We start from the raw sequence: 144179 nt of genomic DNA on the forward strand, positions 1-144179 counted from the left end.
TTCTTTGCTTTGTTATTTCTTATCTCTACCTAAATTTATTCTACGGCTGGGATTTTCTGGTCCTGTTGTGCCTGGCCCTGGTGTGGGAGAATTGATAGCCCAGCCAAAAGTCCATTGGCTCTAAGCATGACTGGATGATCCCAGTGGTGTGCAGGGCTGGAAAATCCTGCCCAAAATCTAAATCTTCTGAGCCAAGATAATTTCTCACTACTGTACTAATGTCATCCTTTATCAACAGAGCTACCCATCTCTTTGTCCTTTATTCCTCTGCTTCTGAAATGTTTGAAAGACAGAAGGAGCACAGGTTAAAAAGTGTACAGCATAGGAATTTGGCAGTGTTAAAGGGTATATATGTAAATACAAGGAGTATAGCAAATAAAGCCAATGAGCTGAAGGCAAATATTGATGCATGACAACATGAAACTGTTGCTATAACGGAAACTTGGCTTATGGAGGAGCAAAAATGGCAGCTTAGCATCCCTGGATGTAGAGTTCTCAGACAGGATAGGGAGGGGGATAAAAAAGCTGGAAGTGTAGCATTATTGGTTAAAGAATCAACTACAGTTGTGAGGAGGGATGATATATGAAATGAGGCATATATTTTGGGCTCAGAAATAATAAAGGGTCAGCCACACCGCTAGAAATATACTATAGACTCCCAAATAGTGGAAGAGAGTTAGAAGAGTAAATATGTTAGCAGATTTCTGAGTGCAAAAATAATAGGGCGGTAATAGTTGGGGACTTCAACTACCTTAAAATCAATTGGGATATGAACAGTATGAAGCAGACAGGGGGCACAAAATTCTCGAACTGCATTCAAGAGAACTTTTTTAGCCAGCACGTAACAAGCCCAATGAAAGGGTGCAATTCTCAATTTAATCTTAGGAACTGAAGGTGGACAAGTGGCTGAAGTAGCAGTGGGAGACCATTTTGGAGATAGTGACAACAATACAGTTAGATTTAGCAGCAATATGGAAAAGGACAAAGAGGAACAGGACTGAGAGTTCTAAATTAAGGGAAGACAAATTTTACAAAGCTCAGAGGTGAGCAGCCGAGAGTTTGAGGGATACAGTTATTAGAAGGGAAAACAGTGCCAAATTAGTGGGAGGCATTCAAAAGTGAGATTCTACAGGCACACTGTAGACATGGCCTCACAAAAAAGGGTGGTACTGCTAAATCTAGAGCCCCCTGGTCATCCAGAAACATACAGGCCAAAATAAAGCAGAAAAAGAAAGTTTGACAGTCACAAAAGACTTAATACTGTAGAAAGCCTAGAGGAATATAGAAATTACAGGGGTGAAGTAAAAATGGAAATTGGGAAAGCAAAGAGAGGGTACAAAAAAATATTGGCAGATAAAATCAAAGACAAGCAAAACATGTTTTACCAGTACATTAAGAGCAAGAGAATAACTAAGGAAAGAGTAGGGCCTATCAGAGATGTACACGGTAACTTGTGCATCGATGCTGAAGATGTGGCAGGGTTCTCAATGAGTACTTTGTCTCCATCTTCACCTAAGGAGAGGGACTATGCAGATATTCTAGTTAATGAGGAGGAGTGTGAAACATTAGATACAATAAGCATAGTGAGCGAGGGAGTACTGGAGTGATTGACATCCTTGAAGGTGGATAAGTCACCAGGACCAGATGGATTGTATCCCAGGCTGTTAAAGGAAGACAGGGAGGAAATAGAAGATTCACTGAGGATTATTTTCCAATCCTCACTAGACATAAATGAGGTACCAGAGGATTGGAGGTCTGCAAATGTTGTACCATTATTTAAAAAGGGTGCAAGGGATAGGCCAGAAAATTATTGGGCAAATTATTGGAATCAATTCTAAGAGCCACGATAAACTGTCAGTTAGAAAGGCATGAGTTGATCAGAGACAGTTAGCATGGTTTTGTTAAGGGAAGACTTAATAGAGCTAACTTAATAGAGCTTTTTGAGGAAGTAGCAAGGAGGCTTAATGAGGGTAGTGCAGTGAATGTTGCTACCTGGGTTTTAGTAAGGCATGTGATGAAGTCCCACATGACAGGCTAGTCAGAAAAGTCAGATCCCATGGGATGGAGGAGAAGGTGGCAATTTCGATTCAAAATTGGCTCAGCGACAGGAAGCAATGAGTAATGGTCAATGGATGTTTTTGCAAATGGAAAACGGTTTCCAGTGATGTTCCACAGGGCTCAGTGTTGGGGCCCTTGGTGTTTGTTGTATATATCAATGATTTGGGAATAAATGTGGGAGATATAATAGGGAAATTTGCAGATGGCATAAAAATTGGCTGTGTAGTTGATGGTGAAGAGGATAGCTGTTGTCTCCAGAATTATATCAATAGTTTAGTTGAGTGGGCAGAAAAGTAGCAAATGGAATTCAATCCGGAAAAGTGTGAGGTACTACATTGGGGAGGGCAAATAAAACAAGGGAATACACAATAAATGGGAGGATGTTGAGTGGGGTTGAGGAAGTGAGAGACATTGGTGTGCATGTCCACAGGTCCCTGAAGATGGCAGGACAGATTTTTAAGGTGGTAAAGAAAGCATATGGACTGTTTTCTTTATTGGACAATGTATTGAATACAAAAGCAGGGATGTAAAGATGGAACTGTATAAAATGCTGGTTAGGCCACAGCTGGAATTTTGTGCACAGTTCTGGTCACCACATTACAGGAGGGACCTAATTGCTCTGGAGAGAGTAAAGACAAGATTTACAAGAATGCTGCCAGGGCTTGAAAATTGCAGCTATGAGGAAAAATTGGATAGGCTGGTGTTGTTTTCCTTGGAACAGAGGAGGCTGAAGGGTGACCTATTTGAGATGGCCAAAATCATGAGGGGCCTAGATAGTGTGGACAGTAAAGACTTGTTTCTCCTAGCTGAGGGGTCAATCACCAGGGGGCATAGATTTAAGGTGATTGGTATACGGATTAAATGGGTCATGAGGAAAAACCTCTTAACCCAGAGGGCGGTGGGCATCTGGAATTCACTGCCTAAATCAGTGGTTGAGGCTGAAACTTTGCAACCATGTATCTGTAATGACCCATTTATTTTAATTTGTGCTATCAGTTCATTCATGTTGTTATGCATTTTGTGTGCACCCAGATAAAGACCCTTTAATTCTGTCTTTTTACCATTTTTCCCTACTCTGACCCTATTTGCTAATGCAATTTTATGTTTGTATCCTCTGTCCCTTCTTGTCACACTCTGATTATCACTACATGTGTCGCTACTCTGCACTATTACCTTGTTCCTTCTCTTTAACTTTCTAACTCTGTCCTCAAGTGAACTCCCCTCATTAAGGTTAAAGCCCCCTCTATAGCCCTGGCTATACGATTCATCAGATTCTGGTTTCAGAAAGGTTCAAGCCAAGGTCATCCCAAAAGTGCTGCTCCTTGCGTCCCCTGTACTGGTGCCACTGCCCATGAATTGAAACCCATTTCTCCCGCAACCATCTTTGTGTCAACTCTCTGATCTTATTTATCCTATGCCAATTTGCTCATGACTCAGGTAGTAATCCATGGATTATTACCTTTGTGGCTCTGCCTTTCAATTTAGCTGCTTGTTCTCCTTTAGCATAATCTCTTTCTTAGTTCTACCTATATTGTTGGCATCCACATGGACCATGAAAACTGGACCCTTCCCCTCACACTCCTACTTCCTCTCCAGCCTTATGGAAATGTCCTTAAACTTGGCACTGGGCAGACAGCACAGCCTTCAGGGTTCAGGCTCTTGGCTGCAGAGAATAGCATCCATCCCCCTAACTATACTGTCCCTGCTACTATCATATTTCATTTTTCTCCCCTCATGCCCCCACCCCCGTACCATGGTGCTGTGGTCAGTTTGCTTATCCTCACTGCAGTCTCTGCCCTTGTCCACATAGGCTCCAAGAACTTTGAACTTGTTGGACAAGTGTAAGGGCTGAGTTTCCTCCTGTGCTGCCTTCTAGATCCCCATATCTGCCTCACTCTTTGTCATGCCCTCCTGTCCCTGACCATGGATCAAATCTGATTTACCTAACCTAAGGGGTGTGACAACCTCCTGGAGCAAAGTGGCCAGGTAACTTTCTCCTCCCTGATGCATTGCAGCATCCAAATTCAAACTCCAGCTCTTTAACTCTGAGCTGAAGATCCTTGAGCTGCAGACACTTACTGCATATGTGGTTGCTGTGAATCACACTGGTGTCCACCAGATCCCGCATACTATAAGTGCAAATCAATCTCCTTTTCAGCTGTCCTTATTGTATTTTGTTTAACTAGAAGTTTAGAAATACCATTCAATGATGATTTTGCATTATATTAAGTAGTTTAACTTGTTAAGCTATAAATTTAATATAGTTATACAGAGCTCTAAAGAAGAGTCATATGGACTTGATGCATTTACTGCTTTTTTTCTTCCCACAGATGCTGTTAGATCTGCTGTGGTTTTCCAGCAGTTTCAGTATTCTGTCAAACTGGCATCAGTGATACTCACTCCCAAATTTAAAGCTTCCCAACTACCATGGTGAGATTTGAACTTATAACCCAGATCATTAGCCCCTTAACACTACCAATATGCTACCATATCCTGTGACACAGTTTGTATGTTGCTTGCATCACTTTCATCGGGCACAGGTAGTCACACATCACAGTCTTTGGTCAGGATTTTACGGTGCCACTGCAGTGTGTCTCTCCCCAGCGGATGTGGTGAGCCACTTAAATTTCCATTCAGTTCGGCGGGACAGTAATATCCCGGCCCTTGAGTCCACTAATGGGCTTCCTTCAATTTTTAGCTTAACAAGTCCTATTACAATTATATAGGACCTTGTTGAGACCACACCTGGAGTACTGTGTACAAATTTGGCCTTCTTACCTAAAGAAGGATAAACCTGTCTTAAAGGGAGAACAAGAAAAGTTCACTAGACTGAGCCCTGGGATGGGAGAGTTATCCTATGATCAAAGATTATTTTATTCATTCCTGGAATGTGAGCATTGCTGGCAAGACCAGCATATAGTTCTCATCCCTAATCACACTTAAGAAGATAGCGGTGAGCCACCTTTCTGAAGCGCTGCTGTCCAGCTGGTGGAGGTATAAGCACTGTGCTGTTAGGGAGGGAGCTCCAGAATCTTGACTCAGGGACTGGGAAGAAATGGTGATATATTTCCAAGTCAGGATGGTGTGTGGCTTGGAGGGAAACTTGTAGGTGGTGGTGTTCTTGTGCATCTGCTACCCTTAATCTTTCAGCTGGTAGTGGTCTCGAGTTGGGAAGTTGCTCTTGTAGGAGGTTTGGTGAGTTTCCATAACACATCTTGTACATGGTACACACTGTGTACTACATACTGAGTGTCACTAGTGGAGATGGTGAATGTTTAAGGTGGTAGATGAGGTGTTGACCAAGTTAGCTGCACCGTACTGGATGTTGTCAAGCTTCTTCCCTGTTGTTGGAGCTGCATTGATTTAGGCAAGTGAACTTTATTTGATCATACTCCTGACTTATGCCTTGTAGAGGGTAGTCTTTGGGAAGTCAGGAGATGAGTTAATTAGCACAGAATTCCCAGCCTCTGACCTGCTCTTGTAGCCATAGTACTTATACAGTCACTAGTAACCCTCAGGATGTTAATGGTGGCTGATTAAGTAATGGTAATGCTGTTGGATGTCAAAGGGAGATGGTCATTGTCTGGCACTTGTGTGGTGTGAATGTTACTTGTCACTTATATTGTCCAGGTCAGCTGCATGTAGACATGTCCTACTTCAGTATCTGAGGAGTGCAAATGGAATTGAACAATTGTGTAATCATCAGCAAACATCCCTACTTCTGGTCTAATGTTGGAAAGAAGGTCTTTGATGAAACAACAGAATCGGTTAGGCCGAGGACACTGCCCTGGATAACTCCTGAAGTGATGTTCTGACACAGGGGTGATTAACGACCGAAACAACCACAATCATCTTCCTTTGCAATAGATGTGATTTCAGCCAGTGGAGTGTTTTGTCCCTGAGTCCCATTGACTTAAATTTTGCTAGGGCTTCTTGATGATACACTCCTTGATTCCTTCATGCCAAGGGCAGTTACTTTTACCTCATGTCTGCAACTCAGTTCTTTGTCCAAGTTTAGACTAAGACCATAATGAAGACTGGAGCCGAGTGGCCCTAGTGGAACAAAGACTGAGCATGAGCAAGCAGCTTATTGGTGAATAAGTGCCCCTTGATAGCATTATCAACAGCCCTTTTCATCACTTTGCTGATGTTTGAGAGTAGGCTGAAGGCAGAGTAATTGGCCAGATTTGATTTGTCCAGTTTTTTTGGACAGGACATACCTGGGCAATTTTCCACATTGTTAGGCAGATGCAGTGTTGTAGCTGTATTGGAACAGGAAAGGTTCAAGTTCTGGCACTCATAACCTACGTTAAAAATGCCTTCAAAAGAGCCTGAAAACAGGCATAGTGTTCCTGGATCTCACAGCTGCTTATCGTATAATGTGGCCCACTGGACCACTCCTAAAGCTTCCCAGAATGCTTCCAACTTGGGTCAGGCCATTTGTTGGAATGCTCCTTTGCAACAGGTGATTCAGAGTCCATCTTGGGCAAGGGAGAAGTGCATCGAGAAGACTGGTCTAAGGACTAGCACAGGGTTCAAGTGCTAGTCCCAACACTGTTCAACATATATACAAATGATCTGCCAACAACCACTTCCCATAAGCTTATCTATGCTGATGACATCTGTTGTGCCACCCAAACTCCAGCCCTCTGCACTCTGAACCAGATCCTTCATGAAGATATTACAAAATTGACAGAATATTGCAGCACATGGTGGCTCATGTTGAATCCCTCTAAAACCATATTCAGTGTATTCTACCTCCACAATGCCAGTTCCAAAATAGAACTGCATAACTACACGGATGGTCAGAGACTGAAGTATGATCCCATCCCAACATGCTTGGGAGTGATTCGACATAAGGTCTGTCCTTCCTGGAATGTCTAAAGAAAACAGCAACAAAGATCAAAACCTGCTAGACCTGTTGGATCGACATAAGGCACAGCTGGCACAACACTCCAGACCTTAGTACTTACCCTATCATACTCCAAAGCAGAGTAATGTGCACCTGTTTATCAAAGATGATAACACACAAAAATTGAATGCAACAATGCATATCATAAACGGAACTCTCCGCTCAACACCCCTCCCCTGGCTTCCTATGCTCGCAAACATCACTCTCTGAAGCATCTGCTGACTGGTGAAAATCCACAAGCTCATTGAAACCATTTGTGCTGCACTTCATTTACCACTCCATGATGCTCTGCTCGACCCACCTACTGCCTGCCTTCATTCTCAGTGCCCCATATGGAGCACCCTTTCTGAGCAAGATCTACCAGTAGACACCCTTTGGATCAAGGAGTGGGAAACATGGGAAGTCACTAACAAGTTCCTTGTGATAAACCCCATCTGTTGAATGGCAGTCTTTGAGCTACCAGGGCAAGAATGTTCCTTGTTAAACAGGTTCAGGACAGGCCAGGACCCCTGAGCAGCCAACATCCACCGCTGGGGCCTCAGCACAATCTCCTCACACAACAATGCTGCATATTACCGAGGAGTGTCCCCTCTACAGGCTAAGTAGCAGACTAATCACCTTAAAATCAACTAATGAGGAGGGTATTGCTTGGCTTTGGAGATTTGCATTTGCTCAATAAATATTAATAGAAGGGGACAGGGGTGCAGCTGGCTTTGGAGCTGAAGTCCTCAACACCACAGCTGGGACGTTGTCAGGGCCCATAGCCTTTGCTTTATCCAATGCATTCAATTGTTTCTTGATATCACTTGATTAAGTAGACCAGGCTTATATTCTCTAGAGTTTAGAAGAATGATATGTAACCTCATTAAAATATATAGGATAGAATTTTACACCCCGCAGACAGGTGAGAACCTGATCTGGCTGGGCGTAAAATTGCACATGATGATGTCGGGCGAGCATACCAACATCATTGTGCACTCGTGTGATATTCCAGTTGGTGGGCATCCGCAAGAGTCAGCAGCATGCCCTCCGACAACTAAGAGGCCTATTAATGCCATTAATTTATTAATTAAGAGAGATTTTTCATTGCCCGTCCAACGTTATGGTTGGCGGGTGGGTGAATCGGCCAGGCGGCCTTTGCATTTTTGAGGAAACCTCATCCACGGGCGGGATGAGGTTTCCAACATTAGTTTAAAAAAATAATATTTTGACATAATGTTTAAATGTATATGATCATATGAGTGAGTCCTATGTGGGGATTATTTTCAGAACTTACAAATCTTTATTTTTGATTTTAAAATTCTTCAGTTCCCTGAGGCAACTCTCTGCTTTCAGTGAGCTTTCATTGTGCACTCCCCTGTGCATGCGCAGACTTGAGCGCTTCTCCCCCTTTCGCCCGCACCCTAGCATCGCTGAGCATTTCAGTGCACATTTCACGCTGGTTGGCTGATCCTGGGCTGCAGAACGTTTCCCGGCTGCTCCTGGGTCCGCCTGACAATCTGAAAATCCTGCCATAAAGTTTTTAGTGGGTACTCCAGGACTAGATGCTGGAAGGATGTTTCCCCTGGCTAGGAGTCTAGAGGAGTTTTAGAATAAGGAATTTAGGACAGATGTGGAGAATTATCTTCAGTCAAAGGAATGTGAATCTTTGGTATTCTCTACCCTAGAGGGCCCCTATCTTCTCTGCTGCTGTGTGTATACAAGACAGAAGTCATCAGTTGACTATTCAGTGAACCAAGTGATATGGGGAAAGAGCAGGAAGGCAGAGTTAAGATAGAAGTTCAACTATGATTTTATTGAATGGCATAGTAGGTTTGAAGGGCCGAGTGGTCTAATCCCATTCCTATTTCTTATGTTCTTATGTTGTTATGCCTTAATTGTCTCAAGACCCGACGATTCCAGTGCGCTCCTGGCTGGCCTCCAATATTCTACCCTCCATACACTTGAGGTCATCCAAAACTCTGATGTAAGTCCTGTTCCCCCATTACCCTTGTGCTCACTGACCTATTTTGGCTCCAGGTCAAGCAACACCTTGACAAATTCTCATCTTTGTCTTCAATGCCCTCTGAGGCTTTACCTCTCATTTACTCTGCTCCAGTCCCACAATTCTCCAAGATATTTGTGCTCCTCTAATATAGCACATGTGCATTCCCAATTATAACTGCTCCTCTGTTGGTGACTGTGCCTTCAGTTGCCTAGGCCCTAAGCTCTGCAATTCCGTCCCTATACCACTCCACCTCTCTACCTCATTTTCCTCCTTTAAGACACGCCTTAAACCTTCCTCTCTGACCAAGCTCTTGGTCATCTGAACTAATATTTCCTATGTGGCTCAATGTCATGCTTTGTTTTATAAAGCCCCTGATAAGCACCTTGAAACATTTAATTCCATTAAAAGTGCTATATAAATATAACTTTATGCTATGTTCATGTCAAACCTTCTGATTTTACTCCTGATATGTCATAATCCATACCAGGACTGTGCATTTGTGAAATCTATTTTTAGGTTCTTTTTAAAATAAAGCTGCACTGATAAGTCTGAAAAGAATTCACAGCAGTACAACTTTGTAATTCTTCTTTTGTGAAAGTTTTATAAAGTGCATTAGCTCTAGGAACAGCACCTCATCTTTTGATGAGAAAAGCTTGAAGAAGAACATCTAATCATGTGTAAACACTTTACAACCATTTAGCCATCACATTGAATTAATCAACTCCCTCCCTGCCACCTCTGTCTCAGATCCTGGCCAACTGACTTGGATGTAAAATTCAGGGATATGCTTTTCAGGAGAACCTTGTAATCCAATCCTACAGTGCCTTCCTATGCACCCTTCCCTTCTCAAAGCCCATCTCCATGGCAACATGATTCAAATGGGCAATGCTCCCATTATTTAGACAGCCACTCTTAGTGATGATTTTGCCAGTCCCATTTACATCTCCTCTTGACCAAGCTTTGTTTCTTTACTTGTCCCATTTTTTTACAATCACTGTAGAGACCGATAACTTTTAAATGTGATTTGAATTCCCATTCACCAACTTAAAGAACCACACAACAAGGTGTCAAGTTTTGCAACATTTATTGCAACAAACAACTAAAAGCAACATTGACTAAACATTATTTTTGTAGGCAACTTATACTTTAAACTACAGAATAGAACTTTCCCCCTTTAACATTTAAAATGACCAAAAATCTCCTACTCCACAGTTATACTTTACACTGTTCCTTAGGTAGGCATTCTATTCTCCTGGAACCAGTCCAAAATGATTCTTAGCTCCTGAGGCTTTACTTCCATTCTTTCCCTCTTCCAGCCTGGTAACTTCTAACCCCAGAACTGTTTTTCATGCTGAGAGTTATTCTGGAGATTCTCTTTCTAACTCAAGCTAGGTGAATCTTCCAGCCTTGTTTTAAACCATCAAGAGTTTGATATTTTCAATCCAAGTGTGAGCTCCCACCCACATTCCTGCATGGTGAGCCAGCAGGACCCTGCAGCCTCTATCTGCCACTACTGCAACCCTAGTCCCCTCCCTTCCCTGCCTCCCTCCCTGCCACCTCTATCTCAGATCCTGGCCAACTGACTTGGATGTAAAATTCAGGGATATGCTTTTTAGGAGAACCTTGTAATCTAATCCTACAGTGCCTTCCTATGCACCCTTCCCTTCTCAAAGCCCATCTCCAAAGCAACATGATTCAAATGGGCATTGTATCCAGGTAAACATGCCGATTATCTATCCCTGAAACTCCCAGCTTCATTCTGATTTGAAATTTAATAGACAGTTAAAGTATGATCTGATATGCCTAATACTTTCCTGGAATTTTGGAGACTAACAGTCTATCCACTGTCAGCACATAAGCTTCTGCCATTGTATAATAGTGTGGGCCCCTCACCTGGTTCCCATAAAACAACCTGGGCCCTCCTTTAATCTTTAACAATCAAGCCACCCATGCTTGCTGTTAGTAGAATTCAGAATATGTCACATGACCCCATCTATTCCTCCATTCTACCCTAAATTAAAGACACAGTCCCAAAATGTAACAACCTTATAAAACCTCACATTTGTATCATCCATCCCCCTTAAAAGATGAAAAGTCATCACCAAAAATGATAACCAAAAACAATAATCAAAAATATAACCACTTATAATATTCTACACATTTTAACAGCTAGCATACTATATACAAGTAATATTCTCCCCCACCATGCCGTCATATTTTGCCATTAACAGTCCTTCTTGGTAGCATCATAATGATCAGCCTGCATCAATCAATTGCTTGTAACAGGTAAGAGTTCAAGTAAACGTATGTAAATATTTATAGCTCCTTCTCACATATAAATGAGAATTTGTTTTGCTGCTAGTGGCTTCACCTTCCTTTATGCATCGTAGTAAATCTCCTTTATCACATGGAGTAAAGCTCATAGTGTTTCCATGTGCTTGATTAACATATTTCCCAATTGATTCAGTCTGGGTAACTTTGTCAGGAACCACACTGTTACTTGCTGACCATCTCTGTGATTTTTGAATTCCTTTATGTAACAAAGATGTGCTTATGTTGAGCGTTAATTTTTGATCCATCAGCTAGAAACAGGAATTATACTTCTAAAAAGACAGATTTTTGAAACAACTAAAGCAATTTCAACCTATATCAAGATGTCCGATACTAATTTATATTACTATATATTCCATATTCTATCCTATGGAGAGGAGACAGCAAGTCTGCGAAACCCATCACAGACAATGGTATCCTTCATTCCTGCCCTATCAACATGATATTTATGGAAGCCCTCTATAGTGTTCAACAGCTGAAGATGAACCATTCAAAGGTTAATTGCTTGGACAAAAATACCTTGATTTTTAAGATATCTCTACGGACAAGCTAATCGAGTTATAACTGGAATATACAATTATGTTTGAGTTACTGGCAGCTGGAGAGTGTTCACATGACCAGCCCAAGGTTTTTGTGTGCTCTAAGCTCATGAATTTCTCAGAAGAACAATACTAGCAATTGAGCTAAGTGGAGCTCCTGGTCTCTCTCTCTCTCTCTCTTTCTCTCTCTCCATCCAGCTAACAAGCTTGCATATGTCTACTAATTTGACTTTGCTTCCATCCTGCAGTAGGCAGAGGTTTTTTATAAAGAAAGAATTCAATTCCACAGCAGTGTCTCCAGAAGAACAGAAAACCCAGCGACAGCTTTAAGTCACCTGGGCACCGAAAATGAGACCACTGGATTCTTCCTGCAGGCTGTAGAGACTGCAAGCTATGAACTGTGAGCTCCTTTTATTTCTTACAGCTTCTAATTTGGCCAATCTAACTTCTCCTGTTCAGTAATCTGTATTTTTGTGTGTGGACTTCGAGTGTGTGAGTGAATATGTGTGCGCATAAGGCAGAGCATATCTTATTATTTTACTTAGCTTGGTTCAAGTATAAATAAACTTATCTCTTTCTTTGATAAACTCAATCAAACCTGTCCAATTGGTTCTTTATGATCACAGTACATATACAGTTAAGTACACACTTAATTGGCAAGTGTATCCACAAAATAAATCTGCTTTGGTCAAACAAGGAGAGGGAAAAGAGGGGAGTCATTCAACCCCTCCTCACCTGTCGTAACAGGAATTAGGTTTGAGCTGTAAATTGAGACAAAATCCTCTTCTTGCGTGACTTCAATATGTCCTTTTGTTTTTCCTTTAGGATTAACCTGTGGACGACTTGGTCCAGGTTCTAACTCCAGATCTCCATTCTCTTTCATGGCTGCAGGTTTTTTATTGTCCAGATTGAAGATAAGGGGCAGAACTTTCATGCTGGCGGCCAGGCGTGATCGGTGGGCCCGGGATTGGCTGGGAAATGAGGCGCCACCCGCGATTGACCCATGACCACGATTTTATGCTAGCTGGCCAATTAAGGCCCGCCTAGCTTGAATGCGGCTTCTCAATGGTCAGGAATGGTCGGGCGCTGGTGGGGGCATGTTGTGTGTGGGGTACAATGGCGACCTGGCGGGCAGTTTAAAAACATCATCGCCAGCTTTTTGAAGGCTGTTGGTGAAGAAGCATACAGTCTGCATTGCGGGGATGGTACTTAGGCCTCTGCAGTGGCTGCAGACACCAGAAAGGAGGGCAGTTTGGGTGGGCACTCGGCCCCCCGCTTTTCGGATGAGGGCTTCACCATTCTCCTGGAAGAGATGGCTGCCAGGGTGTACAACCTTGTACTGAGGGACGGAAGGAGGGAAGGAGGAGGCTACCAGGCCTGACGAAGAAAATCTGGGAGGAGGTGGCAGTGCAGCTCAGCAGCCATGACGTGGTGCGGCGCAAGAGGTTCAATGATCTGTTGCTCTCAGGAAGGGTGAGTCCCATGTTGGCCTGGATCAGTGTGTTGAAGTGTTAACAGCTGGCTGTGCCCCCCCGTGGAGCTCAGGGGTGTTAGAGTCTGAGTGCCAACTGTCAATGATGCTGGAGCTGGCCAAGGGTGTGAGCCCTGGCTGCTTGGACAGAGTGTCTTGAGGCTCGAGGGCCATGACCCGGATGTGCCCTGCGAGGTGTTCCTCAGCCGGGGTTGGCCAGGCTGCAATGGCACTTCAGGTAGAGAGTGGACTAATCAATGCTCGTCTGTCCTTTCAGGAGAAGACAAGCCAATTGGAGAGTTCACGGACAGGCGGAGACCTGTCCAACCTGCTGCTGTTGACCAAGTTCGAGCAGGACCTTGAGCTGGAGAGCTGGCATGCTCCCTGTGTGACCAGGCATGGAGAGGCAGGGTGTCAGGTGAAGGTAAGAGCGCAGTGCGCACAGATGAGAATTTCGGATTGTGCAAACATTCTTGCATAGTCTCTTCATTGATGGGAGTCTCAAACCTGGAGACCCCATTGATCATTGAAAGATGATGGCACTGTGTTGCAGATCTCCATTGTTTCACCATGGTGCCTGGCATGCACAGTGACAGTGTGATGACTTTAACTAATGATATGTCCTTCTTCTCCCTTAGATTCACCAGCACGCACTCAATCGCAGGATCCTGAAGAGCCAGTCCTGACACCAGAGGACTGCCAGGCTTCACAAGCACCTGCATCACACTCGCATTTTGAACCGGGCACCAGTGCAGATACCAACATCTAGGTGGACATTAGATAGTCGGCTACATTGTTGGTGCATATTAGTGAGGGCACCTCACGCTCGCTTGAGGTGCAGGTGGAGGCTGAGTATGCCCAGGGCGCCAGCAGTCGCTGGACTGCTGGAGACCAGGACAATGCTGGGCTGAAGGCAGATGAGCAGCCCTCAGGAGTCATCCATTAGGCAGCGGATGCTGGGTGTCCAGCGGGATATGCAGGAGGATCTGGCGGAGATCCATGAGGGCTTGTGTGCCATGGTCTCCGTATGGAGGGAGTCCACGCGGAGCAAAAGCATTATGTTGGCCTTCATTGCCCAGCGCACTGCCTCCTCCATTGAGAGAGTGGCGACTATCATGGAGATGCAGCTGAAAGGACAGAATCAGGGGTTCATGGGGTTGAGCTTGGACCTGTACAGTCTCACACAGGCAATGACTTCAGTTGGTCAGTGCCAGTGTGGGAGATGAATGAGGCACCCAGTATCCCCACTAGGTGCCTGTCGATCAATGGCGGGCAGGGAGATCCAGAGCGACCTCACATTGGTGCACGAGCTGCTTGTCATCTCTGTGGGCTCGTCTCAGGTGCTCTGGATGACGGCAACAACACTTTCGCCCCTCCGCCACTGACTGCAACATCTGATGAGGCTGTGATGACTGGGTAGATGCCAGCCATGGCACTGGCCTCTTCTTCCCAAGTGGGGCCAGCATAGGCTCCACTGGCCAGAGAATGACTGCCAAGGTTATCAAGGCCAACAAGACGGCAGAGTCAGCAGGCTGTCTCCAATGACGCTGCCAGCAAAGTTGGGGGTTGGGGGGGGGGGGGGGGGGGCACACCAATAGGCAGCACTCACAAACATAAGTTCAAGGCACCATGAGCACAAGAGGGACTGTTCGGGGTGATCTTCTGTTCAATTATGTTTAGTTTAAATGTCTACTGGTGTGGAAATCAATACCAGCAATGGTTGTGTCAATGTGATTTCAATGTGACAGTAACATTAAATTTGCTTTTGTTGTGGTGGCCTGAGTTTGCTTCACCTTTTATTTTTGGTGCCGGGTGCCCACAAGTATGTAATGCTGGATGTGACTGGCTCTAAATTTTATTGCACAGGCACTGAGTGGACTTTGGGCTCATATGACAGGGACATTTTGGACATCCCGGATGGAGGCAGCAGGCCTGGCATGAGGTGGGAGAGGTTATTTGGCAGCCTAGTTGAAGGAGCATTGGATCAGGGTATCCCTGGCGTCCCTGTATCCCTGGAGGTTACAGGGGTCTGGGCCCATGCCCTCAGCATTCTCCTCACCGTCCTCCTCTTCTGAATCACCACTGGATTCATCCTCTATAACCTATGGAGCTGAGTCAAGATCCTCTTCCTCCAATGGGTCCCCTCTTGACAGTGCCAGATTGTGGACAGCGCAGCATGCAAACACTATCGGTGACATCTGCTCTGCAGGGTATTGCAGTGCACCCTCTGAATGGTCTAGGCATTGGAAGTCCATCTTCAGAAAACCTATGGTCCTCTCTATCACTGCCCTGGTGGAAGCATGACTCATATTATAACACTGCTCTGCCTCTGTTCTTGGGTGGCGGAGAGGCATCATAAGCCACCTTTTCAATGGATATCCCTTGTCACCCAGCAGCCATCGATCCAGCTGGGCTGGAGCACTGAATAGCCTCAGCACCTGGAAGTGTCTCAGGATATAAGCGTCATGGAAGCTGCCAGGGTACCTTGCACAGACTTAAAGAATGTTCATCCTGTGATCACACACTATCTGCACGTTCATGGAGTGGAAGCCCTTCCTGTTGATGAAGGCACTGGGTTCACTTGCTGGCACCTTGATAGCCACAAGTGAACAGTCTATTGCATCCTGGACATGGGGGAAGCCAGCAATCACAGCAAACCCTCTGGCTCGCTCAGCCTGGCTGGCCTCATCCATACGGAAATGAATAAATATCATGACCTGCCTGAATTGAGCTTCTGTCACCAGCTTGAAGCAACTGTGGACAGCTGATTGGGACACTCCACACAGATCCCACTTACCCCTGGAAAGAGCCGGATGCATAGAAATTGAGGGCCACTGTGACCTTCAGAGCCACTGGCGGGGTGTCCACCCACACAGTCAGAGGTGAGCTCAGGCCCAATTACCTGACAAGTGGAGGTCACAGTCTCCCTGGAGAGGTAGAACCTGTTCGGCATTGCACCTTGGGAATATTGAGGTAGCTGCTTTGCCACCTGTAAACCCTGGCAGCAGGATTGTGGTGTCTTCACTCTTGGGCTACTTGCTGGCCCTGCGCCCCTTGTGCCTGCACCTCTCCTCTTGCAGGTCACTCCCCTCAAAGCTGCATGGGGAGACATGGCCTCCTCTCCCTTCTGCCCCTCTCTTCCTCCTCAGAGGAAGTGCCTCCAGCAGAAACCACAATTCCCATTACAAGGGTAAGGGAAGGCTATCTGATACCTGGAAGTGTCCACATGGCCTGGATCCTCCGGGGGCCTTGGAGACACCAATGAGTCCTGAAATGAAGCCTGGAGATGCTAACAATGAATCCCTGAACAGAGTTGAAGCTTCCTAGTACCAATAAGCAATCAGCAGCAAACTCATCTCCAAAACTCCTTACCACTCACAATGGCAATGCTGCTGACCCTTTTTATCCCACCCTTGGATGAGGTTTTGCAAAATGTCAGCTGCCCGCCTGCCTATTTTTCCCATGTGATGAGTGTGAAATTGCACAGGCAATGTGAAATCTTGGTCAATTGCCTTTTTAAAGGCCTTAACTGGCCTCTTAATTGATAGTGGGCGCAGCCCTGACACCCGCACACACCCACTGACCGAAATATTGCGCAAATGCGGGATGACATCAGGATGCTCACCAGACATCATCCCTCACGATTTCACATCCGATTGGGTTGGGCACGTATCTGTCCAGTCGGCGTAAAATTCTGCCCAAAGTCTCAGCCAGCCAAACTCCGGTATCATCTTTCTCTTCTTAAAATGCAGGATCACGGTTCTTTTTTTGGTTGTGTAAGAAGCTTGCTACAGTCACATTGATTATCAGTCAAAATATCCTGAGGTGGAATTTTATGATAGTGGGATTTTATGGTCCCATGAGTTTAGAATGGCTGAACACATTTTGCGGCCCAATCCCCGCTGCCACAGGGTTGTAAAATTCTGGCCCTGATACTCTTGTTTTAGCCAATTCCTAGATTGCTTTAAATTCTTTTCCCACAATTAGCATATATTCTGCTCAACGCTTCTCTCACAAGAGCAATGGCTACATCCTTCCAAATTATTAAGTGACATTCCAAAACTTTAATACGTCCTCATTCCACAGTATCAGCACTAGTTCCATCCAAGACATCTTGTTTCAAATCACAGTCTTCATTTGTTTATTCATTAGCTTGAAATGTTGCTATTGTATTTTACTTTGACAGTTGCGGTTTAGGGGCTGCAGACAGGTATAAGTCAGGCAGCTTAGTTCATTCCTAGTTGTCTTTAACTCTTTGTTGTCAGTCTGAGTTTTCAGTGTTATCTCAATCTCAGAGTTCTGAGCTTTTAACTCTTTGGTACCTCTTGAGTGAAACCATTTTCCTTTACAACAGATTCAAACACAGGCACGTGTTTTCCCAAGTCCATTGATCTTGCCAATACATCCTTTTTTTTAATAACTTTAATGATCTTGTGGAAAAGTCTGGAGGCAGCACATGGCTTCACACTAGAATGTTTCCTAACATGAAGTCACCACTTAATAATAATAAGCAGTGGTGTAGTGGTATTGTTGCTAGCTTGGTAATCCAATAAACCTCAGGTGATACTCTGGGGACCTGGGTTCAAATCCCAGGGTGATAAATAGTGAAATTTGAATTCTGTAAAAATCTGGAATTAAAAGTCTAATGATGAACATGAAACCATTGTTGATAGTTGTAAAAACTAATGCCTTTTAGGGGAAAGTAAATCTGCCATCTTCACCTGGTCTGGCCTACATGTGACTCCAGACACTTAGCAATGTTGTTAACACTTAAGTAGCCTAACAAGCCACCCAGTTGTATTAAAACCACTAAAAGTCTCAAAGGAATGAAACTGGATGGACTACTTGGCATTGACCTAGGTACCAACAATGGCAAACTCAGCCCTGTCTACCATGCAAAGTCCTCCTTACTAACATCTGGGGGCTTGCCCTAAAATTGGGAGAGCCTGACATAGTCAAACTCATGGAATCATACCTCACAGACGATGCTCCAGACATCACCATCACCATCCCTGGGTATGTCCTGTCCCACCAGCAGAGATGGTGGCACAGTGGTATACAGTCAAGAGGGGAATTGCTTTGGGAGTCCTGAACATCGACTCTGGTCCCCATGAAGTCTCATGGCATCAGGTCAAACGTGGGCAAGGAACTTCCTACTGTCTCCACTCAGCTGATGAATCAGTGTTCCTCCATGTTGAACACCACTTGGAGGAAGTACTGAGGGTGGTAATGCACAGAATGCACTCTGGGTAAGGGATTTCAGTGTCTGTCACCAAGAGCGGCTCAGTAGCACCACTACAGGCTGAGCTGGTTCAAGTCCTAAAGGACATAATTGCTGGACTAGTTCTGCAACAGGCGGTGAGGGAACCAACAAGAGGAAAAAACGTACTTGAACTCATCCTGCCTCCTGCAGATGCATCTGTCCATGACAGTATTGGTAAGAATGACAACCGCACAGTCTTTGTGGAGACAAAGTCCCGTCTTCACATTGAGGGTACCCTCCGTCGTGTTGTGTGGCGCTAGCACCATGCTAAATGGGATAGATTTCGAAAAGATCTAGCAACTTAAGACTGGACAACCATGAGGTGCTGTGGACCATCAACAGCAGCAGAATTGTACTCAACCACAATCTGTAGCCTCATGGTCTGGCATATCTCCTACTCTACCATTACTGCCAAGCCAGGGGATCAACACTGGTTCAGTGAAGAGTGCAGGAGGGCATGTCTGGAGCAGCACCAGGCACACTTAAAAATGAGGTGGCAACCACATGAAGCTTCAACACAGGACTACTTGTGTACTAAGTAGCATTAGCAGGGAGTAATGGACAGAGCTAAGAGATTCCACAAGCAATGGGTCAGATCTAAGCTCCGCAATCCTGCCACATCCAGCTGTGAATAGTGGTGGACGATTAAATATCTCACTAAAGAAGGAGGTTCCACAAATACCCCCATCCCCAATGATGGGGAGCTCAGCACATCAGTGCAAAAGATAGATCTGAAGCACTTACTACGAGCTTTAGCCAGAAGTGCCGAGTGGATGATCCATCTTGGCCTCCTCTGGAGGTCCCCAGCATCACAGGTGACAATCTTCAGTCAATTCAATTCACTCCATGTGATATCGAGAAATGGCTGAAGGCACTGGATACTGCAAAGGCTATGGGCCCCGACAATATTCTGGCAACAGTAGTGAAAACTTTTGCTCCAGAACTTGCCATGCCCCTAGCCAAGCTTTTCCAGTATAGTAACACTGCCATCTAACCTGCAATGTGAAAAATTTCCCAGGTATGTCCAGTACATAAAAAGCAATTACCGCCCCATCAGTCTACTCTTGATCATCATGAAGGTGATGGAAGGGGTCATCAACAGTTCCATAAAGTGGCACTTGCTTAGCAATAACCTGCTCATTGATGCTCAGTTTGGGTTCCGCCAGGGCCACACATCTCCTGACCCCTCATTACAGCCTTGGTCCATACATGGACAAAAGAGCTGAACTCCAGTGGTGAGGTGAGAGTGACTGCCCTTGATGTTAAGGCCACATTTGACCGAGTGTGGCATCAAAGAGCCCTTGCAAAACTGGAGTCAATGGGAATCAGTGGGAAAACTCTCCACTGTTTGGAGTCATACCTAGCACAAAAGAAGACGGTTATGGTTATTAGATGTCAGTCGTCTGAGTTCCAGGACATCACTGCAGGAGTTCCTCAGGGTGGTGTCCTAGACCCAACCATCTTCAGCTGCTTCATCAATGACATTCCTTCCAATATAAGGTCAGAAGTGGGGATGTTTGTTGATGGTTGCACAATGTCCAGCAACTTCTCAAAAACTGAAGCAGTCCATGCCCAAATGCAGCAAGACCTGGACAACATCCAGGCTTGGGCTGATAAGCCCAGGCATGTGATTCATGCCACACAAGTACCATGCAATGACCGCCTCCAGCAAGAGAGAATCTAACCATCGCCTCTTGACATTCAATGGCATTACCATTGCTGAATTTCCCCACTATCAACATTCTGGGGTTACCATTGACCAGAAAGTGAACTGGACTAGCCATATAAATATTGTAGCTACAAGAGCCAGTCAGATGCTAGGAATCCTGCAGTGAGTAACTCACCTCCTGACTCCCCAAAGCCTGTCCACCATCTACAAGGCACAAATCAGGAGTGTGATAGAATACTCTCTCCTTGCCTGGATGAGTGCAGCTCCAACTACACTCAAGAAGCTTGACACCACACAGGACAAAGCAGCCTGCTTGATTGGCACCCCAGCCACAAGCATTCACTCCCTCTATCACTGAGGCACAGTAGCAGCAATGTGTACAATCTACAAGATGCACTGCAGAAACTAACAAAGGCTCCTTAGACAGCTCCTTCCAAACCCGCAACCACTATCTTCTCGAAGGACAAGGGCAGCAGGCACATGGGAACACCACCACCTGGAAGTTCCCCTCCAAGCCATACACCATCCTGACTTGGAAATATATCGCCATTCCTTCACTGTCGCTGGGCCAAAATCCTGGAACTCCCTTCCTAACAGCACTGTGCGTGTACCTCCACCACACGGCCTGCAGCAGTACCACCATCTTCTCAAGAGCAATTAGGGCAATAAATGCTGGCCTGGCCAGCCAAACCCACATCCCTTGAATGCATAACAAAAAGGACAGACTCCCACAACAACAGTACCACTGCCTAAAACAATGTTTAAATTCACTCTTCACAAAGGAACAGATGCACAATTTCCATCAATGTCCTGTATCAACACATTTTTATTTAGTAAACTTTCTGGAGAGAAATTCACATTTTTTGATAACATTAGTGTTGGAGTCCTTCCCGTATATCTAAGAATAAAAAACTCCCATTGTTTTTTTGTTCTGATTTATACCCCACTGTAAATACATTAATTGATATTGATTTGTCACAAGTTCCACTAACTCTTACAGAATTTTCTAGAAAAACGCTAGACACACCTAATGTTCTTAGCTTGTAATTTCCAGTACCCTGCTTTTACATGCCCCGCCTTGAGGCATAAATACCATTTTCCTCCCCTCAAATCGTACTTATTTCCCACACTGCATTTTCACTCTCTGAAAAGCATTTGTCTTTTCATTTCTGCTATCCCTCTTCATAGTAATTAGTGTCCTGTTAATTATCACTCCAGTTTCTCTGTGGGTTTGCAAAGAAAAGTTTGCTTCCACCCATGTGACTGTGGAATAATTTGGAAACATCATCCGTAACACCTGCTTCCCTTATTTTAGAAACTTTAGTCTTCTAGGCAGGATTTTATAATACTGGTTTTAAATTCTTCTATGAGCGACACCACTCTAAAGTTTTCAAAATCTTGTACAGATTTCATGGCTCCATACCATTGATCAAATATCACTTTGTTTTCTGTTACAAGTTCCATGAAAGTCTAATTGTGTCTCTTTCTCTGATTTATAAACGTTTGCCTATAAGCTTCTGAGACTAACTCAGGATCATTAAACACAGCAGCCTTAACTTTATCATAATCTGCAAGCTGTTCTTCTGAAAGGGTCATAGAAATCTCCAATGCAATTCCTACAGAAATCACATTGTAATAAAATTGTCCAAATTTCTCGAGGCCATTGTAACCTTGTAGCAATTTTTTAAAACAAGAAAAGTTACATTTCAACTCCTTCCTCGTGGAATTTAGGGACTAGGCAAACATTACTTGCCAAATCAAAACCAGGAGTGAAATCTGAATCATTGTAAAGTCTGCCTACTACTCCCTTGCCAGAATTTTCCTTGCTGATGTGTGGGTGGCGGAGCCTGCATATCAGCGCTTAAAATGTCGCGTGAGCGTGCTGTCGTCAGTGTGTGGCATCGTGATATTTCGGTGGGCGGGCACGCTCAGCAGTGGGGCTTTCGCCCGCCATTAATTGAAGACCTTGTTAAGGACCTTAACTTGCCAATTGTCCAGGATTTTGAGGGGCCCGTGTGAACTTCGGGTCAGTGCATGGGCCCAATGGGCAGGCAGGTAGGAGATTTTTTAGGAAAACGAAAGCAATGTCAGGATATGTGAACTCAGAGGGGTTGTTCATGTTTTACACATAAACGCTGAAAGTGTTTAAAAGTTGTCTGTGTGATTGTTAGCAGTTCTCATCAATTTCCAAGAGCTTCTTGTGTACTTTGAAACCAGTCTGAGACAGTAATCTTTCTCGGGCCTGCAACTTTCCGGAGGCTTCCATTTAGTCTGGGGATAAGGGTTCTGACCTCTCCACTGGAGGCAGCTCCCCTGAGGAGGAAGGGAGGGATAGAATAAGGAGGAGGCCAGAAATGCACAATCAGCCTCCAGGGGAGCCACCTTTGGGAGGCCAGGCGCAGGCACAAGGGTCGCAGGGCCAAGAGGTTGTCCAAGGTGCAAGGGGCCACAGAAGACACCACTATTCTGTTGCCAGGGTTTACAGGCGGCGAAGCAGCTACCTCAATATGAGTGAGGTGCAGTGCCAAAGGAGGCTCCAACTCTCAAGGGAGACAGTCAACTATATCTGTCAGATGATTGGCCCTGAGATCTCTCCTAACTGTGTGGATGGACACCCCATGCCAGCGGCTCTGAAGCTTACAATTGCCTTCCACTTCTATGCCTCTGTCTCCTTCCAGGGCTCGGTGGGTGATCTTTGCGGTGTTTCCCAATCAGCCATTCACACTTGTGTCAAGCAGGACACAGACGCTCTGTTCAGACAGGTATCCACGTTCATCCACTTCCGCTGCGACCAGGCAAATCAGGCACAGTGAGCCAGAGGCTTTGCGTTAATTGCTGGCTCGCCCCGCAACCAGGGTGCAATAGACTGTATACATGTGGCCATCAAGGCGCCAGCAGGTGACCCCAGTGCCTTCATCAACAGGAAGGGCTTCCACTCCATGAATGTGCAGATAGTGTGTGATCACAGGATGCAGATTTTACAAGTCTGTGCAAGGTACCCAGGCAGCTTCCATGACGCCTACATCCTTAGACACTCCCAGGTGCCGGGGCTCTTCAGTGTTACAGCCCGGCTGGATGGATGGCTGCTGGGTGACAAGGGCTATCCCCTCAGAAGGTGGTTCATGACGCCTCTCCGTCATCCAAGAACAGAAGCTGAGCAGCGGTACAATAGGAGCCATGCCTCCACAAGGGCTGTGGTGGAGAGAACCATCGGTCTTCTCAAGATGCGCTTCCGTTGCGTGGACCGCTCAGGGGCCGCACTCCAATACCCCCCAGATCACGTCTCTCTGATCGTGGTGGTCTGCTGTGCCCTGCACAATCTTGCGCTGGAAAGGGGGGATGGAATTGACGATGAAGACCTTGACGCCCTGGATGAGGCTGCACATGATGAATCCAGCAGTGCCTCAGAGAATGAGGAAGCGCAGGGCGATGATGAGGGGCAGAACAATGACCCGCATTTATAACAAGGAGGCAGGGACACCCGGGATAATTTAATTCAAACCTTCCAGCCTTGTTCTAAATCCTCAAGAATTTGGTATTTTGAATCCAAGTGTGAGCTTCCATGCACATTCCTGTGTGGTGAAGCGTCGAGACTTGCCTTATTTTCCTGAGCTCTCTCTCTCTCAGATCCTGGCAGACTGACTTGCCTGTGATATTCAGGAATATCTTTTAGGAGAACTTTGTATTCCAATCCAACAGTGGCTTCCTATGCACCCTACCCCTCTCAAAGTCCCTTTCCATGGAAAGTTGAATCAGATGCTTCTGTCATTATCTATAAGTGTGAACAACTTGTACCAGCATCGCAATGAAATAACCTGGGCCCCCCTTTAATTTTTAACAAAGAAGCCACCCATTTTAGCTGTCAGCACAATTCAAAACAGGTAACGTGACCCCCTTCATTCCTCCTTTCTACCTTAAATTAAAACACAGTTCCAAAATATAACAATCTTACAAATCTTGCATTTGTAACACATTAGCATTCCTTTTTGCCTTGCACCGTGATTGATTTTGTCATTTTATCCCTCTTGCTTTTCACTCTATCATAAACTTCCTTCTTGTTTCCCCTCCACATCTTTCCCCATCACTGTCCGAGGTTAAAATCATGAACAGTGTGGGGATACAGTATCATTGTGATATGTTATTGGATTAGTGATCTGAAGACATGAGTTCAAATCCCACCAGAGAATTTAAATAAATTTGAACAAATTAAAGTACATTTGAAATAAAAAAGCTAGTATCAGTAAAGGTGGTCATGAAGCTATTGAATGGCCATAAAAAAATACATCTGGCTCTCAATGTTCTTTCATTGAGGAAATCCGCCATCCTGTGTTATATGCCTGACAGCCAATTGGTGGAGGAAGAAACCAAAAGCCAGTTTTTATTTGGAATAGGTTCATTCACAGAGCGAAACATTACTGACTCCATTCAACTCTTGTGTCAGTAAATATCTCTTTACATATGTTTAAATCACGATTCAATCGATGCCCTCCACCTGGATATATTTAACCTCAATTAATACAAGTAACATCTGACTCAGTCTGATCAACATGTGATTCCAGTCCCACAGAAATGTGTTTGACTCTTAACTGCCCTCTGAAATGGCCACGCAATTGTATTTGATGTGGAAGCTCACCACCACCTTCTCAAGTGCAATTATGGATGAGCAATAAATGCTGGCCTTTCTAGTGATGTCCACATCTTGTGAATGAATTAAAAAAGATTTGTTACATGCAAAATATGTTCCAGTTCTGATAAAAAGGTCACTAAACTGAATTGTTAACTCTGTTTCACTCTCTACAATTTGACCAGCTAGGTATTTCCAGCACTTCATGTTTTCATTTTAGATTTTCAACATTTATATATTTTTCTTACCTATACTGAATACTTTGTTTACTGTTGGTCAATTCCTGAAAGCAAAATTCAGTTCCCGTTACATGATGCGACACACCATCAGGTGCTCTGACACAGTTTAAGCCTTTCACGTATGTCTGCCCTCTTTCATACTATGTAGTCAATTTGCTCACAAAATAAATTTTAAAGTAAAAGTAGAAACTAAATAGCTAAAAATTGTGAATATGTTCAGTGAGTTTAAGACTTTATACTTCAATCCCAGAATCTTGCTGATATAATTTAGGATGCCACTCGTATGGCTGAAATGCTAATCTTTTGGTTTAGTCCCTGAGGTAGCTTTCAATGTTACAGCAAATATTACACTTCCACTGTATTTATCTGCTGACAATGTGATGGCATCTGCATTGCTGCTTGGAAGCCTGGGGCCATAAAATGATTGACTTCCATTCTTTGATATTGCAATCATTTTTTTCAAACTTCGTATTGTGCAATGTGCTCACATACACTGACATTTATTTCAAGGCAAGATAGTCCTGATTTCATCCAGAGCGTTTGGTAGTTGGGAAGAATACCATTGATATTCCCTGAACCAAATGTGTGCTCATCATTTTTTAGCTTCTGTGGTCAGGAACATTAATAGTCTACAGGCCTACAAACAGCTTTGTAGGGGAAATGCTCTTTCTGACAGTCGGCAAATACCCAGGTATAGTAAATTAGAGGAGTGTCTTTATCAAGTAGTTTTAATTTACAAAATGTTTTGATTTTCAGTTGGACTGTGGAGATCTCATTGGAACAAGTGCAATAGAGGAATGGATGGCCAGAAGCTCTCAAAATGAGTAACCCAATGTATCTTGCAGGAGGTGCAACAAATATGAATGTACACTATTCAGCAGACTGGACTATTGTGTTGTAATAAGTTTAATCACTACCAGGTCTAACAAGGTTAGAGACCACACTATTTACATGTAATAATTCTGTGCATTATGCATGCCTATCACACAATCTTCCACTATCGAATACTTTCAATGATTGCCCATTATAGGACACTTCGCAGCACAATAACCCTTTCTGTAAGTATTTTTTCCTTCATTTTCTTCATTGAATTTTCCCCAAGTGAATGTTTCCATGCATGATGCATGTTTGTATAATCAGCACAACTGTGGACTGCAATGTGACACCTAGCATTCAAATTCATTGACAATTTCAATCCATCCCCTCTTGTAGAAATGCTTTCTCTTGAGAAGACAGTACATAAAAGAGAGGGAACCTGACTGGACAGAAGGTCCCTCAACCCCTATGTTCTTATCTCATTTGAGGAAGTCATCTAGGAAATCTTTGGCAGTGAGGTTATTGAGAGAGCAGGCATTGTGAAAATATGGGCATGGCCACAGCTCAGTTTTGTATTAAGCATTTCCTCCTTTCAGCTATGATCTAGTTAAATGATGGAGCAGGCTCAAAGGATTGAATATCCTGCTCCTGTTTTATTTTTGTTATTCATTCTCTCTAATTCATTCAATGACAGTAAAGCACTCATAGATAATTTCATGTTACTTATTCTGCTGAAAGTTATATCTGAAGGATTTCAATAAGATATGATTGTAAGATACTTTCCTCTTCTTTTTCTCTAAGTGTCTTACATGACTCATAGATCAATGACACTAATGTTATGATCACAGCAGATGTTATTGCTGAGCAAGCCAGACCCCAGGGTGAAGTCTGCCTCACTAATCATAATCTGTTTTTTTATTGTGAAAATGAGGAGGAAAAGCTACTGACCTCAAAAACATAGAACTCCAATTACACCTTTAGAATTTTAAGAATTAAAAGATTTATTAAAAAGAAAAAAAATTAAGCACACCAGATTAAAGTTACACAATTAAAACAGTCTTACAGAAAACCCCCCAAAAATACTTGCTTGGTCAAATGTACACAGTTGAACTATCTACTTGGCAACAACCCCGTTATAGATTTTAACCATAAAAATCTGGTAATATTACTCAAATGAAGGAAGTTTTGTCTCATTACTTCTCATGCACTTCCACTCTGATGTGGAGTTCCAAAAGAGGTTAATAAACAACTGTTTCCTAAAACACAGACTTTCCTGGCTTAACACTGGGTCACTGCCTCCAACTGAAAACTTTCACAGCTTTTTCAATGGCTCACACATGAAGGAATTGGTCTTCAGGGATTTTCTCCCATAGCTACCACACAAATTGGTTAATCATTCTTCCTTAAATATCTTTCTTCCCCTTTGGTCTCAGGTTCCATTGTTCACAAACTTCTCCACATATAAAAATCTTCAGTGTTTTCTATTTTGTCTTGACTTTCGGGTCAATAAAATTTAATATAACTTCCCCTGTTTACTCATGAAGTCTTTGCAAGATGCAAATGTTCCTTTCCACCTCTGCAAACTCATTTGAAATTCAACAGCTGAAAAACAAAGTTTCCCACTTAGCTCACAGTGCAAATTTTAAATCCACCCTATTTATTTGTAACTCAACCTCACCATAACCTCTCATTACAACTGCATCAACCTAACGACTTTAACTTTTCATCACTTAGCCCTTACAGATGATCTATCTTTAGTAACCACCACTGCACCCCCACCCGTCTATTTAATTAACCCTGGACACACAAACACACACACAAACATGCGCACGCATGCACACACATGCATGCATGCACGCGCACACACACCTCTCACACATTAACACTTAGTAATAGCATTGGATACCAGCTCTGGTATCTCTACCCCAGAGACTTTGGCCCTAGTTTTAAGTCTGGGACAGTTTTTTGGCACATAAGCGGCTGTGCGAGTTAAAAACTCACCCACTGCTTCAGGAATGAGACTTTCCCTATCTGTGGGCCGGTTTGCATTTACTTTCAGCTAATGAGTCAAAGGATTTGAATCTCAGAGGATTTACTCAGAAAGTTAAAAGCTGAATAAAGGAAACCTTGAAAGCTCTTGTAAACACCTATAAACACCTGAAACACCTGTGAGTGCTTGTAAATGCTTGAAACTTTTTGTAAACACTTGGGGCATAATTGTATGCCTCGCGGGCTGGCACATGCCAGACCTGATTGGACATAAAATAGCGCGAGAAGATGTCAGGCGAGTGTCCCGATGTCATCCCATACGTGTGCAATCTTCAGGTCGGCGGGCAAGTGCAGGACTCAGACCCATCTGCCATCGATTAAGAGGCCACTTAAGGCCATTAAAAACCCAATTGAAGCCGATTTTACGTTGCCTATGGGATTTTGCGCTCATCACACGGGCAAAACTAGCAGGGGGGCAGCTGGCATTTTGCAAAACATCATCCAAGGGCGGGATAAAAAGGTTCAGCAGTATTAACAGTGTAAGTAGTGAGGAGTTTAGGTGATAGTTTGCTGCTGGTTGCTTATTTGAACAGTTTTATCTCTGTTCTGAGCTTCATTCTTCGCAGTTCCAAGCTTGATTTCAGGACTTACTGGTGAATCCAAGGCCCCCGGAGGATTCAGACCATGTGGACCCTTCCAGGTATCAGACAGCCATCTGTTACCCTGGTAATGGGGACTGTGCTCTCTGCTGGTGGCACCTCCTCCACTGAGGTAGAGAGGGACAGAAGGGAGAGGAGGCCAGGTGTCCCAATGCAGCTTCCAGGGGAGGGACCTGTAGGGGGAGAGGTGCAGGCACAAGGGGTGCAGGGCCAGCAAGAAGTCCAAGGCGGAAGGAACCGCAGAAGGCGCCACTATCCTGCTGCCAGGGTTTACAGGCAGTGATGCAGCTACCTCAATATGTCCAAGGTGCAATGCCAAAGGATGCTCCTCCTCTCCAGGGAGACTGTGACCTCCATCTGTCAGATGATTGAGCCTGAGATCAATTCCGACTGTGTAGGTGGACACCACATGCCAGTGGCTTTGAAGGGCATAGTGGCCCTCAACTGCTATGCTTCTAGTTCTTTCCAGAGGTCAGTGGGGGATCCTTATGGAGTGTCCCAATCAGTGTCCACAGTTGCATCATGCTGGTGACAGAAGACATGTTCAGGTAGGTATTGACTTCCCTTCATTTCCATATGGATGTGGCCAGGCAGGCAGAGCGAGCCAGAGGCTTTGCAGCAATTGCTGGGCTCCCCGGCGCCAGGGTGCAATAGACTGCACACATGTGGCGATCAAGGCGCCAGTGGGTCAGACGGTTGCCTTCGTCAACAGGAAGGGATTCCACTCCATGAACATCCAGATTGTGTGTGATCACAGGATGCAGCTCCTGCAAGTCTGTGCACGGTAGCCTGGCAGCTTCCATGACGCTTATATCTTGAGACACTCCCAGGTACCAAGGCTATTCATGTGCTCCAGCCCAACTGGATGGATGGCTGCTGGGTGACAATGGCTATTCATTGAAAAGGTGGCTTCTGATGCCTCTCTGCCACCAAAGAACCGGGGCAGAGCAGCATTATAAAATGAGTCATGCTTCCACCAGGGCAGTGATACAGAGGATCATAGGTCTTCTGAAGATGTGTTTCTGATGCCTGGATAGTTCAGGGGAAGCACTATCATATCCCCCAGAGCGGGTGTCACTGATAGTGGTTGTATGCTGCGCTCTCCACAATCTGGCACTGGCAAGAGAAAACCCACTGGAAGAACAGGATTTTGACTCAGCTCCACAGGCCACAGAGGACGAATCCAGTAGTGAGTCAGAATAAGAGCATGGTGAGGAGAATGCTGAGAGTTTGGAGGCAGACCTCTGTGACCTCGAGGGAGGCAGGGACACCAAGGATTCCTTGATCCATCGCTCCTTCAGCTGGGCTGCCAAGGATCAGCTTCCACCTCATGCCAGGGCTACTGCCTCTATTCCCGATGTCTGAAATGACCCTTTCATTTGAACATTAAATCCCACTCAGTGCCTGTGCAATAAAGTTTAGAGCCACGCATGTCCAGCATTACATACTGCGCAAAAAAATACAAAGGTGAAGTATACTCAGGCCATTGGGACAAAGAGAAAATTTATCACATTTTGACAATCCAAAAAAATTAGTATCACCTTCTCTGGTCTTCATTCCCAGGCCAGAAAACATAAACAATACATTACACAACAGAAGATCACCAGTGACCAGTCCCTCCTGTGCTCATGGTGCCTTAACCGTACGTTTGCAAGTGCTACATTTTGGTGCACCCCGCCCCCACCACCCCCCGCTGGCAGTGTCATTGGAGACAGCCTGCTGACTGCTGTCTTCTTGGCCCTGATGACTTTGGCAGTCGTCCTTTTGCCAGTGGAGCCTGTGCTGGCCCTGCCTGGGAGGGAGCAGCCAGTGCCATGGCTGCCATCTCCCCAGTCATTGCAGCCTCATCAGATGCCATGGTCACTGGCAGTGGGGCGGAGGAGCTGCTGCAGCCATCCAGCGTGCCCTGAGAGGAGCCTGCAGAGACAACAAGCAGGTCATGTGCCAATGTGAGTCACTCTGCACCTCCCTGCTACCACTGATGGAAGGGCACCAAGCTGGGATACTGGGTGCCTCGTCCATCTCACTGACATTGACCACCTGAGGCTATTGCCTGAGTGAGGACATGCAGGACTGAGCACAACCCCTGGAACCATTGATTCTGTTCTTGGAGCTGCCTCTCCTTGAGAGTTGCCACTCTCTCAATGGAGGAGGCAGTGCGTTCAGCCATGAGAGTCAACACAGTGCTGATGTTCCGTATGGACTCCTCCATAACGGAGACCATGGCACCCATGCCCTCTGGATCTCCGGCAGATCTTCCTTCAAATCCCAGTGGACATCTGCTGCCTAATGAACTACCCCAGAGGCTCATCATTTGCCTTCACCTGAGCATCGTCCTGGTCTCCAGCAGTACTCCAACTACCAGTGCCCTTGGCACTCTCTGCCTCTGCCTGCTTCTCAAGTGAGTGTGAAGTGCCCTCACTGCTGTGCTCCAACATTCTAGCCAAGGATCTAACACCTACCGAGGTGCTGGTGTCTGCGCTGGTGCCTGGTTCAGAGAGTGGGTGTGATGCAGATGTACATGAAGCCTGGTAGTCCTCTGGCATCAGGAGTGGCTCTTCTGGGTCCTGTGATTGAGTGCATGCTGGCTATTCTAAGGAAGAACAACAACATGTCATTAGTTTAAGTCATCACACTATCACTGTGCATGTCAGGCACCCTGGTGAGACAATGGAGATCTGCATCATGGTGCCATCGTGTTTCAATGATCAATGGGAAATCCAGTTTTGAGGCTCCCATCAATGATGAGACTACACAAGACTGTTTGCACCATCCGAAACTCTCACCTCTGTGCACTGCCCTCTTACCTTCATCTGACACCCCAGCCTCTCCACGGCCGGTTGACCGAGGTGCGTGACACCTCTCCAGCTCCAAGGCATCCTGATCGAATCTGGATAGGATTAGGAGGTTTGGGGGGGCCTCCGCCTGCCTGTGACCTTACAATGTTGTTATGGGCTGTCTTCTCCTGATTAGTCCACTCTCTATCTGCAGTGCCATTGCAGCCTGGCCAACCCCACCTGAGGAACATCTTGCGGGGCACATCCGAGTTGTGGCCCTCAAGGCATAAGGCACTCAGTCCAAGCAGCCAAGGCTCACCCCCTTGGCTAGCTCTGGTGTCAGTGAAGTTGGCACTCAGACTGTAACACCCCTGAGCTCCATGGGGGGACGGTCAGACCTTAACTCTTCAACACACTGATCCATGCCAACATGGCACTCACCCTCCCTGAGCGCAGCAGGTCATTAAACGTTTTGTGGCACCACACCCATGTGCGCCACACAACATCCTGGCTGCTGAGCTGCACTGCCACCTCCTCCCAAGCTCCTTTTGTTAGGTGCTGTGGCCTCCTCCTTCCACCTCTGGAGACAAGGGTGTCCTTCTTGGCAGCCACCTCCTCCAGGAAGACTGTGAGGCACTCGTCCAAAAACTAGGGGGCCGAGGGCCCACCTGACCTGCCGTCCTGCCTGGCGTCTCCAGCTGCACTTGATGCCATAACTTCAATGTTCTTAACGCAGAAAGTATGTTCTTCCCTGCCAGCCTTCAAGGAGCTACCTGTGCCATTTATAAATCCACCGCTGGGTCGCCATTGGACCGGGTGGCCGACAGGCACCTGCCCCCGCCCCTGCCCAGTGCCAGGATTCGAGACGTGCTTAGGTCTGGAGATGAACTTGCAGTGGGAGGGGAAGGATCCAGTTGTTGTGGTGCACGTAGGTGCCAACGATACAGGCAGGACAAGGAAAGAGGTTCTGCATAGTCAGGATGAGGAGCTAGGCACCAAATTAAGCAACAGAACCTCAAAGGTAAAAATCTCTGCAATTATTACCTGAGTCACATGCAAATTGGCATAGGGCAAATAACATTAGAGAAATTCTTGCGTGGCTCAAAGACTGGTATGGGAGAGTGGGTTCCGGTTCATGGGCACTGGCACCAGTACTGGGGAAATAAGGGCTGTACTTATGGGCTGGTCTACAGCTAAACCATGCTGGGACCAGTGTTCTAGTAAGTTGCATAAATAGGGGAGTAGAGAGGATTTTAAACTAAATAGTGAGGGGATCAAATTTAGGAAAATGTGGTAAATCAAAGAGCAGAGACAAGAAAGGCTAGGCAAGAGAGAAAGATACTAATATGGGAAATGATAAACAGACTGTGACAGAAAGGGATAGAGAGTACAAATCTAAGAGCGACTCAGCCGATAAAGTTAGAGGTTACAAAAATAATAAAAGGACACAACTAAAGGCTCTTTATCTGGATGTATGTAGCATTTGGAACAAAACAAATGAATTGATTGCTCAAATGGAAATAAATAACTACAATCTGATAGCCATTACAGAGACATGGCTGCAGGATGACACAGATTGAGACCTAAATATTGAAGGGTACATAATGTTTAGGAAGGACAGAAAGATAGGTAAAGGTGGAAGGGTGGTTCTGATAATTAATTGACGGTATTAGCAAAATAGAGAGGGATGACATTAGTTCAGGAAACCAAGATGTAGAAGAGGTTTAGGTAGAGATGAGAAATGATAAAGGCAAGAAGTCACATGTGGGGGTAGTGGATAGGCCTCCTATCCAAAGCCACACAGGAGGGCAGAGTATAAAGGAGGAAATTATAGGAGCTTGTCAGAAAGGCATGGTGATAATCGTGGGGGATTTTAATCTACATATAGACTGGAAAAATCAGATAGGTAAAGGTGTCCTAGACGAGGAGTTCATAGAATGCTGTTGGGATAGTTTCTTAGAACCGCACACTCTGGAACCAACCAGGCAACAGGCTATTCGAGACCTGGTATTGTGCAATGAGATAGGATTAATTAATTACTTCATAGTGAAGGTGCCTCAAGGCAGCAACGATCATAACATGATTGAATTTTATATTCAGTTTGAGCGGGAGAAGAATGGGTCCAAGACTAGAATTTCAGACTAAGATAAGAGCAATTATGAGACCATGAAAGCAGAGCTAGCTGAGAGTGAATTGGCAAGTGAGGTTAAAGAATAAGTTAATAGAGATGCAGTGGCAGGCATTTAAAGGGATATTACGGAATACACAGAATAGATACATTCCAAAGAGAAAGAAAAATTTTAAGGGGAGGACCCATCATCCGTGGCTTACTAAAAATGTTAAAGATAGTATCAAACTTAAAGAAATGCATATAATTGCACAAGGATGGGTGGCAGGTCAGACAATTTGACAATATATAGAAACAACAAACAACAACAAAAAAGATTAATAAGGAGCAAAAAACTAGAGTACAAGGGAAAGTTAGCTAGAAATAGAAAAACAGATAATAAGAGTTTCTATAGATATATAAATAAAAGAGTTAACAAAGTGGTCGGAATTAATAAATGGAAAAAAGTAGATGGCAGATAAACTCAATAAGTAGTTTGCATTGGTCTTCACTATAGAGGACACAAGCAACATCCCAGAAAGAGCTGTAAATCTGGAAATGGAAGGGAGGGAGGAACTCAAGAAAATGACAATCATGAGGGAAGTGGTACAAGTTCTGGGTCCTGATGGACTTTATTCTAGGTTCTTAAAATGTCATGAAGGTATAATAATTTTCATTGTAATACATCAGCATCTCATTAAAAGGCCATCCCGCCAGGCTCTGGACCCCCGTCAGGTTGTCCGTCCACGCTGGCGGGAAAGTATGGTCAGCATGTTTCGCAATGGCACACAGGTGACATGCACTTAGCAGCCTTCACTTTGGGGGAACTGAGGTGAGTGAACAGTATCATTTTCCACAGCTCGCCAAAGCCCCTGCTGCTCAGCAGGCTTCAGGGATGCCGGGGGTTGGGGGGGTGGGGGGTGGGGGGGGGATGAAATGCCGCCCGGGCCCGGAGGTGACTATAGTCGGCGGGTGGGGGCAGTGTCCGGGAGCAACTGCTGCCTGGTCCCGGAGGCGACTATATTCAGGGTGGAGGCGGGGTGACGTTTGGAGGCAACTGCTGCACAAGCAATCAAGGTGAGGGGCAGGGTATGCGAGGGAAGTGACCATGCAGTAGGGGCACCTCTATAAGCTGACCATCCCTCTGCAATTAAGGCAGTTCAGGTGCAGCCACAGTGATATGATTGTAGTCGGGCTCCTAGCCTGCCCCCTGACTCAAACATTGCGGAGGCACCAATGTACCACCAAGCCCACCAGACCTAAACCCCCACCACCCTGGGACAGACTGTGAGTCTGCGACCACTTTACTCTTTTACTTGCCTTTATTAGCCGAATCATAGAATATAAGAGCAGGGAAGTTATGTTGGAGCTGCATAAAACGCTAATTAGGCCAGAGCTGGAGTACTGTGTGTATTTCCGGTCATCACATGATAGGAAGGGTGTGATTGCCCTGGAGAGGGTGCAGAGGAGATTCATCAGAATGTTGCCTGGGCGGGAGCATTTCAGCTATGAAGAGAGACTGGATAGTCTAGAATTGTTTTGTATACAAAATTATGAGGGGCATAGATCAGAAGAAACTTATCCCCTTATCGGAGGTGTCAATAACCAGGAGGCATAGATTTAAGGTAAGGGGCAGAAGGTTTAGAGGGGATTTGAGGAAAAATTTTTTCACCCAGATGGTGGTTGGAACCTCGAACACACTGTCTGAGGGGGTGGTAGAGACAGAACCCTCACAGCATTTAAGAAATATTTAGATGAGCACTTGAAATGCCATAGCATACAGGGCAACAGGCCAAGTGCTGGAAAATGGGATTAGAATAGATAGTTGCTTGATGGTCAGCACGGACACGATTGGCCGAAGGGCCTGTTTCTGTGCTGTATAACTCTATGACTTTACTGGACCATGCAGCAGTTGGACTGGACAAGTTGCACAATTTCCTCGCCAGTGTTGCCCATGTAGCAGTCACTGTTGGAGGCCTCACAGCCCCTTCCAATCTCAGCATCCTGGTTTGGACCTGTGGCCCCCGTGTCACAGGTTGACAGGGCAGCCATGCAGCGCAGCCATCTGTGGCAACACGAGGGGTGGCCAGCAGTTGCCAGGAAGAGTTAAGAGGCAGTCACACAGGGCCAGGAAAGGATGCTAAGTACACCCCTGATAACCATGTCTCTCTCTCTCTCTCTCTCTTTCATGCTGCAGGAGGATCATGGATCCTGGTGACTTATCTGTATGCCTGATGGCCTACAGAGACCGTAGAAGATGGAGGAGAGAGTGACTGAGGCTCCTGTCCATGCAAAGGCAGGAGCAGCAACCTCAGGAAGAAGGAGCTGCTGAGGCTCCTGCACACACTGCCCAGGACCGACAGGGAGCTGTGGCTGGTTGGCACCTAGCAACACCCAGGGTCTATAGATGCCACCTGTCATTCCTGCAGATGACTGAGAACCAATGTTGCTAATGACTGCACATGTCTAGGGACCTTGTTGCCCACGCTGCCACTTATTGCAGGACTTACTGCAGGACTTGGCGCCAAAGAGGCACGGAGGGAATCCACTGTCAGCGAATGTGAAAGTGACAGCAGCACTCAATTTCTATGCTAGTGGCTCCTTTCAGGGCTCCACAGGTGACCTCTGTGGAATTTCACAATCTGCCACCCACAAATGCATCCATGAGGTCACAGATGCCATCTTCCCCATGGCACACAACTTTGTGCATTTCACCCGGGACCGGAACAACCAGGATGCAAGGGCCGTTGGATTCTCCCTAATCTCGGGGTTCCCACAGATACAGGGTGTGATCGACTGCACTCATGTGGCGCTCAGGTCTCCAGTTTTACACAAGCTGGACTTCATCAACCGCAAGGGCTTCCACTCACTGAACGTGCAGCTGGTATACGACCACCAGAAACACATCAGTGTAGGTTTCCAGTGAGTGTGCACGATGCCTACATCCTCAGTTGCTCATCTAGCCACATCCTGCAGTCTTCCAAGGTCCACAGAGGCTGCAGGGATGCCTCCCTGGGAACAAGGGCTACCCGTAGAGACCGTGGCTGATGACACCCGTGCGGTGGCCTCAGACTGCAGCAGAGTGACGGTATATTGAGGCTTATGTTGCAACATTGCAACTTGGTGGAGCAGACCATCGGGATGCTGAAGGTGCGGTTCCAGTGCCAGGACCGGTCAGGTGGAGCCCTGCAATATAGCCCACGGAGGGTGTCACGCATTGTCACCATCTGCTGCACCCTTTACAACCTGGCACTCCAACAGGGAGACGAGCTGGCTGAGGAGGAGTTGGAGAAGCTGCATGTCTCCTCCCAATGAGGAGAATGCCAAAGGGGATGAGGGTGAGGGGGTCCTCATTGGCGACGATGACAGGGATGAGGCTCTTGCACTGGCTAGATAAGGCATGCATACTGGGGAGGCCCTCATTGCTGCCAGATTTGTGGAGGATGATGACAACATGCAATGAGGTGTCCCAAAAGATCCTCACATCCCAGTTGTGAACGTTTGACTGCAGTGTGGCTAATGGCAGCGCCAAAAGCCTCTATGAGAATGCTCCTGTCATGGAGATGCAGTTGAAGCCCTAATAGTTGCTCGATCGCAGGAGGATGATGACAATATGCGGCGTGGACACTCCATGAATCTTCACATGGCCTCTGTGAATGTTTGACTCCTGTCTGGCTGAGGTCAGCTCGCTTAGACTCCATGATCAAGGCCATCTCTGAGAGATGCAGCCATGAAACTTCAGACACATCCGCTGTTGTGTCCAACTTCACCACCTGAGCCCTTCAGGAGCTGGTGCACAGCATCAATGATGACAGCCGCTTGTGCAATGGGGGGAAGCCCCACCTTAAATGGCCTGAGAGCACACAAAGAGAATGTGGCACATGCCCACTACATTCTGGAAGCAATGGCCAGCACCACCGAGGTGCAGGCATCAGTAATGTTTCCAGGGAGTGTGAGGCTGGACCATCACTGTGGCCTGTAGGCTGCACAGAACATATGCACAGACTGAGAAACCTGCCTTTTATCCTGTGCAGAAAGATTTCAAACTGAGTGACAAGAGCAATGCTCATCAGAACAAGGAGCCACAGGCAGGGAGACATTCTTAGGAGTTTATTGAAAATGGTGAACATTATGTACTAGTGACCAACACCCATCCCCAGGCTGTGCAAATACTTTTACCTAACTTCCTTAACCCTTCCGCTATGTCTTGGTGCTTCCCAGACATCCACAGTGGAGGTGGAGGCAGCCTGCTAACTGTACTGCCTTGCCTGTGATGACTTTGGAGGGCATTCTCTGGAGGGCTGAGACATGGAGGGCCCCAACCTGCTTTCAGAGTCCTGCTGTGTGGCAGTGCACCCTCCTTGGCCTGTGAAGCTGGGGCTGCAGAGGTCACAGGGGATTCGGATGGACCAGGCTCACCTGGAATCACCTGGGTGGATGACCCTGGGGTGTGCACAAGGTGCTCCTCCCCCCTCTGGGTGCCTGAGGGCCCCTGGCTGACTCCAAGAGGGGAAGGGGTAGATAGAGTGAGATTGAGCTGCCCGGCATGCCTCTCGGTTGCATACTGTTGGAGGCTAACTATGGTGTCAGCGATGGAGCTAAGCTCTCACAGCAATGTAGAAGTGACGTCCTGGACCAAGGTCACCACGGCAGCCACCATCCTGCCAGTGTTGACCTCGGTGCATTGCAATGCTGACGCTATTACCTCAGCCCGAAGATGGATGGACTCCTCCATTGTGCCTTGCAATCTGAGGAGCACAGTGGACATCCCCTCCTGATATTCCCGAGCTTGCCTTTGCAGCTCCAGCAACTGTGACATGACCGAGTCCAGATGCTCATCATCTGACTCGGACTCAACATGCTCCTGGCCTCCAGCAGCCCTCTGAATACCAAGGGCCTGGGAAGTCCCTGCTGCCACCTGCAGTGAATCAGACTGTGCACTGTGATCGGCTGTATGTGATCCCGTGCCTAATCGAGAGCTAGGTCCCACCGAGGTCTTCTGGCACCTCTCTGGCCACAGGAGAGATGCCAGAGGACTGGAGGACAGCCAACGTGGTATCGTTATTCAAGAAGGGAGGAAGGGATAAACCAGGAACTACAGGCCAGTCAGCCTAACCTCAGTGTTGGGGAAACTATTGGAAGCAATTCTGAGGGAGAGAATTAATCTATATTTGGAGAGGCAAGGATTAATCAAGAACAGTCAGCATGGTTTTGTTAAGGGGAGGTCATGTCTGACCAATTTGACTGCATTTTTTGAAGAGATGACCAGGTGTGTAGATGAGGGCAATGCATTTGACGTAGTCTACTTGGACTTCAGCAAGGTTTTTGATAAGGTCCCGGATGGGAGACTGATAATAAAGGTAAGAGCCAATGGGACCCAAGGCAATAAGGCAAATTGGATCCAGAATTGGCTGAGTGGCAGGAAGCAGCGGTTGATGGCCGAGAGGTGTTTTTGTGACTGGATGTGTCCAGTGAAGTTCCACAAGGATCGGTGTTGGGTCCCTTGCTGTTTGTGGTATATATAAACAATTTAGACTTGGATGTAGGAGGGTTAATCAGTAAGTTCGAGGATGACACGAAAATTGATGGGGTGGTAAATAGTGAGGAAGATAGCCTTAGATTACAGGAGGATATAGATGGGCTGGTCAGATGGGCTGATCAGTGGCAAATGGAATTTAATGCCGGTAAGTGTGAGGTGATGCACTTGGGCAGGACAAATAAGGTACAGGAATACTCGGTGAATGGTAGGACCATGGGAAGTACCGAGGATCAGTGGGACCTTGGTGTGCATGTCCGCTGGTCTCTTAAGGTAGCAGGACAGGTAGATAACGTAGTGAAGAAGGCATATGGGATACATGCCTTTATTAGCCGAGGCATAGAATATAAGAGCAGGGACGTTATGCTAGAGCTGTATAAAACACTGGTTAGGCCACAGCTAGAAAACTGTGTGCAGTTCTGGAATCTGCATTATAGGAAGGATGTGATTGCATTAGAGAAAGTACAGAGGAGATTTACCAGGATGTTGCCTGGACTGGAGAGTTTTAGTTATGAGGAGAGATTGGATAGACGGAGGTCATTTCCCCTGGAGCAGAGAAGATTGAGGGGGGACATGACTGAGGTGTATAAAATTAAGAGGGGCATAGATAGGGTAGACAGGAAGGAACTTTTCCCCTTGGTGGAGGGATCAATAACCAGGTGGCATAGATTTAAGGTAAGGGGCAGGTGGTTTAGAGGGGATGTGAGGAAGAATTTTTTCACCCAGAGGGTGGTGGGAATTTGGAACTCACTGCCTGAAATGATGGTAGAGGCAGAAACCATCATTACATTTAAGAAGTACTTGGATGTGCACTTGCGATGCCATGGGATACAAGTCTATGGGTCTAGTGCTGGAAAATGGGATTAGAATAGTTCGGTACTTGTTTGACTGGTGCAGACTTGATTGGCCTAAGGGCTTTTTTCTGTGCTGTAGACCTCTATGACTCTATGAGGTTGTGTCTCTGCACCGGTGGAAGGTATGGGTGAGCGCGCGGATTGGGGGTGGATTTTGGTTCCCCTTCAGATGTGCCTTCCGAACTGGCTTGAAGGCGCTGGGTCATGGACTTCACCTGCACTTGGAGTGATAGACCTGCGGAAGCAAGGGGAATAATTAGTGCATGGCAGTGGCCTGTGGCATGGAGCCCATCACTCACAGCATGATTGTCTGATGGATGTTGCATTGCACTGGATCCTCACTTGGTAGAACAGCGCCGACCTCACCGTCAGCACAGGACTGGTCCTGATCATCGCCGACCAGCTCGATGACTCTGTTCTCAAATTCTTTAAGGACCTAAGGACCTTGAACTCCGTCATTCCTCCACCTGCCTGTGACCTTTCCCTCCTGTTGTGAGCCAGTTTGTCCTGCATGGATAGAGATGGGGAGAGTGTATCAGGACGCCTGCCGGGCCAGATGATACATATGCCTGGCCTGTGCGGGTGGTGAGTGGTCCCATGGATTGGCTGAGGACAATGAAGGTGTGTGTGAGAGAGTGAATGGTGACGTTCCTCGAACTGGCAGTGAGTGAGGGCCCTGTGGATGTGTGATGGGTTTGTGAGTGTGTGAGTTGAGAGTGATGAAAAGAGCGACTTACCCTGGTGGAACGGAGGAGATCATTCATCCTCTTGCGGCACTAGGTGGCTGTCCTCTCCTGAAGGGCATTTGTGCTAACTACTGCTGCCACCGCCTCCTTAGCTGGGTTGGTGACATTGCTGCCCATCCTGAGGCCAGAGTGGGGGTACAGGACATCTCAGCGGGCCTCTACAGCATCCAGTAATCTCTCAAGGGATCCGTCGTTGAAGTGGGGGGCTGCAATCTTTATTGTTTTGCTGGCCATATCTCCTGGGTAGCAATGCTGAGCTGGTGGTGATGAGCGCTGAGCTGGTGGCTGCCTTTTAAATATGGCAGCCAGCATGATGCAATGGCAGGGTGATGGAGGAAGACGAATGAGAGCCCGCCCTCCATGGAAGTGGTATGTTTCCCGGGAATTCATAAATAATGAGGCGGGTTTGGAACAATACAGCATGAAAACCCATCATCACCATCAGCAGGTAGGAGGCCATTTTGCCCACCTGCTACTGCACTTAGTACAAACCTGGGACAATTCTGCCCAATGGAATTGACATATTAAAAAGCAGGGAACATACAAAGGAGAATGAGGCTATGTGTCAGGGGAACTGTAAGATCTAACCAGAGGGGTGTGAATCCTCCAGTATTTGTGAATTAAGCCTGCTGTCTACAGAAATCAAAGCTGGGGAAAGTCATTTTGAATTCCACTGTCCGGGGTATTGTGTTAATTTGCTGGTTCTGTTTAAAATCTAAAATCTGTTTTTGGACCATTGCCTTAAAGGGGGTATAACTGGGAGCCAGGTTAATTTGGGATTTTTGGAGTTGTTATATTAGTAATTTGTAGCTCTAAGTATGTGTTTGAAATCTTCTCTTTTGTTAATAAATATTCTAACTTTAGTTTTTAAAAAAATCTCTAAAGCCTTGGTGGACTTATTACTTTTGAATTTAGTGTATGCATCTTGAAATAAATAAAAATTACAAAACTGCCATGTTAGCGAGATCAAGTTTCCCTTGTGGATTTGATCTGCCTGGCAAACATCATCTGCTGTGTCATAACAAAAAGAAGTGGTTAGTGCATTGGTTTTAATTTTCCAAAAGTCCCGAGATTTGGGGAAGTTTCAATTAGATTCGAAAATAGCAAATGTAACCCCTTTATTCAAATAGGGAGGGAGACAGAAAACAGGAGACTACAGGCCAGTTAGCTTAACATCGGTCATAGGGAAAATGTTGGAAGCTTTTATTAAAGATGTTGTTGCAAGGCACTTAGATAAATTCAATGTCATCAGGCAGATTCAACATTGTTTTGTGAGGAAGGAAATCATGGTTGACCAATTTATTGGAATCCTTTGAAGAAGTAATTTGTTGTGGATAAAAAGGAATGCATTTGATGAGGTTCCACATCAAAGGTTATTGTAGAAAATTAAAGCTCATGGTGTATGTCTAACATGTTGGCATGGATAGAAGATTGGCTAGCTAACAGGAAACAGAGAGTAAGCATAATTAGGTCATTTTCTAGCTGACAAGAAGTAATGAGTGGTGTGGCACAAGGCTCAGTGCTGGGGGCTCAACTTTTTACAATTTATATAAATGACCTGGATGAAGGGACCAAAGGTATGGTTGCTAAATTTTCTGATGATACAAAGCTAGGTAGGAAAGTAAATTGTGAAGAGGACATAGGAGGATACAAAGGGATATAGGCAGGTTAAATGAGTCGGCAAAGATTTGGCAAATTGAGTATAATGAAGGAAAATGTGAAGTTGTCCACTTTGGCAAGAACAATAAAAATGAAGCCAATGATTTAAATGGTGAGAGATTGCAGAGCTCTGAGATGCAAAGGGAGCTGGGTATGGTTGGTATTCAGATACAGCAGGTAATTGAAAGCAGGAAAGTAATAGAATGTTATTGCTCATTGTGAGGGGAATTGAATACAAAAGTAGGAAGGTTATGCTTCAGTTATACAGGATATTGGTGAGACCACATCTGGAGTACTGTGTACAGTTTTGGTCTCCTTATTTAAGGAAGGAGATAAATGTGTTGGAAGCAGTTCAGAGAATGTTTACTAGACTAATACCTGGAATGGGAGTGTTGCCTTGTGAGGAAAGGTTGGGCAGGCTAGGCTTGAATCCACTGGAGTTTAGAAGAGTAAGAGGACATTTGATTGAAACATACAAGATCCTAAGGGGTCTTGATAGGGTGGAAGTGGAAGGGATGTTTCCTTTTGTGTGAGAACCTAAAATTAGGGGTCACTGTTAGAAATAAGGGATCGCCAATTTAAGACAGAGATGAGGAGAACATTTTTCTCTCAGAAGGCCATGAGTCTTTGGAACTCCCTTCCTGAAAAGGCGGCAGAAGCAGAATCTTTGAAAAATTTTAAGGCAGGGCTAGATAAATTCTTGATAAGGATGTGAAAGATTATCAGGTGTAGGTGGGAATGTGGATGTTGAGGTTAAAATCAGGTCAGCCATCATCTTAATGAATGGTGCAGTAGGCTAGAGGGGCTTATGTTTGTATGGTACAGAGGAAGCTATTGTGATATCAGGTTACAGGCTTTCTTAAACTACCACTGAATATCACAGACAGGATATTCTGTCAAGGTCCGGGAAACAGAGAGAACAGCTAGAGCTCAAAGTTTTCTGTGGTTCACCATGCAGAACTGAGAGTGGGGGTTCACGCTTGGATTAAAAAGATCAAATTCATAAGAAGTTAAAACAAGGCTGGAAGATTTGCCTAGCTTTAGCTGGAGGGAGAAGTCTCCACAAAAACTCACACATTGAAGCATAATTCTGAAGGTAAAAGTTTCCAGGTTAGGAAAGGTAAAGATCGGAAATGATCTCTTGAGAACTAAAAATCATTTTCGTCAGGTTCCGAAATAAATAAATGTCCACTTAAATGACAATGTAATGTGTGCCTGATAGTGGGGCTTTTTGGTTGTGTTAAAAATTCTGTTCTGTAGTTGGAAGTGCAAGTTGCCGATGAAAATAATTTTTCGTCAATAGTGCTTTTTGTATGTTTGTTATGAAATCTTAGCATGTCATTCCGTCAGCCATTAACTGGGAGTTTGAATTTGTTTTTTTAAGTTAGCAATCTCCATGGGGATCATAGCGACAGCTTTATTAAAAAGGGATTACCACTTTAAGATCCATTTTCCAACTGGAGCTGCTGGTGACAATGCATAGCATAAAACTCATGTCATAAACACTTTTCAGCTATGAGTTGGATAAACAAAAAAAGAGAAGATAAATTGATCAATACGAATTACAAAACAATTGAAAAAGAAACATAAAACTTGGAGGCTGTTCCTTTCAATAACGTTGTCATTATAGCCTAGCAACCATTTATGGTCAAAATTAAGAGACTGTGGACTGAAATTTTAACTCGTCAGTTGGGCGCATGCCCGACCTGACCAAGCATAAAAATGACGTGCGATGATAACAGGCGAGAGTTCCAATGTCATCATGCACTTGCACAATATTTTGTTCAGCGGCCGCTCGCTGACAAGTAAAAGGCCTATTAAGACCATTAAAGTTATAATTGAAAGAAAATTTTCCCTGCCCATCCAACCTTATGGTTGGCAGGCAAGCGCAAAGGCCATGCGGCCTTTGCATTTTTTAGGAAACCTTGTCCACAGGCAGGATGGGGTTTTCAACAGCAAAGAAAAATAAAATTAAAATTTTAACATTTCATTTATAGCTTGGCCCTGTTCATGTGCCAGAATCACATGAGTGGGTATATGTTTTATAACATTTTTAAAATCTTTATTTTTAATGTTTTAAACTCTTCATCTCCCTGAGCAAGCTCTGTGCTTCAGGGGGCTTTTCCAATGCACACTCACGTGCATGCGCACAGTTCATGCTCACCTTTCTCCCTTAATTGGCCCGCCAGTGTGAATTCACTGTCCAGCCCTGATCATGGGCAGTGGTCAGCTTCCTAACTTCCCCCACCCGCACCCGCAGCGCCTGCCCGACGAGGGAAAAATCCTCCCCTGTTTCATGTCATGTGTGCTTCGCCCGAAGGCAGGTCTTTGACTCATTGTCTCTTTAGGCTTCAACCCAAGCTGTTTTTTTTTTAAAGCGGTTTTTGTCAGTGGTGGTTTGCCTTTCCATCCACTGTCAGGGGCAGGGCAACAAAGCAAGTCCCAAAACTAACTCAATTAGAATGTGAATTGAATCTGAGTTGGTGCCATTCTGAATTGAATGCTTGCCATCTAGCCAACTGAGTTAACCAACCATCATAGATCGTCTGTTTCATGGTTGGGAAATGGCATTGATATCTAAATGATGTCACATCATGATAACATCTTGTAGCTGAACTTTTATTTTTATCTTTATTTGGGCTTGGGATGATACAAGGCAAGTAATTTTCACATCACACAAGTGCTAGACAATGACCATTTCCATCAAAAGAGAATCTAATCATCTCCAATTGACATTCAATGGCATTACCAATGCTGAGTCACACACCATCATCATCCTGGTGTAACCATCGATCATGAATTTAACTGGACCAGCCAAATAGGTAACAAAAACAGAATTACCTGGAAAAACTCAGCAGGTCTGGCAGCATCAGTGGAGAAGAAAAGAGTTGACGTTTCGAGTCCTCATGACCCTTCGACAGAACTGAGTGAATCCAAGAAAGGGGTGAAATATAAGCTGGTTTAAGGTGTGTGTGTGTGTGGGGGGGGGGTGGTTTGTGTAGGGGGAGAGAAGTGGAGGGGGTGGTGTGGTTGTAGGGACAAACAAGCAGTGATAGAAGCAGATCATCAAAAGATTTCACAGACAACAGAACAAAAGAACACATAGGTGTTAACGTTGGTGATATTATCTAAACGAATGTGCTAATTACGAATGGATGGTAGGGCAACTCAAGGTATAGCTCTAGTGGGGGTGGGGGGAGCATAAAAGATTTAAAAATATTTAAAAATAATGGAAATAGGTGGGAAAAGAAAAATCTATATAAATTATTGGAAAAAACAAAAGGAAGGGGGAAGAAACAGAAAGGGGGTGGGGATGGAGGAGCGGAGCTCAAGACCTAAAGTTGCTAAATTCAATATTCAGTCCGGATGGCTGTAAAGTGCCTAGTCGGAAGATGAGGTATTGTTCCTCCAGTTTGCGTTGGGCTTCACTGGAACAATGCAGCAAGCCAAGGACAGACATGTGGGCAAGAGAGCAGGGTGGTGTGTTAAAATGGCAAGCAACAGGGAGGTTTGGGTCATTCTTGCGGACAGACCGCAGGTGTTCTGCAAAGCGGTCACCCAGTTTACGTTCAGTTTCTCCAATGTAGAGGAGACCACATTGGGAGCAACGAATGCAGTAGGCTAAGTTGGGGGAAATGCAAGTGAAATGCTGCTTCACTTGAAAGGAGTGTTTGGGCCCTTGGACGGTGAGGAGACAGGAAGTGAAGGGGCAGGTGTTACATCTTTTGCGTGGGCATGGGGTGGTGCCATAGGAGGGGGTTGAGAAGTAGGGGGTGATGGAGGAGTGGACCAGGGTGTCCCGGAGGGAACGATCCCTACGGAATGCCGATAGTGGGGGTGAAGGGAAGATGTGTTTGGTGGTGGCATCATGCTGGAGTTGGCGGAAATGGCGGAGGATGATCCTTTGAATGCGGAGGCTGGTGGGGTGATAAGTGAGGACAAGGGGGACACAATCATGTTTCTGGGAGGGAGGAGAAGGCGTGAGGGCGGATGCGCGGGAGATGGGCCGGACACTGTTGACGGCCCTGTCAACGACCATGGGCATCCGCCCTCACGCCTTCTCCTCCCTCCCAGAAACATGATTGGGTCTCCCTTGTCCTCACTTATCACCCCACCAGCCTCCACATTCAAAGGATCATCCTCCGCTATTTCCGCCAACTCCAGCATGATGCCACCACCAAACACATCTTCCCTTCACCCCCACTATCGGCATTCCGAAGGGATCGTTCCCTCCGGGACACCCTGATCCACTCCTCCATCACCCCCTACTTCTCAACCCCCTCCTATGGCACCACCCCATGCCCACGCAAAAGATGTAACACCTGCCCCTTCACTTCCTCTCTCCTCACCGTCCAAGGGCCCAAACACTCCTTTCAAGTGAAGCAGCATTTCACTTGCATTTCCCCCAACTTAGTCTACTGTATTCGTTGCTCCCAATGTGGTCTCCTCTACATTGGAGAGACCAAAAGTAAACTGGGTGACCGCTTTGCAGAACACCTACGGTCTGTCCGCAAGAATGACCCAAACCTCCCTGTTGCTTGCCATTTTAACACTCCACCCTGCTCTCTTGCCCACATGTCTGTCCTTGGCTTGCTGCATTGTTCCAGTGAAGCCCAACGCAAACTGGAGGAACAACACCTCATCTTCCAACCAGGCACTTTACAGCCTTCCGGACTGAATATTGAACTCAACAACTTTACGTCTTGAGCTCCCTTCTCCATCCCCACCCCCTTTCTGTTTCTTCCCCCTTCCTTTTGTTTTTTCCAATAATTTATATAGATTTTTCTTTTCCCACCTATTTCCATTATTTTTAAATATTTTTAAATCTTTTATGCTCCCCCCACCCCCACTAGAGCTATACCTTAAGTGCCCTACCATCCATTCGTAATTAACACATTCATTTAGATAATATCACCAACTTTAATACCTATGTTTTCTTTTGTTCTGTTGTCTGTGACATCTTTTGATGATCTGCTTCTATCACTGCTTGTTTGTCCCTTCAACCACACCACCCCCTCCCCTTCTCTCCCCCCACCCAAACCCACACCCCCCTCCCCACCACACACACCTTAAACCAGCTTATATTTCACCCCTTTCTTGGATTCACTCAGATCTGTCGAAGGGTCATGAGGACTCGAAACGTCAACTCTTTTCTTCTCCGCCGATGCTGCCAGACCTGCTGAGTTTTTCCAGGTAATTCTGTTCTTGTTTTGGATTTCCAGCATTGGCAGTTTTTTTTTTGTTTTTATCTCTGTGTTTAATTGACTGCCAAATAGGTATTTTGGCTACAAGAGCAGGCCAGGGAATTCTGCTGTGAGTAACTCACCTCCTAACTCCCCACCATCTACAAGATACAAGTCAGGGTTGTGATGGACTTTTTTCCACTTAACTGGATGAGTACAGCTACAACAACACTCAAGAAGCTCAACACCATCAAGGACACAGCAGCCTACTTGATTGGCATCCCAGCCACCACCTTAAACATTCACACTCTCCATGACCGACACACAATGGCTGCAGTGTGTACTGTATATAAGATGAATTGCAATAACTCACCAAGGCTCCTTCGACAGCATCATCCAAACTTGCAATCTCTACCACGTAGAATGACATAGGCAGCAGATGCATGGATACACCACTACTTGCAAGTACACATACAAGCCACACAGCATCCTGGCTTGGAACCATATCACCATTCCTTCACTGTCAATGGGCCAAAATTCTGGAACTCCGTCCCTAACAGCACTGTGTGTACCTAAACCAGATAGACTGCAGCAGTTCAAGAAAGCAGCTCACCACATCTTCTGAAAGGCAATTATGGATGGGCAACAAATACTGGCTTTGCCAGAGGCAGTCACACCCCATGAAAGAATTAAAAAAATAATGTGCTGGGAATGACCGGCATGCTGTATGTGGTCTGAGTGGAAATACAGAACTACATACAAATGGTGCTCATTTATGTAACGGAGCCTAGGGCTCGGGCTAAAACCCCAAAAAGCAAAATTGTATTCCACATCACACATCAATATTACTGAAGGTTCAAATAATTCACCCGGTTATAAAAAGGTGTTCATAAATTCCCATGGGATTTAGCAGCATTATTCCTATTCTTGGCACATGGACTGATACAACTTGAATTACTATGCAATCCAGAAAGCTTTATATTCCCTCCAATGAAATTAAAACCTTGACTTGCTTCAAATGCATCAATTACATAGGAGACCTCCAAGTTAAAACAAAAATGATGATATCAGACATATGGCAACATCTAATGAATAGCAATATGATGAATACAAAACAGTGAAATTCAAAATGACAGTATTCCTGTCAATCATAGTAAATTGAGTTTTTTTACTATTACTTGTATGATAATGAAATAGGATATATGCACTGCACTTGATAAATGTCATATACACTGAATAGTCTATTGATTGATTGTGAAATGTGAATGATTTTTGTAAACAGTGATGAACTTGTAATGAGGTAATGCATAGGAATACAGCAACTGAGAACTCAGCCAGGCTAAACTGAACTAGTACAACATCATTCCCTTTCAGCATCTATTTTTTAATTGCATTGATTAATATTAATTCTAGAAAATCACATTTATCCTTTAGGATATTTAAGCCTTTTAAGAAAGAAATAACTCTTTTTAGATATTACCTTTCACATCCTTAGGACATCTTGATGGGTTTCACAGCCAATGAAATACTTTTGAAGTGTGGTCACTGTTATTACGCAGGGAAATAAGGCAGCCAAGTTGTAGAAAACAATGATTTATGAGAAACAATTAGATAAATAACTGGAGAATATATTTTCAGTGGTGTATATTTGGGGATACATGATGCTCAGGACACTGAGAGGACTCACCTGCTTGCTTTGAACAGCATATTGTAATGTTTAACACCTACCTCAGAGGCTGGGTGGGGTCTTGGCTTAATGTCCTATTCAAAATCTGGCACCTGTGATAGTATAGCTCTCTGGATCTGAATACATCCACAGGGCCCAAAACAAGGTCACCAGTGTCAGTGAATTGAAGTATATCCAGTCTTCCAGCTGGTGGAAGTGAAGCCCTCCTGGGTATGTAGAACTTCAACTCAGTCTAGATTTGTGAATCTTTCAAAAAATTATTAACAAATGAGAGAGATAATTTGCTGACAGCTGGGTAATTGAAACATTATATAACTATCTTGAAATTATACACATGGCTGAAGGTGAGAGATGGTCAAATGTAATTCTTACAGAGCATGGTTATAGCTAGATAGCTATAATGACATAATATAAGGTACATCTTCTGTAAAATTGTTAATTAGAAAAGTCTCACATGAAAGACTCACATGAAAATAATTCAAATGATAGCACTGTCATAAGGAGGAAATGTAAGTAATGGATTGTAATTCACATGTTAATTTGTGTCAATTTTGTTTTCCATTTATTTTCTGATACTGACTGTGGTACAGCTCCATGGGGACTGACCACCCAATATTACCTTGGTCAAGTGGCTAATCATCGTTAATGCTAGCTAGCTAGTTAAGCATGAGAGGTTCATAATATATGCTAAGCTAGCTGATTGCAATCAGAGTGATGGGGTGATACTACAATTGGTCACAGTTCCACTGGGCTAGGGTGGTGACAATCATACTGTATTCCTGCTCTTGAATGCTATTCAATGACCACTACTGGAAAGTGTGCATGTGTTGTTACAATCCCCATACAGACTGTTCACATTTAAAGAGAAATTCAAAATCCCCATTATTTACTAAAACAATTAAGTCACAAGATCCCACGGTTTAAAAAATATGAATTTTACTGTAAAAGAATCAAGTAAAGCAAACACAATTAAATAAACACTGTCTTAGGTGATTACTTATACTTCACATTAAAAGGTATAATAAAACATAATCACGCATACTTTAGGCTAAAATTCCCAACTTCCCTTTTTCCTTACACCTTCCTGCAGAAAGTCTTTGGCTAGTTATCAGGTTCTTGAAGTTACCACTTTCTTGGGACTAACTCCAAACTTTTCCACAACTCCCTTGTAGGATCTGGCACTTTCAGCTCACGCTTGAAAATCACTCACAATTCCTGCGCAGTAATTTCAACAGGAAATTAGAAACATCCCTGATTTTTAATAACTCTATTCTCCTGGCCCACAGCTGATCCACGGCTCTTGGTAAATTCTTTTCTTCTGCATTCTGAACTCAGGTCTTACACCCAGCAACTTGGGGTGGTTCAGCTGCAACCCCAAAGACCTTCTGGTTTCTCCAAACTGAGCTGCTTGTTATCTTCGAGTGTTACTGTAGATCTCCTCCTCTTGCTCAAAGCTAGGCAAATATTCCAGTCTCTTTTGCTCATGGACTCTGTTTCCAAACTGAGCATGAGCCCCTACCCACATTCTGAGCAGCAAACTATAAAGTGAGTATTTTCTCTGCTTAAGGTGCAGGTCTGGCTAATATTTCTCTCTTTGCTCCTTCAACTCACTGAGATGCTACTGTCTCTGTCTCTTCCCAAACTGAACTATTTGCTTCCATCAGCAAACACAAAGAGGTAAATTAAATAAAGGAACCTCCTTAAAACTTAAAGCCTATCTCCATGGCAATTTGGTGTACTTGGGATGTTCCAAACAGAAATTTAACAATCTATTACCTTCAAAACCAAACCTTTGATTCTGAGATTTATATGAATAATTTATGTCTCTAATGGAGTTAACAACCTTCTCTTCAAACTTGTCACGCCCATTAAGAAACTCCCTTATTTATGAACTGCTTTTAACTTCCTTTCACCTGGAAATGACATACATGATTTAGATATTTTATTGAGGTAAATTTAGACTTCCTGGCTTTACAACCAGGTCAGAGTTGGATCATCCATTGTGTAAGTTTTCTCCCTTCTAATTCTGACCTCATTAACTAAACACAGGTCACCCTTTGAACAGCCACTACTTGAGGTGTTCTGGTAATTTTTAAAGTCCAGAATTTTAATTACCCTTATAAATTTAATCTTCTCAAAACTAAAAATTACTTCTAAGTATTAATATACCATGAAACTAGATAATTATGACAGTGTGAACAGTGGATCAGGATATGATGAAACTTGATTGTAAATATATGTGTTTTATACTGGTTGTCCATTTTGTCACTGTTGACAACATGATCTTACTTCACAAATATAATAGTTGCTCACTTGGCTTCCTGCTATTTAAAGATTACAAGTTGGTGACAAGCTGGATTACTTTGTGGAATGCTGTCATTTTACCCTTGCTATTTTGCTTTGATTTCAGCATAGGATGATAGAAGTAATTGATATTATTATTACCAATGTTAAGAAGAGTATTACTAATAAATGACTTCCGTGGGTTGCCATCTTGATGTGGTGAAGAGGCTTGTGCACTCTGATGATCCCTTTAAGCAATGTAGTTGGGAGCCCCTTGCTCCTAGTAGGGCCACTCATGGCGCCAGAGAAAGCATAGTCTAAAAGGTCCTCAACTGCACAACAGGCAAATTGAGATTGTGTGTCTCGCTGACTGCTAAGGTGAAAAAAGCCTGCAGCGGCAAGGTGGTTCTTCTCATCATGATTCAACACATCACTGAAATCTGACCACTGACTGTCAGGATTGTGTGGACAATGATGGAGGTCCAAGGTCCCTACATTAAACAAAGTTAGGTGCAGACTTCTACCAGGGTCCATTTGCCAAGTCCTCTGGCAATGGATGATGGGGCCAGGGCTGTGAACCTCAAGAGTCCCCAGTTAATATTCTGCACAGGTGACAGATGCATGAAGACCATTAGACACCTGTGTTGGGACAGAGGTGTCCTTGGGCAGCATCATCTGTGACTGAGAAGTCCTCTTCAGGATACCTTAAATGGGGAGGGGACTAGAGAAGGTACACTAAAAATAGGCTGTCCCACTTTCACCTGGCTGGGGAGCCACACCCTGCGGGATCACCATCTTCATGGCCAAAGAAAGAAAAATCTTAATTTTACAACTAGGAATGTTAGAACACTCATGGATAATCTCAAGAGTGACTGTCTGGAAAGAAGAACTGCAATAGTATCACTGAACTATCAAAACTCCAGATTGATATTGTCACCCTCAGTGAGACCTGCCTTCCTGGGGAGAGGCAGCTGAAAGTAAAAACAAGGAGTTACACCTACTGAAGAAGAAAGGCTGAAAGTGATGCTTGTGCCCATGGAGTTGGTGTTTCCATCCAGAATAGGATCTTGGATGCATGCCAGAACACCCCAGTTGTATAAATGAAATACTCCTGACCCTTCACCTACAGCTTGGCCATAATCAATATTCAATTTCTCTTTATAGTCCATATGTAAATATGTCACCGTCATCAGCACTTGACGCTTGACCTTGACATTTCCCTTGACCCTGATGAAGATGTTAAGGAAAAATTCTGCTCTGATCTTGATGAAGACACCACCACCATCCCAAATGTAGAAAAGATCATCCTTAATGCCAAGGTTTGTTGTGACTCTGATGTCTGGAATGGAACCATTGGGAAAAACAGGTTGGGGAAAACCAATGCAAATGATATCATCTTGCTAATGGAATGTGCTCAACATGGCCTCATTATAACAAACAACCTCTTCCACCAGACACACAAATACAAAACCACATGGAGGCATTCTGGATCAAAAAATTGGCACCTCCTTGATTATGTCATTGTTCAGTTCAAGGATCCAAGTAATGTCTATATCCCTGGATCCATGCAGGAGCATGATGCCCCTGATCATTGGCTTGTTCAGTCAGTGATGAACATCCACCTACACAAAGACGTTGCAAACCCCAAAAGTGCAAGGGAAGAAAATCAATGTTTCAGCCCTAAAGCAGCCTGACCAGTCAGAGAAATTCTAACTACAGATAATGACCAATCTAAAAAATCTTCACACATCCAAGTCAATTTCAAAACAGTGGGATCAAATAAAGTCTAGATTCTTGTGTCCAGACCATTGGGTTCAAGCACTGTCATCAGCAGGACTGGTTTGATGAAAATGATCCTGAAATATGTGATATCCTAGAACAAAAATGAGCAACCTTCATTGCCTGGAAGAACAGCCTGTTGTGAGTGGTGGCTGAGTTGGTATTATTGATAGAGTTGATCAGCAGAAACTTCTTGGGTGGAAACTTAAAGTTTATTTACAAGGAACTCAGCAGCAACTACATGTGTGCTTTCAACTGGAACTCTATCTCTACTAACCACTGAGGTAGCCTGCACTACTCTTCTATTGGGTACTAAAGATCATGTGATCTTCCTTAAGTATTATGTTTAAAGGTATATTACACACTAAATAAAACCATAAATACTGCACAACTCGAGGTTGCAAGTCATGAAAGCAGCATTGCAACAGCTCAAGGCTAACACCGAAAGACAAATTCAAAAGCTGTGATGGGAAAAGAAAGTCCGCTATCTTGGTTTCATCTGCTATTTATTGTGCAGTGTGTTGTATTTGACCACAGTTTGCCTGTTAATTCACATGTCAAACACACCGCACTGCACAATCAATGGCAAATGTGAACAAAACAGATCCCATGGATTTCTCAACAACCCATTCAGGTGTCAATAAACACTATGAGTCAACCAATCTCATTGAAACTTTGTCTTTCACATGAAGGATTCCAGTCTTCACTTTTGAAGACCTCACCTTGTAATTCTCTCCAAAAGTCTCTCCAACTTGGATGGCCTCAATGACCGTCCATCTCACAAGACTTCAATTTTGTCCCCAAGACTCTGTTCTCTTTAATCCCCGAGTCTGCACTCCAGGACCAACTCACAAGGACAACTTCAGCTCTTCTGTCGCATCAAGCAGAAAACTATTGCTCTAAAAGGTCACTTTTTCCCCAACAGCCTGCAGCATGGAATCACCGACCTTCTCATGCCGTCTTAGATCATCTAGGTTTCTCCCGAGCCCCCCTTACTTAAAGTCTGCCAACCGCAGCCCTTTTTCTGCTAGGAGCCTCTTTTTCTGCTCCTCTCTCTTTCTTCTTAATTGGGACCTTCCCTGTCTCCTCGCTCTGTCCCCTGCCTGAGACTCTTCTGGGGTATGGTTCTCCGCACCTGGTCACGTGCTCTGGGTTTTCATGCCGTATCTTTTTATCTCTTCACACAGAAACACTGGGTCCATTCAAAATGCCGGATTGTGCACATGCCACTTGATCCAGGGCCGCGCAAGTGCGAAACTCCTGAGGCCTGTCGGGACTTGGAGTTCCTGGCCCCCAATTGCCCAGAAGGCAAGTCAGATTTTGTAACAGACTTAAGAAGCTCCAGGATAAAGCAACCCAGTCGATTAGCAGCCCGTCCACCACCTTAAACTCCTCCACACATGCAGTATAGCGGCTATGTGATCATCTACAAGATGCACTGCAGCAAACCATCAAGGCTCCTTCAACAGCACCTTTCAAATTTGCCTGCATCTACTGCCTAGAAGACCAAGGGCAGCAGACACATGGGAATGCCATCGCCTGCTAGTCCCCTTCCAAGTCACACCCTATCCTGATTTGGAACTGTGTTAGTGCTCCTTCATTGCCTAAATGATGGAAATCCCTCCCTAATAACTCAGTGAGTGTACCTATGCCACACGGACTGCACTGGTTCAAGAAGGTAGCTGACCACATTTTCTCAAGGCCAATAAGGTTTGGGCAATAAATGTCGGCCTTGCCAGTCATGACCGCATCCGATGAATGAATTTTTAAAAAGTACCCCATTAGAAAGCACTACACAACATATTCTTCATTATGCTATTTTAGCAGCAATGGGCAGAATCGTCCCTGATTTGCACGAAGTGTAGTTACGGGCGGGAAAAACAAAGTTTTAACTGATGGTTGAAATGGTGGCTTCTCACGCTGAATCGTCCCAAACCCGCCCTGTTAATTATACATTCCCAGGCAACATGCCATTTCAATGGTGGGTGCGCTCTCATTCATGCACCATGCCATCATTTTACCGCTTCATCATGCTGGGCGCAACATTTAAAGTGCAACCAGCCGCACACCTCTCAGTGCTTCCAGCCCAGGGCTGCTGTGCAGGAGACAGGATGGCCCTAAAAGATAAAAAGACTGCAGCCCCCCTGGTTTAGTGATGTGTCCCTCAAACGCATTTTGGAGACTCACCATGATGGCCTCTACCTCCGCGCTGGACACAGAACAGGCAGCAGCATCACAAATGCAACATAGGGGGCGCTGGCAGCAGTGGTCAGTGCCAATGCCTCCGCAAAAGAGGACAGCCACCTAGTGCCACAACAGGATGAATGGTCAAGCCATTGTTTCCAGGATTGTCACTGACCTCATCTCCTCTGCGGATCTTCCTCCCACAGCTTCCAACCTGATAGTCGCCCAACCTTGGACGGCCCGCTTCTACCTCCTATCCAAAATCCACAAACAGAACTGTCCCGGTAGACTGATCGTGTCAGCTTGCTGCTGCCCCACAGAACTCATTTCTTGTTATCGTGACTCCCTTCTCTCTCCCCTTGTCCAGTCCCTTCCCACCTACATCCGTGATTCCTCTGACACCTTACGTCACATCAACAATTTCCAGTTCCCTGGCCCCAACCACTTCCTCTTCATCATGGACATCCAATCCCTCTACACCTCCATCCCCCACCAGGATGGTCTGAGGGCCCTTAGCTTCTTCCTTGAACAGAGGCCCGAACAATCCCCATGCACCACTACTCTCCTCCGTCTGGCTGAACTTGTTCTCATAATGAACAATTTCTCCTTTAACTCCTCTCACTTCCTCCAAATAAAAGGTGTGGCTATGGGTACCTGCATGGGCCCCAACTATGCCTGTCTCTTTATGGGGCATGTGGAACATTCCTTGTTCCAGTCCTACTCCAGCCCCCTTCCACAACTCTTTCTCCGGTACATCGATGATTATTTCGGTGCTGCTTCATGCTCTCGTCGGGACTTGGAAAAATTTATTAATTTTGCTTCCAATCTCCACCCCTCCATCATTTTCACGTGGTCCATCTCTGACACTTCTTCCCTTCCTTGACCTCTCTATCTCAATCTCTGGTGAAAGACTATCCACCAATATCCATTACAAGCCTACCGACTCCCACAGCTACCTCGACTACAGCTCCTCACACCCCGCTTCTTGTAAGGACTCCATCCCATTCTCTCAGTTCCTTTGCCTCCGTTGCATCTGTTCCGATGATGCTACCTTCAAAAACAGTTCCTCTGACATGTCTCCCTTCTTCCTTAACTGAGGTTTTCCACCCACGGTCATTGACAGGGCCCTCAACCGTGTCCGACCCATCTCCCGTGCATCCGGCCTCACGCCTTCTCCTCCCTCCCAGAAACATGATAGGGTCCCCCTTGTCCTCACTTATCACCCCACCAGCCTCCGCATTCAAAGGATCATCCTTCGCCATTTCCGCCAACTCCAGCATGATGCCACCACCAAACACATCTTCCCTTCACCCCCCCCGTCGGCATTCCGTAGGGATCGTTCCCTCCGGGACACCCTGGTCCACTCCTCCATCACCCCCTACTCCTAAACCCCCACCTATGGCACCACCCCATGCCCACACAAAAGATTTAACACCTGCCCCTTCACTTCCTCTCTCCTCACCGTCCAAGGGCCCAAACACTCCTTTCAAGTGAAGCAGAATTTCACTTGTATTTCCCCCAACTTAGTCTACTGTATTCGTTGCTCCCAATGTGGTTTCCTCTACATTGGAGAGACCAAATGTAAACTGGGTGACCGCTTTGCAGAACACCTGCGGTCTGTCCGCAAGAATGACCCAAACCTCCCTGTCGCTTGCCATTTTAACACTCCACCCTGCTCTCTTGCCCACATGTCTGTCCTTGGCTTGCTGCATTGTTCCAGTGAAGCCCAACGCAAACTGGAGGAACAACACCTCATCTTCCGACTAGGCACTTTACAGCCTTCCGGACTGAATATTGAATTCAACAACTTTAGGTCTTGAACTCCCTCCTCCATCCCCACCCCCTTTCTGCTTCTTCCCCCTTCCTTTTGTTTTTTCCAATAAATTATATAGATTTTTCTTTTCCCACCTATTTCCATTATTTTTAAATATTTTTAAATCTTTTATGCTTCCCCCACCCCCACTAGAGCTATACCTTGAGTGCCCTACCATCCATTCTTAATTAGCACATTCGTTTAAATAATATCACCAACTTCAACACCTATGTGTTCTGTTGTTTGTGACATCTTTTGATGATCTGCTTCTATCACGGTTTGCTTGTCCCTACAACCACACCACATCCCCCACTTCTCTCCCCCCACCCAACCTCCCCCACACACACCTTAAACCAGCTTATATTTCACCCCTTCCTTGGATTCACCTAGTTCTGCTGAAGGGTCATGAGGACTCAAAACGTCAACTCTTTTCTTCTCCGCCGATGCTGCCAGACCTGCTGAGTTTTTCCAGGTAATTCTGTTTTTGTTTTGAATGGTCTCATCTGTTCTGCCAGGGTAAGTCACTCTTCTCATCATTCTCAACTCATACACTCACAAACCCATCTAAAGGGATCTCACACCTCAAGGGACAACACCACTAACTCTCCCATACACCCTCACATCTCCATCAGGGTCATACCTCTCGAGCTCCCGTCCTCACCCTGCCCATGGCTCCACTCACCACACAAACATTCCATACAATTCCATGTGTCCTGCTCACACTCTCTTCACCTGCTCTCATGCAGGAGAAGCCTGCTCACATCAGCAGGGAGAAGTCCCAGGCCGAGGGTGAAGTGGCCCACGTTAGACCCCTCACTCATTGAGGAGTGTGCCATCGCGCTCACTGGTGAGGACATCGACTGTGCCTGCAGTGACGGTGAGATCGGCGGTGAACACCCACGTCAGGATCCTGTACCATATCATCCCTCTCTGAACACAACTGTGAGTGCTCTCTCTCCTGCTTTTGACTCTGCTGCCATGCACTAATTATCTCTACTTTGTTTCACAGGGAGCTCTGCCAAGTGACCAACACCCTCAGCCAGCCAGTCCCTCAGCTCCAGCCAAGACGACTCCTCCCCAATTGAAGAGCTGGAAATAAGCAGCCTGGAAGACCTGTCACAGCACTTACCCACACCCTCTGCCAGCACAGAGACACACACCTTGGCTGGACCCAGATCTAGAGCAGGCTTAGGTTCACAATCTGGTGGTCACTGCATGGACATGTGTCTGAAGTAGGCAGGTTCAGCCGAACTCCCCAGCAGTGGGAGGACTCCTGAGGATCAGGCGCCTGTGAGATCTGAGGCCCCTGGATGTGGCCTTCCAACACCTCCTGTAGAGTCAGCAGAAGGCGGGGCAATATCACACAGAGCTGTTGGAAGTCCTCAACAGAGTGGGTCACGGGTCAAAGGAGTGCATCTGCCTGCTCTCTAATGAAGTGGTGGCCACATGTGCATGTATGGAGCTCTCCATGGGAAGGATGGCGGAAGCCATGGAGACCCTAGTCCAGCAGAACGTGGAAATGTGTGCAGACGGGAGAGGGAAACGGGGCACCTCGATGTCCCTCCAGGTGCTCTTTCCACCCAAGGAGTCAGGCCAGGGCCCCTGGGCACCTGGAGGGAGGAGGAGCGGCAGCTGGACACCCCTGGATCATCCACTCAATAACCTCAGAGGCTCCCTCTCCCTCCAAGTCCCCTTTGCCTGTGAGCATCTCAACCTCATCCTCTATCACTGCAGAGGGAGCAGCTAGCCCACGCGTGATTCCGGAGAGAGACATGTGTGTGGAATGTCCTTTTGGAGACTCGTGCAAGCACTCTCCCATGCACATGGATCCTTACTGTCACACATTCACTTCAATGTCCTGAGCATTTTAAATGCTGCCTGCTGGGGTTCACTTTCAGTTGTCCACCTGAGCTGACCTGCATCTCCACCCACTCACTGATCGCGCTCCCGTGCAGCACCTGATCTCGCCCACCACAACTCTCATTTCACTTTCAATTTAGGCAGCATGATGATGATACAATATTTCATATGCTCCCCTTCCTTTCCTGTCCCCCAGTCACCCATTTCCTAGGTGAACGTGCCCTTTCCTTTCCTTCCCGAAAATCCCACCCCATCCACATTAACCTCTCCGACCTCTTCTTTCCCGCCCCCAGAGTCCGTGTCTTCCTCTGAGTCCCCACCAACTACCCTCACCGTCCTTTCCACCAATACCATCGAACCCTCACCCTCACACCCTACCACTTCACTTTGGCCTTGGTCATTCTCACCATTGCCTCATACCATGCCCTCCCTCAATCAGCTCCCCAGGAAGCAGCCATGGACTCATTAGAGTCCTCCCTCGCATATTCACCTGGACATCCCCCCCACCGGACCCTACCCCCCCCCCACCTCCGGACCCCTTCACCCCTTGGAACCCCTAGCATCCTTGGAACCCTTTACCCTCCGGAACCCCTTCCCTCACTGGATCTCCTTCCCCCCTAGGAACACCTTCCCCCCTTGAACTCCTACACCCCTGCCTCCCCTGGTCTCCCACCCCGCTTAGTTCTTCTCCCTTCCTGACTCCTTCCTCCACCCTTATTTCTTCCTCCACTCTTACTCCCTTCCCTCACTGCAGTCCTTCCTCCGCCACCCACCCCCCACCCCCCCTCCCCGGACTCCTTCCCCTCTCTGCACGTCTTTCTCCCCCGGGATCCTTCCCCTCTCTGGACTCCTTCCCACCTCCGAACTCCATCCCTTACACCTTCCACCCCCCTTTATGCCTACATCCCCAGTTTCCATCCCCTCCCCCATTATCCCCTCAGGCATCCTCACTCCCACGCCACTCCCAACCTCCCCCGGACACCTTCATCCCCCCCTTCCCAATCTCCATCTTCCCGGCACCTGTTCCTCTTCCAATCAATTCTAGACCTTCCTGTCCCACCCCCCAGGTCATTATCCTCTTCCAAACACAGTTGGTCATTCTTCTCCACTCCCTTGACCATCATCCATTGTGAGCAGACCCTTAACGGTGACTTTCCAACTTCCGTGAACTGCTTCGCAGCAGAGCTTTGTCCATGAGAATGCACCCAGCATACCATGAACATTCCTGCATTGTGCCATTGCTGTCGGGCTCCTGCATCTTCTGCTCCTCGGATGTTTTCAATGTGAGCAAGGCCCTGGCGGTAAGTCCCGACTTCTGCACATCACACTTGTCAAGATGTGTTGTGCACTGACACTACGTGGGTGGGTGATCCAGCATGGGAGGATGATTCTGGTGGGCTGAGCTGATAATGAGATGCAGATGTATCACAATGAGGTTTCCGAAGTTTGATGGCGAGAAGCATGGCCCACCATTGATGAGCTGAGCAGACGATCGCAAACTAGTTTCAGAACGTTGTGAAACCGATTTCTGGCCTTCTTGCCATTTTGTCCACTCACACCACTGAACATGCCCAAAGTCAACAGGCACGGAAAATTCCGGCCAATGTTAGCAAATTATCTGAAAGGACAAATGTTTCCGATAAAACAGCAGAGAGATTTCAGATGAATATATGATGTATTTATGCACTTATAACCTACAGGATTATTTCAAGGACATAATTTTCGAGTCAAGCACTACCAGGGGACAGTCATCCATATGTAATTTAGTCGAAATGTTTTGAGACACAGAATCAGCAGGCCAATCTCATCATCACTTGTGGTAACTTATAGACACACTGTTGACAGGGGTCCGTCCACTGTTTTCTTTTTTAATTACACAGCTAGTAGTAAACCAGACTCTTTACCAAACAGTGGTTTTAAACTTTACTGAAAGAGAAAATGTTGAATGTGGCAGAGTCCAATATCACATGGTTTGAAATCTTTTTGTTGGGCTGGTCATCCCCATTCTTCACACAAGAGCATAAAAAGTCTTTATCTTATTTAAGGCCCAGCCTGGCCTGCTGTAAGCTGTTATTAAGGTATGAGATTCAAGTCCTTTAGGGTTGATAGCAATCATAGCGGTATAAATGCACCTCAGCTCAGTTCCAAAAAAATAAGATAGGTATGGAGCATGTAAATATGTTTTTTGTCCAGTACATATCCCTTGTTTTCATAAGTATTTCAGCAGCAGCTCAATACAAATGAATAGCATCAATCTATAAAACAATGAAACTATTTCTTCTTCAAATGGCTGTTCAGCTTGGAGCTCCTGTAAGCTGTGCTTAGAATACAGAGTGACAAACTGGGAAACCGCTGCAGCAAGCAATCTTCATCTTGCAGTAAACTGTGAAGAAACATGCAAGGCAAGATTTTATGTTAATCTAATACTTTGAATATGTCAGTTAACCCTTCTATAAAAATAGTAGACAGCAGAATTTGATACAAACTGTTAGTTACTGCCTAATAATGTCACTCAGTAATTTCCTAGCTAATGTGAATGATCCAATAACAACATACTAAACAGCACAGAGGTAACTCTGTTAAAGGGAGTAAATAGAGGAGCAAAGTCATTTCAGTCATGCCATGTCAAAACTCTGCTTTAAAGGGTCAAATGTGAATCTTTAGGAAGTGAAAGATCCTCAGAAACAATACCATTTGTGAGAGAAGTACAAGGACAGTAATGCAGTCCTGCTGCAGTGGTGACAGATTGCGGCTCCTTCGAGCTGTGCATAATATTAGATAGCTTCCGAGTGCAATGTGAGACCATTTAATTAATGTCAATTACCACCACTTCCAGCTTATTTGATAATATGTACCGGGATAACGAATCTGGATATCTAATTTCAGTAGCTCTTAAATGTCCTGCTAATGAGTTGGCAGAAATGGTTGCACTGTAAATTGAAGCAGAACTGCACCTTTCAAAGTTATACCTTTGGTGGTTTTGCTGCAGGATGTCCTTCATCAAAGATATGATGTAATTTGGAGAAAAAGGGAAGAAAATCACCAACATGGCCTGGATAGAGGTTGCAGAAATGTTGAATACAGACCCATGTGTGCCCCAATAAGGGAAAAAATGAAAAGGTTTGCTGATCTCCCAATGGTTAATTGTGCTCACACATTGTCCTTTTTAACAACAGCATCTTACAGTGCATGCCAACTTCACATCACGTGCTTGGTGCAGCTTCACAGGGGTGGTATGTGTTACAGTATACTCAGGGCGTCTGAGTTGGCAATGGTAACTCGCACTTTTACATACATATTGTAATTTGGAGCTATGGATAGGGATAGAGGCTCCAATGTTCATTCCATCACAAGGCTGAACATGAATCCCTCCCACACTTACTGCCTGCCATTGACATGTGTTGGAATGAATTACAGGTTGATACTCAACCTGTTTGGCCACGTTATGAATGCAACTTCCTTGGCCATCAACTCCTGGGTGGGACTCAAGACTGGAGCTTCTAGCCCAGAGGCAGGGCGCTACCCATTTCACCACAAAGCCTCCGATGTCACAAAGGAGTCACGCACAATTCTCTTGCAACGGTTCACATATTTTGCAAATGCACAAGTGTGCCCAAGAAATGGTAGCTGAGCTTGGTCTGTCTGCACTTTGTGTCTTTCTTTAAAATCCCCATGAGGCTGCCTTTCAAAGTGCACAGGAATCTGTTTCTCCCTAATACCTTACTGCTGAAGGATTGGAATTGTACTGCTGCAGTCTTTGGCAACCTTTACAGGGTGTTTATTACAGTCTCAGAGGATGTCATGATGGCCTTTCCTCATCAGTCATCTCCTTTCTGAAGGCAGATCCAATACAGCTCCAACTCGTTGCCCATACAGCAGAGGAATTTTGTGAACTCTAACCTTGGGTAACTACTTAACTACCCCAACTGCCATCACCATTTGCTTCTCCAAACTTGCAATGAGTGTTTTAACTCCTGTGCCTGCCTCAAATTCAATATTTAAGTGCCCCTGGATGTGTGAATCTGTGAAGATGTTTCTGCCAAATGGAGTGAGTGATGTGAATGGCTATGAAGTACTGGACTGTTGATTGCCACCAGGTACTGTCTCCTTTTGGAAACGCTCTAGAGGAAGAGAAGAGGAAAATGTATATAGAGTCTGTTCTAAGGTTAAGATGCTGTGTAACATAATGCACTGGCTTCTTACCATTGTTAGAAGACATTCCATCCTGAAATGTATAATAATGAGATTAAAAAATGTGGATACTTGCTTGGTGGTGATAGTAAATTTTCAAACTCTCTCACTTACTCCTTCCCCTAACTCCAAGCCAAAATGACAATGGCTATCTCCTCAAATCTGGAACAGACAGTAACATTAGCCTTCCGAGGTGAGGTGAGTGTGACTTCTCTTGACATCAAGGCCACATTTGACCCAGTGTGGCATCAAGGAGCCCAAGCTGGAGTCAATGGGATTCAGGGGGAAAACTCTTTGCTATCTGGAGTCATATCTAACACAAAGGGAGATGTTTGTGGTTGATGGAGGCCAATCATTTCAGCTCCAGAGCATCACTGCAGGAGTTCCTCAGGGTAGTATCCTCGGCCCAACTATCTTGAAGTTGCTTCATCAATGACCTTCCTTCCATCATAACGTCAGAAGTAGGGATGTTTGCTGATGATTGCATAAATGTTCAGCATCATTCGCGATTCCTCAGATACTGAAATAGTCCATGTCCAAATGCAGCAAGAACTGGGCAATATCCAGGCTAGGGCTGACAAGTGGAAAATAACATTCGCACCACACAAGTGCCAGGCAATGACATCTCCAACAAGAGAGAATCTAATCATCACCCCCTTGATGTTCAACGGCATTACCATCACTGAATTGCCCACTATCAACATCCCGTGGGTTACCATTGACCAGAAACTGAACTGGACTAGCCATATAAATACTATGGCTACAAGACCAAGTCAGGAGCTAGGAATCTTGTGACGAGTAACTCACCTCCTGACTCCCCATAACCTGACCACCAACCTCAAGGCACAAATCAGGAGTATGATGAAATACTCCCCCCTTGCCTGGATGAGTGCAGCTCCCACAACACTGAAGAAGCTGGACACCATCCAGGACAAAGCAAACTGCTTGATGGGAACCACATCCACAAACATTCACTCCCTCCACCACTAATGCACAGTAGCAGCGTGCACCATCTACAAGATGCACTGCAGGAATTCACCAAGGCTCCTTAGACAGCACCTTCCAACCCCATGACCACTACTGCCTAGAAGGACAAGGGCAGCAGATAGATGAGAACTTCACCACCTGGAAGTTCCCCTCCAAGTAATTCATCATCCTGACTTGCAAATATAGCACTGTTCCTTCACTGTCATTGGGTCAAAATCCTGGAACTCCCTTCCTAACAGCAGTGTGGGTGTGCCCACACCACATGGACTGCAGCAGTTCAAGAAGGCAGCTCACCACTACCTTCTCAAGGGCAACTAGGGATGGGCAATAAATGCTGGGCTAGCCAACGAAGCCCACATCCCGTGAATGAATATAAAAAAATGCCTTTAGAGATTTTAAAGGTTAAATTAAAACATTTATTAACAAAAAATTAGCAATCTTAAACACACACAAGGTTAGAGTTACACAGTTATAACAGTTGCCAAAATTTCTACTTAACCAATCCCCCAACTACACAGTCCAAATAGATTCCAAATTTATGAAGTCATCCAGCAACATTACCACAAGAACCCACTGGACAATGGACTTCCACTGGCTTTTAACACAACTTTGGTTACTGGAACAATAACTTCCGCAAGATGGCTAGAGGCTTTTCCCACCAGTATGTTTCAAATGGTGCACCTTTCTAATTCTCACATGGCCACACCTCACACAGCCTTCCATGCTTCTTTAAATATATTTCTCCCTCTTTGATCTGTAAAGCCTATTGTTTCCTCTTGACTTCAGAAGTTACTTTTCCAAGAGTATAACTATCTTTCATATTATCATTCTGGCTAACACTTGTGGGAAAAATCAGGGTAATAACCTTGCCTTATTTATCTTGCCAGTTGTAAGCATTTTCCATGTCCCTTTGAAAATCAAACACCTTTTCCACTTATCTAAAAATGCAAATTTCACTCACACTGTCACAGCTGAGATCTCATCCTAGTGTACTCATCTCCATTCCAATGCCTGCTTTACATGTAACTCCTTTGATAAGTTAAATCTTGCAGTCTAATCGCCTCTCGTTTGATTAAATTAGCCACATACACAGAACCATACACACACACACACACACACACACACACACACACACACACAAGTCTGCTTTTCAGTGGCCATAGTACTATTAGGAAAATGTGATAGTTCCTTGACACATTTCTAATCTCCACACAGACCACAGGCAATTCAATCTTCCTTTGCCTATCTCTGACTTCCATACTGATCATGGATGTTCTCTGACATTACACTTTTCTTATTTTCCTAGAAGTCTTTGGATTTCTCACAGTGTCTTCAGTAACATAATGTTTTCCAAATCTATGGTTTTGACTCTGGTATTTATTGACCTTCAAGACCAATATGTGGACTCCTTATCCTCCAACTTGGGCTGAAATTTTCACGCAAAGGCTGATCCAAGAAATCTTTGATTTTAGAGTCTCTTCCAAACACCCTCCTCAATTTTCAAGGTGGCCACTGACTCTATTTACCTTTTCTCAGGACTGATTCATCTTTCCCATCAACTTGCATCTAATTTTGTATTGATTCTAATGCTCAGTGTTTTCTTACTCTTGATCCACTGTTTATTTTTATTGGTTACTGACCTGGATTCAATGCCTCCTCTTTCCCCACCATACCCTCTCAGCCCCAACTTCCCAGTTTCTATTTCCTTTCTCTACATCCTTCATCTGCTTTTACAAAACTCTTGCCCAATGAATTGCTTCACAACCACCCAGACACCCAGTATTACTCTCAGCTATTTCTCAACTGAACTCATCTCCCAGTGCTGCCTTAAAAATCTATGACCCTGTACACTGTTCCAGCCCAGTATAGCACCACTTCTGTGGCCTCAAAATAGCAGGCTGAAAGTTCATATCACTTGCTGACTGAACTGACCTCCGCCATCAGATCTGGCCAGAGCATCACAAATTGTACATCTGAATTAATCAAAGCCACAATCAACACCATATGTGAGTGTCACCATGTTTTTCTCTCCTTTTTCACCCTCTTCAGCTTCTTTGCTTCCTTCAATAGTATTGACCATTCCATTCTCCTCCAGACGCCATGGCAATCTCCTGGGCCAACACGTGTGGCAATGCAGAAATTACATTGGTTTCAATTGCTTTTTCTCCTCTGCCTACACAGGAAGTTCAGGTGTGACCCAGGGCGCCAACTTTTCTCTCTACCTCTTCATCATCAGCATTACCAGAAACCATGAGGTCAGCTGTTATAGTAGCGAAACCTACCCCTACTTCTCTGACTCCTGACTTCAAAGATTATCCCTCACTTGTTAATTGCCTGCCCAAAACCAAAGCTTCCTCCAGCAAAACCTTGGTAAAGCTAAAGCCATGCTTTTTGACTCCTGCCTGCATCAGTATGGCCTTGAGTGTGTTCTCTTCCCTGCTGGCATGGAAGGTAGAATCAGAAAGGACAAAACCTTGGTGCGCTATTTGACCCTGAATGCAGCTTTATTCCTCACATCCAATCCGTTCCGACTATGTTGTCCACCTCATTTCCTACATTTATCAAACCCCTATCAAAGTCCAAGTCCATGAGACCAATACTCCTTAAATGCTTTCCTGGTAAGCTTCCTGGTCTAACAGTCCAGAGGTTTAAATTCATTCACAAACACAAGCCCTGCATTTCCATCATGCCTACCTACCCCCAGCACCATTGATTCCCCATGGCGATGAAGTTGACTTAGAGTTGTCTTTCCTCTCCTTTCAAATTGTCCCATGGTCTGACCCAGTTAGGCCCATCCCTAATTTAATCATGCTTAGCCTTTGCTTCACAAACACCAGGGCCAGCATTTTACAGCCCCACTGTGGCATGCCTGCCCCCCCAGAGGGTGGGGCGAGCCATTTAAATCTCATTCAGTTTGGCGGCACCGTAATATCCTGCCAGGTGAGAGGGGCAGTAAAATCCTGGCCCTTGTCTTCCATTCCATTCATTCCATCACTTGTGGCTGCTCAGTCAGTCACTATGCTCCTGTCCTCTGGAATTCCCTGCTCAATCCCAACGAGTAACACATCCTCTCCACAATCTCCCCCATTTTTAAAGATCTCTTCAAAACCTGTCTTTTGAATCATACCTTCAGTTCCTCTGTTGCCATCTTCACTTTCTCCTTTTCCTGTCATTGATTGGGTTGTCGTCCAGATGTTAAATGGTTTGAGACACCTTCCAATACTTGAAGGCTCCTACACAAATGGAAGCTGCAGTTGTTGATTAATTAATTAAACGACAGAAACTTCAACTTCACAATTCAAATATCCATTGTAAGATCTGGGCCTGAACTTTACGCCTGAACAGAACACACGTAAAATAGCATGAGAAGATGTTAGGCATATGTCCCAAGACCATCGATCACGCACTTAATATTACAGCTGGTGGTGCATGCGGGAGGTGGACTTGCATGTGCTGACACTTAAAGTGCCAATTAAACCAATTATGCATGGTGAACATTGACATTTGCAAAAGATAATGGCTTTGAAAATCCATGGCCATTGGGCATACTGCCATTGTAATTATATGGGGAGGGGAGTATGGGTTGAGCTGAGGGTAGGGGCTCTCTGAATGTCTTATTCCCCTTGACCCAGGCCTTCATTATGACCCAACATACAGATACTGCAGGTTTGTCATTGGAGGTGTACCAACTGACCCAGCAGTAGATGTAGAAAATGATCAGATCCCTGCATCATTAAGAGCAGTTTTTTTAAAAAAAAGGATTCCTCTACAAAAGGGGAACAGCCACACTTTGTTTGCAGCCCCCAGCACCCCTCCCTCACTTGCCCCCCACACCACCCCACTCCACTATGGTCACTAGCCCTAGCTGTGCCACCTCAGCTGGACAGACCAGAGATGTGCTGGACTAGCAGGTAGACCAGATGCACGCTTGGTGACATGCGTGTCCGGAGCATTCTGCTCTTTGGAACTCACTAGGTTATGGGTTCAAATCCAACTCAAGAGAGTTAAGCACATTGGCTTACAGTCCAAGCACAGTCCTGAGAGAGTGTTTACACTGTCTGTGGTGCCAGTTTTCAGGTGAGACGTTAATCCGAGACCATATCTACCCTCTCAGATCAATGTAAGAGATGCAACGTTGCTGTCTATGTGAGCTTGCTGTCTGCAAATTGTCTGGCCAGCACATTCTCCACATTATAGCAGTGACCACACCTCAAAAAGCGGTCAGCGCCAATGCAGCACAGAGGAGATCAGCCACCCAGTACAGGAAGAGGACAAATTATCTCTTCTGTTCCTCCAGAGTAAGTCAACCACCTCATCACTATCAATACACACTCCATCTGCAGGGAACTCACACCTCAAGGGGCAACATCACTTACTCTCACACACATCCTCGCATCTCCATTAGGCCCTTATCCTCCGTTGCTCGCATCCTCATCCTGTCCATAGCTCCACTCACCACAGAAACATTCCATGCTTACTTATCATCTGCTGTGCCATGTGTCCTGCTCACACTCTCTCCATCTGTTTTCATGCAGGAGAAGCCTGCTCACATCAGGAGGGAGAGGTCCCAGGCTGTGTATGGAGTGACTGATATTAGGCCCCCCACTCACTTTGAGGAGCATGCCATCATGCTGGCGGGCGAGGACTTGGACCATCCTTTCCCCTTCCCCTTCCCCAGCCACCCATGTCCTTTCCCCCATCACAGTGGAACAGCTGGCATCAACTTCTATCTCCCCATTGTTACTTGCAACCTGAACCCTTCTCCTTCTGGAATGTCCAGGTGAACATGCACATTCCCTACCTTCAAGAAAATCCCACTCCCACCTACAATGGCCTCATTGACCTCCTCCTTCCCACCTCCAGGGTCTGTGTTTGCCACCCTGTCCCCACCAACCATCCTCACCTCCCCTTCTACTGGTACTGACGCACCCTTACCCTCCCATCCTATTGATTCCCTCTGCCCCCTCTCACACTCACCATTCCATCCTACTACACCCGCCCTGATTTCACTCCCCAGGAGGCAGTCATTAACTCCACAGGCTCCTCCCTTGCATGCTCACCTGGACATTCCATCCCCCCTTACACTTATTCCCCTCAACACATCTTCTACCCTCCTTACATCTTCCCCCTCCTTACACCATCCCCCCTCTATACTTCTTCCTCCCCCCAATACCTTCCTCTCCCCTTACACCTTCCTCCCCACTTGCACCTTTGTGCCCCTCCCAACTTCACCCCAACTCAACACCTTTGCCCCCACCACCCTCCCTAATTCACACCCCCCGCATACCCTCACCCCCTCACAGTACACCTTCCTCTCCCACTCACACCTATACCTTCCTCTCCCTAGCCCCCTTCACTGCTTATCAGTGCTTGCCCATGGCGAGGTCCCTGGAAGATGGTGTGAGCCCATAGTGAAGTCCCTAGAAGATGGTGTGAGCCCATGGTGAAGTCCCTGGAAGATGGTGTGAGCCCATGGTGAAGTCCCTGGAAGATGGTGTGAGCCGATGGTGAAGTCCCTGAAGCCCTGAAGTAGATCTGAAGCATTAGCGAAGATTATGAAGATCCGAAGCCTCAGCGAAGTTGAAGCTGCTGCGTGGAGACCTCCCACCATTGGAGAGCTGCTCTGCAGCAGAGCCATATGCATGAGAATCCACCCAACGTGCTAAGCATGTGTTCCACCAGGGCCCAGTAGCTGTAGGCCTCCAACATCTTCTTATCCTTGGGTGTCCATGATCTGATCAAGGCTCCAAAGGTAAGTCCCAACTTTTGCATGTCACACTTGTCCAGATGTGTTCTGGACTGGCATGCTTTCCTGCCAGCATAATGCTAAATCGGGCATGATGGGGCGATTCTGGACAGGCCTTATTTTGCATCCCATTAGCAGGATGCAAATTGGTTTCATGCTGGCCTTGAATGGGATTTATGATTGGCCATGGCGGAATACATTAGATGATCCCGTTGCGATTTCATGCTGGCATAAGACCAATTTATGTCCCTCTGAATTCCACTCCCCCACCCACCCCCCCACCCCGCCCAACATGATGCCTGCTGCAGACAGGAAAGGAAAACCCCAGCCTGAAAGTTTAAGGCAGTGGATGACGTGCCAATCAAATGAGCTGTTGTGTCCTGGGTGGTGTTGGATTTCTTGTGTGTTGTTGGAGCTGCACTCATCCAGGTAAGTGGAGAGTATTCCATCACACTCCTGGCTTGTGCCTTGTGGCTTTGGGGACTCAGGAGCTGAGTAAGGATCTGCAGAATTCCCAGCCTCTGACCTGTTCTTGTCCCCACAGTTATTTATGTGGCTGGTCCAGTTATGTAGCTGGTTCAGATGGTAATACCTGAGTTATTGATTGTGGAGGATTATACAATGGTAATGCCATTGAATATCAAGGAGAGTTGGTTAGATTCTCTCTTGTTGGGGATGATCATTACCTGGCACTTGTGTGATACAGATGTTATTTGCCAATTACCAGCCCAAGTCTCAATGTTGTTCAGGTAGCCTGAATGTTGTCTGAATGTTGTAAGTGCTCTTCGCTATGTTGGTGCTTCAATGAAGTGTAATCCCACACTGGCAGCATCAGGCGAGGTGAATGATTGGCTGAGATTCTGAAGGAGGCAGTTTGGATGTCCTCCTGGGATACCCTCAAGAGGCTTTGGGCCTGATGGCCCTGCCTTACCCCAGACTGCACATATCAATATGACCTTCAGCAGCCTGAGCCACCTGGCTGACAGATAACTGCAATGTGGAGTGGCAGAGGGAAAAGCAGAAATGCTGGCATCCAGATAGAGGCAGCAGTTTCCTGGTCCATGATTGTCACGTCACTACCTCAGAGAGCCTCTGTTCAACCTATTCACTGATTTGGTTTGGGACAAATCTGTGGGCTTCAGAAATAGTCTGCACACCTCTTTTAACTAAGGAGACCAGAGCTACCATGGCAGCAGCCTGAAGTTCCATTTCAACTGTTTACCAATCCATGGCAGCTACAGTGACTACAGGGGAAGCTGTGATCTCAGTCGTCAGACACTGAATGGTATCGGGCTCCACAGCTATCTGGCTGAAAGTCACCTGCCTCTCCATGCTTGAGAGGATCTGTTACAAGCTTTGTGACATCCAGCCAGAAGTGGAGGTGGATTCCTCCAGCCCCCTAGATACAGCCTGAAGACTTTAAGGTAGGCCCTATATGGCACCAATCTCTTAGATGCCCCCTGCTCTGTCTCTGGCCACTCTGTTTCCTACTGCCCTCCCAAACACCACAAGCACTGCCTCCTCAAAGGCAAGTGATATCATGAAGCTGTTTATCCCCTCCCCCAATCAGGTCTTGCTACTGCCTGTTATGTGCTAATTTCACCTGGAAGGGAAAAAGAGTTGATTGTAGGTGTACTTGCATGTGTGTGATGCCTCACATGATTAAAGAGCTGAGAAATATGTCTAAGGTGTGGCTAATGCCTGTGAAGGATGCAACAATGTGGAGTATCTGAATTTCTGCCTAGATTAAGATGGTTGATAAAGTGTGTTCAGGTTGTGTTGCTGGTGGTGGGTTTGTGTGTTTGTGAGATAGGATCTTACCTTGACCACTCATGTCAAGTCATTAAATTTCTTTTGGCACTGAAGCAAAGTCTTAGGGCTAGGCCACCTGGCGGTCACCTCATGGGCATCTGAAATCCACATACACCACATTAGCTACCTTTGTGGCCTCCTGCCCCTCTGTAGTTAGAGAACATTCCTTCTCCTCTCTAACTCCTTCACCAGGAGCCCCAGCATTAAATTGGAGAACAAGTCTGCCCAATTGCTTGCTTTTCGAGACATCTCTTCATTCCCAACAATTGGATTCCATATTTCCAGGAAAATTGCATCTAACCAGTGCTGAAGTGCTAACTCTTCAGTTGTCAAATCATAATAATCATCAATTGGCTTGAAGATTGCATTTTAAATCCAAACTTTCAAACAGACCTTTCTTTCTTATTAACAGAGCACTATCACGAAAGTATAATAATTCTCATAATATTATTGTAGAAGTAGGTTAATAGTGGGGTTTGGATAGTTTGAACGTGTGTGTATGTATGTGTGTGTGTGTGTGTGTGTATGTGTGTGATTTCATTGAACTGGAGACAGCTGGTCTGGAGGCTTTGACTCACCAGGAGAAGCTCGGTTTGAAATGTTAAATAGGTAAACATGGTGAAGTATTAGAATGTGAGGTGAGGAGGATTTGCATTTTTAGATAAATCAGGGTAGTTTGAATTTCAAAGAGAAGGTAGGATGTTACACCTAGCCAGGGAAGCTAGGTCAAGCAGTGTATTTATTTTTCCTAATTTTCCCAAAGGTTGCTGACAATATTAGCACCCATGAATATATTTATATTTTGAAAAAAGTAAAGTTCCAAAGGCATATGGGAACAATAGAGTTTGCATTAAAAGGGAGAAACATGTATAAAGGAGAAGAGGCTATGTGCCAGAGAGGGAGGCATTACAAGATTTACCAGAAGAGTGAAAAGCCTCCAGTGGTTGTGCATTAAGCCTGCTATCTACAGAAACCAAAACTGGGAAAAGCCACTTTGAATTCTACTGTCCAAGGTATTGTGTTAACTGGCTGGAATTTATTTAAAATCTATTTTATTGTTTAACCTTGCCTTAAGGTGGGTGTAACTGGAAGCCAGGTTAATTAGGGCTTTTATAGTAGTAATTTGTAGACCTCTGTAGGTGCTTGAAATCTTTTCTTTTGTTAATAAAGGTTTAATTTAGTTTTCTAAAAAAAACCTCTGAGTCTTGGTGGACTTATTATTTCTGAATTCAGGGCATGAATCTTGAAATAAAATACAAATTTCAAAATAACCGTGATCACGTGATCAAGTTTCCCTTGTGGATTTGTTGCACCTGGCACACATCATCCGCCATGACATAACAAATTGGGGCTCTTTGCAGGATATTTAAAATTTCTTCATTAGTTGGAGTTGGTGAATCTTAGGGTTACAATTACAAGAAGCACTTTGAATTCAGGAGTTGGTGTGAGCGATTTTTAAAATGGTGAGATTGCAAAAATGGCTGTGTCCATGGCTAAAACATTTTTGGAAGTAGAAGATATAACTATGATTGGGTTACAAAAAGTGTCTAAGAGTAAGTTAACTGAGTTGGCAGATAAGTGGCAGTTGAGGTTACCTGTAGGGGCAAAGGAAACAGGCATGTTTGAAGTGAGAGCATAGCATTTGAAGTTGGAAGTGATACCTGACACTATGAGTCACAACTGGAGGTAATGAGATTTCAGTTAGAACTGAAGAAGCTTGAATTTGAACAAGCAAAGGAACTGAAAAAACTTGAATTGGAGACAAAAGAAAAAAAATGGGATTTAAAAGGCTAGAGGCAGCAGGAAAAGAAAGGGAAAAAGAAAGATTATTTCAAGAAGAAATGGAAATGCGAAAATAAGATCTCCAGAGGGAAAAATTAGCAATGGAGGAAAGAGGGAAGGAAAGAGACAGCGAGTATCAATTTAAAAAGCTGGACTTTAAAAAAGAAACATATATCAGATGCTCAGGGAAGTTCTGATGATGAAAAAACTGTTAACCTAAAACCCAGTGGGGAGATGTTTAAATTTGTGCAAGATTTTCCAAAATTTGAAAGAAGAGATGTGGATGCGTTATTTATTTTATTTGAGAAGGTAGCTAAACAGATGAAATGGTCACACGAATACTGGGCATTGTTGTTACAGTCTAGGTTAGTTGGTAGAGCACATGAGGTTTATGCTTCATCGTCTGAAGAAATGCCAGTGGATTATGATGTGGTTAAAAAAAAGGTTATTTTGAGAGCATATGAGTTGATTCCTGAGGCATACAGATTAAAATTTAGGAATATGAATAAACAGCCTGGGCAAACTTATATTGAGTTTAAGAGAGTAAAAGAAAGTCATTTTGACCGGTGGGTATGGGCATTAAAAATAGAGACAACATATGCAGCTCTTAAAGAAGTAATTCTTTTGGAAGAATTTAAAGATTCAATTCCATCAGTAGTGAGAATTCACATGGAGGAGCAGAGTGTTAACATGGTAAGAGAAGCAGCAGAAATCGCTGATGATTATGAGTTAGCACATAGACCTAAAGCTTTTTTTTTGTCACCCTTTTAAATCAGAGAAGGGTAGAAAGTGGGAAGGTGAAAAGAAGGTGGGTATTCAGGGAAGAGAAGGAGTAGGGTGGAAATTCACAGCAGGTTTTTTTTTAGTCTAAAAAGGAAGGTGCTGAGGATAGAAGTGACATTTAAAAATTGAGGTGTTTTCATTGTAATAAAGTTGGACACACATGGTCAGTGTGGTGGAAATTATAGGGAAAGTTTGTTGGAATTATTGGGATGCAGAGAAGTTCTGGAAGTAAAAGTACTGTGGGTTCTGAGGTGTGGATTATCAAAACGTGAGTGCAGTGACAAAAGTGGATTCATATCCTATACCATAGTTGGGAAATTGCATTGAGAAAGTGGGACAATCAAAGTTTATCACAAAGTTTGACTTGCTGAGAGGTTATTGGCAAGCACCGTTATCAGAGAGAGCAAAGGAGATATTAACTTTTGTGATGCCAGATGGGCTATATCAGTTTAAAGTCATGTCATTTGTTATGTTGCATCATTTCAAAGACTGACAAACAAAGCAATTGTGCTGTTTATGTCGACAACTTGATAGTTTTCAGTCAAACATAGGTGAAGCATTTACAATATCTGGAAGAATTAATTACTCGACTTCAAGGAGTTAATTTGGTGAGGATAATTTAGATAAAAGTGAATTTGCAAAAACACAAATTGCATACTTAGGCCATACCAATGGACAAGGTAAAGTGGCTCAGAGAGTTGTGAGAGTCAAAGATATCGTGGATTTCCCTGTGCCTATAACAAAATGAGAACTTTTGAGGTTTCTGGGCATGAGTGGGCTTTACCAGAAATCTGTACCAAATTTTAGCAGTGTGGCTGCTCCACTGACTGAACTATTAAAAAGAACAAGAAGTTTCAATGGGCACAGATATTTCAAAAGGGATTTGACAGTTTGAAAACTGTATTGCCTATGACACCAGTTTTTGCAATACCCAATTATGCTAAGCAATTTAAGTTGGCCATTGATACAAGCGATAGAGGCATTGCACTGTTGCAAGAAGATGAAACTGGAATTGAGAAACAGATAGGGTATTTTTCACAGAATTTGAATGTAAAACACAGAAAATAATCAACAATCAAAAAGGAGACTCTGAGTTTGGTGTTGCAGAATTTCCAGATTTACATTGCAAATAATTCATCAGAAACAATTGTTTATACAGACCACAAGTCTTTAAAGTTTCTGGACAAGTTTCAAAACTAAAGTGCAAGACTATTCAGCTGGAATTTATTACTGCAAGCACTTAATCTACAGATTATATATGTGGCCCAGCAAGAAAATTTAATTCCAGATACCTTGTCAAGAGTTTAAAGCTCAAAGGGAAAATGGACATTTAGAACCTGGACCCTGGACTGCAATGATTCCTGTTGATACAAAGGATTTGTAAATATATATTGTTATAATAATGCATGCATCTGGTAATGTAAAAATCTAAGTATATAGATAAGTATAGGAGGTAGTGTAAGCTGGGTTAAGAAAATGAAGCTGTCTTTTAAAATTCTGACAGTTCTGTCAGGGGGGATCATGGAAGTATAATAATTCACAGAATATTATTGTGACTTATTGTAAAAGTAGGTTAATAGTGGGGTTTGGATTGTGTGTATGTGTGTGTGTGTGATATCATTGAATTGGAGACAGCTGGCCTGGAGGATTTGACTCATCAGAAGAAGCTAGGTTTGAAATATTAACCAGGTAAACATGGTGAAGTATTAGAATGTGAAGTGAGGAGAATTTGCATTTTTAGATAAATCAGGGTAGTTTTAATTTCAAAGAGATGGTATGATGGTATGCCTAGCCAAAGAAGCTAGGCCAAGCAGTGTGTTGTTTTTCCCAAAGGTTATTGACAATATTAGCAGCATGAATAGATTTATATTATGAAAAAGCAAAGTTCCAAAGACATATAGGAACAATGGAATTTGCATTAAAAGGAAGAAGTATAAAGGAGAAGAGGCTATGTGTCAGAGAGGAAGGCATTACAAAATCTACCAGAAATGTGAAAAGCCTTGAGTAGTTGTGCATTAAGCTGCTGTCTACAGAAACTGAAGCTGGGAAAAGCCACTTTGAATTCTGCTGTCCAGGATATTGTGTTAACTGGCTGGAATCTAGTTAAAATCTATTTTTTTTGTTTAATGTTGCCTTAATGGTGGTGTAACTGGAAACCAGATTAATTAGGGGCAGAATTTTCTGCCTGTTGGGCAGGCAGGTCGGGAGCGGGCACGGGCAGGTGCGGAGCCGATCGTCGCTGCCCGTGATCGGCTGTGCACCGCCATCTTATTTGAGCGGGCCAATTAAGGCCCACCCAGCGTGATGCATGCCCAGCAGTGCTCAGCGCTACCTGTGAGGAGGGAGAGTTGGGACCTGTGCTCTTTCGCGCATGCGCATGCGTGCGAAAGAGCCCAGAAATCTTCCTGAAGCATGGAGCTGCCTCAGGGAGATTAAATTCAAATTGATAGTTTGAACTAAAGAAAGAATAAAATTATTTAGACATGTCCCCTCATGTGACAACCACCCGTGGATGAGGTTTGCTGAAAAACATGAAGGCAATTTCGGCTCTTCACCTGCCCGCCAACTTTAAGGTTGGATGGACAGCTTTGAGAATTACTTTAATTCATTTATTAATGGCCTTAACAGGCCTTTGACAGTTCCGTGGACACGCAGCCACCTTTGGCACACGCCCGCCGAACAATAGGTCTGAATGACGCGCGGTGATGCCGGGATGCATGTCTGGCATCATCAGGCATAATTTTACACGTACAGGGCCCACCCCCGCATACCAAAGAGAAAACTCTGGCATAAGGGCTTTAGGAGTTATTATAGTAGTAATTTGTAGACCTATGTATGTGCTTGAAATCTTTTCTTTTGTTGATAAAGGTTTAATTTATTGTTCTAAAAAATCTCTAAGTCTTGGTGGACTTATCACTTCTGAATTCAGGGCGTGCATCATGAAATAAAATACAAATTGTGAAATCATTGTGATCGCATGATCAAGTTTTTCTCGTCGATTTGATCCACCTGGCAGGCATTATCTGCCATGTCATAACTGCCCCCAACCCTTTGGTCAACATTGAAACACACATATGTTGTCAAGATATCGTGATATCGTGTGTCGAACTCTAGTCCTAATTTTTCTCCTTATCTTCAGGAGACTTCTGTCTAAGTTCTGGTATTCCGCTTCGATTTTAATTGGCTTGGAGGATAAGCAAAAATATGATTCTTTTGGCTGTGTCACACCTGATGAGCTCAAAACAGTGGAAATATTGCAGAAATATTACAGTAATGTAATAGAAAAAGTCAATTTCCAGCACTGCTACTGAATTCAACAAGTATGTCCTGATCTAATGATATGGTCCCATTGTGCATAGCAGGGGGTTGCTGTGGCTTTCTTTGAGGCTAGGTTACATATATTCCTTTCCATAGTGACATAATTCTGAAAAATGTGAGACAAACTGTTCCATTGTACACATACTCTTTACAGATGTCAGTCCCTCTAGAAGCTCCATTAAATAATTCCACTATAATGGAGAATGCCCAATAGCAAGCAAGATAAACGTTAAATAACTTGTTACGATAAGACTGGTATAAAAAAAAAAGTATAATGGAGCAGTAACAAACAAGGCATTGATTTCCTAGGCTAATAATTTCAATGAAGGCAACCTGGACTTTGATTACTGATCTTTGTTCTCAATAAATATTCGCCCCCAAGTAACTCTCACATGCTGCAGTGAAGTGAAAGCTGAAATTGACCATAGGGAATTTTTTTACAAGCTGGCACAACTTAATTTTTTAAACTGGAATCTATTACTGTTTTATTTTTGTAATTGAACAGTCCTGAAATTTCCAGATACTGGTTTAATACTCTGATCTCATATAAAAATGGAAAATACTGGATATATATGACAGGTCGGTTAGCGTCTATAAAGGGAAAAGACACGTTGGGTTCTGATGAAAGGTCCCAGACCTGAAACATTAACTGTCTTTCTCTCTCCACAGATGCTGCCAGACCTGCTGAATATTTCCAGCATTTTCTGTTTTAATTTAAGACACACTAAGTTATTTTGGCCCAAGGGTAAAAACAGATGCTAAATAGGTACAGTGCTACTAAGACATACTCGTCTATTTAAAAGCCTGTATTTTTGTTTGCAATTTTGGCCCTAAGTTCTGATCATTGTAATTTGAATTTGCCTGAAGGTGCTAAAACAGAAACCTTCAGATTGAGCACTCAAATGCTGACTACACAAAATTGTCTTGCACCCACTTCCATTTGTAGGTAGTGTGCTGATGAACACACAGTGGCATATTGTTGGATGCACAGGGATCAAGGGAGAAGGCACACAGATTCTTGGATAAAGCACTGGAGGTCTTGGTGAAGGAGGGATGTACTGGATACTCTCTATCTATAGGGCAAAGGATGGCACTTTACCCTCCTCTCCCTCTCTCCTGCAGCAGCTGATGCTGCTTTGCTTGGTAATGTGTTCTTCTCCTATTCTTCATCCAGACTCAATGGGAGCCCTGGTAAAATGTCCATGACCAAGCACTCCTTTCTTCTGGTGGCCAGATATGGCTGGGTAATACAGCACTCACTTTTTATAGGTGAATTCCTCAGATTTGCATAAGTGTTAGTGAAGTCTTGACAAAGTGTCCCAGAAAGTCTCCAAATATGTTTCAAACAGCCTCTTTGTTGTGCTATTTGTTAGTTTTATGTCTTAATCATGAGATTTTGAGACTTGCATGTTTAAGGATGAAACATATATTCTTAATCTTTAACTATGTACAGATCCTAGTTAATGTCAAACATGGTATTGCTGCCATGCAGGTAGGCTGCTTGTAGAGGGGACTTTTTAGATTGTTCTCTCAGCCTATTACCATGTGATTCTCATTGGTAGTGTTATTCTGCAGTCCCACATTACCCCTTCCTCTGCTAAGCATCTTTACATAACAATAGCATGCAGGCACGTACAACATCATACAACACTCTTCATAGTGTCAGCAGCAATAAACATGAAGGGCAGAATTTTCCCAGACTTGCATTAAGTGCGGTAGCAGGCAGGTAAAATGGAGTCCTACCCGCAGATGAAAATGGCGGCTTTTCAAGCCATATCTTCCCGAACCTGCCTCATTATTTATGCATTCCTGGGAAACACATAATTTCCATGGCGGGCGGGCTTGAATTCGCCTGCTTGCCATCACCCCGCTATTGAATAATGTTGGCCGCCATCTTAAAAAGGCAGCTGCCAGCAAAGTGCTTTTTGCCACCAACTCACCATATCTGGGAGACATGGCCAGCAAAGGCAAAAAGACTGCAGTCCCTCGAGCGACTGCTGGATGCCGTGGAGGCCCGATGGGATTTGCTCTACCCCCCCTCTGGCTGCAGGATGGGTAGCAATATCACCAACCTGGCTTGGGAGGCGGTGGCAGCGGTGGTCAGCGCAAATACCCTGCAGAGGAGGACAGCCACCTAGTACTGCAAAAGGATGAATGATCTCTTCCATTCCACGAGCGTAAGTCACTCTTTGCATCACTCCCAACTCTTACACTCACAAACCCATCACACATCCAGAGGGCGCTCATTCAATGCCAGTGCAAGGGTCATCACCATTCATTCTTTCACACACACCGTCATTGTCCTCATCCCATCCACGGGACCACTCAGCACCCACACAGGCCAGGCATCCTTTTCACCTGGCCCAGCAAGATACACTCTCCCCATCTCTATCCATGTAGGACAAACTGGCTCACAACAGGAAGGAAAGGTCGCAGACGGGTGGAGGGATGCCAGAAATCAAAGTTCTGACAGAATTTGAAAACAGAGCTATTGAGCTGGCCGGCAATGACCGGGACTGTTCCTGTGTTGACAGTGAGGTTGGCACTGCTCTACCAAATGAGGATCCAGCAGTGCAACATCCATCAGACAACGATGGTGTAAATGATTTGTCCTCTTTTACAGGCCACTGCCATGCACTAATTATCTCTCCTTGCTTTCACAGACACATCTGCCTAACAGCTGACAGAGTCCACAACCCAGGGCCTCCAATCAAGCTCCTAAGAAACCACTGAAGAGCAATCTGAAGGCACCCTTCCTGAAGTCCCGTCACAGCGCTCACCCACACCAGCGCAGAGATACACATCTCTGTGGGACCTAGCTTTAGAGTAGCTTCGGGATTACAATCTGGTGAGCGCAACACACTTTCTGATCCACAGCAGGCAGAGGCAGGGACTTCGCGGGTCCCCGGCACTTGGAGGACTGCTGGAGGCCAGAATGTTGCTGTCTCTGTGTCAGATAACGAGCCTCTGGACTCAACCATATCACAGTTGCTGGACCTGCAAATGCAAGCTAGGGAACACCAGGAAGGGATGTCCACTGCACTCTTCAGATTGCAAGGCATGATGGAGGAGTCCATCTGTCTTCAAGATGAGGTGATAGCACTGACATTGCAATGCACCGAAGTCAACACTGGCAAGATGGCGGCCGCCATGGACATACTCCTGTGCTGCTGCGTGGGCTTAACTCCATCGCTGATGCCACAGTTGGCCTCCAACAGTGTGTACAGGAGAGGGATGTTGGGCAGCTTGATCTCACTTCATCCGCTCACGGTGTCAGCCAGGGGTCCTCGGGCACCCATAGGGAGGAGGATCAGCAGGTCCACACTCCAGGGCCATCCATCCAGGTGACCCTGAGAGTGATCAGCCCATCCGAATCCTATCTTCCTGTTATCTCTGCAGATCCAGCTTCACAGGCCAAGGATGGTGCCACTGCCACACAGCAGGACCCCGAAAGCAGGCTGGGGCCCTCCAAGTCTCGGCCCTCCAGAGGACGTTCACCAAAGTCATCACAGAAAGGGTGTCACAGTCAGCAGGCTGCATCCACCTCTGCTGTGGATGTCTGGGGAGCATCAAGATGTAGCAGAAGGGTTAGGAAAGTTAGATAAAAGTAGTTGCACAGCCTGGGCATGGGTGTTGATCATTTGTACATACTGTTCAGTATTGTCAATAAACAACTAAGAATTTCACCCTGCCTGTGGCTCCTTGTTCTGATGAACAGTGTTCTTGTCAATTGGGCGTGAAACCTTTCTGCACAAGATAAAAGGCAGGTGCCTCAGTCCACAGCATCTTCCCTGTGCTCTATGCAGCCTTCAGACCACAGTGATGGTCCAGCCTCACACCCCCTAGAAACATTACTAATGCCTGCACCTTGACGTTGCTGGTTATTGTTACCAGAATTAGTGGGCAGGCACTACAGAGTTCTTTCATATTCTCTGTGTGCTCTCAGCACTTTAAGGTGGGGCTGGCCCCATCACATCAGCATCTGTGACCAGTGATGCTGTGTACCAACTCCTGAAGGGCTGAGGTGCTGAAGGTGTACACAGCATAAGATACGTCTAAAGATTCAAGGCTGCGTCTCTGAGATGGCCCTGATTATGGAGCGCAAATGAGCTGCCCTTGGCCAGACAGGAGTCAGACATTTTCAGAGGCTATGTGAAGATTTATGGAGTATCCTCACTGCATGTTGTCATCATGCTCTAGTGATCGAGCAACTGCTCGGGCCTCCGCTGCATCTTCATGACAGGAGCATTCTCAGAGGCTTTTGGCGCTACCATAAGCCAGACTGCAGTCAAACATTCACAACTGTGATGTGAGGACCTACAGGGACACCTCACTGCATGTCATTATCATCCTCCATAAATCTGGCAGCTATGAGGGCCTCCCGATTGTGTCTGCCACATCTAGCTAGTGCGAGAGCCTCATCCCCCATCGTCGTCACCACTAAAGACCACCTCACCCTCATCCCCGTGAGTGTCCTCCTAATCGGAGGAGACATGCAGCTCCTCCATCTCCTCCTGAGCCAGCTCCTCACCCCATTGCAGCACCAGGTTGTAAATGGCGCAGCAGACGATGACGTCCTCAACCCCCTTCAACCCTCTGCGGACTGTATTGCAGGGCTCCACCAGATTGGTCCAGGCATCAGAACCACATCTTCAGCATCCCGATGGTCTGCTCCACCAAGTTGCGAGCTGCTGCATGAGCCTCATTATAGTGTCGCTCTGCTGCAGTCTAAGGCTGCCTCACGAGTGTCATCAGCCACGGCCTCTGTGGGTAGCCTTTGTACCCAAGGAGCCAACACTGCAGCCTCTTGGACCCTGGAAAACTGCAGGGATCTGCAAGTGACTCAGGATGTAGGCGTTGTGAACACTCTTTGGAAACTGTGCGCACACCTGTGTTTCTAGTGGTCGCATATCAGCTGCATGCTCAGTGAGTGGAAGCCCTTGAGGTAGATGAAGTCCACTGAGTGTGACAATGGAGACCTGAGCGCCACATGAGTACATTCAACCGCACCCTGCACCTGTGGAAACCCCAAGATCAGGAAGAACCAATGGTCCTTGCATCCTGGCTGCCCCAGTCCCAGGCGAAATGCACAAGGTTGTGTGCCATGGGGAAGATGGTATCCATGATCTCATTGATTGATTTGTGGGTGGCGGATTGTGAAATCCCACAGAGGTCACCTGTGGAGCCCTGAAAGGAGCCAATGGCCTGGAAATTGAGCACCACGTTCACTTTCACAGCCACTGGCAGTGGATGCCCTCTATGTCCCCTCGGTGCCAAGTCCTGCAGTGAGTGGCAGATGTGAGTCACCAGGTCCCTAGACATGCGCAGTCATTGGCGACACTGGTTTTCAGTCATCTGCAGGAACGGCAGGCGGTGTCTATAGACCCTGGGTGTCGCTAGGCGCCGACCAGCCATGGTTCGCTGTCGCTCCTGGGCAGCATGTGCAGCAGATCCTGCTGCCCCTTCTTCATGAGGTTGCTGCTCCTGCCTTTGTGCGGCCAGGTGCCTCAGTCACTCTCTCCTCCATCTTCTTTGGTCTCTGTGGGCCATCAGGCATACAGCTAGGGCACCAGGTTCCATGATCCTGATGTGGTCCTTCTGCAGCATGAAAGAGAGAGAGACATGGTTATCATGGCTGTACTTAGCATCTTTCATGGCCCTGTGTGAACCCCCCCCCCCCCCCCACCCCTTAATGCTTCCTGGAGAGTGCTGGACACCCCTCGGATGGCCAAAGATGAGTGCATTGCCTGGCTGCCCTGTCAACCTGCGACATGGGGGAAACTGGTCCAAACCAGGACGCTGGGGCTGTGAGCACCTCCAGCAGTGACTGCTACATGGCCAGGCATTGGTGAGGAGATTGTACAATGTGTGCAGTCCAATTGGTCTGCAGTCCAATAAAGTGGTGGTGGACTTGAAGTCTGTGCCAGGGATTGGTGGGGAGTGGGGTAAGTTATGGAGCGCTTGGTGGCCCTCTGGTGCCTCCATGTTGCTTGCATGAGTGGGCAAGCTAGGAGCCTGACCTCAATCATGTCACTGTGGCTGAACCTGATCTGTCTCAGTTGCAGAGGGATGATCAGTTTATACAGGTGTCCCTAATGTGTGGCCACTTCCCTCACTTAGCCTGACCCCTGCCTTGATTGCCTGTGTACAAGATGCAGCGCCAGGGCAGCACTTGACAATGCTCTCCGCACCACCCCCCACCCCCCCAACAGTTGCCTCCTCCGAGGCTGGCCAGCACTTGCCCCCAGATATCCCCCCCAGCGTTGCCTCCAAGCCTGGCCAGCAATTGCCTCCGAACAGCTGCCCCTCAGCAGTCTCCTCCAATGCTGGCCAGCACTTGCCCCCGGACACCATTCCCCACCCCCCCACCACCCCCCACCTCAGCAGTTGCCTCCAGAGCCAGGCATCAATTGCCCCTGACCCCCCGTACCCCTGAGGCCTGTAAGGTCAGAACTTAAAGCCAATGTTCATCAGGGAGATGCAGAGTGGCCTGCAGAAGGATGACACATAGAGGGAGAAATTCAGCCTTGTTTTATCTGTTTTTTGATTTTATAACTGTTTGGCTTTATGCCACATCAGGCCTATTTTAATAGCTTATACTGCCCTCCCAACAATACACTTGCAGTACAAGTCTAGTGTATGATGCAGTACAATAAGGGTGGCCTTCAGGAACACTCATATGTGCCCTGCTATCCAGCTGGTCTCACATGATTAACTGCTCCTTTTTTCAAACCAATTCAAGGAAGATTTTAAAATCCAAGCTTATCACTTTTTCCAAAAGAAAAAGAAAAGCCAGCAAAGCCAGACTCTGACGCAACCCAATTGAATTGACCAAATTTGGATTAGTTTAAATTGCTGCAATTTTCACTGATCTTTATCCTCTTAAATGCGACATCAATCTGCTGGAAGGAATACAGCCTTTCGATGGCCCTGATAATGATTATTTTCACGTGATTTTCCAGATGTACAGCCTAGCTTAGCTTTAGGACCTGGTGTAATAACAGGGTCTAATTGTTATGCCTGTCCCTTCTTGATATCATTGGAAATGATATAAAATCTAAACTCTGCAAGATAATCTGCTGCAGCTATCTGTACTCAGGCCTTTGCATTCTTCTGACTAAACCACTCATCTTATAGAACGTTAACAATTATTCCCCAGCAGCACCAAAGAGTATGAAAGGTCATAGATCTAGAACAAACTCTCACATCTGAAAAGGCATCTGTGCTGATGCAAACAGAATTTGAAGTTTATTAAAGGCAATGTTATTTTCTGCCATATGTTGCTCTTTTACAATTATTTTCTTGTACTGAAAATTTTTAAAAAGTGCAATTATTAAAAAGATTAAATACACAGATTATGCAATATTTAAAAAAATTGTCCTTGGGATGTGGGCGCTGGCTAGGCCAGCATTCATTGCCCATTTCTAACTGTCCTTGAGAAGGTGCTGGTGAGCTGCCTTCACTTCAGTCCATGTAGGGTAGGTACACCCACAGTGCTGTTATTGGGAGAGTTCCAGGATTTTGACCCAGTGACAGTGAAGGAATTACGATATATTTCCAAGTCAGGATGGTGTATGACTTGATTGGGAAGTTGCAGGTGGTGGTGTTCCCTGGTGACTTCTGCCCTTGTTCTTCAATGCGATAAAGGTCACGAGCTTGGAAGCTGCTGTCAAAGGAACCTTGGCCTTGAGCTTTGATGATGCAGGGAGTGAATGTTTATGGTGGTGGATGGGATGCCAATCAAGTGAGCTGCTTTCTCCTCCATGCTGTTGGGCTTCTTGATTGCTGTTGGAGCTTCACTAATCTAGACAAGTAAAGAGTATTCTATCACACTCCTGACTTGTGCCTGATAGATGGTGAACTCATTTTGGGGAGCCAGGAAGTAGAATTCCTGTTATTGTAGTACAACTGGTACAGTTATGTTTCTAGTCAATGGTAGCCCCAGGATATTGAAAGCGGGGGATTCAGCGATGGTAATGTCATGGAATGTCAAGGGCTGATGGTTAGCTTTGGCATGTTTGTAGTCCTGTGTTGTAGCTTCACCAGATTGGCATCTCAGTTTTACTTATAATTGCTGCCGCTTCTGGCATGTTCATCTATGCTCTTCATTGAACCAGGTTGACCCCTCTGCCTCACTGTAATGGTAGAGTTAAGGGTATGCCAGGCCAGGAGGTTACAGATTGTGGCTGATTACAATTCTGCTGCTGCTGATGGCCCACAGCAACTTATGGATGCCCAGTTTTGAGCTGGTAGATCTGATCTGAATTTGTCCCATTTAGCACTGCAATGTTACCTCATAACATGATAGAGGATGTCCTCAATGTGAAGATGGGGCTTTGGGCGGGATTTTCCAGCCTCACCCACTGCCGGGATCATCTGGTCCTGTGGAAATTCAGCGCACTTTTGGCTGGCCAGCTGCATCTCTTGCGGCGGTTCCCGCTAGGGCAGGGCCAAAAACACCCAGCCTTTGTCTCTAAAAGGACTGTGAGGTTGTCACTCTTACCAATTCTCTCATGGTCAGCTGCATCTGCTGTGTAGTGGGGGTGGAGTTGGAGGGGTAGTCAAGGGGATTGTTTGGGGGTGGATGGTAGTCGGGGGGGTGTATTTGGGGGTAATCAAGGGAGTTAGAGAGGGTAGTCAGGGGCTCCCATGGGGTTCGTGGATGTGGGGGGAGTCCTGCAAATGTTGCAGGTGTCTGGGAGTCCCTTGAGGGGTCAAGGTTATGGGTGGTGCCCTGTGGAGGTCCTGGGGTTTTGAAGGAGTCCCTTGGGGGTTCAAGAGTATTGGAGGAGTCCCTTGGGGGTTTCAGGGGTGTGGGTGGAGACCTGTGGGTGTCAAGGGTAGTCGGGGAGTCTTGTTGGGGATTAGAGTGTGGTGGGGAGTCCCGTGTGGGTTGTGTGGGGGGGTGTTAGTTGAGGGGTCCCGAGGGGAGTTGAGGGAGTGGAGAGGGAGCAATGTGGAGTGGTTGGTGGTGGGGGATGGTCAGTACTATACTTAACTGGGAGTTAGAAATAGTTTTAATTCTTCCACCTTTTCCTGGGTAACTATTCTGATAAGACAGTTGGAACCATCTGAAGTTTGTGATTGATATTATACTTTTGGATGGTGAGGATTGCAGGGCAATTGCCCAAGTGGAAGTTGGAACTTTCTGGAAATTGCCATGCAATCCTTACCTGGGGCTCCTGGAGGTTGGGGGGAATCCTCCAGTGCATCTTTTGGGTGCCCCCAAGAAATGATGCCCTGGAGCTCAAAACTTATGATATATTTTTACTAATTATTTATATGACATTTCCCCAAGGATATTGACTGGGTATATTCTGGACAGTGTGGGTTTTATGCCCAGTTACTACACCACCAGTCCAGAATTTCAATTCAATTTCAATTACAATTCTGTTTATTGCCCATATGGACATTCATTTCGGATACATTGATCAATCTTTTAAAAATTACATAGAAGTGAATGATAACAAATAAGGAAAGAAAATTACGCTATCACAGAGATCTGACTTAATCGGATATGTATAAAAAACTATTCCAATACATTAAAATAATCTGTCAATGAGTCCGACCCTGTGTGCATTTCCTCTTCCATACATGAAACTTCTGTTAAAAGTCCTCATAGAGAAGGGCACAAATGCACTAAGGGACCAATTTGTCCCACATCTGAGGGTTTGAACGCAACCAGCAATAATACTGAGACAAGTGGTGATTTCATTGTTCATGATACTGTTTACTTCTGTCAAAATTATTCCAGAGCAGATCCATCAAGAAAGATCTGCTCATCAAATGCCTTTCCTGCCTGGTTCAGTATTCTCTGTACCTTTAAAGAGTCCGTTTTGCTAAGACATCAGAACCATGCGGGACATCCAATAGGATAGCACTCTCAATTACAACTGTATAGAAGAGTGTAGGATCCACTCAAAAGGATTTCAATTTTCTGTGGTAGCATAATTGTGTATGTCCTAGATCTGTACACTGTTCCCTCCAATTCAGCTGATTATCCACTTTGACACCTGGATACTTGTAGTTAGTAACTATTACAAGATCCACATCATGAATCTTCACAGAAACAAGATCATTAACCAGCATTTTCCTAATGTCTATAACCAATTTTTTCGTCTTCTTTTCATTCAGTTTAAGAGAATTGTTGTCACACCACTTAACAACCTTCTCCACCGAGTTCCTATATTTTTCTTTGTCATTCCAATGAGATCCACAAGTACAGTATCATCAGCATACTTCAGGATCGTTATGTCATCATACTCTGATCAACGATCATTTGTATAGAGAAATAAAGTAACGGTGACAAGGGCCTGGGAGAGGAGTTGCAGACGGGGGCCCAGACCCGGGCTCAGTGTTTCAAACAGTTTCTTGTTATCCACTCTAAGCAGCCAGAGTTGCAGATCTGAAAGACCAGCTTAAAAAAAATGGATCTGTCGGGCTGAGTGCCGATATTTTTTAAGCCGCTCTGTCAATGTCAGGTCAATTTAATTAGTTGCCGCTGCTGCTTCCAACCCGTCAAGTAGCTTTGCGATTCCAATGTTTCTTGAAAAGCCCGGCAGAAATTCATGAACCTGCTCAAGAGTGAGAAACAGCAGCAGCAGCAAATGAGAGTGTTCCTGCCTGGAAAATAGTCATTCAAATCCCTGTAACTTTACAACTAATTTTATGCTGTGTGGAGATGTGGGGTGTTGGAGGATGGGTAGGGGTATGTGTATGGGGGAATGGGGAAAGCTTGGAGGGGAGGTTGGAGGAATGTTGGAGAGGGTTGGATGGTAGGTTAGAGGGGGAAAGGTTGGAGGGGGGTTGAGGGAAGGTTGAAGGGGGTTGAAAGAAGGTTGAGGGGTTGCGGGGAAGGTTGGGGAGGGTTGCAGGGAAGGTTGGGGGCTGTGGGGAGCATTGGGGGAAGGTTGGAAGGGGGCTGGGAGAAGGTTGCAGGGGGGTTGGGGAAGTTTGGTGGGTGCAGGGGAGATTGGGGGTTGAGGGGGAGGTTGGAGGAGGTGTTGGGGGAAGGTTGGGGCATTTGGGTAGGGTTGGGGGGAGGTTGGGGGAAAGGTTGGAGGGAAGGTTTGGGACAATGGGCAGGAATTGGAGGTAGGGTTATGGGGGGGATTGGAGGCAGGTGTTGGGGAGGTTGGAGAGGGCATTGGGGGAAAGTTGGAGTGTGGTTATGGGGCGGTTGTAGAGGGGGTTGATAAGTTAAAGAGGGTTGGAGGAGAATTTTTTTTATTAATTTATGGGATGTAGGCTTCACTGGCTGGGCCAGCATTTATTGCCCATCCCTAGTTGCCCTTGAGAAGGTGGTGGTGTGCTGCCTCCTTGAACTGTTGCAGTCCATGTGGTGTAGGTACACACACAGTGCTGTTAGGAAGGAAGTTCCAGGATTTTGACCCAGTGACAGTGAAGGGACGACAATATATTTCCAAGTCAGGATGGTAAGTGACCTTGGGGGGAATTTCCAGGTGGTGGTGCTCCGATCTATTTGCTGCCCTTGTCCTTCTAGGTGCTAGTGGTTGTGGGTTTGGAGGGTTCTGTCTAAGGAGCCTTGGTGAATTCCTGCAGTGCATCTTATAGATGGTACACACTGCTGCTACTGTGCATCGGTGGTGGAGCGAGTGAATGTTTGTGAATGTGGTGCCAATCAAGCGGACTGCTTTGTCTTGGACGTTGTCCAGCTTCTTCAGTATTGTAGGAGCTGCACTCATCCAGACAAGTGGAGAGAATTTCATCACATTCTTAACTTGTGCCTTGTAGATGGTGGACAGGCTTTGGGGAGTCAGGAGGTGAGTTACTTGTCATAGGATTCCTAGCCTTGTAGCCATAGTATTTATTTGGCTAGTCTTGTTCAGTTTCTGGTCAATGGTAACCCCCAAGATATTGATCGTTGGGGATTCAGTGATGGGAATGCCATTGAACATCAAGGGGGGGATTGGGGGGATGTTAGAGGGAGGCCTTGTGGGGAGACTAGCTGGAGATTTTAATTGCTTTTATAAATGTAGTGATTTTTTTTAATCACTTTCCTAAGATTAGTTGATTTCTCTGTGGTTAGTTATCCTTAGAGTCTCAGCATTGGGCCTCCAATTTCACCATTGTTACAGTAATTCTGCTTACTGCATGCAGATGTAATGAAAGAAAGACAAAACCTACATTTATACAGCATCTTTCATGATGACCCGAATTGTTTTACAGTGTATTAAGTATTTTTGAGTTGTAGTCGCTGGTATAATGTAAGCAATGTTTTCAAATGGCAGAGCAGGCTCGAGGTGCCGAATAGCCTACTCCTGCTCATAATATGTATATGTACATATGTCAGTCTGGATGGATGAGATGACCTGGGCTAGATGGCCTTGGTCATCTATAATAATCTTGTGAACAGAGAGTGGAATCATGGCTGGAGTTCTGTTTATTTTGCCGCTAATGGAGATTTACTGTGAGCAGGCTTTGTGGGATGAGATTGCCAGGACAGGGGTATGCAATGGGGTCATGGTGAATCAGTAACCTGTTTTATCATGCACCAGATTCTCAAGAGTCTTTTCCATTGACTTCCAATGTGTCCTTTTGTCTACTTACTTTATTATCCCACTCTACCTTGATGTTTTTAATGAGCTTTTTGAGATATTGAAATATCGTGATAAAATTGTGTTGCATAGTAGATATTGAAAATATATTGTAGTGGGGAGCAGCAATCAGCAGAGTCTTCAAACCTGCTGATCACAAAACAATTGTGAACCATTCAGTCTTTGTTCACTGGATGCTTAAAAGTTCTGTTGCATGGACACACCTAAGGGCCCAGAACAGGAGAAACACCAGGGCCCATGATTTCTCTCCTTGGCCCTAATAGTAACAGCATACAGCGCTGAGGAGGTTCCATATTCATTAACAGCGGCTCCAAGTTAATCCTGGAAACTAACACCTGTTGGGTCTTGTTGTGAAGCAAATCACTGATCCAAAATGGGAGAGTAGGATTGACATCAAGGTTTTTCAATTTTTCAATAATCCTGAATGATTTCATAGTATTAAAAGCTGAAGAGAACTCAACAAAGGTAGCGTGGGCATAGTTGTCTAAACTATCCATGTGCTATTGGATCAGATAGACCAAGGTCAGAGCAATATCGTCCACTAACTTCTGAGGTTGATAGGCAAACTGAAACTGATCAATATGTGGAACAAAAGGATCTAAAAGATGCTTTGATACAACGCGCTTGAAATGCTTCATAACTAACGATGTAAGAGCAACTGGTTGGTAACCATTCAGCTTAACAGACCGCACTTTCTTAGCATCCAGGACGATGATGGCTGACTTCCAACTACAAGGGGCGGTGTGAGTGTCAAACCATTTCTGAAAGGCCAGAGAGAAAGGAACTTCCAACTGATGAGCACATTCCTTTAGAGTTTTTCTGCTGATCTGATCTGGGCCACATGCTTTCTATGGCTTCACTCGCTTAAATTGCTTCTCTACCTCCCATTTGTTGAGAGTAACACGGGATTCTTCTATTTCACAAAGTGAAGCCTGCTGCAGGATCACTTGTTCCTCAAATTCATCATTTCAAACTGGCTAAAAAATCCATTTAATTCATTCGCAATATGACGAGGATCATCTGCAGACAAAAAGAGATCATTTCTGTTTTTCAATATAAAGCCTGACACTTTGTGCATACACCATGCATCTCGGGGGTTATTTGACAAAAAGCAGTTATGCAGCCTGACTTTATATGCATCTGTCGCATCAGGAATTTCATCCTCACCTCCATTTTTAGTTCATAAGGTGGAATTTTCTGTGCCCCCTGCTGTCGGGCACGTTTGGCAGCGTGAGCGGACAAAATGGTGAGAATGCCAAAAATTGTGAAACAAATTTGCAATTGCCTGCTCTGCCTGTCAATGGCGGGCTACATTTCCTGCTGTCGGATGTTGGGAACTTCATTGTAATACATCAGCATAGCATTATAAGGTCAGCCCGGTGGAGTCATTCCTACCCCTCACGCTGGATCATCTGAGCAGGTTGGCGGGAAAGCATGTTGGTGTAGAACACTTCTTGACAAGTGTGACTTTCAGAAGTTGGCACTTACCATCAGGGCCTTGCTCACATCGCAGACATCCAAGCAGCAGAAGCTGCTGGAGCCCAATAGCAATGGGATCTTAGGGGAACGTCCATGGCATACTAGGTGGATTCTCATGGACATGGCTCCACCGTGAAGCAGCTCTTGGAAGTTGGAAAGTCACCATTGAGGATCTGCTCACAATGGGTGATAGTCGAGGAAGGCCTAGCTGTGTTTGGGAGATGAAGATGTACTAGGGGGTGGGAGAGGAAGGTCTAGGATCGACTGGGAGGGGAAGGTATGTCAAGGGCTGAGGGGGGTGGTGAGGTTGGGCATGAGAAGAATAAATGTGTTGGGGGGGGGTGAGGTGGGGAGGGGGAGAATGAAGTGGTCAGGGAGTGAGGTTGGAAGGGAAGGGAGTACGGGGGAGGAGGGGGTAATGGGGAGAAGACAGCAACTGGGGAGGTAGGTGTAAGGGTGGAGGAAGGTGTAAGGGAAGGAGTTCAGAGGTGTGAAGGAGTCAGGAAGGGAGAAGGACTAAGCAGGTTGGGGAGTCTGGGAGGTTGTGGATTCCGTGGGGAAGGAGGAGTTCCAAGGGGGAAGGAATTCCAAAGGGTAAAAGGAGTTCCAAGAGGAGAAGGAGTTCCAAGAGGGGAAAGAGTGCGGAAGAGGGGTTGTCCAGGTGAACGTGCAGGAGAGGGCTCTGTTGAGTCCATGAGTGCCTCCTGAGGAGTGAACTGAGGGTGGGCGTGGTAACAGGGAATGGTAAAACTGACCGTGTACAGGGTGAGGCGGTAGGGTAGGTGGTTGAGGTTGCAACGGTATTGGTAGAAAGGAGAGTGAGAGTGGTTGGTGGGGATTTGGAGGCAGACATGGGGCCTGGGGGTGAGAAGGAGGAAGTCAGGGAGGATAATGTGGATGGGGGTGGGTTTTTCGGGAAGGAAGGGAACATGCGCGTTCAACTGGACATCCCTGAAGGAAAAGAGTTGTGGCTGGTGGGGATGCAGAAGGTGATGCCAGGAGGTCGACAGTGATGGGGGAGGGGAAAGGATGGGTGATCAGCATAAAAATGTTAGATGCACCATGCTGGCTAAATCGAAAGTGAAACGAGAGTCATGGTGGGTGGGAATAGGTGTTGCGTGGGAGTGTGATCAGTGGGTGGGCGGAGGTGCAGGTCAACTCAGATAGACAACTGAAAGCGAACCCCAGCAGGAAGCATTGAAAATGCTCAGGATATCGAGATGTGTGCGATACAGGAAGGATCCATGTGTGTGGGAGAGTGTTTGTACAAGGCTCTGAAGGATACTGCCATACACACACTTTACCCTCCAGAATCGCTCATGGGCTGGTTGCATGCAGTTGAACTGATATTGGTTGGGGGTTAGATGCAGTGGGAGGACTCACAAAGTCTGTAATGAAGCTGAAAGACACCGTTACACATTATTCAGTGAAAGTGAATATATTTTCAGATTGTAAACTGACAAAATGTGTTCACCCGTGCAACCAACTGTGATCAGAGTTTCTTAACTTTTGAAGGCCTTAGACTTCTAGGTACTGCCCTGACATCAGCAGCAGGGGTGGAGACAGCCTGCACAATGATTGGTCCTCTTTCCTCTGATGACTTCGGCGTTGGTCCTCAGGTGATCTGAGGCTTTGGGGGACCCAGCTTGCTTTGGCTGTCCTCCTGTGGGCCAGCTGCTCCCTCTGCTGTGACAGAGGATGATGGGGTCACAAGCAATGGGGATTCAGGGGAATTGGACAGCCTCTGAAATTCCTGAGTGGATGATCCAAGGGTGTCCAGCAGCTGCTCCTTTTCTCTTTGAGTGCCTGAGGGAGGTTAGGGGGAGGGGGGGTGGGTGGGGGCAACGTCAAGGTGCCCTGTTTCCCTCTCGCATTGCGACTGCAGGAACTCACCCATGGCTACCGCGATGGATTGCAGATCTGCACACATCTCCACCTTCTGCTGGATCAGGATCTCCATGGCATCTGCCATTCTCCCCATGGAGACCTCCATTCAAGCACGTGTGAATTGCTTCATCAGAGAGCAAGTGGAAGCACGCTCCCATGCCATTCTCTTGAGGGCTTCTAACAGCTCTGCACGATGTTCCCCCACGCTGACTCTCCAGAATGGGTTTGGAGGCCAAAATACAGAGGCTTGTCATCTGACTCAGGGCTCACAGATGCCTAATCCCCAGCAGTTCTCTGGGTGCGAAGGAGCTCGGCTGAAGCTGCCCCTTCCTGCTATGGACACGTGTCCGTGCAGTGACCACCAAATTGTGAACCCGAGCCTGCTCCAGATTTAGGTCCCACTGAGGTGAGTATCTCTGCACTGGTGAAGGGTGTGGGTAAGCGCTGTGATGGGTCATTCAGGCTGCTTATTTCCAGCTCTTCGATGGAGGAGGTGTCATCTTGGCTGGAGATGAGGATGTGGATGGAGCTGAGGGACTGACTGGCTGAGGGTATCAGTTGCTTGTGAACTGAAGTAGAGATAATTAGTGCATGGCAGCAGAGTCAAAAGCAGGAGAGAGAGCACTCACAGTTGCATTGAGAGAGGGATGATGTAGTGCAGGATCCTCACATGGGTGTTTGCTGTCAACTTCACCATTGCTGCAGGCACGGTCCACATCCTCACCAGATAGCGCGATAGCACGCTCCTCAAAGTGAGTGAGGGGCCTAATGTGGGCCACTCCACCCTCCATTCTGGGATTTCTCCCTGCTGATGTGAGCAGGCTTCTCCTGCACGAAAACAAATGGAGTGTGAGCAGGACACATGGCACTGCGTGGAATGTTTGTATGGTGAGCGGAGCCATGGATGGGATGAGGATGCAAACTTGAGACTTGATGAAGATGTGATGGTGTGTGTGAGAGCTATTGGTGTTGTCCCTTGAGGTGTGAGATCCCTGTGGATGTGTGATGGGTTTGTGAGTGTGTGAGTTGAGAGTGATGAGAAGAGTGACTTAGCCTGGTGGAACGGAGAAGATCATTCATCCTCTTGCGGCACTGGGTGGATGCCCTCTTTTGCATTGACCATCACTGCCACTACCTCCTATGCGGGATTGGTGGTCTAGCTTGCTGGTCCTCACCCAGAGCGAGAGCAGAGGACATCACGGCGGGCCTCCACTGCATAAAAAAGGCACTCGAGAGATGCGTCATTAAACTGGCAGCCTTCTTGCCTTTCAGGATCAGGTCTTCTGTGCAGCAGCCTTGAAGCACCGAGAGGTGTGCGCACAGCTGAACATTAAATATGGCGCCCGGCATAATGAAGCAGTGAGGTGATGGCGTAGTGGACAAACGAGACCCCGCTTGCCATCGAAACAGTGTGTTTCCTGGGAATGCATAATTAATGAGACAGGATTGGGTCGATACGGTACGAAAAGCCGCCATTATGGCCGACAGGTAAAACGTCCTTCTTCTTGCCCACTACCACACTAATCTGGGATGATTCCACCCATAAAGTTTATCTTGGTCTCCTACACTATGGAATTTGTCTTTCCTTCATTTCTGCTTTCAAGTCCTTTGTAATCCAAGGTTTCTTGTTTGGATACATCTTAATTGTTTTAGGCTGGCCATGAAGCTGTTCAGAGAAGATGATATCATAATTTATGATATCTGTGACCTTATTTATGACTTCATCATCAAAACAAATTGAAAACAGCTTTCCAATTTACAAAACAAAACTACTGTACCCCGGCAGGCAATATTTTTGATCTGTTAGCCTCTCGGCCCACTCTGCAATAAACTTTATTGATTGTAACAACCTAGTGCATTTTCCCAAAATGTCAATTAATTTTTAAATGTGGAGCTTGCTTTGGAGTTAGCTTTTCACTTATGGAAAATGGTAGAAAATTGGATACAAAATGTGCATCCATCACAACCCATCATATAATATCTTTTCTCCATATGCAAATATAGATTAAACATTTATGTATTTTTGGATGAATATACTCATGAGTAGGAGGGATGTGAATGATGGAGTCTGAAACATAACAACAACTTGGATTTATATATGATCTTTAACATAGTAAGACATTCCAAAGTGCTTCTCAGGAACATTATTAGACAAAAATTGATACTGAGCTACATATGGAGATATTAGGAGCAGTTGTACAAAGCTTATTCAAAGAGATGTTATATAGCATTCACAGCACAGAAACAGGCCGCTCAGCCAAACTTGTCTAAACAATGGTAAGTATGCTCCACACAAGCCACCTCCCACATTACTTCATCTCACACTTTGAACATATCCTATTCTTTTTGCCCCATGTATTTTTCTAGCTTCCCCTTAAATGGATTGTTTTAAGGAGTGTTTAAGGAGATGAGAGAGGTATAGAGGTGGAGAAGGGTAGGAAGGGAATTCTGGAGCTTAGGGCTTAAGCAGTTGAAAGCACAACTGCTGCAATGAAAATCAAGTGGCCAGAACTGGGGAACTGCAGAGATCTTGGAGGGTTGCAGGTCTGGAGGAGGTTACAGAGAGAGTGAAATTGAGCTCGTGGAAAGATTTGAACACTTCTCCATTTCCAGTTGAGGTAGAACAGAGTCAGACACAAAGTGAAACTACTATACTGCTCAAACAATCTACCTTAACAGCAACAACTTTAAAAAAAATCTTGCACAGTATCATGTGAACTTGGGCCCAAATTCTGGGTAGTGGACCTCAGTGTGCTGAAACTAAGCTGTAACTCAAATACAGTTTCACATTAGACTCTTACATCCAGCGAAAAGAGATTATCACAGGAGCTTGGGTGAGATGAAACCATATTTTCAAAAGTAGAGGACCAGTGTTAACTCACTGCACCACACATGTCCCTCTACCTGCTAATTGTTATTTATGCAGAAATAATATAAACACAAAACTGCTGCTGGCATTACTGAGCAATGTGCCAGTAACAGCATTTTAACAGGGAACATTGGTCCACAATTGGCAGAGGTCAATTATTTCATAATGAGTTTAATTTTCAATTAATAAGCACTCAGGCATTATTGGTGGATAGCCTGTATCAAATACAAAAATACCCAGAAATAATAAATCCAACTGGTTCATTAATGTCCTTCAGGGAAAGAAACCTAACATCATTATTTGGTTTGACCAATATGCGACTTCAATCCCACATCAATATGCTGCAGGTGAAATGAAGCTTGATAGCTCCCATTTTCTGGGCACTACAAATGCTCTTATGGTTCAAAAATGAAAATGGCTTCTGGTGTGCATGTGCACACTTCTGACATGAAGCGCCTTGAAGGTGCCATTTTGGTAAAGGAATAAAGTGTGCCCACTTAACATTTACTGGAAATATGCAAAGCAGGCAGATCATGTCATTAATCAACTGTATGATTGATATGACACCACATCTTAGAGCTCTACATTCCAGCTGGCGCCCTCTCTTAACCTTGCACAGCTTAACATAGGTTTAGTAGCATGAAGGACTTCCCACCCAACTCCAATCCCAATCAACGCCATTTAAAGGCATCACAAACTGCTTGCTGGTTACTTACCAGTTAATTTGCTCTGGCTGTTGCTACAATTCTTCACATTTTGGTGTTTTTCATAGTTGCTTCAAGTTTTAAAAATCTTGAAGATGAGTTTCTGGAGTGTGTTAGGGGTGGTTTTCTGGAGCAGTGTGTTGAGGAAATGACTAGGACAGGCTATTTTAGATCCAGGTCTGAATTTCATGCTTGGTATGTGCACAAAGTTGGCAGGCCCGCAAGCAGATGCAGATTCTGGTCCCTGGCGTGATCACATTCTCTACACGATTCCATGCTAGGTGGCCCAGTAAGGCCCACTCAGCATGAAACATATCTTCCAGTTGGCCTGATAGTGCGGGCAGGGGTGGGAACGAGTCAGGCTCTGGGTCCAATGGTACCCTCAAGACTTTGGTAACTTCAATTAATTTTCCAGTGGAAAAACAGATAGGTCCTACAACATGGAAACAAATTTGATGTTAATACCATGGCTTTTTAGCTACGAACTGATCCTGAACCTGAGATCTGATGAAGGGTCATACAAACTCGAAACATCAACTGTGTCCCTCTCCGCAGATGCTGTCAGACCTGCTGAGTTTTTCCAGGTCCTTTTGTTTTTGTTCTAGATTTCCAGCATCTGCAATATTTTGCTTTTATCTGCCTAAAACCTTTACTGACTCATGTATTTGTATATAGTAGCTCTGAAATATGTATTGAAAATCTACAGGTTGTGCCCGGCATCTGCCACTGATCTAAATAAACTTTGTGGCAGCAGTGAGAAAGCTGTGGATGGGGTGATGGGGGAAGAGTTGCAGAGGTAGTACCCTTTATCTACTTACATTAGTTAAGAAAAGAAAAAAAAATGAATAAGCATTTCTCCAGCACCTTTCATGACTTCAGGACATCTTGGAGTGTCTCACTGCTTTTTGAGTGTGGTCACTGCTACAATGTGGAGAATGTGCCGGCCAGCCAATTTGCACAGAGCAATTTCCCATAGACAACAATGTTGAATCTTTTACATCCATCTGGGAGGGTAGACATGGTCACAGGTTAACATCTGACATGAACACCTGCACCACAGACAGTGCAGCACTCTCTCAAGACTGTGCTGGGTCTGGAAGCCAATGTGCTGAACACTCTGGAGTGGGACTTGAGCCTATAACCTACTGAACTCCAGAGAGCAGAATGCTCCATGATATCAAAGGTGCATCTGGTCTACCTGCTACTGCAGCAGCTCTGGACTGTCTAGTTGAGGCGGCACAACTAGGGCTAGTGGCCACAGTGTGTGTGGTTGGGGGGTGTGGGGGGGGGGGGGGGGGGGGGGTTGGGGGAGGTGGGGGGGGGTGGGGGGGGGTGCAGGGGGAGGTGGATGGGGGGAGGGAGGTGGCAGACAAAGTGAGGATGGGGGTGCTGGGAGCTGCAAACAAAGCGTGGTTGTTCCATTTTGTGCGGGAATCATTAAAAAACTGTTTTTTTATGATGTAGGAATCTGGTCATATTCCACATCTACTGCTGGGTCAGTTGGTACACCTCCAATGACAAACCTGCAGTGTCTGTATGCTGGGTCATAATGAAGGCCTGGGTCATGGAGAGTTGGACGTTCAGAAAGCCCCTATCCTCAGCTCAACCCATACGCCCCTCCCCATATAATTACAGTGACAATATGCCAAATAGCCATGGATTTTCAAAGCCATTATCTTTTGGAAACATCAATGCTCACATGGTTTGTACAGACTGACCTATTCTGTTAGAACTTTGGCACAGATTTATAATCTTTAGAATGATCGGCCTAAATGGAGTTGGTGTACTTGGAGACTGCTTTCGTGCCTTCGGACACAGCATGTTTGGCCAGTTCCACTGGCAGCAAGAGGCGGACAGCGCTCTGGATCACCCTGCCCGAGATGGTGCGGCACTTGTTGCAGTGAATGAGGTGCGAGGCCTTGGAGGCAATGCGCTCGAGAATGTCAAAAATGAAGGATTTCATAACACTCATGTCCTTGAATGAGATCCCAGTGGAAGGGTGGACCTGGATCAGCGCCCTGCACACATAAGTGGAATAGCGCTGCTTGTGAGATTTCCTCCACTTCTTGGACAGCTTCTTGGTGACTTTAGCTTTAGCCGTCACCCCGACCTCAGGCATTCCACTCGACTTGGACCAACTCAGATCAGCTCAGATTTATAGGTGAACCAGCTTAGAAAGCCACACAATCAAAATGAAGTCTGGCAAAACTCAGAACTATGACAACAGAAAAATCACAAATAAAATGAAAGTACTTGTGCTCCCCAGGCCTTTTATCCTGCCCTTGGATGATAAATTGATAAAAAAATGTAACACCCACCTGCCTGTCTAATGAGCACAAAATCACATGGGCCATATAAAATTGCTGTCTACTTGGTTCATTATTGGTTTAATTGGCCCTTTAATTGTCGGCGGACACGACTCCGACTCCTGCGCATGCTCACCGACTGTAATGTTGAGCGTATGAGCGATGACCTCGGGACACATGCTGACATCTTCTCATGCTATTTTATGTGCGTTCGGGTCAGGTGCTCACCCACCCAATTTCAACACATAAAATTCAGGCCCAGATCTTACAATGGATATCTGAATTGTGAGATGAAAGTTTCTGTCATCTAATTAGCTCTCTTCTTTTGATTGTATTATGACACAGCCGATAATGGCTGAGCTACTTAAATCCCAAAGGAAAGCTTGAAACAACTGTCATAACCCATTTTTGTAATTTGTATGTTTTGAGATGCAGGCTTTGAATTCAATAGTCATGTGACCACCAAGTCTCAAGAGATTTTTTTATAAAACTAAATTAAACATTTATTAGTACAAGAAAAATTGTAAGTACATATATATGTCTACAAAATTACTACTATAATAACTACAAAAATCCCCTAATTAATCTGACTCTCAGTTAGACCCCCGTTAAGGCAACAATAAAACTCATAGATTTAAAAGACCTCAGGCAAAGCACATTTGACTTTACAAATTCAAAATGTGGTTCCTTGCAGACATAGTTGCAGGCTTACAGTCTGGTTAGATCTTAAATACTTCTGCCTTACACACTCGAACTCCTTTCTGTTTATATCTGACATTTCGTTTGAATGTAAATTTCCCATTGTATTACTAGGTTTTTAATGTGACCTCTTCTAACAATAACATCCTTTGTTTCCACCAATATAATCAGTAAGCTGAACAAAATAAACACATTGCTTGGCATCTAATAGCTAGGTACACGATTTCACCCATTCTTTTGAATGCTTTATTTAAAAATGCAAATTACTCCTTGACACTTATGTTTCTAAATGTCTCTAAGTTTATTTATTTCTTTCTATACATCAAAGCACCCAGACTAGCTGGCTTTAATCCAATTAAGACACACACACATTCACACACATAGACACAGACACCAATAAACTCTATTTTAAAAATAAGTTCCAATAACATTATAGACATTAATCTCTGCACGACAATTGAAACAACTGCAACTTACATTTATGTAGCGGTCTTCATGTGTTGGAAGGTGTCTCAAACCTTCTTGCATCAGGACTACAACCCAGTCAATTATGGGAAAATGAGAAAGTGAAGAGAGAAACAGAAGAACAGAAGGTATGATTGAAAAGAAAGATTTTGAAGAGGTCTTTAAAAGTGAGGGAGATTGTGGAGGGGGTGTGTTAGTAGTTTGGATTGAGCAGAGAATTCAAAGACAGGGGCATAGTGACTGAATGAGTGGCCACTAGTGATGGAGTAAATGGAATGGAAGACAGAGAGAAGTCTGGTGTTTGAGAAGCAAAGGTTATGTATTACTAAGTTAGGAATGGGCCTAAATGGGTCAGACCATGGGACAATTTGAAAGGAGGAATGACAGTTTTGAAGTCAACTTCATCGCCATGGGGAATCAGTGGTGCTGGGGGTAGGTAGGCATGATGGAAATGCAGGGCTTTTGTTAGTGAATGAATTTAAACCTCTGGACTGTTAGAGCAGGAAGCTTACCAGGAAAGCATTTAAGGAGTATTGGTCTCATGGACTTGGACTTTGATAGGGGTTTGATAAATGTAGGAAATGAGGTGGACAACATAATCGGAACTGATTGGATGTGAGGAATAAAGCTGAGTTTGCGGTTAAGTAGCGCACCAAGGTTTTGTCCTTTCTGATTCTACCTTTCATGCCAGCAGGGAAGAGAACACACTCAAGGCCTACTGATGCAGGCAGGAGTCAAAAAGAGTCATTTTAGCTTTACCAAGGTTCTGCTGGAGGAAGCTTTGGTTTTGGGCAAACAATTAACAAGCAAGGGGTAATCTTTAAATCAACAAAGGAGTCAGAGAAGTAGGGGTAGGTTTCGCTATTGTTGTGGTATAAAGATGAGACCACTCAAGTCTGTAAGTTTCTAGTAAGCAAAGGTTTTATTCAAGCATATGCTGAGAGAGATCACCCTGGTTGCTTGTCCAAGGATCTCTGACAATACAAGGTCTGTGTAGCATATTTATATCTTTTAGTTATCACATTTCACTATACTGCCTAGTACAACCACCAGTCACATACATAATGAGCAGAATTATTCAAGGTGCAGATGCCTCGTTATCTCACTGGGGGGCTGGTAGATACCTTGGTTCTAACATCCCCCAGTCTATGCTCTTCTCACTCTAACATTTGTTTAACCAGACTGTGAAGGTCATTAAGTTTTATGACTTGTGATTGTTAGTTGGGTTCTCACAGTACCAAACCCATCATGCCTATGCATTAGCTATATTTCCCATCATGCATAGAACGAGCTTTTACAGCTACAATAAAGTTATTGATGCAAATAACTACATTTTTCTACTTTTAAAGCTTTTAATGTGCATCTTAATACCAGTTTTAATATTGAATTATTTCATCACACCCCTTTGCTATTATAACAGCTGACCTCATGGTTCCTGGTAATGCAGATGATAAAGAGGTAGAGAAAAGTTGGATCCCTGGGACACACCCGAACTGCCTGTGTAGACAGAGGAGAAAAAACAGTTAAAACCAAGGTACTTTCTGCATTGCAACACGTGTTGGCCCAGGAGATTGCGATGGAGTCTGGAGGAGAATGAAATGGCCAATACTATTGAAGAAAGCAAAGCAGCTGAAGAGGTTGAAAAGGGAGAAAAAAATATGGTAACAGTCACATATGATGTTGATTGTGGCTTTGACTAATTCAGATATGCAATTTGTGATGTTTAGGCCAGATCTGATGGTGGGCACCAGGTCAATCAAGTAAGTGATATGAGCTTTCAGCCTGCTGATTTGAGACCATGGAAGTGGCTGCTCTCCTGGGCTGGAAAACTGTTCAGGATCATAGATTTTTAAGGCAGCACTGGGACATGAGTTCAGTTGGGAAATAGCTGAAAGTAACGCTGGGTGTCTCGATGGTTGTGAAGCAATTCATTGGGCAAGAGTTTTGTAAAGACAGATGAGGGAAATAGAGAAAGGAGACAGAAACTGGGAAGTTGGGGCTGAGAGGGTATGGTGAGGAAAGAGGAGGCATTTGAATCCAGGTCAGCAACCAATAAAAACAAAAAGTGGATCAAGACTAAGAAAGCACTGAGAATTAGGATCAATAAAAATTTAGGTGCAGTTAATGGGAAAGATGAATTGGTCCTGAGAAAAGGTGAATAGAGTCAGTGACAATCTTGAAAATAGAGGAGGGTATTTGGAAGAGATTCTAGGATCTGCCTATGGTGAAAATTTCAGTACAGGTTGGAGGATTAGGAGTCCACGGTTTGGTCTTGAAGGTCAATAAATACCAGAGCCAAAACCTTAGGGTTGGAAAACATTGTGTTACTGAGGACACCCTGAGAAACCCAAAGACTAGAGCAATCAAAAGGAAATCAAGCAAAATTCAGAAATATGACTGCAGCAAAATCACAAGGAAAATGAAAATGCTTGTTCTCTGGGGGGTCTTTTACCTGGCCTTGGATGACAATTTGATAACACGTGCTGCCCATCTGCCTGTTTTGCCCATGTGGACAGCACAAAATCGTGCGGGCAACGTGAAATCTCAGTTAATCGGCTTTTTAATGGCCTTAGTTGGCACCCTAACTGTTAGCTCCGGCTTCATGCATGCCCGCCAACGGCAATATGCACACGTACACAATGATGTTGCCTGACTCATTTCGTGCAATTTTACATGCGTTCGAGTCGGCCGCATGCCCGACCTCAGAATGTAAAATTCAGGTTATAGTGTTATGTAATGATAAAGGGCTAATTAATAATCTTGTTGTAAAAGAACCTTTAGGGGTTCATGACCACAATATGATAGAATTTTATATTATGCTTGAATGTGAGGTAGTTCAATTTGAAGCCAGGGCATTAAATTGGAACAAAAGAAATTACAAAGGTATGAGGAACAAATTGACTGAGATGGATTAGGAAAATACATTAAAAGGTATGATGGAACATAGGCAATAGACATCCTTTAAAGAATTATTACGTAGTTTACAGCAATTATGTATCTCTTCAAGGCACAAAAACCCAAAAAGAAAAGTCAGTCAACCATGGCTAACCAAGGAAGTTAAGGATTGTATAAGAATAAAAGAAAAGGCCTATACAGTTGCCAGAAATAGTAGTAAACTTGAGGATTGGGAGGATTTTAGAATACAACAAATGAGGATCAAGAAACTGGTTAGGAAGGCAGAATAGAATATGAATGTAAACTGGCAAAAAATATAAAAATGGACTGTAAAAGCTTCTATAGATACATAAAAAGGAAATGTGGGTCACTTAAGACAAATGTGGGTCCATTACAGGCGGAGTCAGGAGAACTTATAATGGGGAATAGAGAAATGGCAGAGAAGCTAAATGATTACTTTTGTCTTTCTTCACTGAGTAAGTGGCTCACATCTGCCACTTACTGAAGGACTTGGCGCCAAGGGGACATGGAGGACATCCACTGCCTGTGACTGTGACAGTGACCGTGGTGCTCAATTTCTATGCGAGTGGCTCCTTTCAGGGCTCCACAGGCGACCTCTGTGGGATTTCACAATCCGCCACCCACAAATGCATCCATGAGGTCATGGATACCATCTTCTCCACAGCACACAACTTTGTGCATTTCACCTAGGACCAGGACAGCCAAGATGCAAGGCCATTGGATTCACCCTGATCTCAGGATTCCCATAGGTGCAGGGTGCAATTGACTGTACTCATGTGGCGCTCAGGTCTCTGTCGCTACACTCAGTGGACTTCATCAACTGCAAGGGCTTCAACTCACTGAATGTGCAGCTGGCACGCAACCACCAGAAATGCATCCTGCATTTGTGCGCACGGTTTCCAGGGAATGTGCACGATGTCTACATCCTGAGTCACTCGCAGATCTCTGCAGTCTTCCAAGGTCCACAGAGGCTGCAAGGTTGGCCTCTTGGGGGCAAAGGTTACCCACAACCGGGAGGCGGCCTTAGACTGCATTAGAGCGATGCTATAATGAGGCTCATGCAGCAGCTCACAACTTGGTGGAGCAGACAATCCGGATGCTGAAGATATGGTTCTGATGGCTGGACGGGTCTGGTAGAGCCCTGCTATACAGTCCACAGAGGGTGTCATGCATTGTTGTTGTCTACTGCGCCCTTTACAATCTGGTGCTGCAAGAGGCTGAGGAGCTGGCTGAGGAGGAGATGGAGAAGCTGCATATCTCCTCCTCTGAGGAGGACACCGACAGGGATGAGGTTCTCGCACTGGATAGGTGAGGCAAGCGCACTTGGGAGGCCCTCATAGCTGCCAGATTTGTGGAAGATGATGACGACATGTAGTGATGTGTCCCCATAAATCCTCAAATCACAGTTGTGAGCGTTTGACTCCAATCTGGTTTATCTCAGTGCCAATACTCTCTGTGAGAATGCTCCTGTCATGGAGATGCTATGGAAGCCCTAAAAGTTGCTCGATTGCAACATGCAGTGAGGACATTCCATAGATCTTCACATAGCCTCTGAGAAGGTGTGGGTGAGCGCTGTGATGGGATGTCAGGGAGGGTGCCTTCAGATTGCTCTTCAGAGGTCTCTTCAGAGCTTGGAGGCCCTGGGTCATGGACTCTGTCGGCTGTTTGGCAGATGTGCCTGTGAAAGCAACAGGAGTTAATTAGTGCATGGCAGTGGCCTGTGAAAAGGGCACATCACTCACAGCATGGTTGTCTGATGGATGTTGTACTGCTGGATCCTCACTTGGTAGAGCAGTGCCAACCTCACTGTCAGCACAGGAACAACTCCGATCATCACCGGCCAGCTGGATGGCTCTGTTTTCGAATTCTGTCAGAACTTTGATTTCTGGCATCCCTCCACCTGTCTGCGACCTTTCCCTCCTGTTGTGAGCCAGTTTGTCCTGCATGGATAGAGATGGGGATAGTGTATCAGGACGTCTGCCAGGCCAGGCATACTTATACAGATGATAAGTATGCCTGGCCTGTGTGGGTGGTGAGTGGTCTCATGGATGGGATGAGGCCAATGATGGTGTGTGTGAGAGAGTGAATGGTGATGTCCCTTGCACTGGCAGTAAGTGAGGGCCCTGTGGATGTGTGATGGGTGTGTGAGTATGTGAGTTGGGAGTGATGAAAAGAATGACTTACCCTGGCGGAATGGAGGAGATCATTCACACTTTTGCGGCACTGGGTACCTGTCCTCCTCTACAAGCAGGGTTGGTGACATTGCTACCCATCCTTTTGCCAGATCGGGGGTAGAGCACAGCCGGGTGGGCCTCCACGGCATCTAGCAGTTGCTCGAGGGACCCATCGTTGAAGGGCAGTGCTGCAGTCTTTTTGCCTTTGCTGGCCATATCTCCTGGACAGTGGTGATGAGCTGGTGGTGATGAGCACTTTGCTAGCGGCTGCCTTTTAAAGATGGTGGCTGGAGTGATGCTACAGCGAGGTTCTTGTGAGCTGGCGAATGAGAGCCCACCCGCCATGAAAATGGCGTGTTTCCTGGGAATGCTAAATAACGAGGCAGGTTCAGGAAGATACGACGTGAAAACTGGGTAGGACTCCACTTTACCCGCCCGCTACCACACATAGTGCAATCCTGGGAAAATATCTCTCCTGGACTCCTGTGACACCCTGCTCCTTGGAATGCTGGCTGCAATCTGAGCCTTCATGGCAGCAAGATTGGCTGGTGTGTCTACAGCTTCCACCGAAACATTCAGACTTTTTGAGAAATCTGCTGGTGCTGCAATGGAAGCTAAACCCATCTGCCCCATGATCGGGTCCAGGAGTGTCATCACGGAGTTGACCCCGAGTCCCACACTGGAAAGGATAAGCTCCAAGCTCTGCGCAGAGCCCTATGCCAAGTTGATGGAAGACTCCTCTATGCTCCCTTGATATTGAATGGAGCTTTCTAGTCGGCATCTCAATGCATCAGGCATTTCCGTGTGTACAACCATCAACCTTTTCCTGTAGCCTGATGCATCAGAGTGCTGAGTTGAATCCTCAGCAGCAGAATTCATGTGCAACCTCATCCTCTGATGAGCTAGTACATACACTATCTTTGCCCCCTGTCCAGGCTATAGCGACCTTGTGCCAATAAAATGTTGCAAGATCTGAGCATTTTGTGATGCTGCCCTCTTTACGGCCCTCTCTGTTGGGGAGGTATAAATTAAGTTAGTTCAATAATGGCTGCCTGCATCTGAGAATATGTTAGTTTCAAACAGTGCAATACGTGATCAGTGCCCAGGGTCTCCACATGCAGATCTTGCTTCTATGCTGCTCTCTAATATGTGTGCATTGTCATTATCTGAGCGATATCTGAAAGTGTGAACTCGAGTGGCATTGTGTCTTCATCATCAGTGTTTACTTGGACTTCCTCCACTGTCTGAGCAGGTTAGAATTCTTGGGTATCTAAAAGGAAAAAGGGACAAGAGTAAGATTGAGGTAGGGGGGAGAGTATAAAGTACGCAGCATGGCCAGGATTTTCATCGAGTCAGGATGACTTGGGAGCCCTTTAAAAATGGCAGGTATGTCCTGATTCCAGGATTCCGACCCCATGTTTGATTTCAGGAGTGTCTTGAAAAGTACGGACTGGTACCTATCAAAAGTCCGCATCCAGGACTCCCTCCCTGGACGGCTCCATTGCAGAGATAGGCACCTCCTACTTCCTGGCAATTTTCATGGAGTCACAGTTCACGACCTCTCAGAGGATTTATGAACACTAGTCTGCATTAGGGGGCCTTTTAAAATGTAAGTTCAAAAGGCCCTCCTCATGCCCCCTATGCTAAGTGCTGCCCTTCCATCCACCTCCCATTGTCCCCATGCAAAGCTCTGCCTTTTCACCCATCCTCCATGGCTCTTCATGCCCCCATGCCAAGCTATGGTACTTCCATGCCCATTGACCCACAATGCACTGTCTAGAACCAATGACCCCTGTAGTGACAATAGGATGTGTAAAAAAAAGCTTTGAAGGAAAGTAATTCATTCAGAACCTTCTTCTATGTTGAAAAAAGTAATTTGACTACAAACTAATAGAAGTGTCAGTCATCCGGAGCCTTTAAAGTATCAATACAAAAACCACAAACACGAAACCACTGAACATTGTGTAACCAAACATTGTGAAATTGACAACAGAGGTATGAGAGTCAAAACTGTCAATCACACAATGTTTTCTCTGGGCCACAGCTGTTTCAATAAGTGTAATAGAAGTCTGGGCTCTAAGCCAAACCTCATTATGTATGCTTAGCTGAGAGCCCAGACAACCATTATGCTTGTTAAAACAGCTGTGCTGCAGAGAAAACTTTGTTTGATTGGAGTAGATGGGGGACATGAGGTGGCATGGGTGGGGCATGGAGAATGTGTAGAGGGTGAAATGGTGTGAGGGGTGAGGGCTGAAGAGTCTTGTATTTTAATTTTAACTGGGACAAAATACTACAGTACTGAAGTGGGCCTTTTAAATAGCTCACCTCCACAGCCGGCAGCCCCTGAGGCTGCTTCCAAATTTTTTCCTGGGTCAGCTGGCCCAGCTCCATCCCACACCCGCCCCCTCACAATGAAGATCCCACCTTTGCTGGCATTTTCTCCTGAGGTGGGGAGGTCGAGCTGGGAACTTTCCCAACTCCCGCTATCCGACTCGAGGATGAAAATCCAGGCCCACATGTTTATACCATCAGCAGCTTGTGAACTAGGAGAGATTGTGAGATGAGGGGAAGTAGGATGTAAGAAGGAGGATTATGTAAGAGAATATCATCTTCAATAGATTCAACGCCATTGCTGGCCATGTCTTCAGTAATGAACATTGCAATATTACCAGCACCATCTCCTCCAGGGGGCAGAATATGAAGCCAAGCCTCTTCTGCTCCAATTGGTCCCTGTTGTCTCCTGTTGTGCTCAACCTTTTCCTACGAGAATGTGTGAATTGTGTCAGTGAGTATAATAAATCATGTTGTTCTAGGTGATGTAGTTGCCATAGTAGAATAGCTGACAGTGTGTATAAGCTGTGAGATTGGGTATGAAGCTTGCAACCATGCTAAGTGTGTGAGGGTGAGGTAAATCATAGGAATGTTAGGCGTAAGTCCTGAGATTGTTTGTAGGTAAGTCATGGAGATGTGATAAATTGAGCCGTAGCTGAAGCTACTGGTGCAGTTGGGCAGATAGGGCACTGGAAGATGTATTTGTTGGCCTTGACCACACATTTAGGTCATTAAATTTCTTGTGGCAACTGCCTTATTATTGTGTGCCTGAAAGTCTTCCTGCCCCCTTGCAGATACAGGACATCTCACCTCTTTTCCACCTCCTCCACTAAGACCTCCAGTGGACCCCAGTGCATCCTCTCTCCATTTTCAGCTAATGTTATTTTTGCTTACCACTATTGTAAATGATGTCAGCAATGGTTCAAAAAGAAAACACTACCATTTCTTCAGCTCAACTAGGAATAGGCAAAAATGTGTTGAGTTTACCAGCATCTTTGGAGTAAATTGCAATATCTTTTGAATGCTTTATGTTTGCACCAAGTGCATTGCACGTTCAATGTAGAGTTTCATATTTTTTCTAACTCCGGTAAGCTTGTTCACTAAAAAGGGATTAAAATTGACATTAGAATACAATAGGCAACTTCCTTGGAACTACACCCGTTCCTTTGCCTTATTTACATGTTTAAACAATACTGTGGTGATACATCCAGTGAAGTTACATGGTGGAAAGCAACCAGCTCTGCGGAGATTCCTGGTCAATTTCTGTTTGTCTCATTGGCCAATTTATGTTTGTCTCTAGCTCACAAGCTCCAAATGATATTATTATGACACAACAGTTGGTAAAGCTGAGTTATTTAAAAATCCTCGAGGGAAACTTTAAACAACTGTCATAACCTACATTTTTAAGTGGTAAGTTTGAGATGCAGCTCTAAATTCAGAAATCAGATCACCAGTTCTCGAGAGGTTTTTGTATCAACTTACATTAGGCATGTATTAATTTATACAAGTTAAACATATACACATGGCTACAAATTATTACTACCACAACTTTTAACTAATTCCCAAACTAATCTCCACTAAGGCAACAGCAACCCAAAGACTTTAAGCAGATACCAGGCAAAGCATTTTCATCCTACAAATTCAAAATTAGGTTTCTATCACTTCAGTTCCTCTGCAGACACTGTGGTAGATAGGCTTACATGCTTTGATCTTACATTGCCTCTGCCCTGCGCACACAAAACTGCTACCTGTTATACTTAGCACTTCTCATTGAATGTAAATTCTCATTGCATCACCAGTCCCTTTGAACTCCACCTCTTCTAACAATGAATATCACTATCCCACAACATTAAGGATTGACTAGCCTCTGTGTCTCTTAAAATTTTAACATCTTTACCTACTCCACCCTGTACATATGGAAAGACTTTCCCTTCACATACAAATTCTTTAAGTATTTCTGCAACCTGCTCCTCAGAATTCTCTTGAGTAAACTGAACATATTCCCACTTCTTCACCTTTCACTGATTCTCCTTGTTTCACCTGTACACAAACCATTGGTTTACCTGTGCCTGAACTTTAGAACCAACAGTACTTTTACTTCCAGAGCTTTTTTGTACCCCAACAATTCCAACAGATCTTTCCTGCAATCTCCAATGCACTGACTTCGTGTGCCCCATTTTATTACAGTGGAACACCCATCTCAATTTTCGAATTTCACTTCTACCTTCAGTACCTTCCTTTTTATTCTGAGAGAAAAGTTCCTGGGAACTTTCAGCTACTCCTTCCCTTCCCTGACCGCCTGCCTTCTTTTCACCTTCCCACTTTTTACCCTTTTCCAATTTGAAAGGGTGACAAAAAGAAAGGTTTAGCTCTATGAACTAACTCATCATCATCAGCTATCTCAGCTGCTTGTTTTATAGAATCAACCCTCTGTTCCTCCACATGAGTTCTCAATAGCGAAGGGATTGAATCTTTAAACTCTTCCAAAAGAATGACTTCCCTAAGAGCTGCATATGCTGTCACTATTTTCAACACCTGTATCCAGCAGTCAAAATTATTTTGTTTTACTCTTTCAAACTTAATATAAGTTTGCCCAGGCTGTTTTCTCATATTCCTAAATTTCTGCCTGTATGGTTCAGGAACAAACTCATACGCACTCAAAATAGCCTTTTTCACTGCATCATAATTCACCGACATTTCTTCTGATAGTGAAGTATATACCTCATGCACTCTACCTAACAACCTTAGACTGTAATCATAATGCCCAGTTTTCCTGTGGCCATTTAATTTGTTTAGCTAGCTTCTCAAATGAAATAAAGAATGCTTCAATATCTTTTACCTCAAACTTTGGAAGAGCTTGTACAAATTTAAACATCTCCCTATTGGGTTCTACTCTGGAGATAAGTCCTTCCTCATCTATTGGTGTCTCTTTTTTTAACTGCCAACATTTTCAGTTGGAACTTACTCTCTCTCATTTTTTCCCTTTCCTCCTTCTCTATCTTCACAATTTCTAATTCCCTTTTAAAAGCCATTTCTCTGTCCTTTGCTTCTGATTCATGTTTTTCAGTTCATTTGCATGTTCAAATTCAAGCGCCTTCATTTGTAACTGAAGTCTCACTACCTCCAGCTGTGACTCATTTGTGTCAGAGTTCACATCTAATGGTAAATGTTGCACTATACTTTTAATTATATCTGATTTCCTAGCCCCCTCAGGTAACCCTAATTGTAACTTATCTGCCAACTCCGTTAACTTACTTTTGGTCATTTTCTCCAACCCAATCAGAGTTATCTCTTCTACTCCCAGACAAGTCTTAGCAATTGTCAAAGCCATCTTGAAGTCTCACCAATTCTAAAATACCTCACCAACTCCTGAATTCAAAGTGCTTCTGGTATTTGTTACCTTAAGGTTCACCAATTCCAAATCAATCAAGGAATTAGAAATATGTTTAACCTGCTAGAGCCCACAATTATTATGACACAACAGTTGGTAAAGCTGAGTTATTTAATAATCCCAGAGGGAAGCTTTAAACAACTGTCATAACCTATATTTTTAAATGGTATGTTTGAGATGCAGCTGTAAATTCAGGAATCAAATCACCAGTTCTTGAGGGGTTTTTTATATCAACTTACATGAGACATTTATTAATTTACACAAGTTAAACATATACAAATAGCTACAAATTACTACTATCATAACTTTTAACTAATTCACAAACTAATCTCCACTAAGGCAACAGCAACCCATAGATTTTAAGCAGACACCAGGCAAAGCATTTTCACCTTGCAAATTCAAAATTAGGTTCCTTTCACTTTGGTTCCTTTGCAGACACAGTGGTAGGCTTACAGGTTTCGATCTTACATTGCCTCTGCCCTGCACAAATGAAACTGCTATATGTTACACCCAGCACATCTCATTGAACGTAAATTCTCATTGTATCACCAATAAACTTTCATAGTACCAATTTTATTAGTAATATAAACATTGCTTGGCCTCTGCTAGCTAGATGCCAGATTTTGCTCCCCTTCTTGAATGCTCTATTCAACAAAATGCAAATGCACTCTACCTCTCTTACATCTCAAAACTAGTATACATCAAAGCACCTAGACTAGCTGGCTTTAATCTGATTAGGATGCATCCACAGGCTAACCCTCTATTTAAAGAAAATCCAATAATATCATATACATTAATAGCTTCATGACAGGTTTAAACATATGGTCCTGGATTTTCATCCTTGAGTCTGGTGGCAGGAGTGAGAAAGGAGCCAGAAAATGTGATGAGTAATTTAAATATACAGAGTAATCAAGAGATATCAGTCTTTGTTCTAAACATTCATTACTGAGCCAGCAACAATTTGGGAACGTGTAAAATGATGTATTTCACTGTGTTAAACCAGTGTGAATACATTACTAGGCTTTGCACATTGCTGCAATACTTACAGCGTGCTCTTACTCTTATTAGTGGCTTCCAAGAAACTCATTTTAAAGGATAAGATGGGGTTAGAACCTCTATTATGATGCAAAATGTTGAAAATCACCACTTGCAAATCATCATTTGTTTCTGGTAATGCATAATTTCCAAATAACTGCTCTTTATTCTGGTGAAGTTATTTAATTCATTGAGAAACAAGAAGTGTATCAGATGGCAATGGGCAGATTGTTGAATCGAGTGAACTGTTCAGGTGTGGTTGATCTTTTTCTTATTCCAGTGATGATGTTTTTCAAGTATGTAGTCAAAAGCAATCCAAGAATATTTCCACACAAAACAAAGTGCAGAAAAACAACTTATCATTTATTTAAAATTAATGTAAAAAGCTTATTTTGCAAAGTTTTCAAAACTCCGGTTATGAATATTATGAACACTGTGTTTAAGTGAACCTTTAGATTCCACTCTGATAGCAATATCCAATATTGTGGATCAACAGTTAGATTTGCCTTCTGCTTCTTTGGATTTTAGTCTGCCTTCCTTGCTAGCAGTGGCTCTCCAATTATGTGTCAGAGGGCACTGTGGGTGTACATACACCACATGGACTGCAGTGGTTCAAGAAGGCAGCTCACCACCACCTTCTCAAGGACAACAAGGGGTGGGCAATAGATGCTGGCCCTGCCAGCAGAGCCCATATCCCGTGAATTAATAACAAAAATAGTAGGGGCGAAAACAGTCTGTCAGCAGCCATCAGTGGAACCGACAATGCTGGCTATTGGTCAGACAATTGAAGAATCTCAAGCTGGATGGTCCCAATTCCTGCCTTGCTTATCACAGAGCAATATCAGCAAGGGGGCCTAAAACAGACATTATGTCCCACATTTATAAATGTAACAAACCTAACAGCTGTTTTGGAAGGCCATTAACTTCACTTGAACATCGATCCAACCCAATTTTGGTTTAAACATTTTTTCAAGCATCTTGGAGTGCAGGATGTTGGTCCCCGAACTTGTTCCTTTTTGCTACCATTTAATGTCACAAAATTAGCATAATGAGGTCTAATTTCTATTCATATATGTCTCGGGGCAGACTTGGCAAAGCATGGGCTCAGCCCTTGATCTTGACATATTTATTGTATTTAATTGTGCCAATAGCAGAAAAAATTGGGGCAAACTAGAATACAGAAAGAAGATTCTATTTAAGTAGTATATGGGATTAAGTCTAAACTATCTATTTCTTTTGAAGCATGAAAGTTACAATAATTTCTTAGTTGCAATTACTCTTCCAATCCCAACTTCTTTAGATATGTGAAGATCTATGGCAATTTCTTTTATCTCATAACCCTGACCTAATCAGTCAAAAGTTGCATTGGGAAGAAAGGGACACCATGGGCAGAATTTTTCCGATGGCGGCATTTGCAGGTCCGCCACCAGATAAGTCGCAGGGAATGCGTTCTCACTGATCAGGGATGCCCCTCAGCTATTGGATGGAGGCAGGATATCTGCCCCTCACTTGGGCAGCAGTCCCATCTCAGATTGACCGGCAGCACCACTGGGAGAGATGGTGACTCTTGGGACTACAAGCAGTCCCACCAGCTACAATGCCAGAGCCGAAGGATGGAGGTAACTATGAGTTTTCATGGCGGGCAGGGGAAGAGATGTCTGGGTATGGGGGGAAAACAGGGTGGGGTCATGCTTTGAAGACCAAGAAGAGAGGGAACACCCAGGGATCCCAGGCCTTGGGGAGGGGGCACCTGATTTCGAAAGAGAGCCAGTAATGGAGGCGTTCTGCAACCCCCCCCACCCCACCCCCACCACTACCCCCACCGAAGGCACAATAGAATAACCTGCCGATCTTCCCCTCATTGCTGAACTCCCCGCCCTGCCAGTCTCAAAATTGTGGTTGGGATGGGAGTAACAAAATAATGGTCATTTAGGGGCCTCAATTGGGATGAGCGTGGGTAGGCCAGCATAGGTCATGCCCAACCCCTGTAAAAATGTGGACAGGTCAGGGCGGGTGGGAGGACAACAGGAAGGCCAACTGGAGAATTTTATGGTCACCCTCTCTGCAAGCAAGCCTGCTGGTTGGGACAGGTAAAATTCTGCCCATGGAAAAATGAGAAAAAGCCACCTGGTAATGTTCAGCCAAAATCCTGCAACGTATGATTACTGCACATAGATTGGAATCAGTCAAGATAATAAATGTCTGTCCACTTTTTGTATTTTATTGTATAACCAGTAATTTTTTTTTAAATCATGCACTCAACTGCAGGTATTCGGTTCCCTCAATATGCACAAACATGTGTAATCACATATTTCTTTAGATATAGATCTGCTGAGTCCATGCTGGCAAGTGAGTTCTACAGTTATCCTAGATAATCTGCCTCTGTGGAATGCTTGCAAAATGATCAACTTTAAGTCAACTTGCACGTGGACTGAATACGTTGTTGAATAAGATGCTTACATTGCCAGCACTGTAGGAGGATGAAAGGACATTGTTTCCATTTGTCAATGATAATGCAGGATGTTACAGCCAAGAAAATGACAAGAGACTTTTGTATAGTTACAAATAATTTTAAAATTAATATGCCGTTGTTTAAAGTGTATTGTGTATTTACAATATATTTACCAGTACAAAGCACATATAAAACACATACTAAATAAGACAGGTCAGTTTTGGAAAACCCTGTTAGAAATATTTTGGGATCAGGAGGATTGATGAAAGTTCTCTTCATTCTCCTGAACTCAGCACTCCTCAAAGTATACTGCAAAATAGCCCAACACACTCGCTATTGCCCACTCCTTCCAATAACTCCCGTTTCTACTCATTCTCCCAGACCCCAAAACCCACTCTCCTTATTCCACCAGATTTTCAGCTCTCCTTCTCCAGTGCACTTTGCAAGCACCCTTCCCCCATATGTTCCACATCCATTATCCAATGGCTCCAGATCCACGCACCTCACCACTTTCAAAGCCCACCACCTACCTTGCATTACTTTCAATCCAGAACCCACAGCCATAAAGCCCCTGTACCCTGCTTCTCCATGCCAGTGCTCCCACACCCATTACCACCCTCCCACCAGATTCACACCCTTTGCACATCAGCTTCACTACTCTCAAACTGCCAAATCCTCCCACTGTTACTTAAAAACCCAAGGACCTCCCCTGCAATATCTGTCCCTCCAATACATTTAGACCTCAGGAAGAATCATGAGCTACTGGGCAAAACATCTCCAGCTTCTGTGACATTTGTGAGCATTGCTCTGCTCTTCTCACACTTACCCCATAACATTATGGACATAGTCACATAACTGGGACTGAGTAATATTACTAACATTACCATAATATTGTAGAACAAAACATCATTTTTATTACCCAGGGATAATAATCTTTAACCAGGGATGCTGGCCATACACTATACATTATATTGCATGAAACAGTATATCCTACGACTGGCTGTAAACAGTGTCATGGGTGTCCCAGAATAATATAGCACTCTTGTATACTTTTATGCCATATTTTCTGTGCACCACTTCAATCATTCACATTTATAAGCCAATTCATTAGAACAACATATTCTATAGGAGCTGACTGTATGATTCTTTCTATGTGATTAATTCCATTTCGAACTTTCACTTTCTTAAGTGTTACAGCAGACTGCAGAAAAGGAAGTTAAAATGACACTTGCAATTCATACTGCTATCTTCTACCCACAGCTCTCTTTCTTAAGGTGAAAAATAATCTTAAAATGTTGTGTTTTTCAAGTTCTGTCTCCATTAACAAACCTAGTGCCACACGGACTCCAGCTTATTAATGGATCTGTTAATCAAGCAAACCCGGTGTCTCACCTTCAACCTTAAATGGAAGGCAGCCCATCATTTATTAGAAGAACATAGAGCAGTTACTGCTTTTATCATTAAAGGATAAAAACCTCCACTCTATTTTATATGGTGCAATGTTCTTATCCTTATTTATACCCTCATAATCCCCTCTAAATACTCTCTATTTTATTGTGACCATACAATGGAGATTCATTGGTAATATATGAGTATGCAATAATATATATTGAGGAATAACTACACTGTATATTTGTAACTTATTTTTAATACTATTCAGCTTTTGTGCTCATCAAGGTGAAGGGGATTAGTGAATAATTTTTTACTTTCACCACTGAATTTCAGCATCAAGAACTGCCATTCCGACTCAGGTATAGCAAAATTAAATGCAAGCTTAAATTCTATTAATGTACTTGAACAACATCATCAGAATACAATCCTATATATATTTATATATGCACATTTGATGCACAGCAAGATTTCCATCTGTTTGGACATTTTGAGTAACTCTGCTTATCGGTGTAACGAATTTGGGATTTTGCAAACTCCGTTATTTGAGCACTATTACAGTCATCAGGAAGAGCGAACTTTCATTATGTTGTGTTGTCTTTAAATTTAGATCACAGACCTGAAAGGATATCATACTGGCCACTCTTACAAATGCTAGGTTTTATAAAATGATCATGTTTGGGATTGTCTCTTTAACTCAAGATGAAATGGAAGAATGAAGAGAGTAAAGTGATATGCTTTGAATTCTGACTAACAACAAGCTTGGGTGACTTGGTTACCATGCAGAATTGGGGGTATTGGGGGGTCCAGGTTAGGATTTACTGGGAGTAAAATGTTCTCAGCTGAAAGCAACAGCGAGAACAGCTGTGCTGATTGCGGATAGACATTTGGTCTCCAAGGCCAACATTTTCCCCCTGTCAGAGGGGGGGGGATGTGCAGGAGTGGGCTTGAGCTGGCAGGTTTCCAATCGGCGGCCCCGGTCGAAGGTGTGCTGGCATTTTACATGGTGGGCCAAATAAGGTTCGCCCAGCGTGATGTCCACCAGGAAGCGCTATGTGTTCCCTCTGCAGAAGACGTGGGGCTTCCCTGAGCTGGGAGTGCGCTCTTTCATGCATGCGCATGAAAGAGCACACAGGTCTCCCTGGGGCAAAGTGCTGCCTCGAGGAAATTGGCTCTGGTTTGAAAATTTCAATAAAGAAGTGGGAAAATTACTGACAGGTCCACTCATGTGCCACTGTCACATGAGCTGGGACATGTCAATTTCTTATATTTAAACATTTTATAAAAGTTTTAATGCCCTCACGAAACCTCATCCCGCCCATGGATGAGGTTTCATGTTTTTTCAGAAGCCCGCCAGGGCTCCCGGCCTGCCTACCAACCTTAAGGTTGGACAGGCAGGTTCATTAATCATGTCAATTACTTTGCTAGTGGTCTTAATAGGCCTTTGACAGTTCGGCGGGTGTGCAGCCGATATGGCTGCGAGCCGGCCGAACTGAAAAACTAAAAACCCGACGTCACCCCGCGTCATTTTACACTTTGGCAAGTGGCCCTCGACCCCTGCTCACTGAACAGAAGATTCTGCCCCAAGCTTTTGTACAGAAAAGAGAGAGAGAGAGACAGAGCGTGGGGTCTCACAGAGAAACAAAAGACTGCAGCTGATGTGGTCAGCAGAAGGAAAGCAGCTGTGAGTTCTCTGCAGGATATCAGGCAAAATATAAGAGGAATGACGGTCTCTGGTTGAAGAGATGCATCCTGTGGCAATCTTTGCAATGGCAATGTCGGGGGGGCGGGTGGTGGGGGGGAGAGAGAAATCACTGGAGTGGATCGTACTGCTGGTAATTGGCTTGGAAATTCTCTGAAAACTGAGGGAAGCGCCTTTTGATGGCCACTTGACATGATAACTGAGCGAAATGCGGAGAGCTGAACCCATTGGAAGCTGTGTCTATGAAGACTGTAATCCTGTGGCAAGCATGTTGTAGTGTATACGTATGCAGCATTGAGTTGTCAGTCACAGCAGAACATTAATAAGAGTATCCTTTCTGTAGTTAAAGTCTTAAAACTTGAAATCTTGTTGTGCAACTCCTTTAAGTTGGTCACTGAGAATTTAAATCTCTTGTTTAAAGTTATCAACCTCTATGGGGATCAATAGATCCCACATACCGCAATGCTGCAATTATCCACATTGACAGACCTGACACACATAGGCCCATATTCTAATTTATTTATTCTAAGCTTGTTAATCCTGCACAGTGTTTTTGTATCATCAGCAAACTTGGTAGTGGTATCTTTATGACCTTATCCACTTGCCTGGATGAGTGCAGCGCCAAGAACACTCAAGAAGCTTGACACCATCCAGGATAAAGCAGCCCACTTGATTGGCACCACATCCACAAAGATTCACTCCCTCCACCACCAATGCACAGTAGCAGCAGTGTGTACCATCCACAAGATGCACTGCAGGAACTCACCAAGGCTCCTTACATAGCACCTTCCAAACCCACAACCACTACCATCCAGAAGGAAAAGGGCAACAGATACATGGGAACACCACCACCTGGAAGTTCCCCTCCAAGCCACTCACCATCCTGCCTGGAAATACATCACTGTTCCTTCACTGTCACTGGGTCAAAATCCTAACAGCACTGTGGGTGTACCTACACCACATGGACTGCAGTGGTTCAAGAAGGCAGCTCGCCACCACCTTCCCAAGGGTACTTAGGGATGGGCAATAAATGCTGGCCTAGCCAGCGACACCCACATTCCATGAATGAATTTTAAAAATCCAAATCATTTATGAGGATGGTAACAGCAATGATTACAACACAGACCCCACCAGGATTCTGCTTGTGACTTGACACTATACTTCCATTGATTTCTTTTTGTCTACAACCATGTGACAAATTCATTTTCCGACATAAAATGTTACTCACTGCCTTTCATGTAGCACTTTATGTGAATCAAGGAACACAATATTAACTGGACTCGCATCATCCACTAACCTCACCACCTATTCAAAGAATTCACTCAGGTCAATGAGACACGATCAGTTTTTTAAAACTATGCTGAGATCCTCTAATAACCGCCAATCTCTCTCCAGGCAATCATACATAACATCCCTTATAATGCCTTCCAGAATCTTACCTACAATTGAAGCTTGACATTCTCACGGTCTGATGTCTACCCCTTGTTAATTATTGGAATTACAAGAACTTTCCTCCAGTACTTAGGAATAATCCATGACCTCAAACACTTGTTGAATCTATGAGCCAGTGTTTCACATAATACCTCTCCCATTTTCTTTCTGTGCTCTAGTAAATCTCATCAGGTCCAGCAGCCCTTCACAGCCTTCATTCTAAGTAGGATAATGGCCTGAATCTTCCGATGTCCAGAGCAACAAAATCTGAGATGAAGTCTGTATGAGGCATCGGGACACCTCAGATGTCCTGACACACACACACACACACACACACACACACACACACACACACACACACACACACACACATGCTATTATTGCCTGGGAAGTTTAAACTTCTGATGGCCTGTTTGTGTTGCTGAAAACCCTCCGCGAATGTATTCAACCTGAGCTCATGGTCAGACAGACACTTGGGCTATAGATATGTGGGACCTACATGAATACTTAGCTAGGAAATATTACAGAGAGTAATTTCTGGTGTAACTCAATGATTAACTAGTGTAACCGAACTGAGCACTACCGGCGGCCACCACCCGCCAATCAACATCCCTCCCCCGCCCCCCGCCGACCTGACAATCCCCCAACCAACTACTCCCCAACCCATTCCAACCCAACCACTCCCCCAATCGGACCACTCCCCCACACCCCTCCCCCCATACCCCGCCCCACCAACACCTCCCCTCAGCCCTGACCACCAACCCAACTACTCCCAGCTGGATCCAACCATCTGCAATACGACTACCTGCCTCGACTTGATTAATCCCCGGCCCAATCCAAATACTCCTCCCAATCTTACTACATCCCTCCAATTTAACCCGGCCTGACTAACCTCCAACCAGACCAACCCCCCCACTGGACTCTCCACCCGGCCCAACCTGACTGCACCCCAAACCCGACTATTCCCCAACCCAACCTGACTGCCCCTTGACCTGACTACCTCCCAGACCTGACCTGACTGGAGTACCCCCCGCAACCAGACTACCCTCCCACCTGACTACCCTCCCAACTACCCCTTGGCCTGACTACGCCCCACTGACCCAAAAACTCCCTGACCCGATCTGACTAGCCCCTGATCTGACTACCTCCCCTAGCCCAACCCGACTAACCTCGACCGGTCTACCCTCCCACTCAACTACCCTCCCAACCCCCCCAATTACAACCCTTTTTGTCGACCCACTGACCCAACTGCCCCCTGAAATGACTACCCTCCTGACCTGACTGCCCCCGACCAGACTACTCTCCTATCCAACTACCATTTTGACCACAGTCACCCGACCCAACTAACCTGAACTGACCTGATTATCTCCTGACCTGACTGCTCCCTGGTCTGATCATCCAACCATTCACTTACCCCTCACTCACCCACTCACTCACTCCTCGGTCACTTACCCACTCATTCCTCGCACTCCCACTCACTCACTTACACATCCATTCACACTCCTACTCATCCACATATTCATCCACCCACTGACTCACTTACTTACCCACCCACCCAACTTTCATTCACCCATTCACTCATTCATCCACTCACTCACCCACTCACCCGCTCATTCATCCAGTCACTTACCCATCCATTCACTCACCCACTCATTTACTCACCTACTGATTCACTCATTCACTCACTCACTCACACATTCATTCATCCAGTCACTTACCCACCCATTCACTCACCCATTCATTCACCCATTCACTTATTCACTCATCCACTCACTCATCCCTCACACTTCTACCTACCCATCTACTCATCCATCTTCTCACTCACTTACCCACTCACCAACTCTCACTCACCCACTTACCCATCCATTCATTCATCCACTCACTCACCCATTCAGCCACTCACTCACCCAGTCAGCCACTCACTCACTCACTCACTCACTCATCCACTAACTTATTGAAAGACTTAAGATCTTTCGAAATTTACCTGAATACTGCAACTACCCTATTCCTTAGCCACCAATTCAATCCCTGTCCCCGGCAAATATCTGGGACTGAACCAATCAGTTCACAACCTTAGTGTCATATTTAAGCCCGAGATGAACTTTCAACCACATATCCATGCCATCACTAAGGCCATCTATTTCCACCTTCAGAACATTACCCGACTCCTCCCCTGCCTCAGCTCATCTGCTGCTGAATCCCTCGTTCATGATTTTGTTGCCTCTAGACTTTACTGTTATAATGCGCTGCTGGCTGGTCACCATGTTCTATCCTTCATAAACTTGAGGTCATCCAAAACTCTGCTGTCCAAGTCCTAACTCTCACCAAGTTCCAGTCACCTGTCACCCCTGTGCTTACTGACCAACATTAGCTCCCGATTAAGCCACACCCTGATTTTAAAATTCTCATCCTTGTTTTCAAATTCCTTCATGACTTCACCTCTCCCTATCTCTGTAATCTCCGCCAGCCAAAGAATCCTCTGATATATCTGCACATCCACAATTTTAATCGTTAGACAATTGGTGGTCGTCCTTTCAGGTAAGCTCTGGAATTCCCTCCATAAACCTTTATTTTCTCCTTTAAGACTCTTGTTAAAATTTATCTCATTAAGCAAGCTTATGGTCATCCTCCCTAATACTTCCTTAAGTGACTTGGTGTCAAATTTTGCTTTTAGCATTTCTGTGAAGCACCTTGGGACATTTCACTATGTTAAAGGCACCATATAAATACAAGTTGTTGTTGTAAATGGCTATATAAATGTACATTGTTGTTCTCCTGGCCACACACTTCCTTTGGCCAACACCACCAAAACAGAATAACAGGTTACTTTACATATTTGTAGTTTGTGGGACCTTGCTATGAGCGGCTTAGCTGTTGGGTTTGCTCACAATGACTGCACGCCAAGCTTTTTGGCTGCAAAACTGGATATGAATTCTGAACCACAGTATTCCTGTCAAATAAAATCATGAAAAATACTGTTGATTTATTTGCTTTTCGTTGTTGAGAGACCATACCATAGCAGTAGCATGAATAAACATAATTTTAGCTAATATAGCTAGGAGATAGAAAAAAGTAGTAGCATGGCAGCATGACAGCATGATCAGTACTGAAATATTTGTTTGGTAAACAACGAGATACGAAATAATTTCCAATTTTCAAGCTTTACAGCCACCAAAGGGATTTTAAAACCAGTAACTAATGCAGACCCACACGGTCTGCCAGGCATACTGACGAATGTTCTTTCCAGTCTGTATATCAGCCAGCCATTCAAGCATTCAGGGCAAGTGTGGATAGCAATGTGAAACACAGACAGGCAAAAGCTAAGGTTCAATTATGCAATCCGTTGAATCTGCACAGCTTGCAACCTTGAATTTATCTTTTGAAATACATAAATTTTTGAAATTAAACAGATCAGAGAGAACTGATGAATGACTGCACAGATGTGAAATATATAGATAGTGGAGGTGCTGGGAAAGGTCTCATGTTCTGGGCTAAAATAGGAAACAAAATAATCCACCACCATCTTAGCTAATGGGCAGAATTTTTACCTTGGCGGACAGGGTGCGCGTCCAACCCGCTACAGCGTAAAATGATACACGTTGGCGTCGGGCGAGTGTCCTGACATCAATGCACAGTCACGCGATATTAAGGCCATTAGCAAGATCACGAAGCAAACCTTTCATGGCCCATCCAACCTTACTGTTGACTGGCAAGCAAAAAGGCCAAATGGATTTTGCATTTTTTTCGAAACCTCATCCACATGCGAGTTGAGGTGTACAACATCAAATAAAAATAAAATAAAACTTTCAAAATTACACTTGTAACATGTCTCAACTCATGTGGCAGAGTTGCAAATATAATTATTGCAGATATAATTGCGATTATAACATTTTTTAAATCTTTATTTCTAATTTTTAAAACCGTTCATCTCCCTGAAGCAGCTCTGTGCCTCAGAGGGATTTTCAAGAGCATGCTCATGATGCACTAAGTTCGAGCTTGTCCCACTCAACCTCCTCCCCACTTGGCCACACAGGCAACGCTGAGCGCTGCAGCACATGTTTCTAACTGGGCAGGCCTTAATTGGCCCGCCAACATGAAATCGTGGCCCGGCCCCAGTCGTGAACGGCGGGTGGTGGGCGGCATCCCGACCAGCATCATCAGCCCCCAGTGAGCCCAACGAGGGCAAAATTCTCCCCAATGAAACAGATGGCAGGGGTAAAATGTGGGATCTTCCCAGTCTGCATAGCTCAGTTACACAGAACAGTACATTCAGAAAAATAAGCTCAGTGACAGCCAAAAATATCGAGCCAATATAACTTTGAAGACAACAACATTACCAAAATACCTAAGCCCCATGATTTGCAATTTTGTCCTTCGTACTTACTGCACAGTGATTTTAAGGGCAGAATTTTGCCCTTGTTGGGTGGGCTCTGCGGGGACGGGCGGGGCTGGTCGGGAAGCTGACAGCTGCCCATGGTCAGGGCCAGACCGTGATTTCATGCTGGCGGGCCACTTAAGGCCTGCCCAGTGTGAAACGCGAGTGGCAGTGCTCAGCACTGCCTTTGCGGATGGGGGATGAGCGCAAGCAGGGCAAGGGCATGTGCGCGAGTGTGCACTTGAAAATCTCCCTGAGACACAGAGCTGCCTCAGGGAGACAAAAACCTTTTTTAAAAATAAAGATTTGAAAGATGTTAGAAAACATGTCCCCTCATGTGACTTTGTCACATGAGGAAGGGACATGTTATAAATGAAATTTAAAACAATTTTATTTCATTTTTATTTGATGTAGGAAACCTCATCCCGCCCGCAGATGATGTTTCTAAAAAGGTGCAATGGCCGCTTGGTCTTTTCGTCTACCCACCAGCCATAAGGTTGGACAACCAACCGAAATATCACGTGACTGCACGCTGATGTCCGACGTCAACGCATGTCATTTTATGCTCGAGCGGGCCAGGCCTGCCCGTCGAAGTAAAAATCTGCCCTAAGAGTATTCATGTGACAAATGGAAATCTGCTTCCTTCACTTGGCTTGGCTTATATGTGAGCCAGACATAGAACAATTTAGTTGCCCTCTGAAGTGACCTAGCAAATGACTCAGCTTTATCAAACTGCTATAAGAAAAAAAGAAAACTGAGCTCATCACTCGGTATTGAGCTCGGTATCGGATTGGGACTGGATAAAGCTGGATAAAGTCCAGTTGATCCTGCAAAGTCCTCTTCTCTCACGTCAAGGAGAACTGTCCCACAGACACGGTCAAGCGACAGCTCGACATTGTCATACTCACAGATTCATGCACATTTACCATTGTGCTAAACCTCTCCATCATCATCCCAGAATAAGTCCTGCTAAGCATGGTAACATTATGATATAAAGGGAGAAGGAAGTGGCCCTGGGAGTCCTCAACACTGATGCAGAACTCCATAAAGTCTCATGATATCAGATCCAACATGGGCAAAGGAACCTCCCCAGAACCAAAAAAATGTAAAAACTAGGAAATAAAAATACTAGCCCAAACTGGTCTTGTATACCTTAAAATGGAACACCAGGAAAACTGGGAAATAAGAGTAAGGCCCAAACCACTTTTCCCTTCTGGGTCCTGCTGATTACCCTTACCCTCAACTGATGAATCTTAGAAACATGGAAACATAGAAAAAAGGAGCAGGAGTAGGCTACTCGGCCCTTTGAGTCTGTCCCCCCCATTCATTACGATCATGGCTGATCATCCAACTCAATAGCCTGCTCCCACTTTCTCTGCACATCCTTGATCCCTTTTGCCCTAAGAGCTATATCTAACTCCTTCATGTTGAATACCACTTTGAAGAAGCACTGAGGATGGCAGGGGCACAGAATGTACACGCTGGATGGGTATCTTCAATGCCCATTACCAAGAGGGGCTTGGTAGCACCACTACTGATCTAGCTGGCTGAGTCCTGAAGGAGGTATCTGTCAGACTGGGCCCATGGCATGTGGTGAGAGAACCAAGCGAAGAAAAATCCTAACTGACCTCATGTTCACTAACCTATTTGTTGAAGATGCATCTGTTAATGACAGTCTTGATAGGAGTGACCACTGCACAGTCCTTGAGGGGACTTGCCCATGTTTGACCTGTAAATTCATGGATTTCCTACGCTTTGTGAAACTCATCAGTGAAAGCAAAGTGAGAACACAGTGGCAACTGAGGAGGATGAAAAGATGACTGAGAAATTTGCCAATAAGTACTCAATCCTCATGGTTGCTTTATTCCAGTTTGTGTTAAAAGATTTGTTCACTGTACTTGTACTGAGATGTTACTTGACATAATTTGGAGGCTACCTTACATTCTTTGCTGGTGGCATCTACGCTTTGAAAGATCAGAGAAAGACAATCTGCACTATCAAACTCTGATACGCATGGGGGCCGTGCACACTGTGTTACTTTGGACTTCAGATGAGCACCAGGAGGACCACCAGAAGCAGCAGCAGGAGGAACACTAGCAGCCTCAGGAACAAGATCAGCCACAGCCTGCTGCTCACTCATGTGTGGTTCATATAGATGGCTGAGGATCAGCAGTGAGGTGCATCTTGCACCAGCACACAGAGTCTACAGGCAGAGGATAACATGTCGGAACATCAGTGTCTCAGGCGGTGTAGGATGTTGAGTCAGGTGGTGACGGACATTTGCAATGTTCTGCAACAAGACCTTCTGCAAACTGGACCTGGAGGCTGTGCTTTACAAATAGCTGTCCCAGCAGCCTTTCAGGTTCTGCAGGATATCACAGTCAGCAGTCACAAATGTACAAGACTGATGGTTTGTTCACCATGGCTGCCAATTATGCTAACATTGTCTGTGATGATACTAGTCTGAATGAGTGGGTGCTGGTGTTTGAGGCACTGGTTGGTTTCTCACAGGTACAGGGCATCAACAACAGCATGTGACAAGTAGAGACAAGGCAAGAGAGAAAGGTACTAATATGGGAAATGATAAACAGATCCTGAAAGGGAGGGATAGAGAGTACAAATCTAAGAGCAAGTCAGATAAGACTAGGGTTACAAACTAAAGGCTCTGTATTTGAATGCACACAGCATTTGAAACAAAGCAGATGAACTGATAGCGCAAGTAGAAATAAATAAGTATGACCTGATAGCCATTACAGAGACATGGTTGCAGGATGACATAGATGGGGACCTGAATATTGAAGGATACATAACATTTAGGAAGGACAGGAAGCTAGGGAAAGATATGATTATAATCATGGGAGATTTTAATTTACATATAGACTGGAAAACCAAATTGGCAAAGGTAGCTTAGATGAAGAGTTCATAGAATGTTTTCAGGATAGTTTCTTAAAACAGCACATTCTGGTGCCAACCAGAGAGTTGGCTATGCCAATGCTGGTATTGTGCAACAGGATAGGATTATTTAATGACCTCATATTGAAGTTGCCCCTGGGTAGTGGCGACCATAATATGATTGAATTTTACATTCAGTTTGTGGGAGAGAAGAGTGGTTCTAAGACTCGCACTTTACACTTTAATAATAAGGGTATGAAAGCAGAGCTAGTTAAATTGAGCTGGAAAATTAGGTTAAGGGATAGGTCAATAGAAATGCAGTAGCACACATTTAAATGGATATTTCAGAATGCACAGAACAGACACATTCCAACAAGAAAGAAAAATTCCCAGGGGAGGACCACCATTCCTGGTTAAATAAAAAAATTAAAGATAGTATCAAGCTTAAAGAAAAAGCATTTAATTGCACAAGGATGACTGGCAGGTTAAAAGACTGGGTAGAATATATTTTAAAAAGGCAAAGAATGACTAAAAGATTAATAGGAGGGAAAAATCAGAGTGAGAGAAATCTAGTGAGAAATATAAAAACAGATAGTAAAAGCTTCTACAGATATTTAAATAAGAAAAGACTTAACAAAGTGTGTGTCGCTCCTATAGAAAGCGAACCTGGGGAATTAATAATGGAAAATAAGGGGAAAGCGGATGAACTGAACAGGTATTTTGCATCAGTCTTCACTGTAGAGGACACAAGTAACATCCCAGAAATAACTGTAAATCAGGCAGTCAGGCAGAGTCAACATTGTTCTGTGAGAGAGAATTCATGTTTAACCAATTTATTAGAGTTCTTTGAAGAAGTAACATGTGTTGTGGATAAAGGGGAAACAGTGGATTTCCAGAAGGCATTTGATTAGGTTCCACATCAGGAAGAGAGGGAGGAACTCAAGAAAATGACATTCACCAGGGAAGTGGTACTGGGCAAATTGTTGGAGCTGAGGGCTGACACTCCCTCAATCTTTATGGACTTCATCCTAGGGTCTTAAAAGAAGTGGTTAGTGAGATAGTTGATGCTTTGATTTTAATTTTCCCAAATTTGCCAGATTAGGGGAAGGTTCCATTAAATTGGAAAATAGCGAATATAACTCCTCTATTCAAAAAGGGAGGAAGACAGAAAGCAGGAAACTACAGGACAACCATCTTAACATCCGTCATAGGGAAAATGTTAGAAGCTGTTATTAACGAGTGGTGTGGCACAGGGCTCAGTACTGGGGCCTCAAATTTTGAAGGGACTGAAGGTATGGTTGTAGCAGGGCACTTAGATAAATTCAAGGCAGTCAGGTAGAGTCAACATTGTTCTGTGAGAGAGAATTCATGTTTAACCAATTTATTAGAGTTCTTTGAAGAAGTAACATGTGTTGTGGATAAAGGGGAACTGGTGGATTTCCAAAAGGCATTTGATTAGGTTCTACATCAAAGTTTATTGCAGAAAATAAAAGCTCATGGTGCTGGGAGGTAACATATTGGCATGGATAGAAGACTGACTAGCTAACAGGAAACAGAGAGCAGACATAAATGGGTCATTTTCTAGTTGGCAAGAAGTTACGAGTGATGTGGCACAGGGCTCAGTACTGGGGCCTCAACTTTTGAAGGGACTGAAGGTATGGTTGCTAAATTTGCTGATGTTACAAAGATAGGTAGGAAAGTATGTTGTGAAGAGGTCATAAGAAGCCTATAAAGGGATATAGATAGGTTAATTGGGCAAAGATCTGGCAAAAGGAGTATAATGTGGGAAAACATGAAATTGCCCAGGAAGAATAAAAAGAAGCATATTATCTAAATGGTGAGAGCTTGCAGAGTTCTGAGATGCAGAGGGATCTGTGTGTCCAAGTGCATAAATTGCAAGAGTGCAGGTGCAGCTAGTAATTAGGGCAAGGTGGGGCGCAACCGAGTCAGCTGTGCACCCGCCGACCTGTCAACGGCCTATTGAAGCCATTTAAAAAGCAATTAAAGCAATTAGTGGACCTGCTCGTCACTTGAGGGGACATAGATGGTAAATGAAATTTTCGAAAGAATAACTTTTCACTTTGGGAACCCATCTACCTGAGGCAGCACTTAGTCTCAGGGAGATCGCATGCGCATTTGGCATTCCCCCCCACCCACCCGCACAGGGAGTGCACAGCACTTCCATGTGGACATCACACTGGACAGGCTTTAATTGGCCCGGCCATGAAAAATGGCGGCGCGCCCCTGATCGGACAGCCGCCCACTCACGTCTGCTCCTGCACTTTCCCCCAAATGGGGGAAAAAGTTTGCCCTAGGAAAACTAATAGAATGTTATTGTTTATTGCGAGGGGAATTGAGTACAAAAGTAGAGAGGTTATGCTTCAGTTATGCAGGAAGAGTAAGAGGTTACTTGATTAAAAAATATAAGATCCTGAGGGGTCTTGACAGGGTGGATGTAGAAAGGATATTTCCTCTTGTGGGAGAAACTAGAACTAGCAATCACTTTAAAAATAAAGAATTACTCATTTAAGACAGAGATGAGGAAAATGTTTTTCTCTCAGAGGGCCATTAGTCTTTGGAGCTCTCTTCCTCAAAAGGTGGTAGAAGCAGGGTCTTTGAATATTTTTAAGGCAAAGCTAGATAGATTCTTGATAAGGATGTGAAAGGTTATCAGGGGTAAGTGGGGATGTGGAGTTGAGGTTACATTCAGAGCAGCCATGATCTTATTGAATAGCTGAGCAGGCTCAGTAGTTAAGTGGTCTACTTCTGTACCTAATTCTGTTTGTACGTCTGTATAGTCCCCAGATCACTCAGAGGTGTTTGTCAATTACAATAGCTTCAATTCCATTAACGTTCAGATGGTGTGCAAGGATAAAAAAAATCCTTCTGTATGGCTGCCATAATGCATTCACCCAATTTCAATCCACATTGACTGATCTCTGTGGTGGATTTGTCAAGGTTGTCAAAATGTCACTAGAGGTCTCAGAGCAGGTTATTAGATGTGCATTGGCCTGAAGCCTCCTTAGTGAGATGGTAGCTGTTAATAAAAAATTTCTTCTTTCAGTTTTATAGTTACAGAGCATCAACCAGGCAAGGAAAATCTCAAGGAAGAGCTGCATAATAGTAATAATGTTGAGTCAACACAGTGTGGCAGACGTATGCGCTCTATTGAGTGCCCTTTTCATTTGTTTCTCCATGTTTTAGGTATGTAACATTCATAACTCTGTCAGGTTAGAATGAATGCAAAAGTAATAAAAAGACAGAATAAGGGAGATAAAGAGAATTAGAGAGTTTGAGATTAGCAGAGAGGTAGTTACAGGAAGACATTTTATGTAATAATATCATAGGATATTAATGAGTAAAGTTGCTCAGAATTTTTAGCATAGGAACAAGCCATTCAGTCCAACAGGCCTATGCCAGTGTTTGTTGTCCACCGCAACCTCATCTCACCTCAATTCACCTCAGCCTAGCACAAAGCCTCCCAATCCTCTCTCTCATGTTAACCAGCTTTCCCTTGAATGTGTTTCTGCTATTTAACTCAATATTCATGCGATAACAGGTTCCCCTTCTAACTATTCTGAGTAAAGGTAATTTCAGTTTAAAACATGTACTTTAGAACACAATTGATGTACCAGCCTAGATTCTGTGCTCTAGTTTATGGCAAAGAAGGAGGCCTTAGAAACTTCAGTGCTATCAACAAGATTAGGGACTTTTAGGGGGCAGCTTTAATTCTCAGGAACAGAGTAGGTGAACAGTTCAAATGGAGCGGCTTCATTTCCCGCTCCAACTGTGCAGATTTCAGATCTTAACACTGTGGGATTAGCAGCAGCTGAGGTGCCTGCCGGATTCAAGCTGGCCTCTCGTGAACCAGTGCAGATCAAAGTTGCATGACGTCAATGGGGCCCCAGCCAGATTTTAACTGGGCCTGAGTGGGGTTGTCTATGTGTTCTTTGGCCAGGCAAAATCTGCAACTGTCAGTAGGACAGAGAATTCCTAATTGCTCCTTCGGGCCCCGCAAGGAAAATCTTAGCTTCCTCTGCCTTAGGCACCATAGTTTCTTCCTCAGGCAATGCCTTCCGCAACCCCAGCTCTCCCAATCTACTTAACTGTTTGCTGGAGAGCCTTCCTTTAGGTCTGGCTACTTCTATCTGGCCATTAGAACTTATGCTCCTGCCCACCAGTCAGCTGCTCCTTATTGCTCAGCTCACAAGCACAACTGACTGGCAACATGCAGAAGAGATCTGTAAATTAAAATATTCCATACCAAACTTAGGCCTGGGAGCAGATTTTGAATCCATCCACTCCCTGCTCACTTGAACCTCTGAAGGGATCTCAAATCAACCCCTTAGTTATAATATTATATTTTGTTTTACATTTCAGTTTTGTCAATGCATGATTGCATGTGAAATGGAAGAATTGATCTGAAAAAATGTATTTTACTTAAAAATAGACCAAAACACTGATAAATTTCATGCAATAAGATGATAGTGTAATTCACTACAGATTGTCAGAAATGAGTACAGCCTAAAATCAGGTTATAGACTTCAGTGATTACAAAATTGGTTGCAGTTCTCCACACAACAACCTTCTGAAGGATCATTTCTTGAGAAGATAGCAGAAGTAATTTTCCGCAGCTATGCTGCCATTTTATTCCATTTGGCATTCAACATGCATTATCTCCATTTAAAAATTGATGTTTTTTTTATATGATGCACTGGGAATTCTTTTGTGAATTACCAGGACACCGCTTTATAATTTTGTAAATATAGTACATGGAGTATAGTTGATGGGGATAATCCAGAATGTACTGAATCTGCCCATGCCACCTGCGGTATAAAATATTTAAATAACTTTTTTTTGATGAACTATTGATATTGGCTTGTGAAATTGATGTGCAAAGAATTTGCAAAATTAGCAGCCTGATAATCCATGATGAGGATTACGGGGTTAATTTTCTGTTACATATTACCACTGCCCAAAGGTCCCTGCTGCCTGTGCAGACAGGAAAAAGTATGCAATTCCTGAGAAAACCTTCCTTGAAGGTAAGTCAGTAATCTGTTACACAGTTTGCTGTTAAATGCAGAGCACAGTGCATGACATATTGGGAATGCACAAAGGTGGATGAGGTCATTTCCTGCACCAGGAATCCTGCTACCCTGCTCTTAAAGATACATACCTTTGTAAGCCGCTTGAAGACAAACTGGTTTCCTTCAGTAAAAAGGGTAAGGTGTGGAGAAGTTCACAATTCCACCTGAAACCAAAGTAGCATGGCTGAAAGTGACAGAGAAGGTCCATACCATCCGACCTGTGAGCTGAAGATGAAAGACATGTTTTAATCTAAACAAGGTTGCCAAGGTAAGTGAGGCAGCAAGTGATGTCTTGATAGGTTGTCTTGTTAACCCTCTTTATTGCTTCTCATCATAAACTGGATACATCAAGTTTAGGGGGAGGCAGTGGCATAGTGGTATTGTCACTGGACTGGTGTTCTAGAGACCCAGGGTAATTCTTTGGGGACCCAGGTTCAAATCTTACCACAGCAGATGATAAATTCAATAAAAATCTATGCTTAAAAGTCTGATGATGAGTATGACACCATTGTTATAAAAACCCATCTGGCTTTAGGGAAGGAAATCTGCCATCTTCACCTGGTCTGGCCTACATGTGACTCCAGACCCACAGCAATGTGGTTGACCCTTAAAATGCTTTCTGAAAAGGGCAGGGCAATTAGGGATGGGCAATAAATGCTGGCCTAGTCAGCAACATCCACATCCCATGAATAAATAAAATAAAAACCATTGCAGTGGAAGAATGCAAAAAGATTAATGCAAACTGCTGATGTTTGTACATGCACAGACATGCTCACTTTCTTCTGTTTCAATGGTCCATGGTGGTTACCACAGCACAATTTGTATTGGATATTCAACCAGCCAAGTTTCAAGCACCAAGGATTTTGTCTATGAAAGGCCCTTACAATTATTTACACAACTACATACCAAGGATGTTGTCCAGGACAGTTTGGTATAACTCATTTCCTCTTACAATCTTTGTTTTTACATATCTCCCAAATATATATGCTAACAGAATAAGGGTACACATAATTGGAAACCATGTTTCAAGTACAGCATGCAAAAGCTACAATACTTAACTCCTACGAGGAGAGAGCCATCAAGATTATGGACATGGAGACAACAGAAACAGTAATAAATTGAAGAGCTTCTGCCAAATCCATGGTATCGTTTGCTCTATATTTGGTACTCACACCAAGTCCTGTTCACCCATCACCCCATTTTAATTGTTCTACAATTGGTGGCCATGCCCTAAGCTGTCAAGGCTCTAAGCTCTGGAACTCCCTTCTTAAATTTATCCACCTTTCTGCCTTTCTTTTCTCTGTGAAGATGCTCCTTAAAACCTACTTCTTCGACCAATATTGAGGTCATCTGTCCAAATATCTTCTTGTTTGACTCAGTGTCAAATTTTCTTCCTAACACTTCTGTAAGCACTTTGGGATGTTTCATTACATTAAAAATACTTTATAATTATGAGTTGTTGTTGATGTTCTTGTTGTGATCTTGGTCAAGACTAGTAGTGATTTTTAAAAAAAGCAGAAATCCAAAATCCTGGTTATTTACTGAAAGAATGAAGCCACAAGTGTCAACGCTTTAAAACAAAATAATGGCCAGAATTTTCCAGCCCCTCCAGCCAGCATGATCTTCTGGTCCCACCAATGTGAATGCCTCAGTGGTGGGGCTGGGTCAGGTTGGGCCTTGGTGGGGGTTCAGTTCAGGCCTCACGGTAGAAAGTTTGGGTCGAAACTCAGGGGGGTTGTGGGCAGGTTGAGAGGAGGGTTTCTGGTCGGGTCAGGCCTTAGGGAGCTGTGGGGGCTGAGTTGGGCCTTGGGGGCTGGTGTCAGGTCACGTCAGGCCTTGGGGATTGGGGGGTGTGGTGGTGTTGGGTCGGGCCTATGGGTGGTGGGAGTGAGAGTCAGGCCCAGCGGAAGAGGAGGGAAAGAGTTCCTATGGGGAGTGGGAGGAACTCCGTGTGTTGGGAAGTCATTCGGGGTGCGAAGGGGTGGAGCAGGCCCATGGGGCATGTAGTCTGGGGGTTGGGGAGTCCCATGGAGGCTTGGAAGTCCTTTGCGGGAATGGTAGTTGGGAAGGTGAGTCTCCTACGGATTTGAGAGTGTGGGAGAGTCCTGTGGTACGGTAGTCAGAGAATGGGGGGAGGCCCCTAGGGGGCTGGGGAGTTTGGAGAGCTGTGTCTGTAGAATAGTTACCCAGAAGTGTGAAGAGGTTTTAATTCTCCTAACATTTTCTGGATAACTATTAACGTAACCCAATTGGAACCATCCGAAGTTTCAGATGGTTCCCAGTGCTGGGCAATTGCCCAGGGGAAATTTGCACTTTTGGGCAATTGCCATGAAAACCTTACCTGTGACCTTCTGGAAGGGAGGGTTCCACAGCGTATCTTTGTGGTACCGCCCCCCCCCCCACCCCCACTAATACAACACCCTGAGCTCAGAAGTTACGGCCCATTTAATACCTTAGGTAATCATTCCAATACCCAGAATTAACATAAATATGAATTAACAGGCAAATTGCGGTTGATTATAAGCTGTAAATTATACATCAAATGAATAAAACAACTACCACTGATCTTGCGAATTGAATCATCAGTCCACTCAAATCATACATCATCAATTTCAGCCACAAAGTCCTTCAAAACTCTTTCTTCCTCAGAAAGGATTTCAGCTCATCTCCTTCTGGGAATTAACTTGATCCTCAGCTAACAGCAGCATGCAACCAATTTGTGTTCCACGGGCATGGTCTTCACCAGAAATGGCACACGTCTGCAGAACCTCCACAACTCTGCTTATGATGGTATTTACTCAGTCAGTCACTCCTTCGCACATCAGCCAAAAGTCAAGCATTTGTGTGCAATGTGCACTGGAATTTCTTGTCAAGTCTATGCATTTGTAACCTCATCTATATTTCAAGTGGTTGGATTAGTGCAAATGTTGCAAAATACAGTAAAGTCCTACTGTTCGTGGGTGTTATAATCCTGTGAAACTTTGCAAATGGCAAATGATGAACATACTTTACAATGGGAGTCAATTCGATAGGTTCCAGCCATTCGAAAATTTTATATGTATAAAGGATCAAAGGCAATAAAAACGATGTTTTTAATTAATTTAAGGAGAAATTTACTGGAGAAATTATTTAATAAAACAAGAAAACAAGAACAATGTAAAATTTGTCATACAGCACTTTACTTGAGCATGGAGGTAGACTGATCGCAAGTTAAATCACAGCAACAAGAAACATCCACGTGCAAACAATGCAGGCGATACACATGCGGTGCACACTTAAACATGCAGGAAATACGTCATGGCCACCTTCCTTTTTTAATTTCATTTAGGTGGGGGATTTTTTTAGCATTTTTTAAAAGTTGGCTTCCATTTTTAAGTTTTTAAAACCATGGATAAGTGAACATTTGGGCTCACATTGGGTGAACTGGTATACAAAGACTTTTGCTCGGATAAGTGAATTCGCGAAAGAGGAAGTTGTGAATGGCGGGACTTTACTGTACATTATTCTTCTCCTTCAGGTGCCAAAGAGAATTTTACAACCTCAGCCGAGTACCCCAAAGCATCTTCCATCACCCATTCCTAAAGTGAGAAGCACCATCACAGAGAAATCCACTTGGGGGATAACAAGTTGTAGGTCGGACCACTTGGCGAAGCACTAAGCATAAATGAGGAGAAGAAAGTGCAGATATTATTATCGGAATTGCAGCCTGGTCAGTGGAGCAACTATAGGCTTCCTTCAGCTGCTTGTGCCAAAAAATTGAGATCTCATATGTCAGCCTACAAACATTCTTTGATTTCCAAATGTCACTATTTTATGGAATCATTTAAGACTGTTCCACACAGCTTGCAAAGTCTAGGGACTTCAATTGGACAGTCCACCAATCACAACAATGCAATGTGGCGCAACCGTCTGACTGAGCTGTAGTGCAACATGGAGAATATGGTCAATCCAGGGCACTTGAACAGTAGACCACTGCTTTGCTAGGGTTTTAAGATCAAGTTTAGTGTTTTTAAGTGAATGTTTAGGCTAGTTCTATAGAGGCAATGACTTTCAAGTATTTGTGACTGGACTATATAATATTCACTAATATACTTATGGAAGATTTCATGTGGAACAAAATTGTTGGCCCAGTTAGAAAGGGCAAGGTTGTAGCATACTGAGGAAGTTTCTCCCATAGTCTGTACTCTAACAAAGATCAGTTAATTTCCCCCTTTTTTCCACTGGTCTACAAACCATGCACATTTGTACAGGTGAAGTGGCCAAATTCCAACTGTTTCCAGTGAATCTGAATAATTTTTCCGAATGCCTCATCAGTCATAAGGATCAGTGAACTTCAAAATTAATTAAGCATTGTTGCATGGCATGTCTGTTAATTTAAAGCATCTAATCTATTCATGTTTCTGTTTTTGCTTGTTTTTTGTGCATTTAGTTAAACAAAAGGTTGCACCATTCAAATATGAGGCCTACAGGTCCTAGTAAATGAACAATACCCAGCTGTCAGGTTCAACAGCAGCTGGTGCTAATTCAACAATTGCTCTGAAAGGCTAAGTTATATGCGAGGGTTGAAAATGAACATGTCATTCTGAGGAAATAGAATTCACTTATTTTTCTTCTCTACCTTGACAAATTCCTCCCCTCTTATTTTGACTCCTTGCTCAGCTACAATTTATAGGTATGCAAAGTTCCTTGCGATTATTTATGTGTGACCTTAAACATGCAGCTTTAACGGGCTATTCTACCATGGGATGCACTGCAGCTGAATCTAATTCTGTCCTCACCCAATTTTTGCATGTGTACACATGGGGGAGAATTTTCCTTGTGTTGGGCGTGGACCCGATCATTGCCCGCGATCAGATCTGCGCCACCATTTTATGTGGGCTGGCCAATTAAGACCCACCCAGCGTACTTCATGACTCCCATGCATAGCAGGAGTGGGCGGGCAGCGGCAAGTGTGCTCAGCCCACCGGGTCCAATGGTGACCCGGCAGCCTGTATAAAGGAAGCTCTGGCAGCCTTGGAAAGGCTGCTCACAATGGCTGGGAGAAGGGGTCTGCAGACGAGCAATATTAGTGATGCAAATCCAGAGGGCAGGCCAGCAGGGCAGAGCGTCCATCATTTTTCAGACGAGTGCCTCGCTGCCCTCCTGGGGGAGGTGGCAGCACGACGGGAGATCCATCTTCCAAGAGACGGGAGGTGGAGACCCCCCCGCCTGACCAAACGTGCGTGGGAGGAGTTGGCCGAGAGTGTGAGCTCCCATGATGTGGTGCAGTGCACGTGGCACCAGTGCCGCAAAAGGTTCGATGATCTCCTGTGCTTGGGAAGGGTGAGCACCGTGTTGCCTAAAGTCACTGAATGCATCCATCACCTTATCCCCAAACCCACTACCACCACACATCCCCGCCAACTCTGAGTACAGTAACATTATTAAGTTCCTCACGGCATGTATCCCTCGCTGGGTGTGACAGCAGAGATTGCCCATGCCCAGTTCACCCTGAGGGGGTTGAGCTAGGATGTGTTCTGCACTCTCAGCATGTGTGACACTGACACCCAGAGTATAGAATGGGGGTGAAAGTCAAGATCTGCACCTAGGCAGAGTGCTGGAACTGGGAAGCATGTCAAAGTCAGGGTGCTAACATGCTGGGAGGGGAGCTTCCAGGTGACAGGGCAACAATCCATCTGCTGCTGTTTGCGCTCCATGTGCTTGTGCCTCCTTGCTTAGCAAAGTTACATCTTGTGATACCACATGTGAAGGAGGCAGCAGTTGGGCAAGTGGCGGGGGGGTGGTGGGGGGTGGGGGGTGGGGGGGGCGGCGGTGGATGGGTCAGCCCTGGCTGCTTGGGTGAATGTGCAGCAGCTGTGTGTGACAAAGAACTGGAGTCCTGCAATGTCCCACTCTGGCTGGGGTGGCAGGGATGTGATGGGAATTCAGGCACAGACAGGACTAATCAATGCTCCTCTCCCCTTTTCAGGAGGATACTGCGCACAATGCATCAGAATGAATGCGGACTGGCAGCGGGCAGGCCCAGTTAGTCATCCTTATGGCTTTCGAGCAGCAGGCCATGAAACTTGAGAGGCGCCATGCCCTCAGGTCCACCGGTGGCGGTTAGGCTGGGGTGCCACGGGGAGGTATGTTTGGTGAGCACTCAGGTCACCATGTGTGTCACAGAAGCCATGACACTGCTGAATGCTCCGTGATTGAAGTTAGTAACATGAGCTGACCATTGATCATGGAAGAGTGAGCACATAATGATCCAGGGGAGCGGCATGACATTGTCTGCATTGTAACTAATCAAATGTCCATTTTCTTCCTTTCAGCATCACCGGAGCTGGGCTGGGAGGAGGAGGCAGAGGGCCCACTGCTCACCCAAGCAAATGCACTCACCAGCATCACACCATCTCAGCCAGGGAGGCACCAGCGCAGATACTAACACCTCGGTGGGAATTAGATCTTTGGCTAGTGTCCTGGAGCATGGTGGTGAGGGCTTCACACTTGCTTGAGGTGCGGGCAGAGACAGAGAGTGTCCTGGGTGCCGGCAGACAGAGGGCTGCAGGGGACCAGGTACATGCTCAGTCGGTGGCTGATGATGTGCCTCTGGAGTCGTCTGTGAGTCAGCGAATGCTGGAAGTGCAGCAGGGTGTGCAGGAGGATCTGGCGGAGATACATGAGGCTATGCATGGCATGTTGCCCGTGCTGGAGGAGTCCACATGGAGCATCATTGATGCAATGAGCCTCATGGCTGAGTGCCATGCTTCCTCCATGGAGAGAGTGGCGACTCTTGTGGAGAGGCGCCTCCAGGAGAACAATTAGGGCCTCCTGGGGTTACACTCGGATCTGCAAGCCCTCACAGCGGCACTGGCCACAGCTGGTCAGCATCAGTGTGGGAGATGGTTTGGGCACCAAGTATCCCAGCTCGGTGCCCATCTATCTCGGTGAGCAGGGAGGTCCGAAGCAGCCTCATGTCAGTGCAGCAGCTGCCTGTCATCTCTGTGGGTTTCTCTCAGGGTGCTCCAGATGAGGGCAGCAGCTCCTGCGCCCCTCTGCCAGTGACCGTAGCATCCAGTGAGGCTGCAACGACTGGGGAGATGCCAGCTGTGGAACTGGCCACTCCCACCCAGGCAGGTCCGTCAAAATGCTTCGTGGGCCAGAGGACGTCCACCAAGGTCATTGAGGCCAGCAGGACGGAAGTGCAAAATGTTTTAGTTGACGAGCAATATGATCGGCGCAGGCTTGGAGGGCTGAAGGGCCTGTTCCTGTGCTGTACGTTTCTTTGTTCTTTGTTCTAAGACAGCAGAGTGAGCAGGCTGACTCAGATGGCAATGCCAGCAAGGGGACAGCACCTAGATGTAGCATCCACAAGGATAAATTACCATGGGTTTCTCACTGGTGCTTTTATTTTGACCCATAATACTTAGTCGAAGATGTGATGTGATGTCCAACACCGTTTTTGTTTTGCTTTATGCATCTACATTTGTTTACTCAATAAATCTTAACATGATGCCATGCCTCAGGGTGGTTCCTTACTTCTGCAAGTGGACGGGTACCCATGATGTTATGGGTGAGTTGTTTGACATTGAGCTTTATTGATAAAGGCTTTAGTTAATGTTATTATCCAGGCAGATTTATCACTCAGGTATCAAGTGTGGAGCTTGCAGCCCTGGCGTGTGTTGAAGGTCCATCTGTGCTGTGCTAACTGAAGGTTAGTTGGATTGAAGCATCCCGGGTGTCCCTGGAGGATGCCCAGGTCAGCATCCACCCCCTCAGCGTTCTTCTGTGAGTCCTCATCTTGGACTCACTGCTGGACTCATCATGTGCATCTAGAGCAGCTACATCCATGTCTTCCTTGCCCACTGCGTCGCCCCTTTCCAGCGCCAGATTGTGGAGAGCGCATCATGCAACCACTATCAGCGACACACAATCTGGGGGATACTGGAGTGCACCCCTGAGCAGTCCAGGCATCGGAAGGGCATTTTGAGAAGACCGATGGCTCTCTCCACCACAGCCCTTGTGGAGGCGTGGCTCCCATTGTACCGCTGCTCAGCTTCTGTTCTTGGATGGCGGAGAGATGTCATGAGCCACCTTCTGAGGGGATAGCCCTTGTCACCCAGCAGCCAACCATCCAGCTGAGTTGCAGCACTGAACAGCCTCGACACCTCAGAGTGTTTCAGGATTTAGGTGTCATGGGAGCTGATGAAAGTCAATGCACGCCTGAACAGAGCTTCTGTAACCTGCTTGACACAGGTGTGGACAGCTGATTGCGAGACCCTGCAGAGATCACCCACCGACCCCCGGAAGGAGCCAGAGGCATAGAAGTTGAGGGCAGCTGTGACCTTTAAAGCCACTGGCATGTGGCGCCCACCCACACAGTTTGCGGAGATCTCAGGGCCTATCATCTGACAGATGGAGGTGACTGTCTCCCTTGAGAGATGGAGCCTCCTTCGGCACTGGACCTCAGGCATATTGAGGTAGCTGCTTCGCCGTCTGTAAACACCAGCAGCAGGATAGTGGTGTCTTCTGTGGCCCCTTCTGCCTTGCACTTCCTCTTGGCCCTGCACCCCTTGTGCTTGCGCCTCTCCTCCCAAAGGTGGCTCCCCTAGAGGCTGAATGTGGACTCCTGGCCTCCTCCCCCTTCTGGCCCTCCCTTCCTTCTCAGAGGAGGTGCCTCCAGTGGAGAGCACAACTCCCATTTCCAGGCTAAGAGAAGGCTTCCTGAAAGCTGCAGGCCCCAAAAATGATTTTTACTGTAGAGTCCTGACCAAGGCTTTTACTCCTGTCCTAGCAACTAGTACGAGTTTTTTAAGTCTTCCTGCTCACTCAGGCAAGTGAAAGTAACTTTCACACTTAAATACCTGAAACATCACATTTGGGATCCCACTCACCCCTCTTATCCCGCCCGTGGATAAGGTTTATACAAATGTCCCCTACCCGCCTGCCCACTGCGCCTGTGCATCGTTCTGAAGGTCACACAGGCTGTGAAAAATCGAGATCAATTGCAGCCTCAAGAGCTTTAACTGGCCCGTTAATTGCGCATCCGAACCTGTAGTGTGCCCGTCTTCCCAAATATTGTGATGGCGCACAGTGACGTCGGGACGCTCACCTGACATCACTTTATGGGTGGGTGTGTGGGTCCCGCACAATACTTGGGGCACTTTGTACTGTTTGAGATGGCACGTTATAAAAAAGATGTAGAGGCACCACAGAAAGGTCAAACATAGATTTACAAGGATGATACCAAAGCTAGGAGATTATACGTCTCAGGAAACAATAAACAAGCTGAGTCTCTTTTCTCTTGATAAGCGAAGGCTAAGTGGTGAGGCATTTAAAATTATGAAAGGTTTTGATAAGATTGGACACAGAGAGAGCATCCCCACTTGTGGGAAAGAGGCAACCAATAAGGTAGACAATAAGAAATCAAATAAAGCATGCAGCAGATACCAGGGAGTGTTGAGAGAATGTGAAGCTTGCTAACAGAAAGAGTAGTTGAGGCGAATTGCTTAAAAGCATTTAAGGGGAAGCTAGATAAGCACGATGGAGAAGAGAATAGAGGGTTATGCTGATAGAGTGATAGATAAGGAAGGATGAAAGAAGGACTGAGTGGAGCCTAATTGCTGGCATGCACTGGTTGGGCCGAATGTCCTATAACTATGCTGTATTTTCTATATAATTCTCTGAATCATACTTGAGGTACGAAGTGTTTGATATGACAGCTAAGAGAAAAGGGACCTGTTTGACAACATTTGTCATCCTTTTCCAATGCACTCAGTCAACAGGAATGTGGTACCATTATTTTTTCTGATTGACAGAAGAATAAACTATCTGTAACTTATATCACATAATACAGCAGATTTTATCACCGTTGTCACCTGCTGCCAGAGGTTTTAAAAAGCATGGGTTTTAGTGCAAAACAATTCTTCTTATCAGCAGGCTATCAAGAATGTACAGACCCACAGACAATAATCTCTGCATGGCACCTATGAATTGCTGACCTCCTGAATCTGGGCCAGTTATTGTGAATCAGCAAGGCTTGACCATGACAAATGGAGCTTTGGCACAAGTTAAATCATATGGCAATAAAGAAAGCTAAGTCACAGTGTCTGACAGGGAGCAAACACATTTTGCTGAATTGCACAGGGTGTGGTAAGTGTGAGCCACCTGTCAGTCCAGAAAGAGATATGAAGTCAACATTCCCTTTAGCTCAGTTCCTTTTGGTTCGGGAGAAACAGATGAATTGCACCTATTACATGATGCTATGAAGAGGGCCTCTAGCCATGACTTATTAAAAGAAGCAAACAGAGGCCAAATCTTACCAGGATTTCACAGTGCAGGTGCTAGCCATAGATGAGTATATGGCATGTGGCCTCTTCTCAAGTCTTACAATGACCTTGTCGTTGGAGAGTGCTGTATTGTGCATGTTAATGTGGCCAAAGAGAATCTATGTCATGAATGGCATTAACTGGAGATCTATTGCTCTGGCTGTCACAGCTCAAGGATTTTTGTTCAATTATGGAACAGCATCCTAGAATGTCCATGTATTCCGAGTGAGAAGGAACTTTATTTAACAGAGATAGCATCCTGAATTTCATGCTGCCCCACCGGCGGGTTTTCAGGCAAGGGGAGTACGAAATAAAAGGATCGGGCTTCACTCTGGCTTCCCGTCCGCCCCGACCTCACAGCAATTTTATGCTGTGGACGAGCAAGGCCTCAGCCACAGCCTGCCCTTGCCCCAATTGAGCCCTTAAGTAGCCAATTATTGGCCAATTATTGACCACTTGAGGGCCGTTTCCTACCCAGCCTCAATTTTTACATGGTGGGAGGATTTACCTGGCATGTGGGAAGCCTGAAGATGAATGGGCTTAGGCCTCGGGCAGGAAGGGAGGGAAGGGTAAGAGTGTGCGTCTCCATCTGAAGCCCCCTTCTGACTTCGAGTGCCCTCACTTAAGGCCTGGTGGCCACTGGACCTTGCTCCCCACTCCGGCCTCTCCCCTAACACCCCAATCACCCACTTCCCACTCCTCAACCTCCAGGTCTCCCCTACCATCCCCACCCTGGGATCCTGAAAACTTATCTTGCAGTCCAGTCCCAATACTTAGGCTCTGGCATGTTCAAGCACTTCCTCTTCTGTCCGCTGCAGCTCCTGTCACTGCAGGGGACTAGAGAGCTGCCAGCCAATCAGATTTGTTGGCAGTTCTCTAAGGCGAGTCTTTGTCCCAAGTGAGGGACAGATGATGCTCATTCGAGTGTGAAATGCCTGCAGGGCAGGCAGAGTCAGTGGGGATGTGTTCCTGCTGACTCTTCAGATGGTGGAAGGGAAACCCCACCATTGGAAATATTCAGGCCAGCAATTAATTATATTACTGCAGGAATTGCGCAGGAACACTAAGTGCAATGTTGCCATAATAATTTTAAGTGGCTGTGTAAAAAGTGAGGGTTAATTTCTCCTAATGGTGGGTTAGCAGTGAAGCGGAGGTTTACATTCAAATGACTGTTGCTGACCCACTGATCTTTCCTCCCTGGAAACATGTGTTCTAAGTCTTTGTCTGTTCATAACTTCTAGAGCTGAGTGCAGGCAGCTTAGAGTAGAACTCGTGGGGTTTTCCTACCAACTGACCCTGCATTAGGAGAGTCCAAATCTCTGCTGGCCACTTTAACAGATCTGCCTGCTTCTCAAAGGCTGTGAAGAAGGTTTTCACTTCATCTCCTTCAAACTTGGAAACTAATTGGAAATACTTTTAAGAAATCAAAGCTGGTCCTGGAGCTAGGGGTATTTGAATTAGCAGCAGCATCCCCATTAGGTAAAGACAAGTTCTCCCTAGCTGCTTCAATCTACTTTAGTTCCCCGTTCTTTTGTGCTTGTAATTCTTTCTCCAGCTGGAATTATCCCTCCTCTCTAACTCTAGCCTCCGCTCCTCTGGGAGAATTTTAACTAAGGTAACCTGGTCTGTTTAAAGATCTGTATCTTCTAACCATTCCAAGCCTGGAGTAAGGCCAAGCTGCTTAGCCAGCATCATTGATACCTTGGGCTTCCATACTTTATGATTATATTAAGTTCTACCTGCTTAGCTATGGTTTTTGGCTGTTCTATGTTAGGAATACTAATTTAGCCTGTTGCTTGAATGCTTTTAAATCAAAGTCAGCCACCTTACTTTCTATTTTTAGTATTCACAAAGCTTACTGCTGTAATCTCTTTTGATTTTGTTTCAACAATTTTGGTTATGTCACTTATCCCTTCAACTTCCAATTTTCCTTCAAAATCGGATTTCTCTCAAATACTCCAATGGATTTAATTCCCAGATGCAGCTGGGACAGAATATATTTGCCCTCTTTTGTCCATGATCAGTATGTCTTGTTTGGAAAGAGTTGAGTCTTTTTTTTATCC

The 144179-nt window shown here is 45.0% G+C and overlaps 1 protein-coding gene across 1 annotated transcript; it reads right to left on the minus strand.

Annotated features, from left to right (window-relative positions):
- Window positions 1–98929: 98929 nt before the first annotated feature.
- LOC121288555 (histone H2B-like) lies at window positions 98930–99280 on the minus strand. Its single transcript, XM_041207147.1, has one exon. The coding sequence runs from the start codon at window positions 99278–99280 to the stop codon at window positions 98930–98932; it is 351 nt and encodes a 116-aa protein (XP_041063081.1).
- Between the last annotated feature and the right edge of the window lie 44899 nt (window positions 99281–144179).

Source organism: Carcharodon carcharias, chromosome 2 (genome assembly GCF_017639515.1).
Source record: "Carcharodon carcharias isolate sCarCar2 chromosome 2, sCarCar2.pri, whole genome shotgun sequence".
In the NCBI taxonomy this organism is placed as follows: Eukaryota; Metazoa; Chordata; class Chondrichthyes; order Lamniformes; family Lamnidae; genus Carcharodon; species Carcharodon carcharias.

What these genes read in the sequence shown, in the direction of transcription:
- LOC121288555 (XM_041207147.1), bottom strand. Translation starts at nt 99,280, where the DNA reads ATGCCTGAGGTCGGGGTGACGGCTAAAGCTAAAGTCACCAAGAAGCTG.